This window comes from Eurytemora carolleeae, unplaced genomic scaffold (genome assembly GCF_000591075.1).
Source record: "Eurytemora carolleeae unplaced genomic scaffold, Eaff_2.0 scaffold1163, whole genome shotgun sequence".
Classification (NCBI taxonomy): Eukaryota; Metazoa; Arthropoda; class Copepoda; order Calanoida; family Temoridae; genus Eurytemora; species Eurytemora carolleeae.
Genome location: NW_019397048.1, coordinates 1 through 112,614, shown reverse-complemented (window position 1 = coordinate 112,614; position 112,614 = coordinate 1). Strand labels below are relative to the sequence as shown.

General features: G+C 30.9%; 8 protein-coding genes and 1 long non-coding RNA gene across 24 annotated transcripts; 3 read left to right on the top strand and 6 right to left on the bottom strand.

Moving 5' to 3' along the window:
* Positions 1–2,297: 2,297 nt before the first annotated feature.
* On the top strand, positions 2,298–8,912 carry LOC111711419 (uncharacterized). Its single transcript, XM_023485782.1, has 6 exons — positions 2,298–2,397; positions 2,933–3,032; positions 3,383–3,466; positions 6,928–6,966; positions 7,814–7,894; positions 8,703–8,912. Exons 3-6 carry the CDS (start codon positions 3,386–3,388, stop codon positions 8,829–8,831), a joined length of 330 nt encoding a protein of 109 aa, XP_023341550.1. The 5' UTR covers positions 2,298–2,397; positions 2,933–3,032; positions 3,383–3,385; the 3' UTR covers positions 8,832–8,912.
* Positions 8,913–8,938: 26 nt separating this feature from the next.
* LOC111711417 (coagulation factor V) lies at positions 8,939–19,778 on the top strand. 3 transcript variants are annotated; one of them, XM_023485781.1, is made up of 8 exons: positions 8,939–9,217; positions 10,874–10,989; positions 11,278–11,341; positions 12,449–12,977; positions 14,144–14,237; positions 16,811–16,894; positions 16,996–17,030; positions 19,339–19,778. In XM_023485781.1, the coding sequence occupies exons 4-8, from the start codon at positions 12,950–12,952 to the stop codon at positions 19,719–19,721; spliced, it is 624 nt and encodes a 207-aa protein (XP_023341549.1). In that variant the 5' UTR covers positions 8,939–9,217; positions 10,874–10,989; positions 11,278–11,341; positions 12,449–12,949; the 3' UTR covers positions 19,722–19,778. The 3 variants fall into 3 exon arrangements, with proteins under 3 accessions (XP_023341549.1, XP_023341547.1, XP_023341548.1); XM_023485779.1 differs by lacking the exon at positions 8,939–9,217 and adding an exon at positions 10,078–10,304; XM_023485780.1 differs by lacking the exon at positions 8,939–9,217 and having other exon boundaries at positions 10,621–10,989.
* Positions 19,779–28,805: 9,027 nt separating this feature from the next.
* LOC111711416 (uncharacterized) lies at positions 28,806–31,580 on the bottom strand. The gene is made up of 3 exons (XR_002767253.1): positions 31,480–31,580; positions 29,751–29,804; positions 28,806–29,264 (listed from the first exon to the last, which is right to left on the bottom strand). It is a non-coding gene; the product is annotated as an uncharacterized LOC111711416 (long non-coding RNA).
* Positions 31,581–32,169: 589 nt separating this feature from the next.
* On the bottom strand, positions 32,170–42,907 carry LOC111711415 (paladin). The gene is made up of 12 exons (XM_023485778.1): positions 42,833–42,907; positions 41,254–41,335; positions 40,875–41,012; positions 40,109–40,240; positions 39,118–39,192; positions 37,868–38,014; positions 36,493–36,572; positions 35,865–35,918; positions 35,559–35,687; positions 34,482–34,536; positions 33,363–33,436; positions 32,170–32,275 (listed from the first exon to the last, which is right to left on the bottom strand). The coding sequence occupies exons 1-12, from the start codon at positions 42,901–42,903 to the stop codon at positions 32,206–32,208; spliced, it is 1,107 nt and encodes a 368-aa protein (XP_023341546.1). The 5' UTR covers positions 42,904–42,907; the 3' UTR covers positions 32,170–32,205.
* Positions 42,908–45,223: 2,316 nt separating this feature from the next.
* Positions 45,224–65,593, bottom strand: LOC111711408 (uncharacterized). Of its 3 annotated transcripts, none has more exons than XM_023485758.1 (31): positions 65,486–65,593; positions 64,626–64,701; positions 63,037–63,107; positions 61,797–61,826; positions 61,062–61,149; positions 60,619–60,692; positions 60,380–60,466; positions 58,927–58,980; positions 56,158–56,193; positions 54,899–54,934; positions 54,472–54,571; positions 54,093–54,166; positions 53,599–53,661; positions 53,205–53,243; positions 52,203–52,281; positions 51,807–51,874; positions 51,422–51,445; positions 51,328–51,348; positions 51,192–51,230; positions 50,650–50,728; positions 50,355–50,425; positions 50,143–50,175; positions 49,554–49,589; positions 49,401–49,430; positions 47,229–47,313; positions 46,675–46,754; positions 46,148–46,192; positions 45,921–46,002; positions 45,480–45,553; positions 45,382–45,409; positions 45,224–45,331 (listed from the first exon to the last, which is right to left on the bottom strand). In XM_023485758.1, exons 1-30 carry the CDS (start codon positions 65,547–65,549, stop codon positions 45,384–45,386), a joined length of 1,764 nt encoding a protein of 587 aa, XP_023341526.1. In that variant the 5' UTR covers positions 65,550–65,593; the 3' UTR covers positions 45,224–45,331; positions 45,382–45,383. The 3 variants fall into 3 exon arrangements, with proteins under 3 accessions (XP_023341526.1, XP_023341527.1, XP_023341528.1); XM_023485759.1 differs by having other exon boundaries at positions 54,093–54,169; positions 54,475–54,571; XM_023485760.1 differs by lacking the exon at positions 56,158–56,193.
* Positions 65,594–67,258: 1,665 nt separating this feature from the next.
* Positions 67,259–75,032, bottom strand: LOC111711413 (uncharacterized). 11 transcript variants are annotated; one of them, XM_023485775.1, is made up of 16 exons: positions 74,970–75,030; positions 73,926–73,949; positions 72,857–72,880; positions 72,711–72,794; positions 72,456–72,593; positions 71,938–72,009; positions 71,503–71,643; positions 71,407–71,466; positions 71,317–71,346; positions 70,202–70,286; positions 69,707–69,780; positions 69,378–69,422; positions 68,320–68,401; positions 67,577–67,650; positions 67,481–67,515; positions 67,259–67,366 (listed from the first exon to the last, which is right to left on the bottom strand). In XM_023485775.1, exons 1-15 carry the CDS (start codon positions 75,022–75,024, stop codon positions 67,487–67,489), a joined length of 1,017 nt encoding a protein of 338 aa, XP_023341543.1. In that variant the 5' UTR covers positions 75,025–75,030; the 3' UTR covers positions 67,259–67,366; positions 67,481–67,486. The 11 variants fall into 11 exon arrangements, with proteins under 11 accessions (XP_023341543.1, XP_023341535.1, XP_023341534.1 ...); XM_023485767.1 differs by having other exon boundaries at positions 67,259–67,378; positions 71,407–71,643; XM_023485766.1 differs by having other exon boundaries at positions 71,407–71,643.
* A 425-nt stretch (positions 75,033–75,457) lies between these two features.
* LOC111711410 (tetratricopeptide repeat protein 8-like) lies at positions 75,458–91,633 on the bottom strand. Its single transcript, XM_023485761.1, is given in 19 exon segments — positions 75,458–77,142; positions 77,528–77,633; positions 77,959–78,008; positions 78,659–78,755; positions 79,320–79,382; positions 79,841–79,899; positions 80,431–80,522; positions 81,450–81,529; positions 84,361–84,435; positions 84,882–84,964; positions 86,128–86,175; positions 86,265–86,306; positions 86,370–86,442; positions 87,380–87,460; positions 88,022–88,090; positions 89,493–89,568; positions 90,128–90,226; positions 90,681–90,731; positions 91,502–91,633. Coding segments are annotated over 19 exon segments (1,506 nt in total). The 3' UTR covers positions 75,458–77,012.
* A 2,098-nt stretch (positions 91,634–93,731) lies between these two features.
* On the top strand, positions 93,732–105,387 carry LOC111711411 (WD repeat-containing protein 34). Of its 2 annotated transcripts, XM_023485763.1 has the most exons (15): positions 93,732–95,365; positions 95,986–96,046; positions 96,596–96,685; positions 97,007–97,046; positions 97,377–97,477; positions 99,308–99,459; positions 99,657–99,736; positions 100,436–100,592; positions 100,999–101,088; positions 101,325–101,406; positions 101,802–101,926; positions 102,113–102,221; positions 102,834–102,900; positions 103,121–103,192; positions 105,231–105,387. In XM_023485763.1, the coding sequence occupies exons 1-15, from the start codon at positions 95,264–95,266 to the stop codon at positions 105,346–105,348; spliced, it is 1,446 nt and encodes a 481-aa protein (XP_023341531.1). In that variant the 5' UTR covers positions 93,732–95,263; the 3' UTR covers positions 105,349–105,387. The 2 variants fall into 2 exon arrangements, with proteins under 2 accessions (XP_023341531.1, XP_023341532.1); XM_023485764.1 differs by lacking the exon at positions 103,121–103,192.
* Positions 105,388–106,087: 700 nt separating this feature from the next.
* LOC111711412 (platelet-activating factor acetylhydrolase) lies at positions 106,088–111,990 on the bottom strand (the record flags this gene model as incomplete). The annotated part of the gene is given in 6 exon segments (XM_023485765.1): positions 106,088–106,212; positions 107,756–107,825; positions 108,460–108,532; positions 110,549–110,618; positions 111,039–111,121; positions 111,899–111,990. Coding segments are annotated over 6 exon segments (439 nt in total), but the record flags the coding sequence as incomplete, so codon positions are not given.
* Positions 111,991–112,614: the final 624 nt, after the last annotated feature.

The window sequence follows — 112,614 nt, the reverse complement described above, 5'->3', positions numbered from 1 at the left end:
CGTTGGTAGATTGAATTTTACTTTAGTTTTATCTATCTATCACAGTATAAACTGCGGAAATAAATCACGATGCTGCTAGTTCTAAGAAACCGGCCGGTATGAAACTACCTTACACAGAATGGAGGCAAACGTGCCAGTACACCAGGTAAGTGCCGGCTTTTCTGGACCAAATAGGAGGGGACTTGGTGCTTTATTGTCCCAACCCGACTTCTTGCCCTACTTGGTCGCTAGGCCAAGCTAACGGAAAATGACTTTGTACTAGTACTGGCAGGATTTCCTCCCACCTATTCTGCCTGACCGAAAGATAATGCTGTTTTAGTTGAGGGTGTATAATACCCCCTGTCATTTTTCCTTTACTGTCCCTTTAAGTTTATTTTTTTTAAATCACAATGAGCCTGTCACACATTTTAGGTGCAGTTTTAGGTTTTTGCATTAAGACTGAGCTGTTTAAGTTTTTAAAATTATGTTTCTTTAAAAAGGTCCATGATGCACTATATTTATTACAAACCATTAGCAATATTTCTACTCAAAAGACGAAGATTTACATTTATACCATTTTGTTTGCTCAAAAACAAACAAACACTCGAGATAAGCCTAATTTTAAGATGAAGCCAAGGATGGTTTTACAAACATTTTCAGAAAAATGTTTGAGTAAACTGATATGATTTATACAATCATAGAGGTAGTCTCCACTTAATCATTGCTCTGTGCTCCCAACGTTTCCCAAATCATTCAGTATTTTATTTGAAATCTTCAAATGTTTAAGCCAAATTTATTATGCTAACCCTGAAATACCTTAAATCTATTTATAGCCCTGGGGGGACGTTCCCGAAACAGTACATAAAAATAGATGTTTAAGTTGCATAAAAATGTCAAAATAATCTATGTTAATTTATCACAGGAATTGTTCCGTGCTTTCAGCTGCTCATGTTGCCATTGTATGTGGCAAACCGTCAGGAAAGCATTCCTGTATTTACCATTTACACTTTGCAGTCGGAAGTCTAGTACATTTTTCTTTAAATATCCCCCAAAGATGATAAAACCCTGGATCAGCCTTAGGATTCATTTATGCATTTCTATAGTCAACGATATTTTTGTCTAGTTTAACATTGTCTAACACAAGTGTGCACTGTCACTGAAAATATTAAATAAAAAAAATAAAATGATAAAGAGAAACGGTTAAACTAGTACACAGTGCTGCTGTCTGCTAGGCATATTTTTGAGGGTCCGTTTAAGACATTTAGATTTTTTTACGTTTAATGTGCTTAAAAAAATGTAATTTATTTATTACACTGCATAATTCATTTCTCGATAAGTTTGTTATTATTACATTATGCGATTTTTTTCTGTTCAAATATAATAAACAAAATTATTTTTTTAATTAAAATTATCTAATACTTTGATCAGAGCTGAAAACTTAAGAATGATGGAAATCAAGATTAATGCTTAAACTCCTGGTTTCAAGAAACCCGGGCCGAGAACATTCGATATCCAAAGAAAAAAGTTTGAATTTCAACCAATCAGCGTGTCATGTTAAAATGTACTCTTTAACTTTTGAAAAATTTTATTTCTGGTGTTGATGGTGTTATATCAATTGAACTAAACATGAATTGAACCAACGTAAGTTTTGGATTAATGTTTTTTAAGACTAAAGTTTAAAATAAAAATGGCCCTAAAATGTGAAAAAATATGTTTTTTGATAATTTCATCTTAATATGATAAAATTTATATTTGTTTAAATGCTGTAAAAGCCAGCTTGTGAACAGCTGATTTAAATTAAATCGCTTATTAGTCCAATCAATATAGCATTGTATCTGTAATTGTTATCAAACGTAACTTTAATCAGTAGGGATATCCAAAAAATAGGATTAAGAAGAAAATCAAAAGTGTGTACATTGGATACTCAGATTAAGTAATAGGGATTAAAGATATTTCATTCTAAAGTTTTCAGCTCAGCTCAGATCAAAAATTATGCAAAATGTAATAATATTAAAATTGTTTATCATTCAATTTTGAAATGAGATTTACATCTCAAATTTAATTGTTGAGTAGTTTAACTATTTCTCCAAATTTATTAAATCTGGTCTCTAATAGCATAAAATTGCGTCCATTTTGTTTTTTCTCAAAAGCATGCTCCACCAATAATGATGGTTAATAATAAATAAAATTAAAACTTTTAACCTTTTTTCCAATTTTCAAAGTTCATTTAACAAATGGTCCAACATTTTTACTAAAATATATTTTGCCAATTTTTTAATCCTTGGTAAAACTTAACATAATTTAAAAGGAGCAACAAATGCAATGTTGCTTGAACTCAACCAGGAATTTCCAGCGTTCGATTCCCCCTGGAGAAAATACACCACTGGCCAACGTTCTCATTCTCATCACATATGTCCTGTAAGTAACATCATATTATAATATTTAGCGCCTTAAAGACAAACAAATTATTGAATTAATGGTTTTTGGCTTGCTTCACGCCTCTTTCGTCGTAAACATTTTTACTTTTAAATGTTATTTTCGTGCAAAAATGTTTGCTTCTTTCATTCTTATGTAAAAAGCAAACAGTTTAATTTCTCTTATTTTCCTGTTTTGTTTCGTTGATTTATGTATTTTTATTAAACAAAATTTATGTCAGGCAAAACTTTTCTATTTCTTTCGGTCTTTTACCTGCGGCCATGTCAATTGCCACTGTAAGGTTTTCAACTAATTTAAACCCACACGGATCAGCCTTTCCTTGAATAAAACCAAATCAACATTGTCTTTGAGATGAATGTGTTAATAACTTTTTGAAGTCATTTAAAATTTCTCAACATTTTCCAAATTATAAACATGGCTATCTAATTCTTATTTTAGCGGACAACGCTTTTATGTCTGCTTGCTTGCTTTGCATTGAGGGTAACTTGAAATTACACTCACAGTCCCTTTAACTTAGAGAATCTGTGCCTTGGAGTTCAGCAAGCTTCTGGGCTCTGAGAGATATATTTGGAGAATTTAACTTCTTCCTGACATATCTTGTGGTAGCAAGTGTACGGGTGAGAACTAAAATAAATCGGACACTTTCCTCAATATACTTTAATTTTTAAATACTGATATCCTTGCAACCTGGTTCTGTAGAATGTTATTATTTCAAACTACGAGTTCTGTTAATCTCTATGAAATGTCAAATTTTCATATTACAAAATTTGCTGGAGCACAAGAGCCAAATTCACCTTAGTACCTTGATTTTGCAAACGTTGATGATAAATATTTTTTTTAATGATTGGGTAGTATGTATTAAAATGAATGAAAAACTTCCTTTTTGTGTTAATTTTATTATTTTGTTTGTAAAAACTACATATTCTTAGTTTTATGCAAAGAAATATTTTAACAATATGTAATGCAGTGCATGCTAAGCTCAATGATGGGCTTGTGGAACTTAGTGACCACTATACGCTTCTCTTACCTTTTTAATATTAATGATATCCAGGTAAATAATACATTAAACTGATTCAGTTAAAGGGAGTGTTCGCGAAATATTAAAGAAGGTATAGGCTTACGGCGATAAATAATCGCTTTTGATCGCTACTAATCTTTCTTCTATCTGTTGGGTCTATAATGAGAAAATTGTTAAAAACGTCTCATACCGAAGAACGTAGATTCCTTACAAATTCAGAAAATTGCAACATACGACTCGGATCGTAACAAAATCAATTTAATTCCAAACAAAGCATTCAGATATTACAACTTATAGACATCGATTATTTTTCGACGCATTCATATATAGTTAATATTTCATAATATGTTTCACTTTCTATGATCTGAGAGTGACCTTTGAAAACATTCATTCCTGTTTCGAGGATTTTGATAATGAAGACGACATTTTCCATTTTTTCCGGGAATGCGCCAGTCGTAAAAACAAGTTGTAAGCGAAATATTAATTAAAAAAAAACACAAAATAAAAATATTATGAAATATCAACTATATACAAATGCGTCGAAAAATAATCGATGACTATAGGATTTAATATTTAAATTATTTGTTTGATATTGATTTGATTTTTTTACGATCCAAGTCGTATGTTCCAACTTCCTCAATTTGTATGAACGCTTCGTTCTTCGGTAAGAGACGTTTTTAACAATTTTTCCATATAGACGCTACAGATAAAAGTAAGATTAGTAGTGATCAGAAGCGATTATTTATCGCCGTAAGCCTATACTATACCCCCTTTCATTTTTCGCGAACACTCCCTTTAAATGATACATTTTTTGACAATATCCAGTTCAACCCAAAACTTCAGGAACAACCGAAGAATTAACAAAATTATGTTTTCTAAACCTACTGATAACATAATTCTGCAGCAGATATTATTTTTTTAACTAATTAACAATATTAAGCCCTTTAAATCTGTTTCCGCATATGCCATGGTTATTTATTTATGTTTACATGTACTGAGGTTCAGATATTATAGTATAACCCCATTAAAACTTGTTTGTAAGACATTTTTTAAGTTCTATTGATTGCTTCGAAGTTCTGGGTTACACTGTACTTAAAATTTCCAGCGAAAACCTTCATATTTTGCAAATTTTACATTTTTCGCGGGAATGAATATTGGGAAAGAAAGCAAAAACGATGCAAATTTCGTGAGAAAAAAAAAATTTTTGAGACAAATTCACAAAATTTTCCAAAAGAACGATCTGCTTTGAGAAAAAATGGCATATTTTTCGCATATAAAAAGCAACAATTTCACCAAACAACGATTTTTGCAATTTTTTCGTGATTTACGTTAAACATAATAATGACGCTAAATAATTAAACTGTGTTCAGAGTATAGAGAGGTGTCTCCTCCGTAGCCGGCAAACTTATATTCTACAAAGTAAAAAATGAGAATAGAGCAAATGACTAATTTCAAAACATAAACTACATAATAAAGTAACATGGAGAAAAATTTAAATTGTTTACAAAATATGGCCAGGTTTAAGAATAGCTGTTTATGCTCATCCATAAGCTTGCAGGAAAGTTTTTTTCTTCAAATTTTAGATTTAAGAAAACTGAAGATTTTCATGCTTGAGCTTTTTCTGATCTTTACAGAAATTTAACATCATTTACTTTCCCTGTATTAAAAATAAGTATAGGCTATTTGTGATTCAGAATTTTCAGTAGCACATTTATTTATAGTTTAACTCAAATCTTTACATCTTATATCTCCTGTTTTTTTTTGGTTTTGATGCAAATAGCTTCTCAATTATTGAATAGGAATTAAGGGAAGGAAAACAGGCAAAATATCTATAAAATTCTAGTTTTTAGTAAACATTCATTAATTTTTATCCTTATTAAGTTTTCAGGTTTGTCAAAAATGTGTTTCCCACCGGCACGCCCCTTACTTATCTATCAATGCTATTTAGAACTTTTGATGCCCCCCCCCCTTTAGAATTTCTTAGCTACGGGCCTGCACAACATCTATTTAAGAGTTTCAAAATTATTTATCATCTCTGTGGTCACCTCATTTAGATTTGCTGTAATCTCAGCAAAACTTGGTAAAATTCTCTATAATATCCAGCAAAACCTAAAAATGCTGATCATTCTTACCCTTGGGCAACTCTGCACAATCTTGTGAGCATAAGAAGCCAATAATTTAATTCCTTCTTGAGTTATTTTGTGTCCAAGATACTCCACTTCTGATCTAAAAAGAAATGTTTTTTCAAAATTTTGTTTATTCCTGCATTTCTGTGTGCCTGAAAAACTAATTTGTACAAATTTAAAAGAGAAATAACATCATTAATGTGCAGAAGTATATCATCTCAATATGCAAGGATTCCTTCCACACCCAGTCCCAACATCAATCATGTCAACAAGTTTTTGAACTAAATGGCATTAAGTGGCTCCTGCATTTTTCAGCCCAAAAGGCATACGAGAAAAGTGAAAGTTGAAAAATTTTCGATGAGCCTGATGAGTAACGAATCAAGAATATCACTAATATTGGGTCTTGGAAAGAAATCGTAAACTGTCATTTTAGTGACCAGTCAAACATCTAAACACCATGGCTTGGTCTTATTTTCTTTGTGACCGGTACTAAAGGGGATGATCAGGGTGAATTTAAAGACTCAATTACTTCATCTTTGAGCCAATCTTCTAATTGCAATTTAAGTTTTTCTCGGAGGGGGATGGCTAATGGTCTTATTTTTTGTTGTAGTGGTCTTAATTCCAGCAACAAATCAATTTTGGTACTCGTGCAACATTGCATACAGACTTGCTTTTAATTCAGGAACCTGTTCGGGAATTTTTTTATTTTCCAGATCAAGATTGTTCCATAAGTTGTCTGTGACTGTTTTACTTTTGCTTTCAGGCGTGCTGCATTAATTACTGGTTTTTCTTTTTTTTCATCTGTGCACATTGGACATTGTGATATTATTTCTCCTGGGTTATAATAATGTTATTCTTGGATAGGTTTGTATAAAAAATTGTTAAATATTTAGCTTTTTCCTGTGTTTTGTTTCTTTATATTCATGCAACCGCCAAATTTAAGTTTGATTCATTGATTGGTTTCTCCCTTTGTCGTTCTTTCTTTTGTTATAGTTCTTGAGTGGGAGGGGGAAGAGGGGGTTTCCAAATGATTTACAATGACAATGGTGATCAAAATTATCACTTCAAAAACACGGGTGTTTCCAAAAAAACTCAGTATCCTCAGATCTAATTCAACTTTTTTTACATTAAAATTGTTTAAAGCAAGTTTACCATGTCTGTATCTAATTTTGCTAAATAATCACTCCAAAAACACGGGTGTTTCCAAAAAATCCAGTATACTCAGATCTAAACCAACTCTTTTTACATTAAAATTGTTTAAGGCAAGTTTGTATCTAATTTAATTTTGGTTAGAAATTTTGAGAAAAAATGTGTAAATTTGTTTTCTTCCATATAGACAAATTCAAAAATTCCGCAATTTTGTTAAAGGAAGTTTCTGATGCAAGTATCCTGCAGCTGGCGAAAATGGTAAAATTTTAACTATTCTCAGTCTTTCCCGGCCTTTATGTTTTTTTTTATTGGGCTGTATATAAGCGTCATTTTAAGTGACCCTCCCTGCAAAGATGGCAAGCATTGCTGAATTTGATTGACTGACATAGGGCCAAGTGACCTAGGGTCAAACGACATATGTTAAAACAAACTCGGGTAAAATGATACAGGGTCAAACGACAAACAGTCAAAACTTAAGGGTAAAACGATAAAGGGTTAAAAATATTTAAATTATTTTTACGTTTATTTAAACAGAAAATTGTACTATTTCAGGGTTAGATTTTGTTACGACAATTTGTAGGCCAAGCGCTGTGGCTAGAACAGGCTAGTGGGCCAAGAGCTGCAGAGCGGGCGATCGTATTTCAAATGAACATAAAAATAGTTCAAAGGAACCAAAAAATAGATTAAATGAAATTTGTGCACGTTTGTCGCAACCTTTGTCATTTGACCCTGAGTCATTTCATCCTATATTGTTAAGCCTATTTCATTGATGACCCGAGGTAGTTTTGCTCTATGTTGCTGAATCCCATTAAAACCTGATTTATCATGTGTATGGTACTGTTGTTTTTCTAGGTTTAAATATGGTATATCATTCACACTTAATTAGACAAAACTTATAAAGAAAGATACCGTTAAGAATCAAGCATTGCCCTCTTCACCTGGAGGGTCACTTGAAAAAATTTACCTTACAGTCCTCTCAAACAAACGATAAATAAGATCTTGAAATGATGCTTCTGCGTTGACAGGACCTTTATATAAAAAAAGAAATTTATTAAATAATTGTACCATCAAAAAAAGGTTTCAAGATTAACGTGAATGACATCAGGTCATTGTTTTGCATACTTGTGGTACAATATTCTTCGATCTAGCCATGGACTCGTTTGGAATCTTTCCGCTTATATCTAAGGTAATATTTATGATATTAGTGGTGGTGGTGGACATTCATTGTCTACAGATAATTCAATAGGCATACAGCTATTTGTTTTAAATGCAATGTAATTTTCAATGACTTCTTTTTTTTCAAATGTTCAATGACCTATTCACAAGAGAACCCTTCAAGTGGATTTAACAATTTGGGCCTAGAAGGCTGCGACTTTCGATAACAATTCGATTAAACATAATTTTTTTGCCTTTTCTCTTTTTTGTAGGCAGCTGCATACGATTATTATACGATTCTGTAAGTTTAAAGCTAATTAAATTGAAGACCAAGGTGCCTTAAACCGCATCAAGAAAGACATTGTCAGCTATGCTGCATAATTCCACAATTTGCTTAAACAGAGAAACTGCAAATGAAAATATTAATTTACAGCCAGAAAAATATGGTTTTCTCAATCATGGCTATATGTAATTCTTTAAGTCATTAAAAAATATGCTTATGTCCTTTAAATTAACAAAATCTGTTTTTTAAAAAAAGTCTTGTTCTGATTTAGAAGAAGAAAAAAGAAAAGAAACTATTTTGAAAATCATTAATCTATGGACTTTTTTAAAAACAAAACAGAAAAAAAGAAAAAGGTGTGAAAAAAATATGTCATCTTTTTTGACAAATCATAAAGATCCAAAACTAGATGCTCAAACAATAATTTCAAAAAAGTGATATTACCTTTTTTTAAGAATTGATCACAAAACTTTCAGTAAGAGTTAATTGCATCACAAATATTAATATTAAATTGTTTTTAATTCTCCGTAATTCAAAACATTTGTTTGGTTACTGCTAGGGTTCCATTGTGTCTGAATTTGCATCTGCGGAGGTGTACTCCTCTCTGACAGAAATGCCCAGGGCTCAAAACCTCTGCTTAATGATCTATACCTTGCTCTCAGTACTATACCAGGGATATAAAAATTAACTAAACTGAGGACGAATTTGAAGAATTTATACCAAATCTCAAATTTTAGAAACGGCTTAAATTTGTTTCACGGCTTAAACATGGTTGGTTCCATTTGATGTATTCAGTGTTTTAAGATTTGAGCCAGCGCCCAATAGGAACTGGTTTTTGGCAGTTCAGCGACAAGGCTGAAATTCTTTAAATTCGGCATTGGATTATTCAAAATACTCATTCCAAACTAAATTTATGCTTTTTGCATTGGTCAAAGTTCTAGTAATTTGGAATAAATGGCAATCTATCTTTTACTCAGATTTCAATAAAATCTATTTTAGTTTTATAAATTATAAATAATATGCAATTTTGTGCAGGTTTCATTCTACCTAATCAAGCGGTTCAAATTTAAACACGTAAGTTTTTTAATTTTGCAACTTTAGAGATCTTCATTGTTCAAAAATGCTTTATTTCAATTTTAAATGAATGAATGAATTTTCCAGTTTTGGACCAAACTGTTTAAACCCAAAAAGTTTTTTATATTGAATCTAAGACTTAAAAAAAAAAATTTTTTACTGAAAGAACAATTTTACTGAACAATCTTTCAGCAAGAAAATAAACCAAAATGAGAAAGAACAAAATCAATTTTTCAAAATGATTTTTTAAAAAAAACGGGTTTTTCAACCGAAATGGGTCATTTACCCGAAATATTCTGGTGGGCTCCTTGGGCTCTGCTTTTATGATATGCCAAAAAATCGCAAATTTGCAAAATTTTAAATACCAATTACAATATTAAGTTATATAGCAAATAGTTTTCAAAACAAGAAGTCCGCAAACTATAATAAATTTAGCATTTTAAAAATGAAAATTTTTTTGCAATATTTTCATAAACTAAATGTTTATTCAAGGAAATCTGAAAATTTGTAAATTTCCTTTATAAGTAAAAAATTGCAAAAATTGTGCAATCTTCTTCCTTTTTCGTTGGTTTTCTAAATAGCAATACATTATGAAATCTAATGACTAGAAGAAGGTCTAAAAATAGATTTAGTCTGGTATTCATAAAGTAAAATGCCGACAGCTATTCCGTCTATTCCGTGAAATTCCTCGAAATGGGTTACGAAAAATTTCCTTGGAATAGCTGTCGGCATTTTCACCGAATATTCCTGTGACAGATTCACGGGAATTTCCGCAGATTCCCAGGAAAGATTCCTGTGAATTTTCCCTTGGATATAAAAGGAAAGCTATCAAAGAATGACTTCAGTTGAGTACAAAGCCAGAGAGAAGTTGAAGGGGACCAGCCCTGTTCCAGAGAGTTAGAAGAAATTTCAAAAAGCAGTCACTCTCAGGAACAGAAACTGCAGAATGGGATCCCAGCCTTGTGTTTAACAAGGATCACAGGAAACCTGAACCTGTATTTTGACAGTCGTGGGATACACATACACATATCACAGGGACTAATGGAAACCCAACCCTGGTGGATCTGGATGGATTAAAGATTTTCAGGTTATCATCAAAGCCTCAATTCAACACTAAACACTACAACAGATGTGAGAATAGAAATGCAGAATATCACTGATAAACAATTTATTTTATTAGTTTTCATACATACGTTTTTCAAATAATATATTAAAAATTAATGTTTTCCTATTTCCCTATTTGCTAGTTTACCTTATCTATTAAATATCATGAAAATGAAAAATCTATATTTTTAACTATTTCCAAGCCGATAATAAAAGGAATCTTAGCTTCTCAATCATGAGAGCTTCAACCTCAGTTCTATTTATAAAAAGAAAAAAAAACTTTAAGTATTTTAAGAAATTGCTATTTTTGAAATGAGTCACAAGTAAATAAATGCAATTGTTGGTCTAAACAATGATTTGACCCTGACAGAAAATATACAATCCAAAAACGCTGCAAAAACAAATGTGTTATACGTAGTTTTTTAATCATGGAGGTGTTTTTCTTTTTAACAACATTAAATGGAGGCTGGAGCATGTATTAGAGACTTTAACTTCATAAAAAGGCTCAATAAAATTTTCTTGGGACACTCTTTTTATTTTATCATAAATGAGGTATACGAGGCCGAAGCTGCTTCCAGACCTCAGCGGACGACAACAGCATTTACAACTTTAGCCAGCATCTCTGTCACTATTACTGGAGGCATCATAGTAGCTGTTCACTATTATGTGTAAGTTGATTTTTTTAATTTCAAATAACCCCTCCCGTAAAAGATTCTATGCCAGATTTTCACAGGTATACTTTTATACCTTTCTAAACCATCTTAAGCAACAATTTAAAAAGATTTTGGTAATATTCTGATCCGTATCTTTACACTGTAAGTCAAAATTTATTTATTGTGAATAAAATTACGTCAACAGTGCCGATAATTTTATTTAATGATAATAAAAATATTCGAGTGTAAATGGACAAAACAGCATTTAATATCAATTTTAAAATTCAGTTAAAATATTTTTAGAAATTACAACGTAACATTGGAGGAAACAACTGCTACTGAAATCCAAGAAAGTTTTGAAAATAAAGTAAGTTCCTTTAACCCTATCCTGATTAGGCAGTAGGCTATTTTTGTCTAATATGGATTTGGAGGGGGAATGCCCCCCCTTTGATTGTGCCCCTAAAAAGCTGAAGTAGGGGTGTGTGAATTGTTAATCGTTTTTTGTTTCGTTTTTTAGTCATTTTCAAAAACAGTTGTTTCGTTTTCAAAAAAAAAACGATCGTTTTTAAAAACGACCCACTCGTTTTGAACTTTTAGAAAACCAATAACGATTGTTTAAAAAAACTATCACTTTTGAAAAAACGATTGTGTTTGAAAAAACGTTATTGACAATTATGTTAATGATCGTTAACTTAAAGGGTCGTCGTTAACGATCGTTAACGAAGGGTTGTCGTTAAACAAAACATCAAATTTTATAAAAACGGTCGTTAACAAAGGGTCGTCGTTAACAATCGTTGACGAAACTACGAGTTTATTAGAATGGATTGTTTTGAAAAACGATCGTTTTGAAAAAATGATAGTATTAAAAACGGAAATTTTCAAAAAACGAATTTTTAAAAAAAATGTTCAGTTTTCGATTTTTGTCGTCGTTTTCAAAAAAAAAATGAAAACGTTAACATCCCTAGTTACATGTCCCTTTTCCAACTTCTTAAGGCCACTAATTTAAACAAATCTTTAATGATTAGGTTGCAATATGAAGAATTTCTTTCACATTTCGACAATTTGGGTTTTATTTGAAAAAAGTGCATGGAAATCTGAACGAAATTTTCAATAATATTGACAACAACAAAAAAGGGCAGACCACATTTTGGAAATGTGATGACTTGGAGAAATTTGTGGGTATTGTTTCAAGAACCATACAAACTAGGTTGACGGCTGAATGTCACAAATATAACAAATTAGTTCAAAATTCTAAGTCGACTTTCAAGTCTTCTTGCTACTGTCATGTTTCGTGGAACACCCTGTACTTTACATATTTTCAAAGACAACCAAATTTTCTGAGGAGTAACTGGCCTAAACGCTAAAATCTAGAGGAGATAGAATGTCACAAAATTGTACCATTTATCCACAGAAAAAAATCACTTCTTTTGAGAATTGAAGCCAGATTTTTAGGATAAAATTACAACATTTTTAGAAACCAGACATAGACACTAAAGTCAGGAAGATTCATTGGAAAATCATTGTTCCATTCAATTTTATCAAAGATGTTGTTGAAAAGCTTTTATAATTTCTAAACACTAATTGTTTGTCAGCTGCGGTATACTTAAAGAATATTGATAATAACTTTCTCAAAGTAACAAAAAATAAAAAAATAATGTTTGAATGTTTGAAAATGCTTTTAACAGTCAATCTACTTTCCAGTTATCTTCTTGATAAACATTCAAAAGTTTACCGTTGTGAATCAAGCATTACCTTCTTTGCATGGAGGGTCAATTAGATTTACGCTTGCAGTCCCTTCAATAGCATAGTTTATATAATTTTAATCATATGATTATTTTTATGGAAATTGATTCAATCATTAAATTGTTATCATTTAGCAAGGTTTACCATTTACCATTATTTTAAATTCATTTTTGATTCCAATTTAAACCTTGATCGGTAATGCTGTGAGGCAAGGCCTCTTCATGGTTCTGTTATGCTGGTGTTTGGCTATGTGATTCCAGGTAGCTGAGCAGGGCACGTCCTTAAGTACATTTTGCTCTTTCTTTAAACGAACAAAAAACGTTCTCGTTTAAACAGAATTTTCGTTTCAACCCTTAAAAATCGTTCTTGATTATAACCAGAAGTGTCCAGGGCTTTCGTTGTAAACTTTAGTGAACCCATATTTAAAGATGACATGCCTGATTCACGACGGTACCCTTGAGACCTTAACCTGAGCATTAAGATGGAAGATATCATCGTTTTTCTGGTCATTTTCAAAAACAAATAAATGAATAACTAATTCACAATTATGCTGTTAAAGGTACCGTTGAGAATCGGACATAACACTCTATCAATGCAGGGTCACTTGTTATTAGGTTAACAATTCATTTAACTAAAATGCTTAAACTGACATACAGGGTTGCCCACACAAGTTGGAAACATTTTCTTCTAAATACTTAAGGATAAAGCGGGGGTGGGGTGGGGGGAAGATGAAAATACAAACTCCTGAAAGTAAATTTTCATTAAAATACAAACTTCTAAAAAGTGCAAACTCTNAAATAAATATGACGATTTTGTTAAATTGTTTACAAATTTTTTTGGTAAAAAAATCCTAAAAGTACAAACTCCTGAAAGTACAAAATCCTGAAAGTACAAACTCCTAAAAGTACAAACTCTCGAAAGAACAAACTCCTGAAAGTACAAACTCCTGAAAGTACAAATTCCTGAATGTACAAACTCCTGAAAGTACAAACTCCTGAAAGTACAAACTCCTGAAAGTACAAACTCCTGAAAGTACAATTTCCTGAAAGTACAAACTCCTAAAAGTACAAACTCCTAAAAGTACAAACTCCTGAAAGTACAAACTCCTAAAAGTATAAACTCCTAAAAGTACAAACTCCTGAAAATACAAACTCCTGAAAGTGCAAACTCCTGAGAGTAAAAACTCCTGAAAGTACAATATCTTTAAATGAAATTCATAGGGAATTACCTAATTTGAATGATTCCTTAGAAGGTGTTAGCCGCGGCGCTCTGTCTTTTTTCTCATAAAACCCCTTCTTAGCTCGGTATAAGCATTTCGTTTCATGCTCATTTTGATTTTGCAATGGAGACAGATCTGGATTTTCCAGGAAGGCGCAGTCAGTATCAATGCTATCCTTAGAGACATCTTTGGATCTTTCTCTTTGAGGTGTTGCTATCCTGTTAAACAAGAAACTCCGAGTGTATGCTAGAAGATCTCTGCAAAACTACTTTCTCGCCAATATAGTTTATGACTACTACAGGCAATGCATATTATAGACACGAGTTTTAATTTTAGGTTTATAGATTAATTTTCTTTAACCCTAGAAATACAAGGGAAAGAGGGGGGGGGGGTAAGTAACGTTTTCAGCATCCTCCATTTTGTTTTGTTTTCCTCTGCTGCTCTCAACTTAGGGTTTCCATTCGCAAAACTTTTGCGCAATTTTTGCGGAAGGAAACGCAAAATTTTTCTTTCTTTGCGCATCAGTTTTGCGCGAAAAAACAACAATTTGCGCAATCATTCGCAAAAGTCATTTTGCGCAAAATTGCCCTATTTCGCTTTTGCAGAACTCAAGTTTTGCGCAATTCCGCAACTAGAGTTTTGCGCAATTCCGCAATTCCGTAAAAATCAAACGGTTTATGACGGTGTGTGTTTCTTAGAATTCAATTCTGGAAAAATCTTGTTTTGGAATGTCTTCCTATTAGTCACTTTTACATAATTGACCAACGACAGTTAAGAAGAGTTCAAATCTCACAATTTTCTCGACAATTTTAGTTTTGGACATGCATATTTCCTAAAAGTGGATTCTTTAGGCATTGGTTACTTTCTTGCATTATTTTATATGAGATTAAAAAGATTTCAGAAATTTGTTTTAAAAAATTTAAGATTATAATTTATACTTGATTAAGCAAAGCTTTTAAGGGTCACTTGAAATTATTTAATAGGATTAAAATATTGCTAAGTTTCACACTCTCTAATTTCTATTTTATTGATTTTGGTCCCTTAATTTAAACTTTTTGTAACTGTAAGTAACCAATTGAGTGTAGTATAATCGTTATCATACTCGTATGTTAATATTTTTTTCATGTATGGAATAAATCTTCAGTTTTTTAATTCTAAGCTTAGAATATCAATTTTTGACAATTTGCCTAAAAAGTTACATTTTGCGTAAAACTTGCGGTTTTGCGCAAAAACTTGCGGTTTTGCGCAAATTGCGCAAAAAAATTGCGCAAAACTAAAATTTCGTTTCATGCGCAACTTTCGCAAAAAATATTTCCGGTTTTGCGCAAATTGCGCAAAAAAAATAACGCAATACCGCGCAAAACTCATTGCGTTTCATGCGAAAAAATAGCGCAAAAGTTCGCAAAAAAAAATTTGCGCGAAAATACCGCAAATTTTGCGCAAAAGATTTAGTCATTTCGTGGAAACCCTATCTCTACTTTAAAACTTTGACCTTGAAACTTCTTGACTTAAAAAAAAATTAGAAATTATTTCGTTAAACAAATAAACGCACACTTTAGTGCACAGATTGGTTGGACAATCTGAAATAGCTAAAAAAAAATTTTTCAATTACATATTTTAAAAGCCGTAAAATTTCCAGTTTCCATTTCGTAAACCGGAATTTTTTCCGGTTAACGTAAAGTAAACTGTAAAATTTCCAGTTTCCATTTCGTAAACCGGATATTTTTCCGGTTTACAAGGAAACCGTAAAATTTCCAATTTCCATTTCGTAAACCTGAAGTTTTAACACAATGTTAGACATAGAAAGCAATGTTAAAAGTAAAATATTAAACGTTTAAACTTATTATTTGACATGTATTAAATAAACATTTTAGTTCTATAATGATATATTCTATTTTACAGTTACAGTTTTCACTTTCCCCGCAATAGTTTTTGACAAGTTAGTTTTTAATTTTTAAGTGGGTCATGGATAGGCTAGACCCCCCTCCCCCACCTCCGTATTAGATCAGGATAGGATGAAATGATCCATATAAATAAGAGTTTATAAAAATTAACTATGCTTTAAATTTGTGAATTTAAAAAAATCGGCATTTTTCCCGCACAAATTTTTAAACCAGTTTTATTGCTTCCCTTGGGCCATATGAGTTGCCTCACAAATTTTTGGCTCGGTCGGTTTTGACGTTTATTTGATACAAACGGACAAACGAACAGACGAGCAAAGTATGTAAATAGAGTTATAGAACCAGAAATCTCTGGAATAGGAGCTGACGACTTTTAGACTTAACTTATGGCTTTAAATAGTTCAATAAACATGAGACACGGCGATCACCTAGTGCATATACTATACTGCACACAGACCAATTTAAAAATAATTTTATGAGTTAATATTTAACATATTTGCTATCTAACATCAAAAAGACTTAAGGATTGGTATATATGTCGTTTTCCTTTCCAAAGTTTTCTGAAGATGAAATTATTTTGAGACATGGTAGTCAAGACTCAAGATTTATATTTCATGAGTATGACAGTAGTATTACATTAACTACAGCTAACCCAGTTACATTCTATTTTCATGTAATAGTATTACTTTCTGGTTTTATTTTCTACTTAAGTTTAAGATGACTTTAACATTTTTCGGGAACCTTTTCCGTGAACCGGAATTTTCCGGAACAATATTCTGGGACGTTCCATAATTTTGAAACAACGTTCCAGAAATTTCAGGTTTACGGGAAAAAATCGCTCCGGAATTCTGTATTTCCGGAACCTTTTCCATAATAGAAAAGGAAAAAATTTCCGAATCATTTCCGTACGTAAACCGTAACCTGGTGGAAACCCTAAACACAAGTCAACCGTTTTTAAATTTGATACATTTAGGACTTTGAAAAGAAATAAGAGAAAAGCGCACCCAAGAGCAGGCAACGTAAATTCACAAGATGCGATTGAACTTAAAGGCCGAGGGTAAAACTTTATAAAAATTGTCTGATATCTTCAAGTTTTTCAAATTTTACAAACTATAGTTTGAAGCATCAATGTTAAAAAATTTACTCACTATATTTTAGAGTAAAATCCTCAAATGCAGTTGCATCTAATCAAGGTAAGTAAAACGAATCGACTATGCTTTGTTTAAATTTGAGATAACTGGATAACTAATGAGGATTCACAACTGTTAATAATAATGAACAGTTTATTACTCCCAAGGGAGAATATGTTTGTTAGCCTGATAATCTAACCCAAGAAAAGCGCCATGTTATTGAACTCTAAGATTTTGTGTAGCCTGATTATCCAACAGGCCAGGTTCCAAAGGATATTAAACCCTCCCTTATCTTGTTTACCTGGATTCAGTACAGTCAGTCAAGGCAGAGCCAGGGAGGAATTGATGCCGGAGAAAGGAGTAGCGGGACTCCATAGCCAAGGCAGAAAGGTTTATGATCGGCCACCTTGTGCAACTCAATCTGGGACTTTTACTTTCAGTCCTTTTTCAAGTCTATAGTATGGTTAATTTTTTAGGCTTAAAATATGTACAGTTGAGTGAGTTATTTGGTTATATTTGAAAAATGGCTAAATTTGGTTATATCTATCTTTCAAACCTGAATCATTGTAAGTAGAGATGTTAAACTAACAAAAATTATTTCTTACTAAAATACTATTTCAGGTAAATCTTTAGTCGCAAATTTTTGTCTGCACTCAGTGATGTAACATTTACAGGGCATTAAATTCAAATATGTAAATAGTGCATTAAAAAAAATTTTAGAGCTAAGCAATACAAATCAAGAGCTAAGCTTTGTAGGGATTATTTATTGTTTTAGAATTTTTTCTTCCTCCAGTAGTTACTCCATATAGATCTTTAGTAGCTCCTGCAAACGCAGTGTCAATGTTGTAAGTATTGCATATTTTGTATACATACTACAAAACTATTAAAATATTTTTGCGTAGATTGCGGTATTTGGTTTTACATGAAATTGTGGAATTTGGTTATTATAGCTTTACTTTAATATGAAACAGCACAAAGGTTGAATTAAAACATCTTTTGGGATTTTCAACCCAAAGATGTTGGGTCTAGTTTACCCAAATATTCTGTTGTGAGCAAGCTATATGTGCAAAGCTCTTTGTAATGCACAAGCTCCTATCAAACTCAAGCTAATGTTAGGAAGTTAGGAACTGTTTTCAAGAGAACTAAACATCCTGAGCAGCTTGATGATCTTCTCCTCGTTGAGCACCTTGATGATCCTCCCTTCGCTGATCATCTTGATGATCCTCTCTTTGCTGAACAGCTTGATATCCTCAATAATAAGTGGAAGAAAGATTTATGTTGGAGAAAAGGTTTTCAACTTTTATTAATGCTTGGGCCGGGGTGAATAATATTAAAATCAAATAATCTAAATTTTTTCTAAAGTTCCTTCTTGTTGGATTTGGGTGTTTATTTTTGATCGTGATTTTTTAAGTGAAAAATAATATAAACGTTTTGTTAGGTATAGACTCATGAAAAATAGTGTTGTTATAAACATTTTTACTGTACCAGACTAAACAAGTGTAAAATTATATAGTTTAACACTATAACCAAATATTGCAATCTATAACCAACCTAAGTGAAATATATGACCAAATACAGCAATGTCTGAAGCAATGATAAATCATTTCCAATTGTTTTCTTAGGTTTCTTACTCAAATATCTTCAAACTTTAGAATATATGTTTTTTCTAACAATTTTTCATAAAAAATCGGAAAAGTTAAGCTATAACCAAATAACACACTTTACATAATGCAAAGATATGATTTTTTACAAAGAAAATTAATTCCAAAAACGTTTATCTTTGAGCAAAAAAAAACGTCTTAAAAAATTGATTTGAACACCTTTATACGTTATTCTAAATTTTAAAAACATCTCTTAAAATTTACAGAAAAATCCACAAAAAATTAGGAATTCAAAGTTGCACTAAATCTTTTGAAATAAAACATCTTTGAAGAAATTATTATTTACAAATCCTCCCTAATCTAAATAACATGTTATAATCAATTGTTTTTTAGAAAAATCCATTTTGTTACCTTTGTAAGTTTGGGTGATATTTTGTGCTGACTCGCACTGATTATTTTTGCAGATTTTTCTTAAAACTCTTTTATTTACAACAGATTTTTAAGAAAATTGTCTTGTTCATTCCCAAAGAATTTAATTACTTAACACTTGTTTTTAATATTTTTTTAAAACTATAAATAAAAATCATGCCATTTTGTTATCTACCAATGCAGACACAGAGTCTACCAACGTGACACCATAAAATACCTTGCATACCCTATTAATAAATCTGTCTTGAGGTGGGGGGGGGGGGCGGGTGCACACACTTTTATTGAATCTGTATTGATTTTTGCTTTCTGAATGATGGCCTAATAAAAACATGATATTGTAGGTACAATTTCACATGACTTGATCCAAGCAGATCCTGAACCTGACTTGATCCAAGCAGATCCTGAACCTGACTTGATCCAAGCAGATCCTGAACCTGACTTGATCCAAGCAGATCCTGAACCTGACTTGATCCAAGCAGATCCTGAGCCTGACTTGATCCAAGCAGATCCTGAACCTGACTTGATCCAAGCAGATCCTAAGCCTGACTTGATCCAAGCACATCCTGAACCTGACTTGATCCAAGCAGATCCTGAGCCTGACTTGATCCAAGCACATCCTGAACCTGACTTGATCCAAGCAGATCCTGAACCTGACTTGATCCAAGCAGACATCATTGTACATCAAGATCAAGAACTGTCTCTTCCTGGACAAATTTTGAATTGATAAATACATTGCAAATATCAGTCATTTGAACTTTGCAAAAATAGAATCTGAATCTGATTTAATTATTGAATCTATAGTTCACATAATTTCTTTATTTTCCAAAGATGAACCGCTTATACAGAGTTCAGCAACTTCTCTTGTGAGCCAGGTTATCAGAAAAGAAGTATAGTTCATTAAATAGGGTTCCTGGTGCACTGCTATAGGGGGCACATAAGCTCAGTCTTAAAGAAAGAGAAATGTTAAAAATTATGAAAAGTATGTAAAACGTATCAATCAGTAGTGAACAAGATCTTTTCTTAACAAAGGAATTGAGTCTGTGCCACAAAATGTGATTTTCAAATCCATATATCTTTGCAACCCAATGTCGTATATCTTAGATATTTCAAACTATGAATTCTGTTAGATCAAATAATCTAAGTTTGAAATATCACAGGTTTACACCATAAGGCGGCAAAGTTATAGGTATTCGGAAACACGAGTTTGTGGCAAAGACTCAATTTCTTTATTATTAAGTCTGTGCCAAACTTAAATTTTCTAATCTTTATATATTTGTAACGCAATGTAGCCGACCTTAGATATTTCAAATTATGAATCCGTTAGACTAAATAATATAATTGTTTAGAAAATCAAAAGTTTATACTATCATGTTGCAAAGATATAGGGTATAGAAAGTTCCTCAAGAAAATTCCTTAAGAAGAAATATTATTTAGCGTTAAAAGGAGGTAATTCCAAGTAAGTGACCCTCCAGTACCCTTGAAATAAACCTTGATTGAGTAAATATTTGGAAAATGAAGTTTAACATTTCTTCTTGCAATCTTTAAAAATGTTTCCGATTTTTAAAATTTTTTCTCTAAAATAAATTGATCTCGTTTAAAGTTAGCACTTCGGATGAATTTTGAAAAAAGCTAAATTCATTTTAATAAACAAATTGACTTGGAGAGTGGGTTCAGAGTTGTTGCAATACTTCTTTGTGAAAATGGGCTTACTTAAAGATATCATCTGTAGTTGCTTCCTCTAGTATCAAAATTAAATCAACTTGAAACTTGGTTTTGGGGTTATTTGGTGAAAACAAATGATTTGTTTAATATAAATTCAACAAAGACTTAATGTGGTATGCTAACATTTTGTTATTTCTCCAGTCTAGCTGAACCATTTTGCAATTTCGATGGCTGAGAAATATTTTCTAAAAAGTCCTGAAACTCATCTTAATCTCGGAAAGAACAATATCAAATTATCTTATTGATAAGTAATTTTACGGTAACGATGACTCTATACAAATCTTTGAACAATACGGGACTGTAAGCATAATTTTTCAAGTGAAACTCTCCGCAAGGCCGCAATTGAAAATAATTCGTTATCAAAATTATAAAAATCACTAATTGATCAGACGACACTATAAATTGAAAAGTAATTTTACTTTAACGATCACTATATACATATAAATGTTTGAACAATATTTAAAGCTGAGCATAATTTGTAAAGTGAACATCTGGACGCAAAGATTCAAAACGGAAACCCCAAAACCTTTATCTTATCAATAAAGTGCAAGATATTGTAGATTTTCTGTAGGTCTTAAAGTGATTATTCCTAACAAATCCTACATTTTTTCCTGCAGTAGAATTGCGCAATTCACTAATTTATACTTGATCAGACAACGATATTAACACGTTATGAAGGGATATAACGTTATGAATAGGATATTGCAATCTTTCTATCAAGGTTCACTTGAATTTACGCTTACAGTCTCTTGAACATGAAAGTTTTTAAACANGGGGTGGGGCAGCGGTGGCTGTGACATTACAAATCAATTTAATAATGACTTAAAAAGCTGCTGGAGCCGAAATGCAAAGATGCGGTACGTGATAATAATTACAGATTAATTTTTGTAAAAAATAAAAGGCTTCTTATTCTGCTTTCTCCTAGCAGAACAGGTCTTCAGGAAATGATGAAAGGAATTGAGTCTTTGCCACAAACTCTGATTTTCAAATCAAGAAAGAAGTTAAAAATTTAACCAATCAGCGTGTCATGTTAAGATGAACTCTTTAACTTTTAAAACCGGTTTGGATTTCAGGTGTTGATGGAATCATATTAGTTGAACTAAACATTGATTGAACGAGCGTAAGTTTTGGATTAATGCTTATTAAGACTAACGTTCAAAATATGTTTTTTAATAATTTCATATCAATATGATTAAATTCATATTTGTTTAAATGCTCTAAAAGCCGGCTTGTCAACAGCTGAATTTAATTCAATCGGATATTAGTCCAATCGATATAGCATTGTATCTGTAATCGTTATCAAACGTAACTTTTATACAGTAGAAATATCCCAAAAGAGGATTAAGAAGAAAATCAAAAGTGTATACATTTGATAATCAGATTAAGCGATCGTTATTAAGGATATCTCATTCTAAAGTTTCAGATTTTATTATGAAACTGTATTATATTCATTGTTGTAGATTTTATAGAACTAGTATTTGGAACTTGAGTTCCCAATGTGTTTTAAAATTATGTACAGCATGGAATACTGCTATTTGCATTCTTTTTAATGTAGCAAGAGATACGCATAGGTATCTGATTGAAAGTAATTTTACAATGTTTACATGCTTACTTGTATGTTAACCAGTTATAGATGTGTGTCTTTCTATAAAACTATTGAAGCAAGTTCTAAGCTTTGTATTAGATTTTTTATTAGTTAATGAAACAAATGAAATATTTTTGTGTCCCAACGTACCATGCATGGAAAGTTCCGATTTTAAAAAGAACTATTAATACAAGAAAGAAATAATAAATATTTTATGTAATGAGTAATAATCAATGTCGCCTATTTGTGCATAACTTTATATATTTTTTTTCTTTACTTAAAATATATATTTGAAAATATCTTAACAAATTTAAACTACACCATTTATATATGTTTGTATACCTTTGTTTGTGAATAAATCTTAATAATTCTTTCACTATGTCTTTACACTGCAGAAGTTATGTGTTGACTGAACTGAACTTTATCTGAGAAACCACTGACCGTCCGCTGCTGGAAACAGCAGAAACTGGGGTTGGGACATATGGAGGGGTGCTTGAAGAAAGGGATGGGGAGAGGAATGCTCAAATATTTTAATGGTTTTTGCTCATATTACATATATTTGGTGAAATTTGATATTTTTTTCCAAAAACAGAGGGTCTGAGGAGGTCGGCCCGGCGTCTAAGACTAGGTTTCAGACTCTAAGATTCTACCCGGGATATTTGCTTCCTTTAGTATCAAAATTAAATCAACTTGAAACTTGGTTTTGGGCTTATTTGGGGGAAACAAACGATTTGTTAAATATAAATTTAGCAAGAAATTAAGAATTAATGTGGTATGATAATATTTCGTTATTTTTCAAGTCTAGCTTAACCATTTTGCAATTCTAATTGCTGAGAAATATTTTCTTAAATAAATATTTTCTTAAAAGTCCTGAAACTCATCTTAATATCTAAAAGAACAATATCAAATTATCTTATTGATTATCTTATCTTATTGATCACTATACTAGTATTCATACAAATGTTTGAAAAATATTTAAAGCTGAGCATAAGCTGTCAAGTGAACATCTGGACGCAAAGATTCAAAACGGAAACCTCGAAACCTTTATCTTATCAATAAAGTAGAAGATATTGTAAATCTTTAAGGTCTAAATTTTTTTTATCCTAACAAATCCTACATTTTTTCCTGCAGTAGAATTGCACAATTCACTAATTTATACTTGATCATACAACGCTATTAACACGTTATGAAGGGTTATAACGTTATGCAATCTTTTCATCAAGGTTCACTTTACGCTTAGAGTCTATTGAACATGAAAGTTTTTAAACATTCTTTATCTTCAAGAGGTTGCAAAGATATAAGAATTGGAAAATTCAAGTTTGTTGTAAAAAGACTCAAATCCTTCGTGGAAACTTTGCTAAAGCTAATTAACTGAAATTTAGTACAAATATTTGAATAGAAAAAAGTAAAACTAAATAGCATATTTTTTCTAAAGAAAGGATTAATTATAATGAAATAACCCCAATTTTATTGAATGAATTACCTTTATCATTTGTCAACAACTTGAAACATTTAGGAAATGTTCTGCAAAGTGATAATTCAATGACCATAGATTGTAATAAAAAACGAGTTAATTTCAGTTCAAAAATTCTTTCCCTTAACCAAGAAATCTATTTAAACCATCCAGATGTTATTATGAAACTGTATAATATTCATTGTAGTTTTTATGGATCTAGTATTTGGGACTTGAGTTCCCAATGTGTTTCAAAATTGTATACAGCATGGAATACTGCTATTAGAATTCTTTTTAATGTACCTAGAGATACGCATAGGTACTTGATTGAAAGTATTTCACAATGTTTACATGTAAAAACTATATTAGCTAGTAGATGTGTGTCTTTCTATGAGACTATTGAAGCAAGTTCTCACCTTTTTATTAGATTTTTTTCTAGTTTATACAAAAATGACCTTAACACAGTTCTTGGCAGTAATTTATTTTCTATTGCAAACGATTGTTCTGTAAATCTTTCTGATCTTAGTAAAATGTTAGTTAAGAAACAAATAAAATATTTTTATGTCCCATCGGAAGAGGGGAGGAAGGCCAGCCACAACAATTTCTAGTCCGAGCCACATTTTCCTCAATTTCTCGTCCGAGCCACCTCGAAATCCTCGTCCTTCCAATATTATTTTCCAAAAGTGTCTAGTCCTCCAAGATAAAACAATTTTTAAGAATCGGGCCACGTTAGGGCATAAATGAAATATTGAATTTTAATAAAATGAAAAAAAAAGTTTCAATTGAATAAAAGTTTTCGAGTTCTATGTCCTTAAAAATGTTCACCTTTTGTACGCGCATTTTCAGATATTTCTGGTATAGAATGCCGCAAATAATTTCGAGATTATAGAACTTAAATCTTTTATCTTAATTATAGTGAAAACCATAGATTTTTTCCGGGTGGTTCCATGGGGAAAATGATAGGCAGTGGTATGCCAAATATTTTGCTATTTATTTCATATGCAAAGGTTGACCATTACGAAGGCAGAAGAGTTTTAAGTTTTACCTGAATAAAGTTTGACATCATTTTCATGTCTCTAAAGATTCAAACATGATTTAATCATTGCAATACTTTAGTTTATCCATATTTAATGCCCTAACGTGGCCAGATTTTAAAAAAAATAGTTTTATCTTCAAGAATTAGTAACTTTTCAACACATAATAATCAAAGGACGAGGATTTCGAGGTGGTTCGGACGAGAAAATGAGGAGAATGTGGCTCGGACGAGAAGTTGTTGTGGCTGGCCTTCCTCCCCTCATCGGACCATGCATGGAAACTTAAAAGAACTATTAATACAAGAATAAAATAATAACTGAAATAATAAATATTTTATGTAATGAGTAATAATCAATGTCGCCATTTGATAACTTTATATTTTTTTCTTTTTCTTTTGTTAAACTATATATTTGAAATATCTTAACAAATTTAAACTACACTATTTATATATGTATATATATACCTTTGTTTGTGAATAAATCTTAATAATGCTCTCACTATGCCTTTACACTACGGAAGTTATGTGTTGACTGAACTGATGTTTCTGAGAAACCACTGACCGTCCGCTGCATCCATCCACCCCCTTAAATACTCTATCCTGGCTTCGGACAATTAATAAGCGACGAATTCTGAAATTTTTCTTACTCCCCCTCCCTCAATTATGGAAAAGACATCAAAGCAATCCAGTGCACTCGATATTAATTATAAAACTAACACTTGGCCTATTTATTACACTGAATGTTAGAAATGAGCACAAATTGAACGAAATGGTTTTTAGGATCCCGGCCCATATCAAGAGTTAAAGTCGATAATAAAAACTATAACCCAACATTTTATTAAGCATGACGACAACCGAGGACAACAATCACAAATTTTAAACTATTTTTTGTAATTACAAAATGAGTTCTTTTTCTATTTAAAACCCCTTGACCGTTTTCGAGACAATGTCGAGTCAGGTCTGATGTAAATATTGTTCATAAAACGTAAGCTTATGAGGGCTGAGTTTTAATTTCAAAAGTGTAACAATAATTCTGCCAATCAAAACATTTTAAAACGTCTCTAATCTATTAATGTAAGAGATGACTTATGCATATGGCAGCAAAGACTAATGGTATTTCAATTCAAATTTATAGGAAATGAGATTATGCCACAAACTCTAATTTTCATTTACTATATCTTTGCAACCCGATGTCGTAGACCTTAAATATTAAAATATAAATGGTTTAACCCATCAGGTTAGAAAGATATAGGGATTAGTATATTTGACAAAAACTTAGTTCCTTTCTAAAGTGTAAACGAGTTTTTTTTGTAACATTGCTAATAGTGAAAATTCAAATCTTATAATGTTTCTTAGACATTAAAGGTTTTTGATTTTTGCATTGTTTAATGAAACACAATAAAACGCTGGAAAAGGGAGACGACATTTAAGAAATCTTACATATGCATTTTCTGTTATAAAGCAAATGATCTACTAATGGCAAAAAACAACTTATTAAGTGTAACGGGTCTGTGTACACTACACAATTGCTATGTTTCATGTTTAATTGACTATTTCAAATCAAAACTTTAGTTGGCAAGGTTCATGTTTTAGGTTGAAAAAAATTATAAATATAAATATTTACTTAGCTGGAAAAATATTTTATCAATTCGAAAATGTGTTTTATGTTTTGTTCATCAATATATTTTATGAAATTTTAGAATAGAATAGAAAATTTTATTTAGCGTTGTTTGTGTTAAAAAATTTAGCAATTGTCTTACTTTATTTTGATATTTTTTAACCCCAAACATGAACTCTGAAAACATTTTCATTGTGGTTTGTAAACTAAAGCTAATGCCGCTTTTTTTACTCCCTTTGTAAGTAACATAAAAAAAAACACAAGAAGAACTAAACATTCGCTACAAGTTATAATTTTCTAATCTCTACATCTTTGCAAGATGGTGTTGTAGACTTTTGATATTTCAAAATTCTGATAGAGAAGAAAGTCTAACGGAATTGAGTTGTCGTCACACACTTATATTTCTAATCCTTATATCCTTGTTACCCAATATTTCAAACTATGATTTATGCAGTGTCTCAAAACATGTCTATTTTTAAGCTCGTCAAGCACACGATTATATATTGCTGCAGTCTTCTACACATTCTCTAAAAAGGTTAACAATGCAACAGCAACATACAGATTACGTAAAAAAGGGATTAACGACACTAATTTAAATACGAAAGAAGGAATACAATTATCACGGAAAAAAATCTTTCATTTCGAACTAATATTATTTTTAATGAATTATAAATTAAGAAACGTCAAGGCCTGGACATTTTAATACAACGTAACGTATAGAAATTTTTTTCATAACTTTCGACACGAATAAACAGCTTTGATTGCCAGTTGTAAAATAGTGTAACAAAAAAAGGTATAACAATAACGTTTCAATAAATCGTAACGTAGGAAAAGTTGCATTTTAGCAAAATTCCTAAGCGTAATTAAAAGAGTTTTTATTGGTGAAGTTAAGATAAAACGTAACGTTAACAAAAAATATTCTTTTCAATGAAATGCATTGCAATGCATTGAAAACATTTACCTTGCATGAAAGTGAAACGTTAAAAAGTGTGGTTATATTACTAAAGCCGATACGTTGGGAAAGTTTTTTTTAAACAGGAAATTGAAAACGTAACGGAGCTTACTGTTGTTTTACTACCATTTACTAAAGCTTAACATTGTATAAGGTATTCAAGTGCAGAAAATTCATTACGTAACGTTTCTCTATGTCATAAAATGTCATACTGTCCAACGTAACGTTTCAAACGTTTATACTTTTGATGAACACTATCGTAACAAAAGCTAAAATCTAGAAAAATCAAAACGTCGACATCTCTACTACGGAATATCGAGGAGGATCTGCATAAAATGCAAATCAATGCTTGATCAGGAAATTCACAAAGTAAAACGTTTGTCTTTTATAAAAATATATACTTTAAATATTTGCAAAAAGTGCAAAAAATGTTTTGAAACTTGCATACATGTGTTCAATGACGCATGTTTACACCCATTCTGTCCGTTTTTTGCATTTTAAAATTAGCATTTTTTAAACAATAATTTGTCAAATTAGACAAGCAAATGCTTTACTAATTCTCTTCGTTCAAATATATTTTTGCATTATATGTTAGCTATAGTTGGTCAAACGGCTGAACCGAATGGGCTGAAATTTGTTGAGGTGAACCCATGTGTACCCGGGGAGTAACAAAGACAAAAAAAATCTACTTTTTTCCAAAAATACAGTCTTTTTCAAAAATCGAAATTTTTTCAAAATTTATTTCCACGGGCAACGCCGAGCACTTCAGTTTGTTTTAAATAATTTATAACTGCTGATTGAGGCAGACTATCGTTCTTTCAAAGCAAAAAAAAATAATGTGTAGGATGGCATCCTTCTCAAAATAACAAAATTGTTATATTTTTAGGCAATTCATGGATCAGTGACCACTGGCCATGAGTCCAAAATAAAATAATGTAATACATTTAACGAAAACCTGTCTTATCTTACACTTTATTTGACAAGTTAAAAATATTATAATAAAATAATCTTTTTAATAGAAATTATTTTTTAATGTTCTAAGAAGCACATATATAGATATATACAAGAATATGAGGCAAGGAATTTTAATTGCAGTTGTGTTTACTCTGCGTACATATTGAAACCAGTTCTCTCTGGGCGGAATTTGAAAACAAGAATAGATGCATCAGAGTTCGTTTAGTATCCGAGGAGGTCAAAAGCATTAAATTTTGATAATTTTGATAATTCACATTATAGTTTCCTATGACCAGAATATTACATTGATTATTTATGTGAAAGATGGATCCCATGTCAGGCTTCGACATCCGTCTTGTGTTTACATTACCGCCCAGTGACAGTACACTGCAAAAGATGCGTACACCTCTGAAATAACTTTCCTTGCATTAAATCCTTCGATAGATATATTATATGCCGTCCTATAATGTCTGTACAAAACCAAGTGTTGTTCTTCTTTAATTAAATTCTCTTAAAAAAGTTCTCTTTTGGTTAATGAGAATAAAAGAGATTAATTTTAGGCTTTAATGATTTATTTACACAAATATGCAATATGCATTTTTATTTATACTTTTTGTGCATCAAGATCTCAATAAAGAAAACTTTTAGGAATTTTAAATAATTTTCCGAATTCAATGATACATTCCCCCTAAATATTATGATGTCAAATTAGATAATTTTCAATTTCATTTTTTAAAAAAATAGTTTTTAAATCCAAAAATTGTTTCCAAATATAATATTTCGAATATTTCTGAAAGTTTTCTAAGGTATCCGAATATTTCCGAGTATTTCCGAATATTTGTGAATATTTCCGCATGTCCATTTTATCCGACTACTAGACCCATGACAGTGTCGAAATCCTTGGAGAGTTTCTTGTCGTCCAACTCCGCCTGTACCCTCTGGGTTACATCCTGGAAACAATATTGTAAAAAAAAAAAAAATTTCATAAAAGCGATTTAAAATCTTTTCTTCAATATCAAGAAAGTTTAGAATAAAAAATGCTTTAATTTTGAATTTCCCTACAAAACTAAAAGAATGCTTTCTCCCATAACTTGTCTTTAAAAAATTTTATCTTTATTATTTATACCCAAAAAAAGGAACATTAAAAGAACAACAACAAAAAAAACACAGTAAAAAACAAAAAAAATCTAATTTAATGATGTTTTTTAATAACAGAAATAGAAAGAATGAAAAAACAGCAATTATGCAATTTAACTGAAAACTTCCTAAATCTTTGAACCTGGCGGCGTTTTCTTTCAAACTATGACCATTAGATCTTGTAGAATTCGTAGTTTGAAATATCTAAGATTTGCTATGATATACGGATTAAAAATTTAATTATATGACATGTTCAATTTCTTTTAATTACAACATTACATTATTTAATAATTACAAACCTGGGGCAGAATCTCCATTAAAGTTTTGCAGGCTAATTTTCGCATCAAATTATCCTAAAATAAAATATATAAAATATATTTAATTGTACGCTTTTAAATCCTCTTTTCAAAGGGACTGTACACGTTTCTAAACTTCACTTGACCCTCCATTTCTAGAGTGACGTGCCTAGAGATGGCCATCATTTTTGTAAACGCACAAAATTGTTCGTGAACGAGGGTGTCGTTCAGAAAAAAACAAATGATGGACAAACAACTTGGATCGTTCAGAGAAATGACGAAACAAACGAAAAAAAAAACTAACAAATATTATTACAAGACATATAAGTATAACCCCCCTCTAGTCCTGTTAGAAACAATATATTGAGTAAAGTAAATCTGAAAAAATGGCAAAATTCCAAAAAAAAAGAATAAAAAGTACGAGAAAGGAAAGCTCAGCGAGCCATATATTTTGAATTATAAACATATAAACACACATTTGAAAAACACCTCCTTAATTCCTAGCTCTTTTCTTCGCTTTGTCCTAGTAAACACCCCCCNAATATTTTTTCTGTCATACACCCCATTCCCAACCTGGATACTCTTTGGGAATGCTCAGAGTAAAGATACCTTTTACATAAACAAATATAAATCAACAATTCACTTTTACATAAACAAGTATAAATCAACAATTCACTTTTACATAAACAAGTATAAATCAACAATTCACTTTTACATAAACAAGTATAAATCAACAATTCACTTTTACACTTTAAACCTTTACATACAAAAAACGTAAAACATTACATAAACATTAAATTGTTAATGCTATTACCCAATTCCGGATATTTGGCCTTTTTCTTGTTTGTGTTTCTTTTAGTAAACCCACAATCCACATTCTGTTACTCGGTAAGATATCAATTTAAACGATTGAAATCTTTTTTTCAATATTTGATGGCACCCATATTCAGATACGAGTATATTATTTTTAACCACCATGCAGGGAAATGCGCAATGATACAACGGTGAGTTTTTTTAACCCAATAAATCTTAATGCAAAGTTTTTTTTTGGGTGGGGTGGGGGGGTAAATTCATGCCTCCGACCCCCCTTGCTAAAATCATGTATACGTGACTAGATTTATACTGTGATTAATTCCTAAACAATTTTAGGTCGACAGCTCTTAGATTCTAGGACATAATCGTGCGACTTAAAAGATAAAAAAAAATTTCCAAAGAAAGCGAACAAAATATTAAAAGAAAATATTATGTTAATTTTTTACTTGTCTATTCAGGAGACTTGATTCCTTTAAAATTAAGAAAATATATTGGAATAATTGAGTTAGGCCTAAAACACAATATAAATTGCTTTTTTTAGAAAAGTACGTCTATTAAACATTTTGAAACTATGTGTTTTTTTTCTTCAAACTTTCTTAACGTTTTAAGATGTTGAGTTGAAAATTTAAATGAGTGCTAAGCTTGTAGTACATATTTCAAAGCAAATGTAAAAGTTACTGTGCCTATCAATTTTCAAAATTTTGATATCTGGTCGTAAACACCTTAATGTTTATTGTACATTATACTCATGAATGAATTAACATGAATATGAAGCCAGGACGTTCTTGTGTGTGTTAAAAGCTCAATCTCTTGAGTGGATTGGAGGTTTTTACCTGGCTTTAAACCCATCCTAATTCATCCATGGCTGTACTTCATATCCATTATGCATGAGCTAAAAGGACAAAAAACTAAAGTTTACCTTAACTGGTCCTCTAGGTATATCTGCATAGGTTTTGAAGGCGAGCTTGTAAAGGTGGCTGACAATTGTTCCAAGCTTTTCTTTATAATCTGGCCCATCTATCATACNATAATAATAATAATAATAACAATAAAAATAAAAATAATTAAAATAAGAATATTAATAATCATAACAAAAATAGTAACAGCTATAATGACAATAATAATATTAATAAACTATTTGCAACTTTTTGCAACTATTTGCAAACATTTGCAACTTTTTGCAACTGGAAGGCATATAAGCTTCTTACAATTGTATGTAGGGTTGGTAACGTTTTGAATTTTGAAAAAAACGATCGTTTCGTTAAGAAAACGTCGAGGAAAATCGAAAAACGAAACGATCGTTTTTAAAAATGATCGTTTAACGAAGCAAACAACTATCGTTAAACGATCGTTTTCAAAAACGATTACCAACCCTAATTGTATGCAACAATTTTCAGATAATATTTGTTACTATTTGTAGAGCTGAAAACTTAGTGTTGGATTCCCATGATTTCTTGATCTTGATATCCACAGTGGGCCATTTTAATTTGAAGATCAATGCTTATTCTCTTTATCTCCGTCATTCCTTTAAGGTACTATTACCATTTGAGATATCAAATAAAGATTAAATTAATCTGCAGATTCATAAAAGATAGAAATCAATGATTGTTCTTGATATCCACAATTCAAAAGTTCTCAGCTCTGATTACCTGAGATTGCTATGTTCATCCATCCATGATACAAAGGTTTTCTTAAACTCATCTTTAGCTTGTGCCCTAAACAATATTTATATTTTTAAATAAAAAAAATATCTTTCGCAGAAGAACAAAAAAATTCTTCACAAACTTATTCCTAATCTTACTTGAATTATAAGGATTTTTTTATGAACAATTCCTTAAGTTAAAATGATTTTGTGAATAATCCCTTGAGTTAAAATGATTTTGTGAATAATCCCTTGAATTAAATGATTTTGTGAATCATCCCTTGAGTTAAAATGATTTTGTGAATAATCCCTTGAGTTAAATGATTTTCATGAACAATCCCTCAAGTTAAATGATTTTGTGAATAATCCCTTGAGTTAAATGATTTTGTGAATAATCCCTTGAGTTAAAATGATTTATACGAAAAATTCCTTGAATTAAAATGATTTTCGTGAACAATTCCTTGAGTTAAAATGATTTTTATGGATAATTTCTTGAGTTAAAATGATTTTTATGAACAATTCCTTGATTTTAAATTGATTTTTACGAACAATTCCTTGACTTAAAATGATTTTTTGTGAACAATTCATTGAATTATAATAATTTTTATGAGCAATTCTTAGGTTACAATGATTTTTATAGACAATTCCTTGAGTTAAAATGATTTTTTGTGAACAATTCCTCGAGTTATATAAATGATTTTCATGAACAATTCCTTGAGTAAAAATGGTTTTAGTGAACAATTCCTTGAGTTAAAATGATTTTTTTGTGAACAATCTCTTGAGTTAAAACGATTTTTGTGAATAATCCCTTGAGTTAAAATGATTTTGTGAATAATCCCTTGAGTTAAAATGATTTTGTGAATAATCCCTTGAGTTAAAATGATTTTTGTGAATAATCCCTTGAGTTAAAATGATTTTTGTGAATAATCCCTTGAGTTAAAGTGATTTTTATAAACAATCCCTTGAGTTAAAATTATTTTGTGAATAATCCCTTGAGTTAAAATAATTTTGTGAATAATCCCTTGAGTTAAAATTATTTTGAGAATAATCCCTTGAGTTAAAATAATTTTGTGAATAATCCCTTGAGTTAAGATAATTTATGAATAATCCCTTGAGTTAAAATGATTTTGTGAATAATCCCTTGACTAATAATGATTTACCTGGCGTAAGTAGCAAAACAAATGAGATAGAAGTAGCGCTCAATAAAGTTGATAATCATTCTTTTCCATACAACCTGAGCATTTATTGGTTACTAGCTGAAGGACCATGCGTTGCCCGTGGACAAAAAATTTGCAATTTTTTTAGCCCACAACACCCCTCGGCTACCCATGAGTGTCCGCAAAAAAATTCAGCCCAATCGGTCCAGCCGTTTGGCTGGCTCAAGCAACATTTACATGAATGTCTTGTTTTATTATATAGATTTGTATTCCCAATTAAAGAGTAAGTATATTTTCCTAGGAAAACAAAGCATGTTCAAGACTTATTTTATTAGACGTCAGAAATTTTTATTTGCATGAAAAGAATTTCTGTAAAAATTCAAAGACTAGAGAAATTAAAACACGGACACTGGGATATCGGATATGCCCCTTTAATATGGACGGTCACTTAAAATTACGTCTACAGTCCCTTTAGAAAAATTGACAAGAAAAATTAAAATATTTTTCCTCAACATAAGATTTTATTTTTCACCCTTGACTTAAACACAAGACTAGGCCTGTCGGTGAAAAACAATGAATTTTCATTTCTCAAGAATTTTGTTTTTCAAAATGTAATTTAACGCAAGCCAAGTTGTCAAATAGCATATCAATGAAAACAAGGTAATAATCCAGTATTTTTCCATAATACAGGGTTTTCATAAACATTTATAGGTCAAACTTTTGAGTTGTTAAACACGGGATCCGGTGATTATCTGCATTTTGTGCAGTCCTACCAAACATATTTTATATTATATTATAGCTGAAGTTTCCAGCGTAGACCGAAGAATTTTAGAAACACTTGAAAAAAATAGTTTTTATTTGATCCAGGGTGCTCCATAAAAAAATTCAGCCAATTTGGTCCAATTGTTTGCCAGTTTTAGCTAACGTATAAAAACATAAATATGAGCTTTATTATATATATACATGCAGAGATAACTAAAATTGAGGAAAAAAGGTAGTTATCACTCCAGATTAAAAGCTGATTCAAACAAAAGTTATGATCTCATGAAATAAACTAATTATTTTTTTAAAGAGCCACTAAAAAAAAAAAGACAGTCCCTGCAAGGAGAAACATTTTCTAACCTGCTTATCCTCAGTGGAAGCGTCATACTTGTATTTCGTCTCAATTATACATTTCCTGAAAAAAATAAACACTATATTTTATCGTTAACTGTGCACTGATAAGACGGCACTGTACACTACTTTTCAACGCAAGTACCAGGCTGTATTTTAACTAGCAAGATCGAACTGTACAGTACAAATACAGACTATATAAGGCAAACGGGACTGTACACCAAATCGATGATTCCCTTCTATTGAAATTAATGTGAGCCAGAACTGGCGTTTATTCTAACTGAAATTAAAGTCACTTTAATCAACCTGTTGTTTTTTGACTTGCACAGCCTCAAGTGATCGATGTAATTGTAACACATATGCGTTCTTGTACCAGTAGAACCTATACTGACAATAATATTGTACTGTTCAGAGCTGCTCCATTTGTACTGACACTTTAATGACAATCGTAATTGCATTGTGCAGACCTGAGATGAGATTTTAAAAGCTTTCGAATTTCGAAAAATTCAAACTTAATGTTGATACATTATTTTCATAGCATGTTTATTTTATATATTTAATAAAATTTGACACCACAAATAATTCCTGAGATCTTAAATTTACAAATATAAAAGATTTTATGAAACTTACGATCATCAGCTGCTTAAGACTAGAGCATTAAAGAGAGAAAAACTCAAGATGGTTGGTTTTTACTGAACTCAAGGCCATCCAAAACCAGGGTCTTGACTTGAGCTTTACTTGGGTCTTAGCAGATAGCCCAGGTTTTACTCGGGTTTAAGCTTTTAAAATCTCATCTCTGGTGTTTGTAAACTAGCACAGCAATTGCCATATGAAATTGTAGGATAAAAACTTACAGTTCTTGCAATGGCACTGCCTCTGTGGACAGATAAAAATTGTACCATACTGACCGTATGTTCTTGACTGGTACAAGGCTTCTTGTGATAGATACAATTGAAATTTACCAACTTGGTGTTCTTGAACCATTTCAAGCTTTAATAGGCAATGACACATGAAATTAAACTGCACATATCTCATGTTTCGCCATGGCACATCCTTTAATGAAACATAAAAGTGTACCAAACTGACCTGATATTCTGAAGTCCTGTTCCTTCTGGTGGAACTCCGCACATATCAATCATTTTATCTGCCAGGACTTTACCCTCAGCACACTCTGGAACTGATTCAAGGAGCTCCTTGATGACATCAAACTCTCCTCTGCAAATTACGCAAGAAATCAGAATTAATAAATATTTTAGATTTATATCAGAACAATTCTTGAAAAAAGATGATACAATTATTTTCTGTTTGTAGACAGAACGGCAGTTCAAATTACTATTATCAATATGAAATGAAACATTTTTTTGCGCATGTGTTTGATGATTGCTGGTATTCCTTAAGAAGGGATCTTTAAGATCTTCACTGGGGAGAGGATCCTCAAATTTCTTCCTAATCAACAGCTGTTGACAACACAGTGGGAAACAATTAAAAAGAGTCATTTAACAAGAACATTTTTTGTATAAATCTGGACATGAAGGTACTAATTTAATTTCTTAGTTAATTCAATGCAACTGTATAGGAAAATCAGGTAACTGTTTGTTCTTACAGATCTTTTGTTTAAATTATTACGATTTGTTTTATAATTATGAAATATTTGTCCAGGATTATTCTAAATAATAAGATGATATATTGATAGTTTATCCTTGTTATTATTGGCTGATAACAAAAAGTGATTTTATATTTGCTTTTGCCAGCAGCAATTAACTTCTAAAGACAATTTAATCCTCACTAAAGCTGAGATTAAACTATCTTGCATAATCCAATACCCAAATACACAGTAAGGGGTAAATAATTGAATTTTTGGATTGAAAAAATGAACAAGGTGTACAACTTGCTGGTTGATAACAAATTTTACATTTTTTCATCTAATTATTGAAAATCATTCCCCAATCTCTATTAAATAGGGGAGGGGGAGTAATTTTTAAAATATGTACCCCTTTTGTGTTGTTAACAGTTTATATTCCTGATAATCCCATCGGCCCAACTTTTCTCTGCCATCCCCTCTTCCACCATCTTGTTCAGCTTAATTATCATCTGGGAAGCCTAGAAATAAAAAATAAACAAAGTGCGATGGATATTTGTAGATCTTGAAGCAATAGGTCACACAAAATAATTCAGGAAATTCAAGTGCGCAGAGCCAGGGGTCCAGAAGTCCCAGAATTGTAGCTGAGATGCTCCCTAACCCAGATTGTCTTGAAAATTTTTCAATTGGGTTTACTTCTCAGAATTATTAACAAGGATATTATTTAAATCTCAGTAATTGTAAAAATAAAGAAATAGGTATGGAACATTAAAGATCTGAATATGACTGGTTAAATTTTTGTTATAGTTAGCTGTTAAGAGATTTAATTTTAGTCTAAACCTACCAATCCCATTCTCACCCTGTACTTTGTGCATATTTGGGCTGTTGAAGTTGTGATGGGTAAGATATAATAAGATTTTTTAATCAAATCAGTTTGATCATAGATTTGTTATGCATATTCTGTCCTTTTACAATTTAATAATGATACCTAAGCCCAAATTCCTCACTCAACCCTGATTTGTTTGACTATATATATAATTTTCTTATTCTGTTAGATGAACAGGTTTTATTTTTATTTTCAAATTTAAAGTGCAGTGCGCCTCTAGCAAACTTTAAGCAGCCTGCTTACCTGTAGTGGTGCATATCGACAAAATTTATATCCTTATAAGTGTTTTATTTGTTTACAGCATTCTTTAATGATCTTGTTTATCAGGTCTAAGTTAAGCTTGTCTCATAAATCAGATAAACATTTTATTAACCTCATTTACTATTTTATTTTCACTTTGCTTTTTAAGGACAGTGACCATTAATGCTTTTATATCTGATGTAACATGCCAACAAAAGTCATTTTGAAAATTAACAGAAAATCCCTGTTATATGAACAGAATAAGCCATACTTTTGAATTATTAACAGGAAAAATTTACTGTTCGAGACAAAAAAGGATAGATGTAAGAATAGAATGCATTTTATACAAAACGTTGAAAATCGTGGAATTTTTTTGCTTAAATTGCAGGAAAACAAAAATGAATAACTTTTTTCAAATTCGGTAATGATGTTTTTTAATGACCAATTTTATATGTTTTGAAATTGAACCCATTCATTAGATGAATGAATTAACAGGACGGTGACAGCAGTTAATGAATATTTGATATATCTACCCTTAATGTTGTTAAAAACATGAAACTGGTAACAAAATGCAACTTTACAATCACCTTCTTTATAAACCTCTCCGTTTTGTTAATTTTTCTAATAGTATTGAACAGAAACAAGGTTGTAAATCTTCCTAATTGATATATGAATACTGAATTAACATACCTTAATAATACAGGCAATGACAGTTCCCATAGTAGACCTTCCTTTCCCCGCCTGACTGTTGAAGACACACTGGGTGGTTGAGGGGGATTCATTTGCTAACTGGGAAACAATTATATCAAAGCAGTCTTCAGGCAGTGGTCTTTCCTCCTGAAATATGTCTAACATTAATCTCACTAGAAGGGGATTATGCATTTGGTTTTCTACCCAATTTTGCATCATATATCATGAATATCGGGGGTGTACTCAGGAAGTGTTAATTTTTTCCAGGGGGGGGGGGGGGTTCAGCACCTGTTGGGGCCTGAAAATCTTTTTAACTAATTTTACATCATGTTCAGTCTATTTCCAATACTTCAAATGGCTAGTGGCACATAGATGAAGCTAGACTAATCATAAATAGAAATGTTCTTTAAAGAGATTGCCGAAGAAGTCTCAATTGGCCAGCCCTCTATTTAAAGAACAACATGCCAAATTTACAACAATTTACTTTAAGCAAATCTGAATTGTATTTTAATTATTTTATCAAAAAATTGATCATTTACAGCTTAGCGGTTTCTCCATTAAGTGACTTAGTGATGAATGGAGCTTAGACAAGTCGAGGGTTTATTGATTCCATTTTCCTCACAACAAACTTTTAAAAGGGTTGATTTTGTTATTTGAAGTACAAACTTTGTTTACGATCTATCAATTTAAAAATGAAACAATATTTGATAATATTTTGTCCTAAACAAATATGCTTTATGTAGTTCTAAATAAAGTTTGAACGTTTATGCCATGAAATAAATTTTAAAAGTGTGTGTGTGGAAAATACATTTAGTTTTCAACTTAAAATTTAAAAATATAAAAATTTATTCTAAATTCTCAAATCTCTTTGATTTTTTTTTAATTTGTCCCAGGTTAGACGATATGACACATTTCGGACAGAAAATATTTGGATAACTTATTTTTAGATAAATTCTGAGGTTGAGAGGTTCTGAGGTTGAGAGGTTCTGAGGTTGAGTGGTTCTGAGATTTAGAGGTTGAGAGGTTCTGAGGTTCTGAGGTTGGAGGCTGGAAGGTTCTGAGGTTGAGAGGTCATGAGGTTCTGTGGCTTAGAGGTTTAGATGTCTTAAGGTTCTGAGGTTGAGAGGTCATGAGGTTCTAAGGTTGAGAACTCATGAGGTTCTAAGGCTGAGAGGTTGAGATGTCATGAGGTTCTAAGGCTGGAAGGTTGAGAGGTCATCGTGACGTTCTAAGGCTGGAAGGTTGATTACCTGGAAGGGTACTCGCACCACTGTTAGCCCTGGCATAGAAGTTTCCGCAAGCCCAGCGATGATACTGTTAAAATCCTAAATTCAAAGCAAAGGAATTGAGTTTTTGCCACAAACTCCAATTTTCAATTCCCTATATCTCTGCAATCGGTTGGTGTAAACCTTTGATATTTCAGACTTGAATCCTTTAATCTAACATAATTCATAGTTTGAAATATCTAAGGTCTACAGCACTGGTTTGAAAAGATATGGGATTAGAATACCAGAGTTTGTTACAAAGACTCAATTCCTTAGTAAATGTTAGTAAATCTCAACAAAATAAAGCATTCAAGCAACATTTTGTACACCCTAACATAGAAGGAGGGGTTGGGGTCAAACTAAGAATATAATGAAAAGTTGAGTTTACTCCTGATTTTAACGTAAGTTTTGGATTAAAGGCTTATACTCCATTTTATTTGGCAAACTTGAAAATCTAAAACATCTTTAGAACAATAGTAAAATTGCAGGATTTATCTTTAAGTCTCTTTTCCTGCAAAAGGCTGTGCAAAATGTCAAAGGCAAAGCTGAACTCTTGAAGCAAAGAATGAAATGTGAGTAACTTATGTTCAACTAATGTTGAAAGAGGTAAATCAAGTTAAGCCACTGCACTGTAAGCGTAATTTCATATGATCCTCAAATTCTAGAAAGTAACTATGGATATTTCTTAAATCAGCTTTTTGCAATTAAAAGCGAATCAGTCAAAGGTTTAAAGGTTTAAGGAGTACTGTAGTGAATTTGGGAGTCTCCTCTTTAAATGTAAATAACTTGAAATTACAATTAGAGCCTTTAGATAATTACAATTCTTAAAATAGAAATGTTTAAACCAGAACAGAGTGTTCTAGTTTCATGTGTAATGTGCAATTTAAATACCCTGATTGCCAAACTACATTTTTTTCTCCAATACTTTCAAACTTGGTAATAATTACGAAATCATAATGCCTAAATATGGTTTAACCTTGATAGATTCAGTTTTAACTGTGTCAGCAAAGTCCTCCCTCTCCATAGGATTCTCTTGGAAGTCCTTGTCTTTATGGAGTTCCAGACAGCCATCCTTCTGCATACCATCGATACTTTTAGCAAACTTGACCTTAACAATGAAAAATCTATTTTTAGGACATTCTCCTTAAACAACTGGATGTTTAAGTTCACTAAAAACTCTGGTTCAATTAAAGTATACTAGTCTCACTTTCAAGCCGGCATGTTGTGTACCATATAACATAAAGCTATGCAGATGGTAAATCGGTATTAATTTCTAATGTTTAATGTAAATTTGAATGTTTGTTTGTTTAAATTAAAATATATTGGCCCACAGTACTTCAGAGGCAGTATGCAATTAGATTTCTTTTTTTCAATTAAACATTGCCTCTGGATACTGACATTGAGGTTTCATAAAAAAATTTTGAATTTAAATCAGCCTGACCTTATTTTTGAATTGATTTAATGATCTCCCAAATAGAGCTCAATATTCACTTTTTTTGTATGCTCTTTCTTTTATTGCATTATGCAATATATTGGGGAAATCCTTTTGATAAATCGTTTTTCAGGCAACACTAAATTAAGTCTCGACTGTGATGTCTAAATATGCACCTTTTGTGCTCAGACACAATTTAATGCATCAACATCTGAGATTTTAAGAAAACAGGTTTGAAAGCTGAGAGCATTGTGGCCCATTCATGTCTAACTAATGATTCCTAAATGATCCTGATGAAATGTGTTCTAACCTGCAAGTCGTTGAGTTCAGCCTGTTTAAGAGAGAGTGTTATATTCTCGTGCAAATTATCTTTCGTTCTTGGGGCGCAGGGGAGACCATTAATGTACACTACTGGTTCCTGACGGACATTAAACCAAATAGTTTTTTCCTAATGGCAACCATCATCAAAATTTGGAAATTTTCCCTTAGATAATTTCATGAATATGTTTGTTGATCAAGCATGTTCTTAATTATGTAGTATGAACACATTAAAAAAATTGAACTGATAAACCAGACAACAAATTTCAAGTCAATAAAATTCCAGGGGTATACATTTTTAAGAATAACCCCCTCCCCTTCTTGCATTTGGGAAAGGGAAAACTTCAAATCACAAAATTCTGATGGGTTTCCTTCGGGATCTTTTCAGCTAACTGTGAAAAGCCAGCCTCTGTAGGTTGACCTACACCATACACAGGAAATCCAGGGATTTGTCTAAAATATTTAATGGTCATTAAAATATGGTTGAACTTTATTTGTTTTTCTGTAAGTAGAACCATATCAGTTTTGTTTGTTTATGTATTGTTCTGTTGAACAATATCTGTTTTGTCTGTATATGTATTGTTCTGTAGAACTATATCAGTTTTGTCTGTATATGTATTGTTCTATGAACCCATTTCTGTTTTGTCTGTGGATTTACTGTTATGTTAACATCTAACTGTTTTGTCTGTATATGTGTTGTTCTGTTGAACAATATCTGTTTTGTCTGTATATGTATTGTTCTGTTGAACCATATCTGTTTTGTCTGTATATGTATTGTTCTATTAAACCATATCTGTTTTGTCTATATTTTAATTGTTCTATTAAACCATATCTGTTTTGTCTGTATATTATCTGTTCTATTAAACCATTTCTGTTTTGTCTGTATATTATCTATTCTATTAAACCATTTCTGTTTTGTCTGTGGATTTACTGTTCTGTTAACATATAACTATTTTGTCTGTATATGTATTGTTCTGTTGAACAATATCTGTTTTGTCTGTATATGTGTTGTTCTATTGAACAATATCTGTTTTCCCTGTTAAGTTATAGTTCTATTAAACCATATCTGTTTTGTCTGTATATTATCTGTTCTATTGAACCATATCTGTTTTCTCTGTATAGTTATAGTTCTATTAAACCATATTTGTTTTGAATGTATGTTAATTGTTCTGTATATCTCTTTTTTTCTGTATACTTATTGTTCTATTGAATCATATCTGTTTTGTCTGCATACTTATATGTTTTTTTCTGCTTATTTAAAGTTCTATTAAACCATATCTGCTTTGTCTGTATATTAACTGTTCTATTGAACCATATCTGTTTTTTCTGATTTGTTATAGTTCTATTAAATCATATCTGTTTTGACTGTATATTAATTGTTCTATTAAACTGTATCTGTTTTCTGTTTACTTATTGTTCTATTGAACCATATCTGTTTTGTCTGTTTTGTTATAGCTCTATTGAACAATATCTGTTTTGACTGTAGTGTACATGATATATATTGTTCTGTAGAACCTTATCTGCTTTGTCTGTACATTCATTTTCTATACATTAAGCCAAGACAAAAGAGAAAGATTAAAATTGACAGAAACACTTCTAGTTTACGTTACAACAGAATTATTTTTGAGGCAAAAATTCTAAATAAAAACCTGTCTGAGTTTGATAACGAAGTCAGGCAATGGAGTTTATTTCTCTGAAAATTGAAAATCATTGCAGCCAAACCCGGGATCAACCTCACCCTGAACTTACCCCCTCTATTGAGGCTGAAATTTCAATTACTACAAGGGGTGTCTGATCGGTCATATTTATGTCAAGTGAAACATCAATGAAATCAAGTAAGGATTTTACATCTTAAATATATTAAAATTTACTTCAACCTTAGGCACTCTACCTGGGGTTGATAAGATATAGGGATTAGAAAATAAAAACATAAAGACTCAATTTCTTTACCTGAAGTTAGGATAAGGTTGAGGGTCCCCTACACTATGATCCAACTTCAATACACATGTAGACAAATCCATTCTAAAGCATTAAAAATTCATTAAAAATCTAATTTGTTTAGTACAACTTTTAACAATCATTATATGCATGAAAAAGCATTAATAACTAATGTTTAAAAAACACTAAACAGCCTTATCGTACACAAATCATTTTTTAGTGTCAATCTAATTCAATTTATATCAGCATTCTAATAACTTAAATTACCTCCACACTGTAATTTTAATTTGTTCTCGTTAAACTGAACGACGATTTAAATGCCTTGCATTGTAAATCGGATATAATTATTTAAAATCCCACTTTTAACAGAGTAGTTGAGAAAAAGGAATTGAGTCTTTGCCACAAACTCGGATTTTTAAATCCAAATTTCTTTAAAACCAAATGTCGTAGACCGTATATATTTCATCTGATTGATGAGATTTAGATATTATAAAATTGGCATTTGTGGCAAAAACTCAATTTCTTGTACAACTAGAACTTGTAAATCCCGGCTATATACATGTACGGTCAACTAGAACGTGTAATTCCGTGCTATACACGTACGGTTAACTAGAACTTGTAAATCCCGACTATACATGTACGGTCAACTAGAACTTGTAAATCCAGGCTATACATGTACGGTCAACTAGAACTTGTAAATCCAGGCTATACATGTACGGTCAACTAGAGCTTGTAAATCCTGGCTATACATGTACGGTCAACTAGAACTTGTAAATCCCAGCTATACATGTACGGTCAACTAGAACTTGTAAATCCCAGCTATACATGTACGGTCAACTAGAACTTGTAAATCCCGGCTATACATGTACGGTCAACTAGAACTTGTAAATCCGTGAAAATTAAACACTTCAAGGCCATTCACATTGTTTGCATAGAGAATACATACAACAATAAATATTGTACTTTAGAGAAATGAATAGTGTCGCAAAATAAGTTTTCTTTTCGCATTAATGATTTATATATTAGCATAAAAAGTAAATCCTAACATATCCAAGTAAGGAATTGTAGAGATGGGTTCAGGAATGTGAGGGGAAAAGGAACTGAGTTTTCGCCACAAACTCAAATATTTGTATTCCTATATCTTGGCAACCCAATGTCGTAGACCTTAGATATTTCAAACTATTAATTCTGTTANCCTTTTACTGATATTTAACGGGTTTTCTTGTTTATGTTTGGTTTCTATATTTAACCCAAGCCACGCGGAGAAATCCGTTATCTCCGAACCCGGGAGCTGGTGAGCTGGCCGGCCAGCTCACAGGGCGTGGGGTAGAATGCGAACTAAGGGTGGAGCGAAATAGAGGGAAAAAAGGCAGTTGTGATTCAGCTCCCTTGAATTAAGGTTCCCTTGAAGAATTCCCCTACTTGTTGAAACTGATTGATTCATAATATTTAAGTTTGTATTTGTATCGTTTGATTTAAAGTTTGTATTTTTGCATCTTTTGTATATAAATATATTGTAAGAAAAACCGACTCGTTGAATATTTGAGAAACTCAGTGCATTGCTTTATTGATTTTTATTCATATACTATAATATCATTCCCAAATGATTGATTCAATGCTCTTGCAGAAAATTAAAAGAAAACTTATTATGCATTGAGGTTTTAAAACACGGTCTTTAAAATTTTTCCCTCACTAAAATGTTGAATCATAGAATTTTATATTGCAATAGGATGTTTTTTTACATGTTTTGATGTCTTCGAACTTTTCAATCTATTTTTACATTCAAAAAATCGTTTTACAGCTTGTTCATGGCTGGCCTTGTAACAATTTCTAAAATATCTGCTGTTAACGCCATTATTAATATTGATATTGTTAATTATCGGTAGCTTTAAAAAACATACAGCTTTAAATACAGTTAATGAAATGAACATTCTGTTTTTAGCTAAAAAATGAACAGCTACCTCAAAAAAATTAATAGGCTTTAGCTAACTGTTAACGAAAGGCTAGAAAAAGAACGTCAGAACTTGCCCAGCCCTACAGATAAATAGCTTGTGCATAAGGGATGTTAGTTTTTTAAATTCATTATTTACAATAACTAAAACTTGAAGTTTTTTTCTTCTACATTGTATAACTGCTCTTCTTCTTATTTTTATGAACCTAGATTTTATAACGGAACATGCCTTTACAAAAATATTGGTGAAGAGACTGGCACAAAAGTTCTCTTTTTTAAATAAAAATGCTTCAAAATATGGAGGCCCTTATGGGTATTACGGGTTGTTAGTACATTACATATTAACTGAAGTATATTGATACAAAGAAGGCATTATAAATTACCTTTCATAAAAGGTTGAAAACAAAATAATTTGTATAATAATAGTTCAAATTTTTAGCAATAATAGTCACTAAATTCTAAAACATTTATTTTGCTAATATTTTTAAATACAATAATGATATAACAAAAAACCAACACATTTAAACATCTTTGGTTCTGGATAGCATCTCTCCTTTTATCTAAAAAAGATGATTTATAAAAAATGATTAAAAAATATATTATAAATTACCTTCAAGAAGATGTGTAGCTCAAAAAAGCTGAAAATAAAATAACATTTGTGTTTTGTTTTTCAACGAAAATATTAAAATGTCCTAAGGTGAATATTACCGTTTCCATTCTGGTTCTTAGTACATGTACATTTCAAACCAGTAGCATCATTTTCTTTCTGACCAGTGAAAGCTCTGATCAATTACAAATTCATAAAACACAAAAAAGTATCTATAATGGAAAGGGAAATTTGTCATCAAAATCTAATTATTTATTATTTAGCATCACTAAGTCTAAGGATCTTTTCACCAATAATGAAACATGTAAACTCTAACTCTAAGAGACCCTCCATTTAAAGGGCTGCACATCCAATTCACAATGATACCATTTACACATTTGTCTACGTGAAATTGATAAGCTTAAAGTTTTTTATCTAAAATTTAATAATCAACCAATTAACTTTTTGTTTAGGGTTAATTGGATAATTAAATTTGTTGTCAAATGGACATGCCACTTTTCAATGTCCCTTAAAAATTTTCTAAAGTTAAATATGAATATTTCCTAAGAATGACATTATTGCACTCCACTTCTTCTCCAGTTGGGATTGTAGAGAAATCCTCAGTAAAAATGCAAAACTTTTCATCTGAACATAAAATACAAAACTTGTCATCTGAACATAATATACAAAACTTGTCATCTGAACATAATATACAAAATTAAGTATCAATGCAAAATATAATACTTTAAAAGTTTTACAGTGAAAGTTTTGCAGTAGGAATTTTGTATACCTGTACTGATCCCAACAGAATATTTAGAGTTCATTTGCAACTGGTCTGAAATATTTTCATTTATTTAAACATTTTGCCAGATTTCCAGTGGAACAATGAATTAATTTGTTGGTTTCCCATATACAATGAGACTTTAGAGATACAGTTGTATGGAATTGAATTGGAGTTAGTCTTAATTAAATACTTTTGTGGACGTTAGTTTGGCTGGTAGATATCTCACACTCGTTACTTATATGATAATTTGATAATCAGAACACACACAGTTGGAGATATCAACGGGTTTACCATTGTAGTGTCAAGTAGAAACTTATCAAATCAATAGATCTTTACAGATTTGTAGGTCATAAAGTCTCATCCTTTGTGTTTGAAGGTAGTCCTGTAGGTTAACTTACATTTTAGTGGTCCATCTTTGAAGGTAGTCCTGTAGGTTAACTTACATTTTAGTGGTCCATCTTTGAAGGTAGTCCTGTAGGTTAACTTACATTTTAGTGGTCCATCTTTGAAGGTAGTCCTGTAGGTTAACTTACATTTTAGTGGTCCATCTTTGAAGCATGAGCAAAGAGAACTACTTGGATCAGGAGCATCTTCACCAACTAATCCAAAAGCTCTGTTAAAATATTCAATTAATACTGATATTGGTATGTTTAAAGCATAGAGAAAGAAAACGAAGAGGTAAAGCTTACCCCGGACCAACCTCCATATTAATTAATTAATAGAGTGGTCGGTTGTATGCAATATTTGGTCATACTTTTATTAACAAAAACAAAAACTGAACTAGAATGTACTGTGCAATATACAATCATGTGTTTACAATCCATAGTAAGTGTCTATCTAATTATCTATACAAATATTCAATTATCTACATTTTACAAACCCCAAGAAATACAATCACTCTATATACAGTGTACAATGTTAAATACATAAACATATTGTGATGTACATAACCGACTACTCTACTATCAATTGTGTACATCTGAGGTAAACTTTACCTCATCAATTCCTTTCTTTATGGTATAAAGTACAAAGTAAGAGTAAAGAAACTCAAAAAAAAATTCAAAGAAAGTACATATTTGTATATTTCCTGAATATATTGGCTGTACACTGTACAGGTTCTCCTACAGGCATACCATCCTCCTCATCAGGCAGTACACACTCCTCCTCACCATCTACAGTGGAACACATAAAACTGATAAATAGGAAGACGACATTTGAGCAAACTCATAAACCTGTTGAATAAGAAGACAACAGTTAAGCAACACATAAAACTGTAGAATACAAAGACTTATGTTAACCCTATTCCTGTAGTTTTTTTTTTTTTTACATATTTCAAAAAGTATTTATCTGAGGCTGTTGAATTATTCTAATTTTTCCTACATACCCAAAGCCCTCCCTTTAGGCCTAAAACCGGGCTTTAATACTAACTGCCTGAGTCCTCAGGCACACTGCCTGAATGATTGCTTTTTCATGTAACAAACTAAATCTTTGTTTTGACCCACTTCCACTTGTCAGATTTTGATAAAATTTAGCATTTTGGAAAGCCTTTGACATAAGGAAACGAATTGAACAAATTTTGTGAGAAAAGAATTGCAAACAACCTGTCAAAGGAAATTTGCACATTTTTAGTTTTTCTTGATTATAAAACAGGTTATCAAAAATTTTGCAAACATTTTTGCATATTTGAAATAGCATGGTCAAGGGATTTTCAAAATTGTATAATTTTTCATTTTTTGGACAAATATTTTTTGCAAACATTTTTACTATATAACTGGATTTTGGGATAACAAATTCAATTTTTACAAATTTTCAATTTTTTTGCAGATTCTAAAAGTAGAGCACAAGAGCTTTCCAATGATGTTTAATTTGTCATATTTGGACATCAAACATGGGATTTAGAGGGGGGATCAAATTGACTCCCCCCCAGCATATCCTGGTTTTCAAGTACCCCAGCAGAGATAGGGTTAAGCAAACTCATAAACCTGTGGATTTGGATGACAACATTAAAGCAAACTCATAAACCTGTGGATTTGGATGACAACATTAAAGCAAACTCATAAACCTGTGGATTTGGAAGACAACATTAAAGCAAACTCAAAGAACTGTGGATTTGGAAGACAGTATTTAAGCAAACTCATAAAACTGTTGAATAGGAAGATGTATGTTAAGCAAACTCATAAACCTGTGAAATAGGAAGATGTATGTTAAGCAAACTCATAAACCTGTGGATTTGGATGACAACATTAAAGCAAACTCAAAGAACTGTGGATTTGGAAGACAACATTTCAGCAAACTCATAAAACTGTTAAATAGGAAGATGTATGTTAAGCAAACTCATAAAACTGTTAAATAGGAAGACGTATGTTAAGCAAACTCATAAACCTGTGAAATAGGAAGATGTATGTTAAGCAAACTCATAAACCTGTGAAATAGGAAGATGTATGTTAAGCAAACTCATAAAACTGTTAAATAGGAAGATGTATGTTAAGCAAACTCATAAACCTGTGGATTTGGATGACAACATTAAAGCAAACTCATAAACCTGTGGATTTGGAAGACAACATTAAAGCAAACTCAAAGAACTGTGGATTTGGAAGACAGTATTTAAGCAAACTCATAAAACTGTTGAATAGGAAGATGTATGTTAAGCAAACTCATAAACCTGTGGATTTGGATGACAACATTAAAGCAAACTCAAAGAACTGTGGATTTGGAAGACAACATTTCAGCAAACTCATAAAACTGTTAAATAGGAAGATGTATGTTAAGCAAACTCATAAAACTGTTAAATAGGAAGACGTATGTTAAGCAAACTCATAAACCTGTGAAATAGGAAGATGTATGTTAAGCAAACTCATAAACCTGTGAAATAGGAAGATGTATGTTAAGCAAACTCATAAAACTGTTAAATAGGAAGATGTATGTTAAGCAAACTCATAAACCTGTGAAATAGGAAGATGTATGTTAAGCAAACTCATAAAACTGTGATATAAAAAACAACATTTTAGCAAACTTATGTGTATTTGGGTTATTTAAAACAAAAGCTTAACAGTGACACATGCATGATTGCTGTGGTTTATGTTTATGGGAATATAGAACAGTCTACATGTTTACGAGTCCTAATTTACTATTTTTGATAGTTTTTTTTTGTATTTGATAAATCAGCAAGTCAAGTTTGTGTGCATAAATACTTAGTTTGAAAATTTAACACAACAATTCTCTTTATCAAAAAAAAGGTTGAAAAAAAAATTATACAAACCTGTTGTTTCTCTGGTTGAAAGGTCATTTTCTAAAAAATAAATCTTATTAATGTTTAGCTTAATAATCTAATCAATTTAGGTTTTAGGTTTTACTTTTAACAGCACGTAATTATCTATTTTTTCTTCAAAAAATCTATTGAAAAAAGTTTTACCTGGTGCCTCTCCTGGTTCCATACGGTTCCCTGATCCTACAAATATTTTCTTTTATAAACACAGACCTTTCAAAAATTTAGTTTTGATTGCAAACAAGCAAAGTTTTAAATTTTATCAGGTTGCAAAGATGAAAAGAAATTAGAGTTGCTTGGAAATGTCTTTTGGACATCTTGATAAAGGCAACCCTTATTAATTCAAGTGTCTTTTGGCTTTAAAACAAAATAGTCATTTCTTAGTTATTTTGATTTTAGATTGTTGGTCCTTTTTGTCCCAAATTCCTATAAGTGAGTAAAACAATAGTTCTAGGAATCTAGTGAACAAAAAAAAGTGCATGACCATTGATCATGCATAAATGCAAAACATTCAGCCAGGAGTGGGACAATAAAGCGTAAGGACAAGCCAAGGCAAGATTGTGGTGTTTTACAATATTCAGATATTGAATCTGGAAATTTTTTCACTGGTTACAACTTTATTTTTCCTCCTCATCTTGGCTCAATTTTCTCTAATTCTACTTTATTGGCCCGGCTGATTTGAAAATTAGAATACAGCAATTGTTATTTGTGATAAAATTTAGTTAAAATTACTCACCTGAGGGCATTGACCCAGACATTGAGAGACCAACTACAAATTCAGATTATAGAATTTAAAAAGGGGTTGGATCACCAGTTATAAAATTATATTAAAGTATTCTTATTTCTTCATTTTGATTTGGGAGAAGAAAAAAGTAGATGTAAGAGTTTAGATTATTTGTAAACACACTTTGGATTATTAAAACTTATTTGGATCAGTGATATACTTACATTTGTTTCCATTCTTTTTACATGAACACACTAATCCTTCCTTATCCTTTTCTGCTGGCATATTAAAGGCTCTGTAGAATATACACTTTAATACATGACAATACAGGGTAATCTCGTGACAAATTCAAAAATTTTCCGAAAATGAAAATACAAATTTTTCTTAAAAAATCTAGGCCGTTTTTTAGAACTTCTTTGCTTGTATGAAAAACACATTGATTCATATTTTTGGCTTTGACTTTGAGTGTGAACCTTATAAAGTAAGATAACTGTTTTTTATATGAAAAGTGTTATTGTCCTAAATATTTCCGGAGTGCAAGGAACTGGTTCATCTACTTTCATCATTGCTCCCTCTCCAAAAGGCATGCAGTCCTCCCCTGATATTAGAAGGGAAAAATGATAGACAATAAAATGATAAAGCAAAAGTTAAAAATTCAAAGGTTTAACACTAAATTTCAAAGTTGGAAAATCAGAAAATTAGTGTTTGTGGCAAGTAATGAATGTTGCTTGATATTCAGGTTGTCTCATTATAAAACTCTTTCAGTTACTATAATAGTCTATGGCCATCATTATGATTATATTTTTGTGTCTGTAGATCGGAAATGTTGCTGATATTTTAAAAATTTCAATAACTAAATAAAAAATAAAACCATGAAGAAATTTGTAGAACCTTAAAGAACGTTTTTTTGGGACACCCTGCATGCTTTTTTAAATATGCCTTAAAATGAGACAGATATTAAAATCAAAAATTTATAAATCTTAGCAAGCACAAAATTGCTTAAAATCATTAAAAAAATTCCAATCTAAATTTATTTTGATTATTCTGAGATGTTATGCTACCTTTCTTTGCAGCGTTTTCATCATCAAACTCTTTAAGGTCTAAAAAACGTGTTTATTTTAAAAGTTTTTTCACATATACCATCATTTTAAAAGATTAAAGGTATTTAGAAATGAAAAAAAATGAAAAAGGGTTTACCGGTGCCTTCACTCATGATTCCTAAACAAAAAATGTGTAAAATATACATAGTTTTTAAATAGTTTTTAATTATATATATATATATGAAATATACCTTTATGTTGAATGCTCATACTATCTGAAAATTCAAATATTTAAATTATCAATAGTTTTTTTTTGTACAGGGAGAAATTTTTCTAAATTCTAAATTAAAAGAAGTACAAGAGAAAAATATGAAAATTTAGAATGTGAGATTGCTGAGAAATTTTAGCTGGAGGGACTAAATAATCTTTAACTGATGATTATTATAGCTAACAGAATTCTAAGTTTCAAACATCAAAGTTTACAATGTGAGGTTGCAAAAATAAGGATTGAAAATTAGTAGTTGTGGTGAGTGTTTTTTTCAAATTTCCTTCTTTTAATCTTATTTATAATCTTAATTATTATCAAAGGTGAATTCATAAAAAAGAAAAAATCTATAAAATGTTTCTAAATCTTACATTGATTCCCATCCCTAGAGCAAGTGCACATCATCCCATCCTCGAAAGCTTGTTGATCTCCAAAATTTCTGGAGATCAAAATAACTAAAACCAAAATAACCATGCAAGCATGAAAAGTAAAAATCAACAAAAAATGTTGATTGGATAGTTAAATTTGCATCTGGGGTGGAAAATTTTTGACTTAAGTATGCATATATCTTTCAAGATTTTACAGCATCAAGTTTTTCTGTTACCATAATAATTGATGTGCATAAAGATTTTGCAGGTATTTGTATTAATTGATGGATTTCTGAAAACTAAAAGAGTATATTTATTTTGAAACAAAACTCCCAATTTTAACCAACTATAAATCTTATCTGGGTCATTGAGTTTTTTTTTTTCAATAGTTTAATTTTCCTAAGAATTTCTTGTGTGCAGGGGATTTGAACATCTGATTTTATTTCTGTTCCATCATCAAGGGTTATGCAACTGTCAGCTGAAATGTTATTTTGGTTCAACATAATTTTATGTTTCTCATGATAAAACTTAAGAGTTTAGTCTTTTGACATTTGAGGTAGTAATATGTATTTTGTGTTAAGCGATTTTTGAAAGGTAGGTAAGAAAGTAAAAATTATTTCCGTTTTTTCTGTTTTTGTTTATTTTTTTTTACAAATTCTGCAGATTAAAATAAATATGTGTCTTCCCCCTGGAAAGTAACCCTATATGACTATAGTGATAAAACATGGTAACGAAAATATGCTTTTCAAATATTGTTGTAAATTCAACAAAAATAAAATATGTTGTTATTTTTTTTGAAAAATTTCATAGAATTTGAACTTCATAATGCTGTGAAAAGTTATTATTTGCGAGGGGATTGGAGGCTGCATGTTCTAGTCAGAGTGTTGCACTTTTGACAAGTAATAGACAAGATGGGTACTGATGGACATGATATTTGCACAGCTGATCTCAACCTTTTTTGTTATTTTTTTTATGTTTGACAGAAAAAAGGACAAAAGGAACAACTCAATTGGGTCTGAGAGTTCCATTTTCCTTAAGTCATTAGTAAATCAACGCAAATGTGTCTGATAACAATTTTTTCAAATTGTCTGTCTCAAATGGTAATCAGTCGTTAAGATTAAGGAAAAATAGTAAGCAAGATCACCCTGTGTAAAACAATTATTCACTATGGTTTATAGGGTACAACCATATAAACACATCTTTTAATCATCCTTGAGGAAAACAAAAAATAGAAAGAATTAAAAATGAACTGGAAACAGGTTTAATGATCTATCGTTTTTTTTGTAACCAAAATAAAGATATTTCTAAAGTTAATTTTTGAAAAAATAACTAGTCAATGGAAAATCTATAAAATAGAACTTAAATCCAGAACCAGAAGAATTTACAAAAGTAAGTTCATACCTGCATCTCCACCCAGTTTTCTATTATTTGAACTTCCCTCTAAAGAAAACTGATTCAAGAAATATGGAGGTGGGAAAATCTGAATGGTTTATTCATTCAGAAAGCACTAATTCTTTTATTTTATAATCTGGTAGATGAAGTGAATATCTATAATAATTTCTGTGATGGATATTATGTCATCATTTGAATAGTTTTTATATGGATATTTATGGCCGATTAATAATGTGAATCTTTATAAAATCTTTGTTTAATAAATATTTAATTTCATGTGATTTGATTCAAGAAGTCAGATAGAAATAATATTAGTGGGAATCAAATTTTGACTTTTTTAGGATTCAGTCTGACCCCCCCCCCTTTTAATTATTTCCTTTAATATAAAATTAATTTGATTTACCATCTTTTCCTGTTTTAATCATCATCATTCTGTTCTCCACTTTAACTTGGTACCCAAAAATAACTGCAAAATAATTGTGCTAAACTGAAATATGGAAAATATTCTTATTTTTCTAACTGAAGATTGAGTAATTGTTCAGTGTGTACCCTGACATCACATGGTTACCAGAGACACTTGAAATTACATGTACAGTCTCTTTAGACAATCTAAGTTTTCCAAAATAAATTCAGAACCTTCAGAAATTCTGGGGTAAGACCAGGCACTTCAGCTAAAATCATAATTTAAGACCAAGCGCGGGAAAACAGCAAAAATAACTATGAGAAACCTGGGCAACGTCGCATATTTCAGCTAATAACTGAAAAGTCAATTAAATAACTGGCCAAAGTTGTTGAAGTTAAACATTTCAAAATGTCTAAAAGAAATAATTTTAGAAGCAATATTCAATTCAACGAGTTTATTAATTCAGGGACATTTGAATCATTATTTTTTTTTACCTTCAGCTTTTTCATTACAGTTCCAGAAGCATTCATAATTCTCCACAGACATTTTTCCGTCAAAAATTTCATCTCTATAAATCTTAAAATTTAGCAGTGTAGGTTACTTATAATAGTGGAGAAGAAAAAATGAGTGAAATATCTTCAGTTTCTAAATCATATTTAGTCTTAGAAGTATCTGATAGTAAATATTAACTCTGTTTCAACCAATGTGCAATCGGACTTCAGTATTTTATTTATTCTATTCATCTTTCTTTTAAATCCTCGCAATTCCTAATTGGTTCAAAATCAGTTGACAACACGACAAAATTCAAATTAAAAAGCACATTAAGTGTGAGTGGGGGACGGGTTAATTTTTAAAAATTATTTTATTTTTTTCCTAAATTTTTCAGATTTTCCACAAGGAACTAAGTCTCCTCTCAATTCTTCTTCAGACAATTCAATTCCCTCCACAGTGGCCAAGCAACTGTAATCATGGCCTGAAAATTGGCAGAAATGAATTTGGGGTGTAAACATTGGTGTATATAGTAATATACATACATATATTGTCTCCGGGAGAATACAATTTGATGAGTTTAAATTTTGGTGATAACTATACATAAAAAGTTGTTGATTTTGCTTAAGTATATTAATTAATATGTTAACCTACTTCCCAAACTTTTACAATAGTTAACTAACCTAAATCAGTTGGGTGTAGAAATATTATAGATTTACAGCAACTGGGGAGAAGGGGTTGAAAATTTCAGAAAGATAACGGAACTTGAACACTTGAACACTTTTGCTACATATTTTTGTATACAAACTACCTGGTGTCTCCCCTGGTCCCATACGGTTTTCTGAACCTAGAATGAATTTTTTTATCGGGATTTAATTTTAAATGAGTTTAATTTTTTGACTAACTTATTAATGATGATTCAGGTGTAAATACATTTCTAGAAAAGGTACCCTCGGGTTATTGTACAACTTTTAGTGAATGATAAGTTTTTCAGTTGACTGAAAATAACTAAACAAAAAATTAAACGAAAGCTGTAAAAAGAATGTCTAAAATTTAAATAAATGTATAAAACTTTTAAAATAAATGTATTTTAAATGTAAATTATTTTTATCTTTTCTCAGATTTCATGTTCTAAGGTGTTTTTCACTTTTGAACTGTATACTTCATGAACAAAAGTGCATTTTCCCCCAACAAATCTGTTTAGAGGTGCTGTTGTGAATCAAATATGCCTATTTCTCTATTAAGGATTACTTAAATTTAAGTATACTAGCCTTAAAGGGCGCTTCGCGCCCATCTTCTAAATTAATTGTGAACATGTTCTCTTTGTGTACATTGTAAAACAAAACAAAAATAATTCGCGGATTTTCACAAAAAATTTTGTGGATTTTCAAAATTTTCAAAAATTTAATGAAGATTGAATTTTGATGGAGACAAATATTTTAAATTTTGATCATTCATAAACCTTCCCTGTGGTCACGTGATGTCCCACAAAAAATTTGGGCCCGATCGGTTCAGCCGTTTTGGCGTTTATTGGATACAAACAAACAGACAAGCAAACAAACAGACAAGCCAAATTTATATATAGATAGTCTTGTTAAGTATTGAATGCACCAATACTGAGGATTTCTTTTGCACAAAAGTGTATGAACCAATTTGACTTGAATCCCTTTCTGTCAATATATTAAATCTCCTTAAATAGATCTTAAAATTATCTGTCACTTAACTAGAAAACTCCTTTCTATTTATATGTAATTTTTCATTTGCTTTTATATTCAAACAGTTTTATAAAATATCGTCTCACATTATGAATACAATCTTGGTTAATATCATTTTCATCTCCACCCTCATAAATGATGCATTGCCCCTGAATTCTTTGTTTTGATCTCCTCCCACTGCAGTCACAGATTTGACAGATCAGATATGGCGGTTCCTGAATTTTCCCTAAACTCTAAATTGACCAGAAAAAAATGCTTCACCACAAAATTTTTTTTAAAAAGTAAAACAGTGTATTTTATTTTCGAAGAAAGGTGTTGTTTTTTACTTTCAAAATCTTAGTTGCCCCATTAATACCTGTAGAGTAGTCTTCCATGTCTTCCATGCGGTTTCCTGTTAAATAAAATATATTGAAAAATATTATTCAGAAGTTATTTGTGTTATTATTTAATTTTTTTTATTCTCAGTCACATTTAACAACATTCATTTCTGTTTAAAATCATATTTTACTTTTAGTTCATAAAGGGTTCTTTCAAAAGATTGATTTTGCAAAAAGGTTAAAAAAGGGGTTTTTCTTTCTTATCTTTAAACAAGTATTTAATATATCAATTAATATCCAAACTACAAAATAGATGTTTTTTAATATGCCCATCAGTGTTCATTTTATTACTTTTATTTCAAATCTAAAGTACTCTTTTAAATCCAAAGTACATTTTCACATTCAAAGAATACTTTCATATCCAGAGTAAAATTTTTAAATCCAAAAAACATTTTCAAATCCAAAGTACATCTTCACATTCAAAGTATACTTTCATATCCAAGTACACTTTTTAAATCCAAAGAACATTTTCAAACCCAAAGAACATTTTCACATTCAAAGTACAATTTTTAAATCCAAAGTACATTTTCAAATCCAAAAACTTGTTATCAAATAATTCAGCAAATAAGTTTTTTTTTACAGTTTTGAGTAATCAAATCATTCTGTTCTTAATTGCAACATTTTGAAATATATCTAAAGACAAGTTGAAGGTTAATTTATGTGATGGTTGACACTAAACTGATTGATTTTATCAGATTGATGAAAAAGTTAGCTAAAATTTCCGATGGACCAAATCAGCTGAGTTTTTTGAGGGAAACTCATGAGTGCCTGGGTACTAGCATAGACAAAATTTCTGTTGTTGTTGCAAAATCAAATTTTTTTCAAAGTGTTTTCAATATTTTTAATTTTTAACAAAGTTATATCAGATCAAACCAATCTAACTTAATGGTAATAATTTATGTTTCTGTCCTTTACTAAAGCTGACAAATATCAACATACACAAACAAACTTTTAAGTAATCATCTTAGTCTGAAAAAAATACTTTAAGAAAAAGAATGTCAAAAATGAGAGTTTTTGTGAAGTTAATTTCCTTGAGAAAAACGTAGAATTATGACAATTTTATATACAACTCCATTACAACAAGAGATTTTTGGTTTTTTTTCAAGCAAATTAGTTTTTTAAAACTTTTTTAAAACTCTACAAAAATCTAATATTCAAAAACTATTAAACTTTAAATTTTGTGATTATGAAAGATGCACAGCAAAATTAGTTTTAATGAATATAATTATTAAAATTAATCTCCTTTCACCTTTTGTACTATTGCATGTCAGAGTAGAAATGTTGTTCAATTCAAAATATAATTTAGAAATTTAAAGAATATCTAAAGTTCTTAAGGAACCTCTAAAATGTAAATAAAAAATTTAACATCTAAAGACAAGCCAACAAGCAAGGCCAAAACAGTTTGTTTACTAAGAGCCAAACTGAGGCCAAATTTTAAGAATTTGAGCAGGGTTTAAATTTAAGCATTTTGTTGTTTCCACTAATATTTGTATTTTATTTTTCAAAATTTAGGATGGCGCTCAATTAAAACCGGTTTTTGGGGGATTGCAGACAGGGCTTTAATTTATAAAATTTGGACACTGAAAAAATTTTTATTTCACAAAATCACAAGCCAGAAATTCAGAAATGATTTAAAAATTCTATACAAATTTAAGATCAAAGTGAAATATTCGATTAATTATTCTTTTTATTCAACAATTTGGGAAAGGAACAAACAAACAAGAATTAAATTTTGTTAATTTTGTTGCTCAAACTAAAATTCTAACTGAGACAGGATTGGCAAATATATCATTTTCAATTCATTTTTAGTTTTTGTATTAAAGTTTAGTTTGTTTATTTTTTATTTATTAACTAGGAAATAAGTATTTCTATATCTTTTTACAAAATCCTTATAATTTGATATTATATATATTTTATATTAAATATTTTTTTTTTCAGTAATTTTTTTTTGTCAACAAATCCAATCCCAAACACTGAATAGAGATAAATTCTTCTCAGTGGTTGATGGGTCATAAAATATAAAAGATTGTATGTAAAGGAATGTACATGTAAAGGTATTGTATATAAAGGAGCTGTAGACTTAATTTCAAGTGAGCTCTCCCTTAATCTTAATCTCAACATTCAAAAAAAGACCTAGCTGACTGTGTCAATAATGTTGAAGACCATGTAATAAGAGGCGTATTCAGGGGGGCTATTGGGGCTAAGCCCCCCCCCCTGGACCAATAAAATATATTGATTTCAGGGGGTTTTCATGCCCAAACAGGTACTGAGCCCCCCCTGGAAAGAAAAAAAATTTAAGGCCCTCCTGGACAAATTCCAGAATAGGCTCCTGGATGTAATGGCTTTAAATTAACAGGATCAAATCTAATATCTTCTTCATATTGGCAGCAATAGGCTTGAGACTGATTTTTCAGTCATTATTTCCCACTACTATAAAAAAAGGTTTCTACTTTCTTACTGTCCCTGGCATCTGTACTGTACTGAGATTATTTCCACCACCTCTACTATATAATAAAGCTCTTTGCTCATATATCTATATACAGATTCAATTTTTTCCTCTCCAAATTAAATTTTTTTTACGGGCAACGCGTTTCAGCTTGTCGGCTATATTTCAATAACTCTTTGAAAGCTGTTCAGAGTAACAAACATTTTTTTAAAAATTGAAAGTCAACAAAAATTGATTAAGCTACCTTAATAACATGTTTTGTCTGGTCTATCTATATCATTGTGTTTTATCTCATTCTTACCTTTTTTTCTTCCTTTATTAAAGTTTTCCGCTTCTTTCCCCATCGGGTTATTCACTGTGAATAGTAACATTAGTAACATAAAATTTAGATCTTTATTATTTAATTGCCAAGTAACAGAGTTGATTGGAGGGTTAAAAATCCCTGTAAAGGTACATTTGATTTTAGTGACTTTTAATCTGTAATTAGGCTTATTTATGATGTTAAATATTTGTATTTTTTATATAATCTATATATAAATTTGGCTTGTCTGTCTGTTTGTCTGTTTGTCTGTTTGTTTGTTTGTATCCAATAAACGTCAAAACGGCTGAACCGATCGGGCCCACATTTTTTGTGGGACATCTAGGGACCCCAGGGAATGTTTATGAAAAATCAAAATTTCAAATATTTGTCTCTATCAAAATTCGACCGTCATTAAATTTAAAAAAAATTTTGAAAATCCGCGAAATTTTTTGTAAAAATCCGCGAATTATTTTTGTTTTACGATGTACACAAAGAGAACATGTTCACAACTATTTTAGAAGATGAGCGCGAAGCGCCCTCTAAGGCTAGAAAGAAGGGCGCGAAGCGCCTTGAATTTCTAGTCTATATATAAATTTGGCTTGTCTGTCTGTCTGTTTGTTTGTCTGTATCCAATAAACGGCAAAACGGCTGAACCGATCGGGCCCAAATTTTTTGTGGGACATCTAGGGACCCCAGGGAAGGTTTATGAATAATCAAAATTTCAAATATTTGTCTCCATCAAAATTCGATCGTCATTAAATTTTTAAAAATTTTGAAAATCCGCGAAATTTTTTGTGAAAATCCGCGAATTATTTTTGTTTTGTTTTACGATGTACACAAAGAGAACATGTTCACAACTAATTTAGAAGATGGGCGCGAAGCGCCCTCTAAGGCTAGAAAGAAGGGCGCGAAGCGCCTTGAATTTCTAGTAATTATATAAGCATAGTTAATTTTCTCTTAAACAAACTTTCAAATCAATTCAGTATATTATTTCCCTTTACAGACACATTAGGCAGCCTTATTATTGGCACTGGTCTAATGCTGCAGTGAATATATTACAACTAGGCGGCTGGGTGTATTCCTTCTTTTTTGTAAATTATTTGTTCAGTTCTGTTTCCTTCCCTTTGTACCCATGAAAAAAACTATGAATAACGCCCAGCCCTTGAGCTTGGGTGTTTTTACTTTTATAAACCCTTGAAAGAAGGATCGTTCCACAGGGGTGATGCCCAGCCCTTTTATTCTCTTTGATTATGAAATATCACTAAAAATTTGTTATTTGAATCTGAACTTGTTCTTAAAAAGTCCCCTTTAGAGATAATTAGTTCCAACAATTGCAAATCATAAAATCATTTAGTCACATTTTGTAAGAACAAAGGAGAAATTTATAATTCATATGCACAGTTCTCTGGATCTCGATGTAGTTTGCCTAGTTTTGCAAAAATAATTTGAATACCTGACCAATCACGTTTAATGTCCATCCTACCACCGGTATATTTAGTATCGCATTTCTCTTTTCCATTTGGCATTGTCCAACAGGAAGCTGCATTAAGTAAACTTGTGTATATTTGTCAAAAACAAAAATAAAATATTAGATTCAAATATGAAAAATGGTTTAAAAAAACAAACCAACGAACATGAAATTAAATGAAATTATGATATGTACAATGTTTTGTGAAACCCATAAAATGTTACCTGGCTCGGCCTTCCCTTTAATACAAGTGCACAAATATTCTTCGGGATTTGGATAGTCTTCTTCTTTATATTGACTGATAAAATGTATTCTTATGTTTTAATGTTTAAATAGTTAAATTTTTCTAATATGTCTTCATTTTCATGTTCTTCATTTTTGGAATATTTTGTTCCATCTTCGTTAATTAGGGTCTTCACCTCGATTGTTCGTTCCACATTTTCGTAAATTTTATTTTTATTTTTCATTTTGTTGTGAAATAAAATTTATTAATTCTGGCTTTCATATGTTGTTACACTGTATGTGCAGACTGCAGATGCTATTTGGCGAACAATCACGTTTGTTTTAAAAAAAAAATTTATTTTTAGTTTCAAAACACTTAGTTAGATTTTTAAGAACATTTAAAATTGCTCATCCCTCAATGTAAAAAGTAATAAGTAATAAGTTCCTTATTATGAAGCTTGTGCATGTTGTTGGGACACCTGTTTTCAAGTATTTTTGAGTGTCTTCGTCCCACTCACAATTCTCAGGTTTACCTAAAGATACTTTCTTAAAATCATCATTTTTTCATGAAATAGACATGGGAGTTGAGCTGAAAGTGCGGTTTTGAAGAGAAAAACTTCAGAATTCATTTGATGAATGAGCCATATAATAAATGACTTTAGGCTTATATTTAAAAATTGTAAACCATATAAATGTCTTATTGGTATAAAATGAATCCTAATGTTACCATTTAAAATTGATAGCCTGTGACTGAATGAGTAAGTCTACAAAGTGTAGGAAAAAATATATTAATAGCATAAAAAAAAACTAACTATTAGATTGAAAACTTACTAAAATCCAACCTATTCTCCACCTCATAGTTTGTTACAAAAAAATTAAAATTGTGAGATTTCTTTAAATTTGTTTCTTTTTTGACAAAGAAATTGACTTTTTGCCACAAACTCAAATTTTCTAATTCCTATATCTTTGCAACCTGATGGTGTATCCCTTTGATAATTCAAACTTAGACTACTTGATAAAGCACAATTCATAGTTTGAAATATCAAAGATCTACTACATCGCCGGGTTGCAAAGAAAACGGGATTAGAAAATCAGAGTTTGTGGCAAAAACACACTTCCTTCGTGAATTTCATTAACAACAACAAATCAATAAGTATCTATTTATATAAAATCTACTTACGTAATCCAGGATCTTCGACAGAAAGGAAATCTATGATAAAGAACTTATTACTATCACTTATCCGGGCCTCCATATGTTTTGGAAAATTGATTCCTGGGACCGAATTGGATGAATTTGAGCTATGTCGCTGAACTACCTAAGCCGTTAAAAAAATGAGTTTGGCAATCCAGCAATTCACCATCAGGTTGTGAAAATATAGGGATTAGAAAATTTGAGTTTGAGGAAATAACTTAGTTCCTTTAAACCACCGATTTAAAGTTAAAGATTAAGGAATCGGTGATTAATATTTTAACTAGAGTGGCTGGCAGTTCAAATTCATTAAATTCAGTTCCTGGATACGTCCCTGCTTTAGTTTAATGACTTGCATTCATAATGAAAATGAAAATTTGTCGTAAAATTTTTCAAATATATGAAATCATTAAAGCCATCCATACAAAACATTGTTCTATAGGTTAGATTAAATATTTCTTCATTATTAGTTTTTGTAATGGTACGCGAGGAAAGGAAGGCGCACCACACCTTTTTCCATCCGACCATCATTATTTCTTCCGATCACTTTTTTTGTCTGGCATTTTTTACGTTCTTTTTAAGAACTTTAAATTATTATATTCGAATTTTGAGCCACGCCATTTTGTTTGTATTGGTTCAAAATATCTGGTTCTTTTTTTTTAAGAAGAACATCTTAAGAAGGTAGGGTGGGCATAAAACAATTCATCAACATTTTTGCTTCATAATCCCTCAAGCAAATCAAAACTATAATTGCTATGTTCCCTACAATAAAAAGGATAATTTTTAGTTGTAGTTCCTAAAAATCCCACTTCAATATCACCTAAAAGTTGCAGTTTAGGAGTTAAATAAGAAAACATCCTTTCCGGATGAAAAATAGGTGTGGTTTGTACGAAAAATAGATTTGGGCCGGATGAAAAATAGATGTGGTTTAGACGAAAAATAGGTATGTGTCACACATATTTTCTGTTCTTTTCTAAATTGGGCTTAAATATTGATTAACTTTTTTAACAAAATGCATTTTAAACGATATTAAACCAAATTGAATGACATGACGTTTCCTAAATTTGTAAAAAAGGGTTAAATGACATACAATAATACATTTGAAAACACAAAAGCAATGCCCGGGCGAAAAAAGGTTTAGTCGGAAGAAATAATGGTGAATTCTGATGTCATTTGTGGTGCGGACGAAAAAATGGTGTGGTGTGCCTTCTCTCGCTCGCTATTCACTTACAGGAAACTGCTGTACCAGTGCAGGTGCACAGCAGTCCTTTTGGTCCACGCTTTGCTGTTTTTTTAGCTTTCCTAAAGACAAGCACTTAACTTTTAGATAACTTAAATGTGTGTGTTATCAATAAATGTATTATTAGTTCTAATCTTTTCTCATAAATTAAATACATGCCATTTTTACAGAAGCATATTACTATTATTATTATTAGCATTATATTTACCCTTCGTGTAGAAAATGGTATGGTCAATACTTACCTATACACAACAAATCAAGAATGAATTAGATATCATTTTTGTTATTTTCAATCGCATGAAAGTGAAGTGCTCATTCTTTGCTGCAGATACAATTAAAGAATTTAGACAAATTTACCGTTAGAACTAGAAAACATTGGAATAGGAACAGCAATTAAGCAGTGTGTACAAAACAATTTCAGTTTGAAAAGTAATTTTTAAGCTAATGAAAAACAATTTGCTTAACAATCGCTTTATTCCACAGTGTTTAGTTTTCACTAGGTACTATTTTTTAGAAAATGATAAGAAATTGACTTAATTAATGTTTCAGTTTTAATGGTTAACAATTTACTAAACTAAACTTAAAAAAACTATTTGATTACTAAATCTTTTTTTGGAATAGGACAGAACATTGTGCATACTTTCTCCCTTTTACAAGTGCTGTTAGTATAACTGCAAGAAATTATGAATTTAGGTCCTTTCTCAAAAGTTTTTTCAACCCTTAAAATGTGTTTGCTGTCAAGAAAAAAGTCTGCAAATCCATTTATATCTTATTTCAACTTTAACAGGCTAAAAATCTTCCAAGTGGGATTAAGGCAAACTTTTGAGAAATCAAATGTAAAATATGTTAAATCTTGGAGATCTTATGGAACTTGAAACTCAGACACGTTATACTCTATCTCAGAATATATATACATTGGAACAGTAGTTGGCAGGATTAAATCTTGGAGATCTTATGGAACCTCTTGAACCTCAGACACGTTATATTCTATCTCAGAATATATATACATTGGAACAGCAGTTGGCAGGATTAAATCTTGGAGATCTTATGGAACCTCTTGAACCTCAGACACGTTATATTCTATCTCAGAATATATATACTATGGAACAGCAGTTGGCAGGATTAGACTTGGTAAGTTTCACGAAATACCCTGTATTGGTATGACATTGTGAACATGTAGCGGTATGTTATTGTGTACATGTAGTACAATGTTCTTTGGGGGGAACAGTTCTGATTTCACAGTATACTCAACTATGAGGTACGGTTCACTGTTAAAGAGTGATCAAACATTTAAGATAAGATTTTATTCTTTTCCAAAAGATGAAAAGTATAAAAAGGGAATTTTCAAAACCCCCCCTAAGAACTGAACATCTGGACATTTACGTATTGTACTGCATAACCTCCACAGTCCAACACTTCCCAATTTCCCAAACCAAATGCTGCCAACTATATAGTTCTATAGTATATATATTCTGAGTATTCTATACAAAAGTAATTTCTAAAGAACCTAAATATTACATGTACGATTCACACACAGGTTTAAAAGTCAGGAACCATTTTTAATAAAGTTAAGTGCTTTCCTAAAAAGTTCTTCAGTACAAGGCTGTGTAACCCCGTACTCAATTCCAGCCATTGTTTCACAAGCCTTTCCCGTTGCTAGATATTCATTTTTATGCAATTGTTGATTTTTCCAGGAAATCGCGAAATAAATTTTTTGCCACAAAGTATAATTTTCTAATCCCTATATCTTTGCAATGTTGTATACCTTAAATATTTCAAACTATGAATTGCGTTGGATCAAGTAATCTAAGTTTGAAATATTAAAGGTGTTCACCATCAGAGCCCGCGATTTAAAAGCTTCGGCTCGAGTCTTAATTCCTTAAACGCAGCTTTAAGACCCAATCTTCGACCCAACTCTGACGACAGCTTGTGTCACGTGATTGACAGCTGCGAGATCTTAGGCTCGACTTAAGAAGTTAAGCCCAATGAAAATAAAACCGACCTTGGTTGGTTTTAGTGAAGAATACGGCACAATGTTGGATCTTATTCTCATCAAAACCCAGAATGCACCAATTCCAACTATGAAAATCCGCCAAATACAACATTAAACCGGTTTTATGAACTAAATTCTGTTGAAAAATAGATGCAACTTAAATTCGAAAGCCCGAGCCGTAAATAAGGCTCAACAACAGCGTAGACCCGAGTCGTATTTTCTTGAATTTTTTAAATCGCCGGCTCTGGTTGCAAAGAATTAGGAGTTAGAACATTTAAGTTTGTGACAAAATCTCAACTCCTTTTATAAAATTTATTTGTTCTTTTTTATTATAAAAATGTATATTGCCCAGAAAAGAACATTATAGAAAAATCTATAATTTTTTTTAATGTAGCATTTGATAGAAATTTTTTGAAAGATACTATTCATTTAGTTTTAAAACTTTACCTCTCCATCCTTCACTACAGTTGACAAGTATCAACACAAGCAAACAAACTTTTTCAAGAATCATGTAAATCTGAAAATTTAATTCAAAAGGTTTTTTTTAAATATTTAGAGTAGTTCATGGAGCTGAACAGCGAATATTTGCCGCTATCCCTATATATCATTGCAGCCTATTTCGTAAACCTTTGAACTTTAAGCTGAGATTATATATTTTAGCAATTATAAATTGATTTTTAAGTCAAATAATTAGTTCCTGAATGATTAAAAGGAACTGTTGGAACGTTCTAATTTTGTTTTAATAGTTCGTTGCACGCTCGTTGACGACGGCCTTGATGTGGATTGTTATCGAGTCTCGTTCCGTTTTTATAAATTAACAATTTTCCATGAATTATACAATTTGTAACATTTCTGTCGTTAATTAATTATAGTTGATCCCTGAAAAGTGTCAAAATCTTTGAATGAAATATTTGCATTTTTGAGCATGTTTTTGGACGTTAGCATGTGGTGATCTTTAACGAGGTTTTTAAACAATTTATTTTTAAATAAAAAAATTTTAACATTTTTCGAGCAGTGAAATTTTTCTCCGACCGTTGTATCTTCTTTTTATCTGATCATACATTTGGTTTTGTTCTTCTCTTTCTCTTTTAGATCTACGCATTCTAGTCTCTCGTAGAACAGGGGAAAAATGCATTTTGACGAGAATAAATAGTTTGTTTTTAATTAAAAATCTGTTCGATCCTCGTTTGTTTGAAACCCCTTCGTACTGAGAGGCCATGATATTCACTTCACCCTTATATAAAGAAAGAAAAATTCTATAAAACTCCCACAAATGTTACCTAAAAATTAAAAATGCGTTTTTCCTTTGCAAATCACGTAAATTTAACATTTATGGAATAAAATTTAAGTTTTTTTGCCTCCAAAACGACACCACATCGCATTTCTACCTCGGTGCGAAAGGGTTAATTATGATTATTCCATCGTTCATTGACCAATGTGGTGTTGTTTAGGGGAATATGAAAAAATGAGTCAGCTCCCCATGAAAAAAGTTACTGGTCGATTAACAACGGTAACCTTTTACTTATTAACAAAAAAGGATAGTGTCGTTTTCGTTGAAGAAATAAGTGAAGTTCTTCTCCATTTCTCGTCTGCATGAATATCCACGAAGTAAAACGTTTAGTTCTCTCTTTTAATGGAGTCATTGGAGATGTACATTCTAACTATACTAATTTCACTTGCTAGCTCGGAGTATATTCTTGACAGATTTTAAAATTCTAAAGAAATTAAACTTCAATGAAACCTTGAAACACTGATCAAAAGTGAAAGATTTAGATTAATTAGAATGCAACAATTTTTGTTTATTCAACAATTTGAGAAAAGAAACAAAGGAACAAAAATAAGATTTGTTAATTTTGTTGTTAAAGTTGAAGATTATTAGAAATAGGATTGGCAATCATTTTTATCCATTCATTTTCGTTTTTTAGGATTAAAGATGGGTTTCGTTTTCGTTTATGAACAAAATATTTCTGGACGAATAAAAATTTTCGTTAACGATGCGTCGTTCAGAAAAATTAAGGAACAATATACAAACGAAGAAATAAAAACAACGATTTTTTAACCAAAAAAGATAAAAGAACGATTTTAAATCGTTAACGTACTTTTAAATCGTTTATTAACTTGATCATTCACGAACGATTTAAAAATTGATTGAAATTGGTCTTTAACTAAGAGACAATTATGTTTTTTTTTTCGGGAAACGTAACTTGGGAAATTGGAAACTAATGAAATATTTGTATATTTGTATATTTTTATATATTTAACAACTTTTTCACTATCATTTATTGGTTCTATATTCCTGCAGAACGATAAAAAAGGTCAGATCCTCTCCTAAAATAAATTCTAAAAAATTATGAAAAAAATATATTTACTATAAATAGATGGATAAATGTTTTAAACTTGCTTCATTTTAATGCTGTACATACTTTTGTACTAGAGGTTTACCTTTGCTTAGAATCCATGACTGTAGCTTAAAAAGGCTGAAAAAAGTTCTATTAAAGAAAATTTGCATAAAAAAAATCTATTAAATATCACACATACCATTTCCATTTGGTTTCAAAGAACAAGTACATTTCATGTTTTCAACATTTTCAGTTGTTTGACCAGAGAAAGCTCTGCAAAAAAGAAAAAAAATTAGGGTATTTTGTATTAAATATTAAATACAGGCCAAAGTTAAGCAATATGATGTATTTCAAAAGACAAACTAAACGTGAGTAACTGCTTACCGACAAGTTCACCATGCAAGAAACGCAACTTTTTGAAAAATTTACTTGCAAAAGTAAAATACCATTTAAAAATAGTTATACGAGCTCATTTGCTTTGTTACTAATATTGAACATTTTGCAACATAATGTTAGGTTTATAAAAGTTTGTGATTTATCCCGAACAGTTAATTCAAAATAAAATATCGTAATTTCTACGTTCTCGGTAGTTAAATATTTCAGACAAAACGATAGGGGTTTCTAACAGTGTATACTTAAAGATGCGCACATTTGACTTTTTCATTTCGTTTGTTCATCGTTCGTGAACGACCCATTTCGTTCGTTTTATTTTCAATAGTACCATAAACGGATAGAGTCGTTCACGGTTGTAGAAAATTTTCCGTTAATGCCGTTAATAAAATTGAGATAATTAAAAAACTGTGATTTAAAAAACGGAAAATTCCGTTAACGAAAAAAAAGTTTTGTTCTTACTTTAACAGCTAACTGAAATTTTTCTTTTTAATGGTTGTAACTAACCGTTAACGAAACGGCTAGAAAAAGTTGGAACGTGCCCAGCCCTACCTGAGTATAACTTGTGTACAGGGAACTTCTTGATTTGTTGGAATCTTGGAGAAATCTTCAGTAAATATACAAAACTTAGCATCTAAAGAAAATTATCAATTTTTTAAAATTCTGTTTTATTAAAGGGACGATTCACTGTAACTCAGAAAACTCAGATTCATTTCAAGCACTAGCACGACTCTTCGTCCGTTAGAGACTACAGAATGCAAAACATGATGTACCCTAAATTCATCATCACCTTCATTTGGTACATGTAATCAACGTAACCTTCAAAATAAAGATTTAAAGAAGTATACCAGTGTCCGCGAATTTAATGAAAATGAGCCGCGGGTTAAATCTGCCAAAAACCGTTTTAAATCTTGAAAAATTCAATACAATTTTAAGTGGAGCTAACCATATTTGAGCTGCGGCTCAAATTCTTTAAATTTGACCTCCGGCCTTTTAACCTTCATCTGAACGTCAATGAGGACGATATCGTCGTTTTTATATTTTAGAATGTATTGAACTCAATTAGAGAACAATTAAAACTGTAATTTTTCAGAAAGAATAAAGAGAATATCTTCATCTTTTTTGCTTCAAGACATGTTTAGTGATTACAATGGTAAGCTCCATAACTGAAAGGATACTTGAAATTACGTGTAATATCAAAATTACTGTATCTGTTAAACTTGTTTATAAATATTGTTTAACAAGATTACCTTCTGATACTCTAACTGTATTTGTTAAACTTGTTTATATATATTGTTTAACAAGATCACCTTCTGATAGTCTAACTGTATCTGTTGAACTTGTTTATAAATATTGTTTAACAAGATTACCTTCTGATACTCTAACTGTATTTGTTGAACTTGTTTATATATATTGTTTAACAAGATCACCTTCTGATACTCTAACTGTATTTTTTAAACTTGTTTATAAATATTGTTTAACAAGATCACCTTCTGATAGTCTAACTGTATCTGTTGAACTTGTTTATAAATATTGTTTAACAAGATCACCTTCTGATACTCTAACTGTATCTGTTGAACTTGTTTGCAATTATTGTTTAACAAAATTACCTTCTGTTACTCCAACTGCAAGTTTTGAGCTCATCTGAAGTTGAACTAAAAACAATATGTTTTGTACTTGTGACATTTACTCTCAGATATATTAGAATCAATAAAACTTTTCTGAGAGTAAATGACATTCCTTTGTAAAAAGCTAGTTTTAACATGGACCTGAAGAAATAAGTGTTTAGATTTTCAATACCAAAGAAACATCTTTGTTGTAATTTTTCCATTTTGAAATATAAAAAGGGCATTGAATTTAGACCATTAAAGGCAGCTTTTACATTTAAATAAAAAAAAAAATTTTAACAAAACTTTTTTTAAAACTTTTTTTAACTTACATCGATGAGGGCCCTCCATTAAACAGGTGCAGAAGGATTCGTTTATGGCAGGTCCATCTGTGACGCCAAACCCTCTTTAATCATAATTCAAACAAAAATAAAATAATGTCAATTCAAATCTAACCAATTTGTTTTTAGTTTTACCAAGAAATTTTTTGGTTTACTCTTTCATATCTTTTCTTTTACTATAAAAAAATTAAATTAATAAAATAATATCAAAGCATCAAAATTTACGAATCGAATCAAATAAATTCCAACTGAAAAAGACATTGCTAAGGAATGAGTTATTAATATGAAAAAATATTAAATTGAATGAAGATAAAATATTTTAAACCACCTCAATCAAATCAAATCAAATCATATAAAGTAAAACAGAACAAAACCAATGCAAAAGAATTACTGGCATAAATAATAAAAACATAAAGAGTAAACTCATTTGAATAAAATTAATTAAATCATTTTGATAAATGCAAGTGACTGTTTGTAATTAATTGCCTGAATATAGTTGGAGTACAAGAAATTTGTTCTCCTTCTGGCATGGAGGAGTCGTCTTCCAGTAGAACACATTCATTCAATCCATCTACAGTTAGACTTGTTATTCGTTTTTGCTTTGTTTTGCTTCGTGTTTGGTTCATTGATGTTCGTTTTTGATTTGTTTTGGTTCGTTGTTGTTCGTTTTAGATTCGTTTTGGTTCATTTTGGCTCGTTTTTGCTTCTTTTTGGTTCGTTGATGTTCGTTTTTGATTTGATTTGGTTTGTTGTTGTTCGTTTTGGTTCATTTTGGCTCGTTTTTGATTCTTTTTGCTTCGTTTTTGGCTCGTTAATGTACGTTTCTAATTTGTTTTGGTTCGTTGCTGTTCGTTTAGGTTCGTTTTGGTCTATTTTAGTTAGTTTTTGCTTCGTTTAGGTTCGTTTTTGGCTCGTTTTGGTTCAATTTTGGATCGTTCGTTTAGGTTCGTTTTAGTTCAATTTTGGATCGTTTTTGGATCGTTTTGGTTCGTGTTTGGATCGTTATGGTTCGTGTTTGGTTCGTCTTTGCTTCGTGTTGCTTCGGTTTTGGTTCATGATGATTCAATCGTTTTGGGACTGCAGCTTCTTTTGGATACAAATATTGCATAATATAATATAAGCAAACTTTAAACTTAACTTTTTGATAAAGAATTAAAACGTTTGTCAACACTATCTACATTTCGAAATTATTTTGCCAGAAAAATATTCAAAATACATGTATATATGTTATAGATATATTAAAGGGACTAAAAACGTAATATCAAGTGAGCCTCCATTGATAAAACGGTAAGTCCGACTAGCAACGGTATCCTTGAAAGGTTTGAATGGTCAAGAATATATTAGATAACCATGTTTTTCTTCTTGAAAACTGATTAATTTCATTCGTGGTTACTCTAAAAAAGTAACATTCGCATATCTTGCTTTAGCAACAATGGAGAAATTAACAGACTTAAACACATTTTAAGATAGTAAACGACTTTAGCTTCTAAATGTGTCAAGGGTTTCATTGTGATTCTTGCATGCCCTCAATAAATGTAGGGTCATAAACGCCCATTAAAGGACCATTATTTTTCTATTTCTATAGTTTAAGAATAACAAACCTTCATTTCTTCTTGAAGCAAGTCCTCCCCCTAAAAAACGGGTCTTAAACATTTTTATGTAATAAAAAAGATCTTTTAAAAAAATATTACCTGCCGACTTTCCTTTCTTTGTAGTTTCATGTTTTTCTTCAGTTTTGTCAAGGGTTACAACTGTCGTCTCTTCCACAGCTGTATCAAGGGTTACAACTGTCGTCTCTTCCACAGCTGTATCAAGGGTTAAAACTGTCGTCTCTTTTACAGCTGTATCAAGGGTTAAAACTGTCGTCTCTTCAACAGCTGTATCAAGGGTTAAAACTGTCGTCTCTTCAACAGCTGACTCATGTTCGACTTTAAAGGGGCTGTTAACGTAATTCGTAGTGAGTGACCCCCCATTTACAGAGTAGCAAGTCCGATTCACAACAGTACCCTGCAAACCATTTTCTGATCAAAGCAGAATGAGCGATATTTTATTTTCCACTTTAAAAATGATTATTCTTACTTATGGGTTCTCAATAGTTTTTGTTGCAGATTTTTGCATCCGAAAAATCGAACGAAATTAATACTTTTCAAGATTAGGTACTCTTGCGAATCGGGTATTCCACTCTAATCATAACCTGTCACTTAACATTACGTTAACATTGCCTTTAACAGGCTTCTCTCCTATCGGAATGGCTTGATGAGCTCCAGATTCCTCTTTAGCTTGGGAGAATGGTTCTAATTAGGGTTGTTAATCGTTTAAAAAACGAACGAAAAATTGATGGGTCGTCGCAACGAACGATCCAGTCGTTTTGAACTTAAAAAAGACCTAAAAATAAGAGCTTTTAAAAAGCCGATCGTTTTTGAAAACATGTCGGTAATGAATAAATATGAGTTTTAAGACAATTAATTTCAATTAATTTTCAGGAAGATGAGTTTATGGATGTTGTCTCATGTTTGTTGTTTGTATCGAGAGATGTTTTTGACATTAGGTTCTTCTGATCTAAGGGTTTTTTGACCAAAAAATGTATTTTGTCTAAAAAAGGGCGTTAACGATTGTTAACGAAGGGTCAAAAAGTAAAAACGACCTACCTCCGTAAATGAAATACGAACTAAAACGATATTTTTCTTTTAAAAATGACCATTCAGTTGTTCGTTTTCAAAAATGTATAGACGATCCTTCCCTAGTTTTAATGTTGGTTCTGACTTGCTTTGATCTATGCTGTGCGTGGAAGATTCAGATTCGTCTAAATCTTTCAATGAAGACTTAGTTAATATTAAATTTTCCTCGCGTGATTCTGGTTTTCCAGGCTCCCCATCTTCTGTTTAGGGATGGACATATTTGGCATATTTCATTTTACAAAATCTAAATTACTTAATTTTAGCAAATTTGATAAACAATTTTGGGTAAACCAGACATGCACAAAACATGCTCATCCCTAGTTCTATTGTACCATCTTCATTTAAAGATTCCCCCAAAAGAGATTCTGTGCTGATGTTGTGGTGCACTGTAGAATCGACTTCTATACAATTCAAGCAAATGAATGAAATAATTTTAAAATAAATTTAAAAGGAAAAATCTTACCATTAGAGTCTGCAAATACAGGTTCTAAAGAAAAAAATAAAATTTTCAGAATTATTTAAGGGGAGTGTTCGCAAAAAATGAAAGGGGGTATTGGCTTAATGCGATTAAAAAGCGCTTTTGATCGCTACTAATTTTACTTCTATCTGTTGCGTCTATAAGGAGAAAATTGTTAAAGACGTCGCTTAACGAATAACTTGGCGCCCGTACAAATTCAGAAAATTGCAACATACAACTAAGACCGTAAAAAAATTAATTTAATTTCAAACAAATCATTCAGATATTACAACCTATAGTCACCGATTATCTTTCGCCACATTTGTATATAGTTTATAATATTTTATTTTTTTAGAAAACGTCTTTACGGATATCGAAAAATGTGAGAGGTGCGCGGCATTCTTAGATAGTTGCGCAAGCGGCAAGAGAAATAATCAAATTCAAAACAAACTAATTAAAAAATATTATAAAGTATTAACTATATACAAATGTGGCGAAAGATTATCGATGACTATAGGTTGTAATATCTGAATGATTTGTTTGAAATTAAATTGATTTTTTTTACGGTCAATGTCTTATGTTGCAATTTTCTGAATTTGTATGGGCGCTAAGTAATTCGGTATGAGACGTTAACAATTTTCTCCTTATAGACGCAACAGTTAGAAGTAAGATTATTAGCGATCAAAAGCGCTTTTTAATCGCATTAAGCCTATACCCCCTTTCATTTTTCGCGAACACTCCCTTTAAAGTAATTCATCAAATAGTTAATTTACAGTGAGAAGCAGAAAACTCTGGAATAGGAAGAAGACTTTTATTCTAGAAATTATGCCTTTGTCCAATGAAGATGAGACGCAGACATAGTGCAGTGTAAACAGACCCAATTAACTTAAAAGTGATTTAATAAAATACTACATAGAAAAACTATTTGCCTTGTAACAAAATCAAATACACTCTTAAGTTTTGCTATAATGTCGTCTTCCTATTCTATAGTTTTCTTGTAGTTCTCACTCTCAAAATCTGAAATTGTTTTTATTTATAAAAATTTAATTAGTTTTTTAAAATCATCTGTTCTTACTGTGCATAGTGGAGCCTACTTTAGCTAATAAAAAAATATGTATTTTATTTTGCAAAATCTAAAATGTATTTTTATTTACAAAAGGTCAGCGGCATACGCATAATCAAAATCCCATCAAGACAATTATTTTAAAATGTCAGCACTTTTTCCTTTTGAAACATTTTCTCCAATTTGCATTACTTTCTAATAATATTTGTAAACTGTACTTTAGACTTAGTCATGGAAATAATTTAAATATTTTTTTAATTTTGACAAACGTTAATAAAACAATAATTTGCAAATAAAGCGAATTGCAGTAAAATTCGTAAAAGGAAAAATGGCATAAATAACGAAAATGTTGATGCGCTCTTTCAGAATGTCAAAAAAGGTTACATGAGATTTTTGGTTTTCTTTGAGGCTCTTTCCAGCCATTTTCAATTTTTGTGTTGTTTAGAGCTTGCTTTTTTACGTTACAAAACGTGCTTTAAACAGTTGCTTTAGTTCAAAATGAAAAAAAATATATTATTATCAAATAGTACAATAGATGGCAACGTAGAATGCGTTCACTCTCAGTACAGCTGTATTCTGACGTCACAATTGTCAATTCAGTTTTTGTGGCCGACAAAATTGTTAAAAATAGTGATTATTTTATAATAAAGTGCTTATCTTACAGTAAAATAAGTGCAATTAAATGTATTCTTCATTTTCTGTTTTTTTACACTTTTTTATTTAATCTTGAAAAACCTGTCAACTAATGCGAGACAATTTAGTTTTTCTTGTTCTATTTGACACTTGTGACGTAATGTATAATTGGTTCATTTCTCTGTTGCCACCTATTGTACTTGATAATCTATTTGATTAATATTGTCTTTGTTATGAATAATATTATTAACGTTGGTGTAATTTCCAAATGTGAACAAAAAAAGACCGACTTGGAAAATAAAACAAAATATTAAATATTTATTTAAAATCCTGTAAAGATTTTCATTTCAATTAATATAGTTTCTTTTAATTAGTTAATATAAGATGTAAGCTTCTTAAATATCTTAATAATGATTACTTCACCTTCAATCAAATGTCCTGTAAATATTCCAAGTAGCAAGAAAAATTGAAAACTCATTTTCTTTCTAAAAAAGCTTTCATTTTCGAGTTTTTCATTTTTAATTGTTGGATTTTTATTTCATGGTAAACATTAATGTTAAAAGTTAATACATGAGCATACACTTTGTTAAGATAATTTTGATGGCATTTGAAAACGCCTGGAATATTTTAACCTTATCTTGTTAATTTTAGAAAGTTTAAATTTCAGATTAGTTACTATTTCTAAAGATAATTTATAGTGACTAGGGCTCAGTCCGAAAAGTGAACAGTTCAAACTTTATTTATCGTAATTGTTTCATTGGTTGGTATGAGTTTAATCTCTTAATATCACGATAAAACTAATTTTTAATATTCTCACTAAAATGCATTTTTAGAATAAACTTAATAAACTTCAAAGCATTAAATGTTGAATACAAACAAAGAAGTTTATTTCACCAAATATTATTTAAAGAAATCCAGATATCCAATACAAACTATATAAAAAAAATTTACACATTTTTGGGATACTCTAAAAATAAATATAGAGCTTCATTTAAAATTGTCCTAACGCTACCTGATCAATTGTTTATAAATTGTTCTCACTAAAACAATTTTTTAAAAAATTCTGTGAATGTTTTTATTATTTTATTTAGTGATAGTGAGGAAAAGTCTGACAGTAAGACTCATAAAACTGTGGAAAAGGAAGGCGACGTTTAAACAATATTTTAAGTATATCATGTTTAAATAATTTATGCAGTCGCTAGAAAATCAACTAATAAAGTGGGTCTGCGTACACATGCTATAATGCTGTTTACTATATATTTGACTACTTGAAATTATAAATCTAGTTTTAAGGTCGGCTTCATATTCCACAGTTTTATAGGCATTACTGTTTACAAACACATATTGTGTATACCACTTAACATTATTTATTTATTAATTTATTTAAAGAAAATTGCTAGGGTTGATCCATGTCCAACGTAATCCCACTCCTTAGCACTTCGCCTTCCGATACGCATATCAATCACGCCTGGGGTCGTCTGTTTAGTCCACTAAAAGCTTGTTCTATTGATAAACCCTGGATGTAAGCGTACCCTGGTGCAGGTTTACCAGAACCCGTAGTATTCTGTAGCCCTAGGTCAACATCTAAACTTGATGTTTAGTATTAACATTTGTAATGTAATTCCAAACATGTTATTCACTTAATTCTTAAAATGGTACCCGGCTTTTCCCGGATATTTCTCACAAAACTTCAGTTGTTCAACTTATTAGAATCATGCCATTATATACAGACATCTTAATAAAGGTTATTTTGCAATTAGAATTCTTAAAATCATTTAAATGTTTCTTAACTTATTACATATGTTGGAAATGTTTCTCTAGCATATTACATATGTTGGAAATGTTTCTCAAGCAGATTACATATATTGGAAATGTTTCTCAAGCAGATTACATTTGTTGGAAATGTTTCCCTGGCTGATTACATATGTTGGAAACGTTTTTCTAGCTGATTACATATATTGGAAATGTTTCTCTAGCTGATTACATATGTTGGAAATGTTTCTCTAGCTGATTACAAATGTTGGAAATGTTTCTCAAGCAGATTGCATATGTTGGAAATGTTTCTCAAGCAGATTACATTTGGTGGAAATGTTTCCCTGGCTGATTACATATGTTGGAAACGTTTGTCTAGCTGATTACATATGTTGAATATGTTTCTCTGGCTGATTACATATGTTGGAAATGTTCCTCCAGCTAATAACAAATGTTGAAAATGTTTCTATTGCATATTACATATGATGGAAATGTTCCTCTATCTGAAAACATATGTTGGAAATGTTCCTCTAGCTAATAACATATGTTGGAAATGTTTCTCTAACAGGTTACATATGTTGGAAATGTTTCTCTAGCTGACAACAAATGTTGAAAATGTTTCTATTGCATATTATATATGATGGAAATGTTCCTCTAGCTGATAACATATGTTGGAAATGTTTCCCTGGCTGATTACATATGTTAGAAATGTGATTACATATGTTGGAAATGTTTCTCTAGCTGTGCTAGTAGATCGTTACTATCTGCATGTTGTGGAAAGCTGGCTAAAGATTTCTGAACCAGAATATAACTGCTCTGCAGATCTCCCGTCTTCTCAGACAAACTAGAAAAAAAATATTTTATCAAGCCTGAATTTCATGATTTAGAAAAAAAACATTTAAAAAATTCATCAAGTCAAATACAACGCTGAATGTACTCAGTACAGTGGGTTCATACTGTGATAGGAAGATGGCTTTAAGGCTAAATTTATGATTTTAAATATGACAATATGGAGCACAGCGTCTATGCAGCATTTCAAGCTTAATAATTTGTTTTTCAAGCTGCTGGTAGAACTATTGGCCTTATAAAAACAACAAAAATACATATGATTATTCAAATGTCTTTTTCATGTTCCACAATTTCATTGGTTCCACTTTATTGTTAAACTTATAAAAATCATAATTTTAAAATTCACTTAATTTTTCTAATTGAGAATTCAAAATGGCCACCTTGAATAGTTAAAGTGTGCCTCAAACATGGTTGGTGCGAGGGATGCCGCGGTTTGAAAGTATGCGCGCGCCTGTTCAACTCTTCCTTTGCGCATTTCCAAAACTCCTGAAATAAAAATAATTTGTATTTCTAACATTATTACAACCCTTCAACTAGTTTACGTTGTGAATCTCGAGATCAAACATTGATTTCCATTTTATACAGATCTACAAATTGATTTCATTCCTTTTAGATATCCAGTGATGAGCATACCTTTATTTGTGGGATCAAGCATTTAAAGTGTCCAAATTGGATTTCAAGATGAATTGTGCAAGATTAACAATATCCACAGAAAATTGGACGATTAAGAAAATAAGAGGTTAGAGAGAGAGTAGCCAAAATATAGACTTCACCACAAAAATCTTCTGATAGTAATCTGAATAAATCTTACCTAAGTTGTTATAACTCTCTGCATGATCGTTATTTGCAGCCAATGAAAGTCTAAAAAATATTAATTTATAAATAAGATATTTTAAATCCATGATCCCTGCAGCAGTACACTTTGTCATAGATCGTTAAGATTAGCTTATAAAGACCAGGTTAATGCAGAAGGCATAAGATCTTATAAGTTTTATGTCGTCATTATATTCTCACCCTTAGTAATCCTGTACAATAGTTACGTTTCTTTTTATGGACTGTACATGACCATTCATTGTACATTGTACAGGGTCACACATACGTGTCTGAGTCAAAAGGGATATTTTAAACCTCTATCTGACCAAGGTATCCTTATTTTAGTAGCTTCAAAGGATTTGAGTCTTTGCCACAAACTCAGATTTTTTAATCTCTGAATTTTGCAACCCAATGTTGAAGACCTTAAATATTTCTAACATGAAGTCTGTTAAATAACCTAAGCTTGAAATATCAAAGATTTACATCATCAGATTGCAAAAATATAAAGATAAAAAATTTGAGTTTGTGACAAAGACTCAATTTCTTTAGCGTTGGGAAAACATGAGTTTACGGGTATTAAACTTCTAGCTATAAAACAAAAAAGCTCCGGCATTCTTAATCATTTAGAGAATTAAAGGGAACCACTCCGTAAAAGGAGGTTCACTTGAAATACTGTCTACAGTCCCTTTAAAACGGACCTGAAGCATTGAAAAGCCAGGTTAACATCTCCTATACCCAGAGCAATATGTCCAATATTGTACCAAACTTCCCCCAGAATCTCATCTTGGGCCAGAGCTAAACAATACAGGTAAATGTAAGTATAATCCCCCCCAGAGCTAAACAATACAGGTAAATGTAAGTTTATTCCCCCCTCTCACCAGAGTTAAACAATACAGGTAAATGTATGTATATTCCCCCCTCTCACCAGAGTTAAACAATACAGGTAAATGTATGTATATTCCCCCTCTCACCAGAGCTAAACAATACAGGTAAATATATGTATATTCCCCCCCTCACCAGAGCTAAACAATACAGGTAAATGTAAGTATATTCCCCCCTCTCACCAGAGCTAAACAATACAGGTAAATGTAAGTATATCCCCCCCCCTCACCCTTCTCTTGAAGATTATTTTTTCCATCAGACATAAAATACAAAATGATTTCACTACAGAGCGGTAGGCGATTTTATCAATATAATGAAGACGACTTTCGATTTATTTTTATTTAAAAATTAAAAAAGCTTCTCTTTGATTTCTTGTAGACTTGTAATAACGAAAAAACTTATTAACAATAAAAACTTAAATATAAAATTCGTCTTCATTGTATTGATAAAATCACATACCACTATAAAATAACTTACCTAAAGCTCTCTGAAAGCATGTTATTGTCATGTCATACTGTTGTGCAAAGAAACAGCATAAACCTTTTCGAATAAATATTTATAGAAAAACGCATTTAAAAGATTAATGAACAATGGTTTAGCTAAAAACTACGGTGGTAGGCGATTAAAGCAATAAAATGAAGACGACTTTTTATTTAAGTTTTAATTGTTAACAAGCTTTTTTCTAATTACAAGTTCACACGTAATTATAGAGAAATTTTTTAATCGACAGCTTCTCTTTGTTTCCGTGTTTTTTTTTGTATCCATGCTGTTTAAAAGCTTGATATAAATCGCCTACCACCGTATACAAATCTTGATTAACTTGTTATTGACTCAATGTAATTATCAAATCGTCAAATCATATTTTACAGGGCTTGAGGCATCGATCTTTTGAGTTAAAGTTTCAATTCCTTCAATTACTATAAGGCGTTTAATCATTTCAGTTTTCAAGAATACAGAATTTAACAAAAAACAAAAAGTGTTTGATAATATTTATTTACCTAGGTTATTATACAGCTCTGCTGTAACTATTCCCATCTGCAGAAGACGACGATAAAACCTAAAAGTAAAGTTTTAGGAAAAAGTTAAGAAATAAGAAAGTTCAAAATAATTTTTTTCTGGAGTTTTCATGATTCTAATCATAACATTTAATTTAACATCTAAAAGATTAAACTGTTTGTTCGTGCTTTTTAACAAGTAAAGGTTCTCCGAACTTATGCATTCCTTCAGATACTGTCGGGGTTTAAATCAATACAATGAAGACGACTTTTCTATTAAAGCTTTAATTAATAACTAAGTTGTATTCAAATTAAAAGTTTACAAGTAAACAAAGAGAAGCTGTTAATTGACAGCTTCTCTTTGTTTCCATGTTTATGTGTATCCATGCTATTTGAAAGCTTGGTAGAAATTAAAAACCTCAATCGAAAGTTGTCTTCATTGTATTGATATATTCGACGACGAATGTATTACAATCAAAATTTTAGTCCAATAAATCTGAGTAGATTTACGCCATCTAATATTTAAGTTTCAACCTCCGGATTTCAAGTTCAAGATTTATATTTTGTGGATAACCCTGTCTGGACTGATTTACCTGAGAGATAGTTCAGGTTGGTCAGAGTAGAAGTGATTCATCCCAATACAGGCAATAGCTTCAATATGTGTAGAATCTTCATTCAATACAGACTAATATATAGAATACAGTTTAGAATACAAACATTCAATACAGACTAATATATAGAATACAGTTTAGAATACAAGCATTAAATACAGACTAATATATAGAATATAGTTTAGAATACAAGCAATAGCTTCAATATGTGTCGAATCTTCATTCAATACAGACTAATATATAGAATACAGTTAAGAATACAAACATTCAATACAGACTAATATATAGAATACAGTCTAGAATACAAGCATTCAATACAGACTAATATATAGAATACAGTTTAGAATACAAGCATTTAATACAGACTAGTATATAGAATACAGTTTAGAATACAGGCAATAGCTTCAATATGTGTAGAATCTTCATTCAATACAGACTAATATATAGAATATATATAATATACAGTTTAGAATACAAGAATTCAATACAGAATAATATATAGAATACAGTTTAGAATAGAAGTATTCAATACAGACTAATATATAGAATACAGTTTAGAATACAAGCATTTAATAAAGACTATAATATAGAATACAGTTTAGAATACAAGCACTAAAGTCAATACAGAGTAATATATAGAATACAGTTTAGAATACAAGCACTCAATACAGACTAATATGTATTATACAGTTTAGAATTTTAGAAACTTAACAATTAAAAATGATTTAGTAGAGACTAAAGTATAAATATGATATATTTTGTATGAAAAAATGTAATATCAATTCGAAAATTATAATTCTTTAGAAAAACAAGAAGATCTTCATTAATATTGCTTAGATTATGGTTTACAGTGTCCGAATTTAATGAATTTAAGCCGCGTCTCAAATCACCTAAAACCGGTTTCAATTAAGCGCCAGCTTAAATCTTAAAAAAACTTGATACAATTTTAAGTTAAACCAACCATATTTGAGCCGCGGTTTAAATATAACCCTAACTTATACCTTGTAATATTTAGCAGACAATGAGAGGTTTCCTAAAGCTTCCTGGATTCTAGCCACACCGGTCAGCAAGTGTACATCACCTTTATAATTTAACTATTATTACCAATGGTCAAAATCATACTCATAGTCATAGAGAAAAGAAACGAAGAGTTAAAGCTTATCTCTTGATCTCCCCCAGATGTACACATCGGACCACCCTATAGGAAAATTCATAGGGTGGTTGATTGTGAACATTTTATCTAACACTGTACATTTAGATAAAAAGTAATTGTATTTCTTTGGGGGTGGTAAAATGAAACCAATACAATATTACTTTATATAGTTAGATAGACACATGATATGATTGTATAGTTCGGTCAGGGGGCCGAAACATCATGTGTGTGCGTCTTTTAAGACTTACATATTTGTAATATCTCATGCTTTGTAGTTAAATAAAAATATGAATGAATATCAATGAATGAAACGGATAGTTGTACTGACTGCAGTACATTCCAGTTTAGTTATTTGCTAATGTTAACAAAAAAACGTCTAACATGCCCCTTACCCTGCAAAAAATTAAGAACGCTGTTCTTAAATTTAAGATTTTTTAACAAAATTTTGCCAAAAATTAAGAGCAAAATTAAGGACATTTTCCAAAATTAAGATTTTTAAGAACATATTTTTGAAATCGTGTATTTTTTTATTTTTAGAAATTTTTTTGAAATCCCATAAAAATTGGAAAAAATGAAAAAGTTTAACTTTTTTTTAAATCCTCTTATTTTTATGTCAAACATCACTGTGATCAGTTTTTTGAGTAAGATAAGCTTTTAGCTCTCGACTTGTGTTTGTTGTAGCCCTTCATCGAATACTTTGCTGCTTTTCTTTTAACTCTAGGAAATCTAGAAATCTAGAATTCTAGAAAATCGCAACCGCTTTCGTCATCTTTGACACCTTCAAAATTCTCTTTCATTGGTGAGATTTTCCGAAACCTAAACCATAATGCAACCCGCATACAAAGGAATTGAATCTTTGCCACAAACTCTGATTTTCTAATCACTATATCTTTAGAACCAAATGTTACAGACCTTAGATATTTCAAACTATGAATTCTGTTAAATCAAATAATCTGAGTTTGAAATATCAAAGGTTTACAACATCCGGTTCTAAAGATATTGAGGTTTAAATATTTAATTTTGTTCCAAAGACTATATTCCTTTGAATAGTTCCTTTAATGTTTGACATCTACAGAGAATATATGAATCTTAGAAAATGCTAAATAATATTATTATTATTGTTCAACATAATTTTGTACTTTACACCGTCCTGATCTAAACAGAAAACATGGAATTATTAACTATTGTACAGCACAGATAGTTCAAACGTTTAGATATAATGTAACAAAATATTTTTTCTTTTTAAAAAGTGAGGTAACTTAAAAAATGGAATTCGTTTATATTTTTCCTAAATTAATCATGACTGAAAATCAATCTTCATAAGTTAATTTCACTTTTTCTGACATATGTTAATAATTACACATCCCTCTTTATGGCTGGGGTCCTCTTAAAAAATTGTCTCAAAAACCCCACTTATATCATTTTAAATTGAATTCTTATCTATCTTCTGAACCTGATATACTAAAATGTAAAAAGAAACATAAATACAGAAGGAGGTACGTGGATTGAAATCAGAACTTTAAATAAAATGTAAGAGGAACTATACTGATGAGGTACAAAAACAAGAATTTTTTCTTCATCATATTTAAAGGTTATACAGGATTTTAATGAAAATGTCAAAAAACAAATCTTAAGGTGATTTTTTCATGAACATTTGAAAAATTTAAGAACTTTTTCCTCCGAAAATAAAGAACGAATTACTGTTTTTAAGCCAAATCTTTAATCTTCGAACCTAGTGTAACTATGGACTAAATATTGCATTGCGAATGCATCAATAGATCTTCTTAAAATACCAAAAAACTTGTTAAATGTAATAGCAAAAAGGCAGTTTGCACATTTTTCATTCATGGTGTCATTTCATATTTTAATTTATGCTTTTTTCTCGTTTTCCTCTCATATTTTTAAACAAACTTTGTTGTAATCAATGTTTCTTGTTTTCAAATTTAAGTTGAATAAAACAACAATTAAAGTTGAAATGTGAAACTGAAAAGTAAACATGCATGAAACCAAAACAAAAATAAATTATTTCTTTTTCATTTGAAAAAATTCATTGCAACGATTAACTATAAAAATGTTATACAATTTCCTTCTCAATTTGATTGTATTATTAAACTTCAGACATTATTTCAAATAACGTAAATTTTTCTATTCCTCAATCACATTTTAAGCAAAATATTCGTACTTTAGAAAAATTTCAATTTCGAACATTATATTTGTGATTTTGAACAATATATTTGTAGATTTGAACATAATATTTGTATTTTGAACATCATATTTGTAATTTAGAACATTATATTTGTAACTTCGAACATTATTTGTAATTTCGAACATTATATTTATTTTTTTAAACATTATATTTGTAATTTCAAACATTATAGTTGTAATTTTGAACATTATATTTGTATTTTCGAACATTATATTTGTAATTTTGAACAATATGTTTGAACATCCAAATGCTTTCGGTAAGTTATGTAAAACGAACAAAATTTTAGTGTTCCACAAATATTTGTTTTTAGTAGTTCAAGGTAGCTAAGATAAAAAGAACTTTTTGATTTAAGAGTTGGAAAAAGGTGCACCACAAATATCAACGAAACTTCCCTATAACTTTTATGACATTTTGACTAAATCAAAGATGTTTTGGGAGGGACCTTGCAGATTTGTTTAAAGAAGATGCATTAGGAACCACTATATCTTTGTTTATAAAAGAAGTGTACTGTATATTTGATTACATAAATATTTATTAAAATTAAAAATGTCACCTTGAAATACATCAAGTCCGGTTCTATAAACTTCAAGGGCCGCCAAGGGTTGATCCATTCTCAACGATATTTTTGCTGAAATATTACAATTTAAATTTTAGTGGCACTCCATGTATAGAGTGACATGGCTGATTAATGTATAGAGTGACATGTCTGATTCATGTATAGAGTGACATGTCTGATTAACATTCCCAGTGGTTCTGCCGAGTTCCTTAATCAAGATCTGAGGCAAATTGGTCAAGGTGTTTATGAGTTTTGATCAGACATACAAACAGCCAGACAAACAAAGATTAAGTTTTTATACTCGTACTAGCTTTCAGGGATCTCTGCTTTGCATGTAAACTGTACTTTATTTATTATAGTAAACCTAGGCTCAACTCTTATAATTTTCAAACGTAGTTAATTTACGTGGTTCCACTGTCCGCCCAGTTCCCCAATCAAAATTTGAGACAAATCGGTCAGGTAGTTCAAGAGTTATGATCGGACATACAAAAAAGACTAGATTATTACAAGGAATTCACCTAAATAAAGGTAGGTTGAGATCATTGGCTGTTGCTTTAATGCAGACTTGAATTGGGATTCAGCATCTCTGAACATACCCAACCTAGAAATAAAATAATAAATATATAAAAATATATATAATAGTAGCTTGGGGACCAAGCTTTGTCTGGAAACTATTTTTCTCTCTTTAAAGTCAACCTACTTAACTTAGAATTTTAAAACCAAACTAAGAATATTCCTGAGGCTCTATTCCCCGATCAAAATTTGAGGCAAATCGGTCAAGAGGTTCCTGAGTTATGATTGGACATAAAAAACATTACTTTATATACATCGAAATAGTACAGGGTGTCCAAATAAACATTCCCTAACTATATTTATAATAAACAGTACAGGGTGTCCAACTAAATATGCACATCTTATTCAAAGTATACATACAGGGTGTGCCAATAAACATGGGAATTCAGTGACGAACTCGATATCGTCTTTTTAAATAATTCTTCGATTTAGTATAGTGATACCGAGAAAGCTGTAATCCGTAAGATTTTCGTCTGCTATGTTTACAATTTGTTTGTTTATGTTTTGACTGCATACGGTTGTACTTAGTAAAACAAGAAAAATTGCAGTATACAAACAGAGTAAACTTGTCCGTCTTCACTGTTTATCTTGCGGAGATATTATAAACACATCTTTACAGCCATTTACCGTTTTCTTAATATAAACTCTAGCAGACATAATAATGTTGTGTTTTTTGAAATCAGGTATTACAATGGTAATTCATAACAAAGACGATATCTAATTCGTCACTAAATTCCCATGTTTATTGGGACACCCTGTACATAAATTATACATTGATACAATGATTATGAATTTGTACAGAGTGTCCAACATAAAATTTCCATTGCACAAGTCACTTGGGGACTATGAAATTTCTGAAAGTATAAATATTTTATGTAATAAATGTTATCGATTTTTGCAAAATTTGTATATTTTTGTATGAATATAGTGGCAAAAAATCTTCTAAATTAAATTTAAACTTATAAATAAACTTGATCCAGATACATATCCATGTATAAGTTTATTTGTATGAATTGTATATTTTTGTGTGCGAATTTGTTAATATAATAAATGTATATATTAAAAAGTGAAGAAAGATCAATTAATGATCACGTTAAGAAATTTACAAAGATTTGAATTTGTAGAAACATTGGAGTTTAAAAGCATGTAATGTGTTTCAACATATGCAAAAAAAAGAAGTCCAAAAATTACCTGAAATAACATTTTCCCATGCCCACTTTCCAGAACCAATCTTCATATCTATACAAAGTTGATCAAATTTTTTTTTATTACTTTAATGTAAAATTATTAATTTGAAAATTAATTTTCTTGATTTTTTTAAACCTTACTTTGAAGCTTGCAGAGCCTGTGATGCCAGTTCCATTGCCTCTCTGAAAAAAATGAAGTAAAAAATTTATAAAAAAAATGTGCAAAAAAATATCAACTTTATATACCTTATACTATTTTCATGATAGAAGATATAATCGAACAAGGGCTTGGCAAGAGCAGGTCTATCGGAGTATTTTCCTACAATAAGATAAGATTTAGATTAAATACTTTTCAAGTAAATTGTGAAGACACTTTTCCAAGTAGAGATGGGCGCTTTCGGCGTTTTTCATTTCGTTCATTGTTCATGTAAGATCCACCCATTTCGTTCATTTTTTTGCAATCGTTCAAAACGATTGTTTTTCCCAAAACTTTGTAATGAAACTTGATAACAGTTTTATTTTGACCGACAAAAATGAAGATTTACATTAGTGGGACCCAGTACCCACTAACAAGGATGCATAAAAATACATAAATACATACAAACATGTGCTGCAGCTTTATATAAATAGATCATTAACTAATTGTCTGTAGTGGTAGGGGATTATATAAATTTAAAGAAAACGACTAATTAAATTTGGTTTTGATTGTTAACAAGCTTTTTTTGAATTACAAGTTAAGAAGTAATCAAAGAAAAAACGTTTTGACAGGTTCTCTTAATGTCTATGTTTATGTGCATCCATGATCCATTCTGTGTAAGAGTTTGATATAAAATATATGAAATCGAACGTCGTCCTCATTGTATTGATATAATCGCCTACCCTGTACACTAGGCATAATAATCATTTTAAAGCGGAAAGGAAGTCCTTTTTCTTCAATCGTTTTCTTGGAAATATCGCTAAATACTTTGTATTATTATTGTTAACAATCAACCTACAAACAAAGTACAACGACCTATAGGTTGAAAGACAATGAAAACAGGGCTGACCATCTCCACTTTTGACCTTGTCTATATGGGATCTAGTGGTTCAGATCTAGCCTGATATTTTTGTACTAACTTTTAACTGATAAATTTCTTAAAATGTCAAGTGCACATTTTTAGAATTTTACAACTGCAAATACAAATTTCTTTTTAGTAAAGACTAAAAACAGACGACTTTCTTTCCAACGTTTACTAGTTATGCATGTTTATTTTGACCTATATTAAGTCTAGCCAGGTTTATGAAAGGGCCATCAGATTGGGACAACATTGAAGCTGTTCCAAGCCTCACAAATCTTCCTGGAACAAATCCATTTTAAGAATTTAAAATACTTAAGCTTTGCGGCTTATTTTCTAGTAATAATCTTATCTTCTTAAGTTGATGTAACATGAAACCCTTTCTTTTTCTACATATTTTAAACTAGGGCCCAGCGTTGCCTGTGAAAATTTTTTTTAAAATTATTTTTAGCCTGTAATACCCCCTGGCAGTGGCCACCCATGAGTGTCCACAAAAATTTCAGCCCATTCGGTCCAGCCGTTTGGCCGGCTACAGGCAACATATATATGAATGTCTTGTTTTATTATATAAATTAATGTTATTGACAAATTTAGCTAATTTTCCTGTTTCATTTTGATAAATTCAACAAATAAAAATAAACATTTTTGAATTAGCACCAGAATTCCCTAGAATCATGTTTAAGAAAGTATGACCTTGAAAAAATAAATTAATTCTAAAAGTTTAATAAATACAAAATGAAAATATATAAAATAAAAAGAGCAAATATGACCCATTTAGAGTTTATGAATTTTGATTAGTTTTTTTCACAAATCACAACAATAAATATTTCTGAAAAAGGATTCCTGAAGTTGCTGAAACTGGTCTTGCAGTTGAAGCAGTCCTAGGGGTTCTTAGCGCCTGATCTACAGTTCCTTAACAATCAATAAATCAAGTCCTAGGGGTTCTTAGCGCTTGACCTACAGTTCCTAAACAATCAATAAATCAAGTACTAGAGGTTCATAACGCTTGACCTACAGTTCCTAAACAATCAATAAATCAAGTCATAGGGGTTCTTAGCGCCTGATCTACAGTTCCTTAACAATCAATAAATCAAGTCCTAGAAGTTCAAAGCGCCTGATCTACAGTTCCTTAACAATCAATAAATCAAGTCCAAGAAGTTCTTAGCGCTTGATCTACAGTTCCTTAAAAATCGATAAATCAAGTCCTAGGGGTTCTTAGCGCCTGATCTACAGTTCCTTAACAATCAATAAATCAAGTCCTAGAGGTTCTTAGCGCCTGATCTACAGTTCCTTAACAATCAATAAATCAAGTCCCAGGGGTTCTCATTGCTTGATCTACAGTTCCTAAACAATCAATAAATCAAAACCAGGGGTTCTTAGTGCTGATCAACAATTCCTTAGCAATCAATAAATAAAGTCCTAGGGACTCTTAGCGATTGATCTACAGTTCCTCAACAATCAATAAATCAAACCTAGAAGTTCTTAGAGTTTGATCTGCAGCTCCTTAACAATCAATAAATCAAGTCGTAGAGGTTCTTATATAGTGCATAATCTAGAGTTCCTTTACAATCGATAAATCAAATCATAGGGGGTTCTTATTGCTTGATTTACAGTGCCTTTATTTTCAATTATTCAATCTCAAGGGGTTCTTGTTGCAGGCGCTTCATCTACAATTTCTTTAAAGAAGCCAAGTTTATATAACCGAAATTAGACAGTTATAATTGTAAATGAAACTGTTTGACAGTAATAAGTTAGTTTTAATGAATCGCTAAATATTGAATCCTTATTGAAAAAGTATCACTACAAGCACATGTAAAACTGACTACAAGGAAGTACATCTGTCTACAGCGGAAAATCACATTCACAAAATCTCTGAAAAAAAGCGTTGAAGACTTTTTATTCTTTATTAATTTATAGTACCTAGCCCTATAAATACGTATCAACTTGCAAATGCAAAAAATCTACATTTAATAGGTAAAAATGCGTTTTAAACTTAAAGTTTACTGATTTTACCAGGGTCTCTGATTAACCGTAAGAGGAGTATATTCTGTCAATGAAAAATCCTTTTTTTGCATTTATTGCAAATGTCTGCAATAAAAACTGACAATTTAGAGAAAACTTAAAATTCATCTTTTATTTATGAATAATAATAAGTATATATAAGTATAATAAAAATATAATAAGTATAAAAAAATGTTTAACCATTCAATATGTTAGGCTGTATTTTTCGTTTATAAGTTGTACCAAATCTATCAAATTAATTGGTTGTGTTGAAGGACAACCTTTGAAGTAAAACAAAGTATTAACGATATACCTGGTCTTCCTGCCTGACTACCCGGCCTAGCTACTCCACTCATCGGTCTGCCTGAAGAACTGGAAGGCCTGAATGCCTTAACAAAAAATCCGTTGTATGCATGATCCAAAAAATAAAGGCCCTTAACTCATACTTAGATTTTTTAATCCTTTAATCTTTGCAACCTAATGGTTTAAACCCTTTTATCCCAATTTCGACAATATTGACTATTAATTCTGGGGGGTAAATGAGAAACGGTTATTGTTCAAAAATGTGTTGTAATTACTGATAACTGTTTGGATTTCTTGTGCTCCGAAATATGTCCTAATCAATATGGGAATAAACAAACAACTTAAAAGTCATCTTCCAAAACATTGATAAAAAAAATTGCCTCTGCGGTATTTTGATTCTATTCAATATTATTGAAATCTCCACAAAATTATCTTTTCTGTCAATTCCCAATTTGGAAATTCCTAGATTTTCAGTATTAGGTCTTTTATGTTTTGACTGGATCAAAATGCAAAGCTAAAACTGAGTTCATGAAAAAATCCTATGGCAAAACTATTTGAAAGCCGTCACGTCAAGTGATTCTCATGTTTATAGAGACTCCATGTTTCATAAAATGATCACCCCCTGCATAGTTTTGTTTCCAGTACCTGGGATGAACCTGTATCAATTGCTGTTCTAAGTGAAGTTCCAGGCCTTGGAACTGCTCTGATAGTGTTATCATCCAGAACTACATCAACTATACCTTCCTGAATACAACATCAAGTATACCTTCCTAAATACAACATCAACTATACCTTCCTTACCCAGCAAACAGAGAACTAGTATATAATACTAATTTGAAACTAGTTCGTAAAAAACAACTTTAGAAGTCGACTCAATATCGGAAATACAGGGTTACCCACAAAGGATAAGACTTCAGACCCGATTGTACGGAATATTTTTGTCCCTTTTCTTGCATTCAGGGTTCCTTGTAGGCCAAAAATGGCTTATATCTGTGCTTGACCATTTAGTATACGATCAAGTTACTCAATTGAATGCAGAAACCAAAAATAAAGTTCAAATCGTCATATTTTTAGAGTTTTGGCTCGAATTTACAGTTTCATCCTTTATGGGTAACCCTGTGTGTCGACTTTAGATTTTTAGGAAATGTAAGAAAGTGGGTTAACATTGGTTTAGTTGGATGAATTATCTATAATTTACCTCATCTGCCTCTATATCATCAAGCTGAACTTGTTCTGTTAAAGCTCTTGTCTAAAAATACTATTGTTAAAAATAAGACCACTCTTCCATGATAGATTTAATGGTTTAGAAAAGCCAGCTGTGNGTTTCGATTGCTGGGTCGTCAGATCTGGAGCAAAACTGGCAAACTATGATTATTACATTAAAAACTTGCAGAACTTTTAAACCATTGGTGGATTTTTCGGCAAATTGAAAATTATCAAAAATTTCTCTAAGATGAATTAAATGGGTTTCTATTAAATGCTATATAATCAAATAAAAGATTTTAATAAAACTTGATAATTTTCTAATTTCAACATCCAGATAAAAAACCCTAGCAATAAATACTGGATAGAAAAACTAGTTTAAAAATCTCTAGTATATCTCGACTGTTTTAGACCAGCCATAAACTGGGAAAAATGAAGCATAAAAATGTGGTAAAAATCTATTTTTTTACTACAGTTTCCTCATTCTTATTTTCTTATCCTTAAATCTTAGAAATCTGTTTATGTAAACTTTATTTTTAACATTTTGAGCTCTAACAGAAATAATATGAAGGGTATACACCATCAGGTTGCAAATATATTAAAAATGCAAGGGAAAAAATCTTTGAAATAAACTCAAATTTTCTAACCCAAATATCTTTGAAACCTGACATTGTAAACCGTAGATATTTTAACTAGATTAACTGATCTTTAATTTATAATTCGAAATATTTATCCGCCATCGGGTTGCAAAGATACAGGGATTATAAAATCAGAGTTTGTGCAAAGACATATAATTCCTTTGATTGAGTTAATAACCTTGAGAGACCAGATCATCTCGTCGTATGGATTATTGTCGAGTATCCTAGAGCAGATCTCAGAACATTTCTCCCATCTTTTCCTTCTATATAGGTCCAGGGCTAGCCAGACAGGGTCAACCTATACATTCATATATAGATAGATAAATAGATGGATAGACATATAGATTAATAGATAGATAATAGATATATAGATAGATGGATAGATAAACAGATTAATAGACAGATATATAGATTGATATAAATATATAGATACATTATAGATAGATAGATCACGTCAAACTAAAGTAAAATGCACATCAGATAGAATTTTTTTTTACTTAACTCCTCTCATTGGAGAGGTATTGAGAAAAACAAAACAAAAAATATTTTAAAATCATAATATGTAACATTGTCTTTCCTCAATCTTGTGCTTAAAATCTAAACTAGAGGAGCAACGAGGTCGCAAATTTGTGCCAGTAATGTAAGTTGAATTTGACCTTTCCTCATGGCCAGAACGGAGTGAGATACATAGATATAAATAGATAAATAGATAAATAGATAAATAGATAAATAGATAAATGGGTTGAAATAGAAATACAGATAGAAAGGAAACTTACAAAATTATTTATATTTAGTATTCTAAAAACACTAACTTCTCGCGTATACCAAACCAAAAACACGTAAAGGAAATGAGTTTTTGTAGCAAACTCAGATTTTTTAAACCCAATATCTCTGCTACTGGATGGAGTAAAACTTTGATATTTCAAACTCAAATTTATTGATCTACCAAAATTCATAGTTTGAAATATCTAAGGTCTACGGGGTTGCAAAGTTATACCGATAGGAAAATTTTAGTTTGTGGCAAAGACTCAATTCCTTCATTAGATTTAGACTTACTAATTTTAGTAATTTTGATTTTGATTGAATGATGAATTAATAACTAATGGAAAAGTTTCTACTTTTAAATACGTAACGTACTAAGCAACCAATTTGAAATGCGTTTCTCAGACTCGTAAAAACAAAATTAGATGGGGAACAAAGGTCACAAAGTCATACCAGTAATTTTGCATGTATTTGACCTTTTCTTTTTTCTAGAATGGACTGAAATTAGAAGAGTCCTTTTTTCATCAAGAGTGAAACACAAAAAAAAATGTTACGGCAACCAAAAATGTGAAGAAGAAGACAAAATATTTCCTTAAGTGGTTTCTGAAATCTCCTGCTGTGACCTGTTGCAAAAAAATGAAAAAAATGAAAATATTTGGATTTTCTATTTTTGATTAGAATTTAGGATTATAAAGGAATGTTTCTACTTTGAAGCCACCTTTTGAAGATTAAAGATGTACATTATACCATTTTTGAAAAAAGTGAAGATTACAGAGCAAAATTTCTAAAACTTGATGTACATTGTAGATAATCTATTGAAAAATTACCATTTTTTGAGTAAAATAGTAGACTTTAGAAAAAGAATTCTACGACGTAGATAGTATAAGATACTCTTTAGAATATGAAAATGGGGGTAAAAAGAAAAAGAATATGATCTTTTTGAGTAGATATTTATACAGACGACATTTTCATGTCGTAATGTTTTTAAGTTTTTAGGCTTTTACGTTTTTATGTTGATTTGTTATTACATTTTTATGATGTAGATTAGTAGTATATAGATGATGAGGCGGTAAATTAAGAAATGAAAATATATTTATCATTTTTGAGTGCGATCATAAGTAATAGAACTAGCTATGAAGCCTAGATTTGACAAAAAATTGATTTATCCCTATTAAAGTCAACCTTCTAAACAATTAGAACTTCGAAACCTTGGTTTTACTGATCAAGATTTGAGGCAAATCAGTCCAGGTGTTCATGAGTTATGATCAGATATTCAAAGAAACAAACACATACAAAGTTTACTACTATATATATATATATATATATATAAAGATTATAAAAAGTACAAATAGGAGGTAATAAATATATATTTTTACCATTTCTGAGTGAAGCTTTATATTGTAGAGGAAAGTTTCTACTATAAAGAAGGAGGTAGTGAATTAAAAATGCAGAGAAAGCTGTTTACATTTCTACCTTAACCTGGGGCAAACCATAGAAAGCTCCAGGTATAGAACGTTTTAACAGATAGAAAAGAAAAATAGATATAAAGCCAGATATATAGATAAATAATTAGGTCGATAAGACATCTAAAAAGATCAAAAAGATCGATATATAGATATATAGATAGATACACAAAATGTATAAATATAGAGGGAGATAGTTACACAAACAGAAAGTTAGTTATACAAACAGAAAGATAGATGGATAGGTATATCCGATAGGTAGATAGATCAAACCAAAATATTTATGCTTTCGGAAATTTGGTCGCGCTTGCTTTCTTTTTATACATTCTAATATAGTTGCTAGTTTAAACTCTAGCAATATACAGATATGTATTCTGATATAGTAGTTAGTCTAAACTCTGGCATTATACAGATATGTATTCTGATATAGTAGTTAGTTTAAACTCTGGCATTATACAGATATGCATTCTGATATAGTAGATAGTTTAAACTTTGACATTATACAGATATGTATTCTAATATAGTAGTTAGTTTAGTCTTTAGCATTATACAGATATGTATTCTAATAAAGTAGTTAGTTTAAACTTTGACATTATACAGATATGTATTCTGATATAGTAGTTAGTTTAGACTCTGGCATTATACAGATATGTATTCTGATATAGTAGTTAGTTTAAACTCTGGCAATAAACAGATATGTATTCTGATATAGTAGTTAGTCTAAACTTTGGCATTATACAGATCTCTATTACACTAGGGACCAGCAAACATAGAAATGACTGACGTCTTCATATTTCTTTAAAGGAATGTTATAATTTGTAATTGTTCTTACTTGTTTAATTCTTAATTTGGTAAGTCAAGACCTTTTCTGTTATATCTGGGGATCAAGAATTGATCTCCATCTTATTCAGATCAATGGATTTATTAAAATCAATATCCCGCGTGTTGATCATACCCTGAAGGGATAAATTTAGTTGAAGGATCAAGCATTGATTCTCAAATTTAAAATTGCTCACATTGGAATTCGATATCAAGCATTCAAGCCTGACAGTATCCTCACAATAGTTCCGATATCAGGGCAGAGTTTAAAAAAGAATTTAAGTTGCAAATTATAAAAAATTTAAGGATTAAAGAATTAGAAAGAAGATGACAATACTGTTTTCTGGTAATTATTTCTTTCAAGGGACTGTTTAGTAATTAGAAAATCAAATGATAACCGCGTTGGACTTTGATTGATTCAGATTTCCAATGAATATATGAAATGTCAGCTGCGTTGAGTTCAAACTGTAACTCACACTCGGATCCAGTTTGTCGGCAATTTAAAAGCCAGTTTTGAGAGAAATACGCCGAGTTCTATGTCATCGGTGATACGCCAAAGATTTAAAGGGTAAATAGGAGTTTTCTCTCTTAAAATTACACTTACAGTCCCTTTAAACTGATAAAAAGACCATTTCATACGAGACTGCTACTAAATCCGGTCTACATCAACAATAGTGCTAAAAAATTAGCTAAAATTTCAAGGTTTGTCCAAAACCATTCCAAATGTAGTTTGTCCAATGTGTGTTTAAATGTAGGGGTTTGTACACATTTATCTGTTTCGTCTTAGAAACGCTGAAAACAATAACAAAGATTGTTAACAAACGTCTAAATTTTCCTGGGCAGGGTAATAGAAGTAAGGCTGGGCTGTTTTTAATCACAATGATTCATACAGAAGAATGTTTGAGGATAGAACAGCAGAGTCTGATGCTGATTTCCCCTCGTCCTGGAAACAGGAGTTATCTGTTGCTGAACAGGAGATACAGACAGATGAATGTAAGGTGAGCAGCAAGATTTTTATCTGTAGCTGTAACACACTAGGCCAAACCCTCCTAAATAAATATGACAAAAGAAGTGTCTTACAAATATATTTGATAAAAATTCATTAACAATTGACACAATTTAACCTTTCTCTAACCATAGAGATTTTTTATTATGGTAAATGTGCCTTGGACCTTATTCCCCCCTCCATCTGAAATAAGGCAACTACAATGCAGTGACTATTAAGTATCAATTTGTTCTAATCTAACCTAAACTCAATTAGTATAATCACGGGTCAGAGACAGATTCAATTTTGTTTAAAAATTCATTTCTAGAAATCATGAGGATAAGAAAATATTCAAATTATGAATAGCAATATTATTTCAAGAAACACTATTGTAGACAAAAATAAATATAAAGTAGTAATCTCTGTTTGTATGTCCGATCATAACTCATTAACCCCTTGACCAATTTGCCTCAAATTTTGAAGGGGGGTCTTGGTAGAACTATGGGAAAATGTTATAGCTTGCTTTAAAGAGTCTAATCTATTTAGGATGACATTTATAAAGAAAACTTAGTTTCCAGGCAAAGCTGGGTTCCCAAGTTAGTAATTTTATAATTTTAATAAATATTTGATTAGGTACAAGATCAAGAAAGTCAGTCTACCGAATTCGCCAGTATTGAAGTTCAAACAATTACAGGTAGACAGCCTTTTTTAGACGGTAAAACAGGACGGTACACAAAATAAATAATCCCCGTCTACGAAGCTAGATCAATGTGTCTAAGATGCAAGTTCTGGCCTGACATTAACAAGAATATTTCCAAATTGGTTCCTGTTAAAATCAAGTATCTTTTCAGCTTTAAAATATTCATTTTCTGCACTACAAAAAACATAAGTCAAACACAGGAACAAATGCCTGGCAACAATTTAAAGTAAGTCAAGTCTTAAACGTTGTGTAAAGATGTGCATGCATGCATAGATTACTGTGGACAATGGTGCATATTTTAGAATATAAAAAGTGTCCTTTCCCCTCTACCCTTTTCAAAATAATTTTAATCCGTCAGTAGTAAAATAATGATAAGGGACTTTAAAGGAAAAAAATTGGTATTTTGGTAAAACGGTTTCCAAAAAAGGGAAGGGGGAATTAGCCAGTTGATGTGAAAAGTTCTATTTTCCCCTTCTAAATCTTTGAAAATAATTGACCCAACTTCCGTAGGAATTACTATCATTTTCATTATTGTCTATTTAGTTGAAGAGACTGCATCTCCTGACACATTAGATATGGATGCATTGGCAGAATTTGTAAATAAAGCTGCTTTACTCATAGAGGAGGAGTTAGGTAAAAATTATACATGTTACAATTTAATAAACATTTAAAATTTAGAGAAACCTAGGATGCAGATGTGATAACCTTATCTCTAATAGAGGCTACCACGTTAGACATGTCAAACAAAATCTTTAATGTCAAAAAAGTTTGAAATCCTGACAATTGTTTAGCTAGGTCTAATTTTTTCTTCTTACAAAATGGTATCAGCAGCATTCAGCAAAAACTTCCATTTTTTCAGATAACCTTAAATATTATGAATTACCTCTTATATGCTTTATTTCATGAAACTAATAATATTTTAAAATAATACCATATTTAAAACTCTTGTTTCAGATTTGATTGCAACAAGTAGAGCATTTGATACCATTATGAGGAATTGCCAAAACAGATTTATAACTTTGATACTTAAACAGATTCTTTAATTTGGGAAAATTTAAGAGTGCACAAAATAAACATGGCACGTTATGTTTTCAGAAAACAGAGGGAGCAAATAATTATATAATATTCGCTGAAATTCTTAGATTGAATATAAAATTGCCAAAGAAAAGACTCACAATTGAACTGTTTCAAATAATGTTTGACTCATCAACTGTAACTTAAGTTGAAGGGAAATATTAAAATTTTGAATTGAAAATTAAGCAGAATAATTCCAATATTGAGGACAAAAAGAAACCTCTCATTATAATTAAATGTTTGGCATTAGCTATGGAGATGAGGATGAAGAGGAAAATGATGTTACTCTTGTAAATACTATAGAAGTTGTTGATGGTCTTAGTATCAGTGATATAGATTGGAATAATACAGGTATTTTTTCTACAAAAAAATTAAGCTAATTTTTGCAAAAAATGAAAGATACCAAGAAGGTTGGAATGAGAGAGTAAATTGTAAGGTTAAGACTGACAGGGACATGACCAGTTTCATGCACTATGCTCAAGTTTATGCTCATCTGTTCTACTTTTCTACATAAGATCAAATCAATTTAACTGAAGGACATATATTTCGGCATGTTACTGTTAATACAACATACAGCAAACCGGGACATTTGGAAGCAAGGTGGCTACTATAGTTAACCTAGTAGAAAATGCTGAAGCCGCAAAACACAAGGTCCAAACCAAACTCTTTTGAAAATATTAAATAGTTAACAGTCAAAGAAGATTATGGCCACCAAAGTGACCAAGGTGTCCCAGGCAGCCATGGGGACCAAGGCAATCAAAGAGACCAAGATAACCAAGGAGACCTACAAAGGAGACACACAAAGAAGAGAGATATCCCTTAATTTAATCAGACATTTCTGACAACACACCCACGCTTAATTTAATAAATGGCGACATGCCTCTTTGATGTAACATATGCTGAACTGGATACAGTAAGTCTACTTTATAATTAACTATTTATGGCGACACGCCTGGATCTATACTTTTATCAGTCATCAAATAAATATTGAACTATCAAAACAAACAAAATACTGACGACGCAACTAATCAAGGGTGTATGTTTAGCTTTCCTGTGCGTCCTGCAATAATTGCGATTCATGTATTTCTAGTTGGTCAAAGTTTCTTCTTTCATGACATCCATCTTTCTACTGAAATGAATAAAATGTTAAATTCAATAGACTATTGCAATTTACAGTTTATCTCAATCTGCGGTATAAAACATGATTCCAGATTAATGGCTTGACCTACTCCTAGGAATTTACAGGGTGGGTAAATTCAGTTCTCTATTCACAGTTGCATCTAAGACTGGTTTGGTGCAACTGAACATATTTCAGGAATATCAAAATTCCCACAACATTTTTGAACAGGAAAAAGAATTGAACTGACAAGGTGCCCCAAAACATTGAAATGAAAAAACTAATAGGGTGAGCCGAAATTGAAAATTGCAAATTTCTCCTGAATTTGTGAATGAGGTTTATTTGCTAAAGATTATCTTCTCAATGAAATTTTGCCGGAGAATTCAACCAAATATATGTAAATAACGTAAATATGACAACTTACATAAAATGTGCACATCCTTAGTGTAATGTAATGGTCAAACTATAATTGACCATTTCTAAAGAGTTAAACTACAAGCATATATTCGTATAACACAATTAATTATAATTAATAGTAAGGCAAGTATGAAGTACCCAATCATCAAAATGTGTTTCTTGAATTTTTACCAACCAATGAACAAGAAAATATGCATATTTTTAGTTTTATTCTTTTAAATTGCACTAAAATGAATGGCTTACAGATTTATGGACAACAAAAAGCTAAGATTACTATGAGAAAGAGAACCTTAGTTTAAAGATATATCTTTGACCTGAGCTGGGAACTTTAGAATGGATAAACTTTAATCCTGACTTCTTGATCCGAATATCCACTGTGGAAAATTTTCATTTTTGTCCTAATCCACTCTTTTTCTCTCTCCTTGGATATCAGTTAATTGTTTTCTCCAATGAAAATATTTTTGTTCTCTCATTGGTTGCCCGCTTTTCTCTGATTGGCTGCTACAGTTTCTCAGATGATTAAATATTAATTTGAATTTTATCGTTTTTCATACACTTTTAAGATAATCTTGCAAGAAAAGAGCGGATTAAGCATTAATCCCGATATCCACCATTCAAAAGTTCCCAGCTCTGATCTATATATTCAGGGGGTAATCTAGTAGTTGGTCTATCTGGTGGAGAGCATGTAGAGTGGTGTACACATCTACCAGATCTGAATATCTATCGAGTAGATAGATCTGGAACTATTGTTGGGGGAAAACCTCAGCAAAGGTTCAATCTACCATCTTGCATTTCTCAGGTGAAATAAATGGAAACATTTAATTTGCTACCGTGTTTAACCTGTTTTAATCAAAAGAAGCTGAAACAAGTTTGATAGGCTGTAGTTCTCCAAAAAAGGCTTCAATTTTATAAAACTTGTTAATCAATTAAAAAATATTGAATAGATGTTCAGAATTTTACCAAAATTCTAAATTTTAGAAATTGATTTTGATATAGGTAGCAGCTCACCCATCTGACCCTCAGCTTTTAGCAGCTGGTACTGTTACAGGAGAAATTTTACTCTTCAAAATGGACAGGTAAACATTATCTAGTAATTACTCCACTGTTTCCCAATCCCTGGATTGTTATTTCTGCTCTATGATTGGCTTTTTTTCTATATCTCATTCAGAGAACTTAATTTAATAAGTAATTTTGCCACTTGCCCCTAGTTTGTCCTGTGACTGAGATAATTAAATCTTTCTAGTTTGGGGTGTTTTTTATAAGGCAAGGATGTATGCATGTCACTTTTGTACGTCCTTCCTAGTGCATCTAGAACATTTACATTTCTATAATGCTCCCCTTTATATTGTACGTATATAAATACTGTATATAGTAACAGAGATTGATCTGTGCATTAAAGAATACTATTTAAAATAATAAAAACACTAGTCACTATTTACATAGTGGAGGTTGAAATGAGATGTTGCCATTTAAACTTAATTAAACCATAAATATATTTTCTTGAAGAATAAATATACTCCTGGATCTTAAAAAATCACATTTTCCCTTTTCTATAAGGAAAATTTATGCAGAGGGAAAATAATCTTTTTAATGGAATTATTGCTGAATTTGGAAAAATTGAAGGGAGGGGAATAACTTACCTCTTGAAGTCCAATTTATCTTTTTAATGGAATTATTGCTGAATTTGGGAAAATTGAAGGGAGGGGAATAACTTACCTCTTGAAGTCCAATTCAATAAGATATAATAATAATGAAAAAAAAAAATCTTTGTTAAGAGGAGAGAATGAGTTGAGTATTGGGCAGGTTGAGAGCCATGCTCCAGTGGTATCATTACTATGGATGAGTAGGGTAAATCTTCTAGCTTGCCATTCTAACGGGATACTCAGACTTTGGATTCTGGACACTAAAAAATACACTCTTAGCCTAACAAAGGTAGGTTTAGCAGTAATGAATGAATTGTGTAAGACATGATAGATAACTTTTCAGTTTGTATTACTTTACTTTATAAAATTCATTGAGTTTGAAAAATTCTTTGTGTCATGGTAAATCTCGCGTCATCATTGATGTCTATTCCATTGTAATGTTTGTTAGTTATTTTTTAAGAAATGTTTATTATGAATTGACATGTTTTTATACTTATTTAAAAAAATAATATTTGAAAGAAAAACAGTCATAGTCAGCTATTCTAATTGGTTGCTTGTAAATACGGAAATTGATTTTAGAATATTTAAATTTTGATTTTTATCATTATTTTCAACATATAAACTTCCTAAGAATAAACATCATCAAGTTACAGCTAGCTATTAAAAGTAAAATTAGAACTTTTCTTCCATTCTAGACATTTAAAGTTTCTTCAAAGCACATGCCCAAGCAGTTCAAATCTTTAAGAAGTGGAGAAGTTGGAGTTAGGCATGCATCTTTCAGCCAGGTAAAAAAAAAAACTTTATAAACAATACAAAATGAATCCCAATAAATAAATATTTGACACTTTTAAATAATAACTAAAAACAACAATCTTAAACTCAGGCAGCAATAAAAAAAAAGCTTCAGTTCAGATGTATTAATTGAAAATAACTTTAAAATAAAGTTATAATACTCTTGGGAAATTTCAAACCAAATGAGGGGAGTTTAATACTAAAGAAAAAATAAAATACCCCTGCCAAGGATGAACCTGACCGAGCAATTATTGGAACTGAATCTGGTGCTGTGGTTCTAGCTGATATAGAATCAGAACTCATACTAACTGGTAAGATGTATTATTATTTTTCTACATTATTTCTAAAAGTATAGCAAAATGTTTTTTTTTACATTTTCATGTGAACATATGAATCAATTTGATCAATAACACAAAATGGTAAAAACAGATTATTTTAAGTAATATTGATTTTATTCCTTGTAATGACCTGAAAATTACTTTGGTTTTATTTTTCTCACATTAAATGCTTTCAGACAGAAATTTCAAAAATAATTAATAAAGACTTATTTGCAAATCAAAGAAAATAATGATCTACATCTGAAGATAAACAGCTATTATTATAATTAAAAGCTGAAAATTTTGCTTGAATAAACCATTTATCAATATTTCAGAGGTGAAGGGGGGCAACCATTTTCTGAGAAAATATACCCTGCCATATTATTTAGATGGTGGTGATGAGGAACTGTATGATCCTGTAGCCCTAGTCTACCCTCTGCATACAGCTCCAATCAACTGTATTGCAGTTAGTCCTATAGATGGAAGCATATTTGCAACTACAGCACAGGACGGGGTAAAAGATATTAAAAATTATCAAGCTTAAGTAGAGTCTTAAATATTTTTCTGTCAACAAAATTTCAAGAAAAAACAACAAAAATATATCTTATGTTTAATTGGCCTATTCTTTCCTTCACATTGAAATGGATTCAAAATCCATGGTCACCTAGGTATATGTTAACCTGAAGAAATATTTTAATAGATTTTGAATATTATCTCAATGGTGCAACCAACGATGCCTGTAATTTCCTACCAGATGGACACCCCTCCTAACTACTGTGATTGGTCCTCAATTAAGCCCGGAGTTATAGGTTGGAAACCAATTTAATATTACCAGGCACACCAAATTAAAATGCTAGAAGTTATTGAAGTTATTGAACTTCAAATTGGTTTGTACAGAATTGATGCTGACAGCACTGAAGAAATGGTGGGTAGAGTTTGGCAACTTTTCAACAATTCATTAAATCCAGTCACAGGGCCTTTTTCTTCCAGATTAACCACACCGGAAAATGCAGGAGAAAACTTATTAAATGTTTTATAGGATTGATTTCTCCTAGAAAAACCTTTCTTTCCTGAAAAAATACTTTCTTCTAATAAATTAATAGTAATGAACTTGGTCTAGATCGTTTTATTCATAGATTAGTTAATAATAAAACCATAGATTAATTAACAATAACAGATAGGACACTGGATGTTGTCATTTCAAGATTTATGGGTTTTTCGTTCACAATAACCCTGAGGTAGAAGCCCAAAGATGTTCTGCACAGGCAGCGTTTAATTACAAGACAGAGAGAGAGAGCATGCACTGTACTCCTTTGGGCTTCTGCCTCAGAGTTATTGTGAACAAAAAACTCCTAAATCTTAAGAACGACCTCTAGTGTCTTATCTTTCATTGTTTATTAATCTATGGTTTTATTTTTAAGGTGTGGCAAGCACTGGAGCTGTTTACATATTTGATGTACTGCAAAATAAATCTGCTGCAATACACAAGTAATTATTTACCATACACTGTAGGGAGCGTTAAATCTAAAAAATACAAAATCCAGAAAGTATAAAAATAATAATGTTCTAATCAATTTCTTTAAAACCTTTTTTAAACTACACTCACCACAGAAATAAGTATTATTATTGGAAATTTCACATCCTAATAAATTTGTTAAAAAAATATTTTTGTTAGAATTTCAATGTTATTTTTAAACTACTTCATTAGGATAAATGTAAGTGCAAGGAATCTACACCTACCTCTGACTGTTCTTAAGTTCTCAAAGAATGATGGACTTAGGTAAACACAAAATTAGAATGATCAAGATCATGGGGTGGGGTGGAGAGTGTGTGACACCAGTTCTCGTTAGATCACTGAAGTTAAGCACACTTGTCCACAGCCAGTAACTGGATTGGTGTCCAGACTGGTGTTCACGGGTTCGATTCCCGTACTCCACACAAACCTGTGGTTTCAAAAACATCTGAAGCCGACATCTGGTTTAGCAGTTATGACCACCTGACGGATGTAGGAGGACAGAGGGGCGGCTGTCAACAACTCTCGCAGCGAAAGGGTGTGTGCTTTCTACTCAACAAGAAAGAAGCTTCAAGTGGGATTGATCCAAGTGAATGACGATGAAGAGAGGAATGGTGGACAAGCAGGGAGAGTCTATGGTTGCCAGCTATAGGTACCTGGGGGTATCCAATCCGGGCTTACAGATGTTAGGGAGCAATGAGTGTGATGTTTCCTATCAGTACGGCACCCGGGCCTCATTCCAGTATATCAGAAGGATTCCTGCACTCTATATTCTCAGGCCTAAGAAGAATCTTAGGCAGCTGGAATCTTGTCAACCCTCTTCTCAGAATGAATGAAGCGTGGATGGATGAATGTGCTGCCAGATTACAACCCCTGGTAGATCAATATAAAAACCCAGACAACACCAAACTTTCGCAATAGAAAAAATTCCGAGATTTGATCGTAACAACCCGATCATGTCCTGGGGACAAAAAAAATCTCTATTTAAAAGATCATCAAAAACCACAAACTTAACCCCCCCCCCCCCTTCCCGCAGACAAATTCCCTATTTTGCCCCTTAACCCAAGTGATAAATATAAGCCTCTTTTCAACTATTCAATACAATTACAATGTAGAAAAATCAAAAATAAATGCATGAACAAGAAATCTCCGCTTGTTCTCTTTTAATGGCGGGTCAGTTGAAATTACAACAACAGTCCCGTTAAAAAATGGGAATGCCTGATTCACAACTAAAGGTTGTAAAAAAAAATTCACACTTTTTTCTCTCACAAGCTTAATTATTATCCGATCATAATGAAATTCATATCACAGTGTCTTGAAGACGTTGGGACTACATGGTTACAAAATAGAATTTTAACAACCATGCTCCGAATAAATGCTCTGTAAGGATTTGATTAGGCTACTGGGGCTGGGATTTCAAATTCTCGCCGTGCAGTCACACTGCTTCAGATGATAGAGATTTTCACATTTTCTCAACTTTCTTTTTCTTGCCATGGTAAATTTTCTCAATTATCGGCTGGACATTATTTAACTTTGTGGTTATTATCAGGTATAAACTAAACATTAATTTTAACTATTGCTGACAGTATAAGAGGCTGGCTGTGGTGGCTGTTTACAAGTTTTGTCCTGCTAACAAGCTGAGCCCTCATGAACCTTGATAGAGTTAATTTACTCTAGGATAAGCTATAGTATAGTAAGGCATATTCCTTCTTGCAATAAAATATGGTCCTGTCAGCTTTAAGTAATGGTCGCCTGCAACTGTTTTTAGGCTTATATCGAACACCTTTAAATAAATTTTTTCAATTTTCAGCAAGTTCTGGACTTCCTTCTGCTTTGTTAATGTTTTTTGCAGCTAGGCTAATCAGTTTTATCCCCAGAGATAAAGAGCATGTATTCAGAGCTGTGTTGACCAAATCCGATAATCTTTTAAGCATGTAGTTAATCTCAGCGACATTAAGTGCTATTAATTTCTATGTGATCGTATAATATTTAAGCCTGTGGAAGAAAAAAGTAGTGTTTTTTTTTAACACCCAATTTATATCCTGGAAGTCTTGATCTGATCATTTATGTGGAAGAAAACAGTTGCTTCTCAGGCTTAAAAAGTAATCATTTCAGTTAATTTTGCAATTGTTCCTAAAAAAAGAAATGCAAGTCAATTTTGTAAAGAACACACAAATGAAAACACTCAGTTTCAATATAAAAAAATGTATACTTATTCAGACAAAGCTCTTAAGTGTACCTTTGTGACGTTTACAGTCGCTTTAAACATGAAATATGTAATTTAAACTAATTCTACTTTTTTTAGGCTCTCAGCTGGAGATAAGTTTGGGAGAATATATGTTTGGAGGCTACCTCCAATCCTCTCAACCTCCAATATCCATGAAAATGCACAGTTCCAATCCATGGTCTTTAATGTAGAATAGACACATCCAATATTCATGAAAATATATAGTTCTAATCCATGGTGTTTAATGTAGAATAGATACCTCCAATATCCATGAAAATATACAGTTCTAATCCATGGTGTGTAATGTAGAATAGATATATATAGGATAACAATCGAAAAACAATATAAAAATAAAAATCAACATTTCAAATCAAATGCTTGCTAAGAGATCGAAACTAATGGATAGTTAAAAGTCGTAGATATTTGAACTACAGGTTTACCCACAAAGGATGAAACCTTAAAATCATGACACCAAATGAATTTTAGATCCTAACTAAAGTCTCGTCCTTGGTATGTAATCCTGTGAGTACACTACTTATCTAAAAGTGCAGGAAACTGTTTAACTATGCATACCTAGTTCAACAACTTCTCTCTATTAATTCCGACCTTAAATTAAATCCACCCTAACAGACATTTTTCAAATACATAATTTAAATATTTAGATTTGGATTTAAATATATGATAAACAATAAACATAACAAATGTAACTAATAAAATATTCAAGACATAACAGCATAACAAATTATTAAATTTGAAAACTTGAATTAGGTTTTCTTGTTCAGATTGTCCTAAATATTTGGCCATATACAATATACATGATGAGATTACTAACACAAAGCATAGTTATTATGTTAAAATAATACTTTTTGATGAGGGAAGAGGGTACAGGCACTGGGTATTTCAATTTCTTTTGTTGTCAAAAAAGTAAAAAAAAATTTTACAAAATTTTGTAAATTAAGTATAAATTCTGTCTTGTTGTATGAAAACGATCCAGGAATGTTTCGTGTGATCATTGATCTGCAGTTGCAGTTTTCTCGACATCTGTTTCCTTGTCAGTTGCCTGAAAATAGAAATAAAATAATTTTTCAAAAACTAAAGAATCTTTTTAAGACTTACAGTGAAACCCTTAATAACGAATACATTGAAAGAATTCATCAAATGTCGTATTCTCCACTTTCTGATAATGGAATGTTGCAGATATTTAGTTTTTTAATGAAATGATTATATGGAACTGTTATATGGAACTGTTCCCGCATATTCATGGCTATTTATTTATTTTGGCAAATACTGAAATTTACGTAATATAGTATAAAACTCATTGAAAAATTGTGAAGACGACATTTGATAAATTCTTTCGGTGTATTCGTTATTAAGGGTTTCACTGTATAAAATTAAAAAAATTAAGAAAAAACAGGAATCACGATTAAAGTTTTAAAAAATCTTAAATTGTTTCCATTATTTTTATATTTTATCGTTATCCAGTACAATTTCGGGGATGCACTCGATGATAAATATGAAACTAAAGGATACAGGGATGCACTCGATGTAAATTGAAACTTAAGGATACGTGATACGTACAGGCGTACAGGGATTACAGGATATTCACGAAAATAATAATTAAATAATGTTTCAAAGAAGGCAGTGAAGGCACAAGTGGTGTCCCACGAAATATGACAGATGGAAGTCGATATGTAGATTATTCTTAATCTTTGAAGTAATTTGCGGCATTTCGAAGACGACAACCTGGTTTTAGAAGTAAAGATCTTGGGTTAATCATCAAGAATAATCATAATCCAGAATCCTTGTCAAAAAGGTCAGATTTATACAGTTTTTTTCATTTTAGACAATTCTTTTTTATGTGATACATTACAATTGAAAATGGAAGGATTTAGAATTTTAATCCATAAATTCAATGAAGAGAACTGAATTGAATCTTTAGGTTATGTTAATTGAAATGTGTCCAAGGTTGGAATCAAATAAAACGATTAAGTAAGTCTGGATGAACTACTTCTCGAGCTACTTCTTTAACTATTCGTATTTAGTTCAAGTATTTCGCGCTAGTCATAAAATCCGACCTCTAGGCCATCCTTAGTATACCCCCCAGTATTTTACAACAGTGAGAACCGGAAACAGTGTAATGAACGTCGTCTTTTTCTAACTTGAGAAATAACAACGATTTTGTAATTTACAACTGATATACAGGGTTACCTATATAATGGATGACAGTAAAAACTCGACTATTATGACGATCCCAAGGTAAGATTAAATCCACTGCCTTGAATATAGTCTTTGAATGGCTTATGTAATGATTTGTTGAAGAAAACAAAGTTTACAGTTGCGGGGAATCGTGAATATGAGGAAACCGGCAGAATACATTTTAAAGTCTCATCCTGTGTGAGAAACCATTGTCCGATTTGTTAAACATTTTCTAACTATGATTTAGCTGTGACTTACTAGCCTAGTTAGCCTGAGAAATCGTAGCTAAATCACAGTTAGAAAATGTTTAACGAATCGGATACATGTATCTCTGTGTTCAGGGCACTCATTCAGTTGCAAGTTACACTTACGCAATCTTGATAAAAGGGGGAAGAGACAACACCCACCTCAATGATGACAGATTCATGATGAGTGAGGAAGAGTTCTAATGACGGATCTATTCCAAGGTTCAACCGACTAAAAATAACATTTTAAGGGACTGTTAACTATTAAAAACAAAATTAAAATATACAAATTAGGAAATGTAGGTAAAAACTTAGTATTTATGAAATATATACTTAATATGAAACTAATTAAAAGAATCACATTTGGAAATGATGACTTTTTAAGCTGTTATAAGATTAAACTAAATAAATATTCAGTATTAGAAATTAAGAAAAATCTTATAAAAATAAAAGGAAGTAACTAATGAGTTATTTACTTAACAATCAAGAACTGAATAAATACGATACAAAACAATTAATAACATTTATGTTTTAAAAATTAAGAAATTATTAAAATAAACTATTTATAAAATTGGAATAAAATAATAAAAAATTCCAAAATGAATATCCTCTAAAATTAAGATTTTCAAAAGAAGCATATTTTTCTCCGCGGTACCCTTTTTATATACTTTACCTGAGAAAACTTATTAAGTTTTCTTTTTTCCCGTCTGTAATAATATTAAACTGAGGATTTTGGGAATGGTTGAATTCATTTTGTTTCAAAACCTATTTATAAATATGACGATATCTCCCTTATCATAACTTACACAAAGGTACTGTTCTGAATCGGGCATGCTTTGTATTAAGCTATTACTTCTGTGGATTACCTTGCTATAAAGTGAATCATGAGTTTGTTGTTAATATCTAGAACTACGCCTGCATCCGTCTCAGAGTGCATTCCTAAATTTAAACAGTCATAACTTAAAATTAAAGTGGGAAAAATGTCGTCGGTGTTGAAATTTTAATTAGAAGCTAAAGATTTAGTAATTTTTAACAGCTATGCAATATGCATGTTATTTCTCTGAAAGGAAAGAGAACATTTTTTTAAAGATAAAAAAGGGGAAAAATCATTCACAAATTGACCAACCATATTAACACTTTTTCAAACAAAAAATAAATATTTTTTTCCTAATTATTCATTATTTATCTGGGAAAGGGTGGGGGTTGAAACGACTATTTCAGAAAATATTTATAATCCTAGATAAGTCGACTTAATAAAAGTATTATACTAATTATACTATTATTGTTAAGTGTTTTATTTGGTTATAGTTAAACTTAACTTTTCAGATTTTCAGGAAAAATACCTACTGCTCACTTTAATTTAACACAAATTGTTTGAAAAAAAAACATATATTCTAAAGTTTTAAGATATTTGAGTAAAAAATCGAAGCAAAAATTCTAAATAATTTATTATTGCTTCAGATACACAAGTTGCTTTAAAGCATATCAAATTGCTGTATTTGGTCATGTATTTCACTTTGGTTGGTTATACATTGCGGTATTTGGTTATAGTGATAAACTTAATCATTTTACACTTGTTTAAGCTGGGACAGTTAAAATGTTTATAACAACACTATTTTTCATGAGTCTATTCCTAACAAAAAACGTTTTTATTATTTTCATTTAAAAAAAAACACGAACAAAAATAAACAGCCAAATACGACAAGAATGAACTTTAGAAAAAATTTTAATCATTTGACTTTGAAATAACTAACCCCTACCACCAATAAAACCTTTTCTCCGGCATAAATCTTTCTTGCTCTTAATATTGAGGGTATCATCAAGCTGTTCAGCGAAGGGAAGATGATCAAGCTGCTCAGCGAAGGGAGGATCATCAAGCTGTTTAGCAAGGAAAGGATCATCAAGCTGCTCAACAAGAAGAGGATCATTAAGCTGCTCAACAAGAAGAGGATCATCAAGCTGCTCTGCGAGGAGAGGATCATCAAGCTGCTCTGCGAGGGGAGGATCTTCAAACTCTTCAGGGAGGGGAGGATCAAGCTGCTCAGGGTGTTCAGTCCTCTTGAGAACAGTTCCTGGCATTAGCTTGAGTATGTTGGGACCTTTCTCTTTCCAAGGAAACAATCCAATTCTTGCAGAGGACTTTGCACATATATTTTCAACCCTAAGAACCTTTTCAGTGGCTTCCAATAGCTTGCTCACAACAGAATATTTGGGCAAACTAGACCGGACATTTTTGGTTTGAAAATCCCATATCAGATGGTTTAATCCAACCTTTGTGCTGTTTCATATTCATGTAAAACTATAACCAAATTCCACAATTTCATGTTTAACAAAGTACCGCAATTTACGAAAATATTTTAATAGTTCTGTAGTATGCATAACTTTTAATATGCAATACTTACAACATTGACACTTTAGGAGCTACTAAAGATCTAAATGGAGCAACTACCGGAGGAAAAAAATATTTTAAAAACAAACAATACAAAGCTTAGCTCTTGAATCGCATTTCTTAACCCTAATATTTCAAAAATGCATTGTTTTGCATATTTGTTTTTTAATGTCCTGTAAATGTTACACTGAGTGAAGATAAAAACTTCGAGACTAAAGATTCACATACCTGATAATAGTATTTTAGTAAGAAGTGTTTTTGGTTAGGTTAACATCTATACTTGCAATGATATTAGGGTTGAAAGATTTCACCAATTTTTGTAATATAACAAAATAACGCACTTTACTCTAATTATCCAATGTATTCCCTGTTTGAATAATTCTCACTCTTCTAGGGGTGTATTTTTTTTTAAATTGGACATCAAAATGCAAGTTTTTTCATACTTTTTGATTATTTTATAACAAAAATTTTATTTTTCCCCATAAAAATTATTTATTCTTCCCGATTCAGCCAAAAAAACACATCAACAGTACACTCCAGCGCTGCGTTAAATCTTATGATCTCACCAATAATCTTCTTTACAGCGACAGATTTGAAGATTAGTGGTGCATCTATATGATTTTGATGAACAGATCCCTTAAACAATAAATTTAAAATATAAATTAGTTTAGACTATTTTCCAATCATCAAAAAGACAGTATTTAAGATGCACAATGGGACACTTAGACCTAAATTTGAGTAAGATAAAGTGAAGTTTGCTTACACTAATTATATATTTCTCTACAGGGTAAATCCGTAAGTTACTTCAATAGAGAAAATTACGTCTACAGTCCCTTTAATCTTGAATATTGGCAGTTCTTCGCAATTTGTTCGAATTTACCATTAAATCTTAAATTTATAAATAGAACTTTGAAGCTTATTTATTACACATTTGTACAATTAAGGAACATAAATTTCGTTTTTTTAATTCCACTAATATTGAAAACACAATTTAAATTTTCGAAAAATGGTGGTCAAGACATGGAGTATCACTATCTAAATGTTTGGTAAAATTACCTTGATAAAAACCATTCTTCGGTCCTCAGGATGAGTTAGAAATTCTCTCATTTTACTAATATTGTTCCGGTTCAGGAAACTCTCTTTACAAACCATAATCTTATAATGAATTAAAGGGGGAAGAGATTGACTTTCGACGCTTTAAGAAAAAACTTAAATGTTCGTTTAATTTTGATCTTTAAAAAAGAAACTAGGTGTTTTCAATTTTGAACAGAATTGTCTGATGCTGATCCTGATCCGGATCCCTAATTATTCCTGTAAATCAATATGGATCTGGTTGTTTTTCGAAATTTTTTTTTTCAAAAACTTTATATAATATTTAATGATCAGCAATGATATCGCATTACCTGACACTTAAAATAAACAGTAAAACCCATACAAACTGCAGAAATTAAAAAGACATTTTAAGCTATCTTATGCACGTATTATTTGATGTTGTTATTAAGAAACTAGTTTAACCAAAGATTTAAAATCAAATTTTTAGAGGATATGGGTCCGTGTTCAATTCTGATTTAGACTATTGGACTGTTTAATATTGAATAGACCAGTCGTCTTTATGGGTCGAACTGTAAGTTTTGCGGGTTTTTTATTTGGATTTGTTGCCCCTCGGATCCAGATGAAGGAAGCGACAATGTTGCGGATCCCGTCAATCCATTTTTAAATTACCCTCTATTCTATTAAGTTTTATGTATTTTTACACAAAAATTATATTATGTAAGGACAAGCTAGGGGGCCGAGAGCTCAAATGTTCAAATGGACTAAAAGCCGGTTTGTGAACAGCTGACTTTAGTGCAATTGTCCATTAGTCCAAACGGCCTTTAGTCCTATCGATAAAGCATCATATTAAGATTAAGGATTGCCTGTATTAATAAAAACAATTGGTTGAGTTGGGTTAAAAATTTCCTCTTTAAGAGGGAACAACCAGCCATCCAGCACCAATCCTATCTTAAACCTAAACACAGTATTAGGGGAATATATTTCGAAAATTTCACCCCCCCCCCGCGTTCAGATTGAACTAAAATCTACTTAATTAAATCAGAAGCATTTGGGAGTGTCGCAAATTTAACATTTTTACAAACTTAGACTTTGGAGACGCACAAACATGGATGAACTATAGGATAAAATGTTGTCAAGGTCCGCCCTGTCTAAGTAGCTTGGTTGAGATTTACTAATCATACAGCTGTATATACGTGTATAAATTAAGATAATCAATCAATCTTCTTCTAGGTTTTAGGGTTATCGTAAATGTTGCGCACACTTTTTCTTCAATATCAGCTGTTCACAGTGGGTTTATTTATAGTGACTTAGACCAAAATCTCACATTGTGTTCCTTCTTAAAATTAATGAATTACAGTGGTTATAATAAAATAATTCACGAAAATAATAATTTTCACTATTCAGTAGGGCTCACGTTGACATATTTGACACTATTTAGTGATTTAAGTTTCTATTTCTGGACATTTTTACATTAATATATATAAATATAATCCAAAAGATTTTGGACCCGCCCTCCTATTAATTTTGTACATGGATTTTAAATGTAAGACATGCGACAGCAACGCTCGGCCCCCTAGCC

Bases quoted from the DNA above. Each gene is read 5' to 3' on its own strand.
- LOC111711419 (XM_023485782.1), top strand. From the start codon at position 3,386: ATGCTAAGCTCAATGATGGGCTTGTGGAACTTAGTGACCACTATACGC. The intron at 6,967-7,813 runs GTAAAATTTTAA...GAATGACATCAG, and splicing joins TCCTGCAGCTGGCGAAAATG to GTCATTGTTTTGCATACTTG. The intron at 7,895-8,702 runs GTAATATTTATG...GGTTACTGCTAG, and splicing joins TCTTTCCGCTTATATCTAAG to GGTTCCATTGTGTCTGAATT.
- LOC111711417 (XM_023485781.1), top strand. From the start codon at position 12,950: ATGCTGGTGTTTGGCTATGTGATTCCAG. The intron at 12,978-14,143 runs GTAGCTGAGCAG...TTTCTCTTTGAG, and splicing joins GTTTGGCTATGTGATTCCAG to GTGTTGCTATCCTGTTAAAC. The intron at 17,031-19,338 runs GTAAGTAAAACG...ATGATATTGTAG, and splicing joins TGCAGTTGCATCTAATCAAG to GTACAATTTCACATGACTTG.
- LOC111711415 (XM_023485778.1), bottom strand. From the start codon at position 42,903: ATGGATTTGTCTACATGTGTATTGAAGTTGGATCATAGTGTAGGGGAC. The intron at 39,193-40,108 runs GTTAAACCATAT...CTTTGAATTTAG, and splicing joins TTAAAACTGAATCTATCAAG to GATTTTAACAGTATCATCGC. The intron at 34,537-35,558 runs GTCAGTTTGGTA...TATTTTTTTCAG, and splicing joins ACAGGACTTCAGAATATCAG to GAAATGTATAATTGAGACGA.
- LOC111711408 (XM_023485758.1), bottom strand. From the start codon at position 65,549: ATGATTCTTGAAAAAGTTTGTTTGCTTGTGTTGATACTTGTCAACTGT. The intron at 54,572-54,898 runs GTAGTTTGTATA...GCCAATTTTCAG, and splicing joins GGGACCAGGGGAGACACCAG to GCCATGATTACAGTTGCTTG. The intron at 45,410-45,479 runs GTAATATTCACC...TTTTATTTTCAG, and splicing joins TAAGAACCAGAATGGAAACG to CTTTTTTGAGCTACACATCT.
- LOC111711413 (XM_023485767.1), bottom strand. From the start codon at position 75,024: ATGAGTTTTCAATTTTTCTTGCTACTTGGAATATTTACAGGACATTTG. The intron at 72,795-72,856 runs GTAAGATTTTTC...TGAATTGTATAG, and splicing joins TGTATTTGCAGACTCTAATG to AAGTCGATTCTACAGTGCAC. The intron at 71,347-71,406 runs GTAATATTTTTT...CCCGTTTTTTAG, and splicing joins AAAGAAAGGAAAGTCGGCAG to GGGGAGGACTTGCTTCAAGA.
- LOC111711411 (XM_023485763.1), top strand. From the start codon at position 95,264: ATGTTTGAGGATAGAACAGCAGAGTCTGATGCTGATTTCCCCTCGTCC. The intron at 101,407-101,801 runs GTAAGATGTATT...CATATTATTTAG, and splicing joins ATCAGAACTCATACTAACTG to ATGGTGGTGATGAGGAACTG. The intron at 102,222-102,833 runs GTTGGAAACCAA...TTTATTTTTAAG, and splicing joins AATTAAGCCCGGAGTTATAG to GTGTGGCAAGCACTGGAGCT.